The sequence below is a fragment of the Rissa tridactyla genome, chromosome 1 (assembly GCF_028500815.1).
Source record: "Rissa tridactyla isolate bRisTri1 chromosome 1, bRisTri1.patW.cur.20221130, whole genome shotgun sequence".
In the NCBI taxonomy this organism is placed as follows: domain Eukaryota; kingdom Metazoa; phylum Chordata; class Aves; order Charadriiformes; family Laridae; genus Rissa; species Rissa tridactyla.
The window spans coordinates 178,036,733-178,180,911 of record NC_071466.1 but is presented as its reverse complement, the minus strand read 5'-3'; positions in this window follow the sequence as shown (position 1 = coordinate 178,180,911).

The window sequence follows — 144,179 nt, the reverse complement described above, 5'->3', positions numbered from 1 at the left end:
CTTGAATTTTTTACCCCTGCTTGTTATCAGCCTGAAGCTCTGTAGTCGTTGGAAGCACATGTGGACATTTTTTGATATTACATCTGTATGGATAGAACATTTTCCTGACCATACAAGAGAACTGTTCCAGGGGCTGAAACACACAGAAAGCAGCCTTGTGATGTTCAGCTCCAGGAGCAAGAAGAGAGTAGACTTTACAGTTTCCAACATACGGATCCTGCTCCTGGACCCAGGTGGATCATAAAAGTCAATGAGAAGTTTTCCAGGAAATTTACTCCTCAGGGTCTTCTCAAATACGGAGCAGATGTCAGTTTGCCTCCAAACATAATTGCAATAGGAGGCAGAAATTACAAAATTATATATAATTTTGTTAGACATGCAAGGTTCCAGGAAGGGTAACAAGAGACACTATCTTCCATATGAAAATTTCAACAACTCGAGATATTTTTCAAGAGAACAGCAAGAAACTGGCAAAATCCTATTTGAAAATAGGGCTGAAGACTGGTAGCTTTACTACATTACTAAAGCAACTCTGTTCTAGGAGTGAATTATTTGAGAAGCATTATGTACAAAGAGGAGTAGCAAAAAAAAAAAAAAAGTGAAGCAGTGAAGCCAAAAGAATTTCACTGTTAAATAGATTTTACATTAATTTAAATTAATTAATGAGGGGAAAAACTGCAAAGAATGGGTGAGGGGAAGATCAGTGAACTAAGAAAACAAATGGGAGGGGAAAAAACTGTTACCTCTACGTAAAATAAAAAGAGCAACTATTTAATTTCTCTTTGGTCTTTCCACTGGCATAAACCAATGTCTTCCTTCTATAAGACTCAAAAACGAATAGCTTTCATTTTGAACATGCTGTTTTCATGCTTAAGAAATAATTCACCTGGTGACTTGGTGAGAAATACAGGCTAAAACTACTGGAAGAAAGAGGCTGCGGGAACTTTAAACACGTCCCACAGATTCATAGAAATACCAAAACGGAAGCTGTACTGTGAACTAACTTCCGTCGCGTGCTTGACATGAAGATTTGTTGAAAATTAATTTATTGAAACTGTTTCTGGAAGGCAAGTATCAACACTTCAACTACAGAAGTCACCTGCACTGCTGCCTGGTTTGGGGTGGTTGGGGTAGGACCTTGACTGCTGGGGCCTGTCCCACCACCCAAGTGCCTTTGGGGCGGAGATCCTGCCCCAGCCACCTCAGGCCTGAGCCTCTCCAGCCCCAGGGAGCTGCCAGCACCCTGGCACTGGGCGTATTCACATAATCTGTCTTCACTCAAAGCACGGGCTTGAACCTGAGATATAGGAAAATGTGTTTTCCCTGATATTTGAGTCAAAATAAAGGCACGAACACAGATATTGTTCCACAGGAGAGTCATGTTTATGTAGCAAGATCATGTAACTTACCTGTGTACATCAGACATTTAGCTTTTGAAAAAGTTAGTTCATTTTTCTCCCAGTCGATGACCATGCAATATCCCAGAACTCCCCTACGAAATTTCACAGAGTGGTTGGCCATTTGTGGGATACAGATTATGGCACAGAGGATATATCCACATAATCTCTCTTCACTAGATAATCAAACTGGGTTGATTTCACTCTTGATCACATTAGGAAGACAAAAGTATTAGACTATGCTAGGTCAGAGTCCCTGCTATTGCAAACCAACATGACTTATAATCCTTTTGCACAAGCTATTTGTTCTCCTGTATGTGTCTGGGAAATTATTACTCCAAAATGACACAAATCCTAGTAATATTTTTAAAAGCTCTGCAATGAGCTCCATCCAAATCCAATCCCAACCTCTTCTCTTCCTTCCCCAAAAGGAGATTGATCAGAAGAGCTGCTTTATCCATTCTGTCAATCATTTCCTGACGTTTTAGCTGTCACCTCGTTAACACCCACTGCTTGGAGGCTTTTGAGAAGCGAGTGCAGCGGCGGTGGGCTGCTGCCCCAGCTGTAGGCGATGCTCTGGCTGGAGGGGAGCGAGGGCAAGGGAGTGGGGAGAGCGGGAACTGCGTACCCAGGCCATGGGCCAGACTTGCTCCTTGGAAGAGCCCATCTGCTGCCCCCAGTGATCCTCCGTCTTAAGCCATTGCTGGCTGTGCCTTTGCTGAAGCACATGGAAGAGGAGAATAAACAGTTGCCCAAGGCCCTGGAGTGAAAAGACACAGACAGTCTTAAATCTTTTAAAATAAATGTTTATTTTTTGTTTTCTCTGACTTTATTGCAGTCCGAAAAGAGAAAGAGTGCTTTGCCGATAATAATCTGAAAGCTCTGCTTGTAACCCGTGCAAAATTACTGACATGGGTAAGGCAGATGACTAGTTTAGTACAAATGCAGAAAATTAGGCTGTGTTTATCATGTCTTTAATGTGACTGAACATTTCTGTTTCATTGATTTTTGTCCTTCATTCTGCCCAGTTGCCATTACAGCATTTCAAAAACCCCTCAACATGTGTGTTTCACTTAAATAATGTATGGGGTTTGATTAGAATCCACATCAAAACTGCTGCAAGAATATGGCAGCTATTCAATACGCTTGGGATCCAAATGAGAGAAACAGAGAGGAACCTATTTTCAGTACTAGGTTTGATTTTTGCATCTTGGGGATTCTTTGTTGAAAGTAAGAGTAGAGAGGCTCTGGGAGCATGCATGCACAGAAAGGCAAATTTTTATTATTTGTTCTGCTCTGCTAGCAAGACAAATTAGTTCATCTGCAGATCCATGAAGTTAGTTAATGAACGGTTTCGGAATTAAGATATAAAGCCTAGTCTTTCAGCTCTGGTTCAGGGAATCCACTTACTAAAGTCAAAAGGAGTTGATATAATGAAGTCTGATGGTAAAGTCAATCATTAGAGTTTATTTCCTGGGCTTTATTTGAGTACTAATCCTGAGAGAGAGCATCCGAGATGGAAAGTTCTCCAGAGAGAGAGCTGCAAGAGTCAAAAGCAACCCAGATAGATCTTCCTGGGGCTGGAAGCTGAAAAAAGCCCGTAACAGTGCATGAGGTTAGCTCAGAGAACAGAACTACCCCAAATAGAGGCAGGCAAAGGTCCATCATGTGAAACAGAGCACATTAATTCATTTAGTTAATGAACAGAGCACGGATTCATTTAATGAACCTGATTCAAGGGCTACGTGACTGCAAATTGTATCTTTCTGGAAAAATAACTCAAACTACTTGTATTTAGCCTTTGTATTTTCAACTCTTATGCAGGCTGACTTGATACTACTTCCTCAAAAAAAACCCCTTGAAATTGTAAGAATTTCACATCTACATTATTTGTTTTGTAGAAAAAGATATTTTGTGGTATCAAAACACCTGGAATTAGGAACTGGAAATCAAGTTCTTAATAGGAAAGTTGTTTACTATTAATTCAAAATCTTAACTTCTTTTAGATGCTTTTTAAAGTCTTTATTAAGGAAAGACTGTATTTTGTCTGTGTTCTAGTAGGAAAATTCTTTTACTGTTGTTGTCCCTCTGCAGACGCCCTTCTGCTCATTTATATTTCTGTAGCTGAAAAAAGAACTGAGTTTCTTGCCTCTTCTAAGTGGACATAAAGGCCTTCTTGGGTTTTTATATAACGTATTTTACTTTCTGTTTGTGCAAAACTGGATGAAATGTGTCTCTTTGCTGCTAACAGAAACAAGAGAGAGGTGACATTGCTCTTCAATAATTAATCTGTCATCCAGATTTTACATCCATCCAAAGAGAAAGAACAGAGAAAGAACAACACACTTGGGAAAAAGTGCATTTCTGTGTCTGAGCAGGCTTGCGGTAATAGCAAGGGGATGAGAGGAGATACTCAGAGCAAATTCTGCCTCAGGGAGGAGAGCAGACTCCTGCAGAGTGTTTTAAAGGGAGTCAGTAAGATGTAAAAAGAAGAATTATTCTCAACAAGGAGAGCGTACAGTGTATGAACCAATACAGACAAGCATCTGAAATGCAGGGTGCTTTTCTCACTGTGTCAAAAACATTGTTAAAGCGTGTAATCTTATAGGTGTCTGTTTGTATCTAAAGGGCAGCCATGCCCAGCAGTTTTATATTACCTTATATTACCATATATATACTTTATATTACTTCCTTGCCGTGGTTTCCTTTGGTCGTTCTCTTTCCTAACCCCCAACAATCTGAACACAATTGAGGTGTTTGGTCAATGCATGGAGCTGGGATTTCATGTCCCCACCATTAACCGTTAGAAGTAAAATGATTAGAGCTTGCTGAAAAAATAAGGGTATGATTTAACCCGAATAATCTTTGATAAATTGCTTTAAACCCATTCATTTTCTGACTTACATGGACATCTCTCACAATAGCTTTATCGTAAGATTTAGCTCAGTTTAGTTCAGTAACTATAGCTTTTCAGTGAGAAAACATGCTTTTGAGAAATGAAAGCTGGCACAGACGATTCTAAGAATAATATCCATGAAGAAAGAAAACTATAAAAACGTTTACAATTTAAAATTTCAGCTGTGTTTTCATCACAGGTTTCATCCGGGAACAGAAAAGACAAAATAATTCAAATGGGAACCTTTTGCTGCCAAACCTTTCCACCTGCTCCACAAACGATGCCTGTGCTGCCACCTGGAGCTCACGGGTGGGTTAGAAAGGAGAAAGCAAGGCTGGTAAGCAAAACCAGCAGCGACTCCGTAGTCTCAGTACAGTCAGAGCTGGGACAACAAGCAAAAACAGCCATAGAATTAATGCAGGTTTTTAATCTCATCTGCGTGGTGTCCCTTGCAACCCACAGAAAATTCAGTGTAACTGCATAACCAAGGACTGAGAATATATTTTTCTGGGGCTAAATTGGGTAGCAGATTCAGGAAAAACTGAAGTCTCGCTATTTGTCTGAGCTTGGTTTTGCCTCTCAAAGGCAAAAACATTTCACAGCAATGCTTTTAAGCAAACCCTAGTCAAGGATGGTGATTCCAGGTAATCCCACATGGCTGCCAGCAGCAGAGGCAACAACTTTACAGAAGTTTCAGCTCTCAACATGAATGTTACTTTGATATAAATGCCTTAGTTTCAACTGACTTGTGTCACCTTGTGTCACGGTGGACATCAAGGCAACCCGGTACCACTTTGCAGCTGGGAGGGCAGGAGACTCCTTCGTAAACTTGTGGGAAGGTAATTCTTTCAGAGCCACTCCATGAGTGTGTTATAAGAATTATTTTAAAAATTTAGAAACCGATTTGTAACAGTATGATAACCTAAAAAAGCATCCAATACCTGTATCTAGCAATAAGTAGCAAAGACAGAAATGATGATTATATGGACAAAAAAGTCCAAACTTTCAATAAAATAAAGTTCATCTGGATCGCTTTCTACTAGAAGTCATAGTAAAGAGGTGAAAAATGGAGGAAACTCTATGTGATTTATAATTATGCTGAAATAAGAGTTGTCCCACTGCTTGTACAGCATCTAACCGTTTCAGAGATGGTCCAAACATTCCAGGCTGGTCCTGCAGTGATACAAATATAAAAGGGACCTCCTGGCACTCAAAAATCCCAGTCAGAGCCCATATCTGCTGTGGAGTTTCAACGCTGTCATTTTCACGGTTCGCTAAGCACCAAATGTGTGTACTGTCAAAGACCGCTGTTAAGGTAATACCTTTACAAATGAATGCAGGTTCACAGTGAAACCTTAAAAATATAATGATATCTTTTGTTAAAGCATGATTTAATGATCATTTTTCAGAGATTATTATGATCTGCTTCATGAACAGTGTGTCAGCGTGCTGAGTAACTTAGAGCAGAGACTAATCATATTCTCACTTTGTCAGTATGAAAAAACAAAAGCTTCCTTCTTATTAATAAAATACTAAGTAGTGATTTTCAGATTCTAATTAAAATCATGAACACTTTACATGGCACATTAAATGTAGGAACTGTTGAAAAGTTGTAGCATTTCATTAAAAGGTCTATTACTGATTAAAATTTCAATATTTTAATGGAACTTGTCAGTATAAACAAATTGATTTTTTTTCAAATATTTGTAAAATTCTCATCTTGGTTCTGCCCTGCTCTTTTCATGAAGTTTTTGAGGACTCTTCACGTAAATGAGTATGATGTCATTCAAGTTAGCTTTTGAATAACTGAAAAATTTCAGAAATGGTCCATTTCTTTTCCAAATGTTCTTTCAACCCTTTTCCAAAGGATTTTTTTCGAATTGGTCAGACAGAGGCATGCAGGGAGCTATCAAGCTAAGAGTACCACATGTAGCTAACAAAGGTCACTTTCTTTTAAATGCATTTATTAACAGTGTATACTTAATAATTACTTGACCAGGACTCCTGATTTGACTTTTACTTTCCCAAAATTTATCACACAGATACAAAGCTCACATTTTCCAGATGCATGACAAACACTTAAGATTTTAGGTGCAATTGAAAGGTGATTAAGTCAAGCCATTTGCAGCAAATGCAGAAAGTAAACTCCGAGGGGAAAGACCTTCTTTGGGTGACTTAGCAGCTTTCCCTCACACAGCAGGGCAACTGACAATGTAAATGTATGTTTTAGTCTATTGCTAATGTACTAGATTGTAGAAGGAAAGGGGAGTTCTGATAATAGCTACATCCCTAGATGACAGAGTAATTCATTAATCATGTGCATGCCAAGTGACATTCATACTTTTTCCTTTGTTGCTAAACATAATCACAAGTCACAAATATTCGCCGTAGACTTTAAGCTTTTACTTTACATGAGGGCTCAAATATTCCTCACTGCTTTGGCCTCCTTAAAAATCCAGTAAAAAAAACAGGATCAGGGACTATCGAGATGGATTTGATCGCAATAAAGAACAACGTAGCACCGGGTTTACTCAAAAAAGCTTAATATTGCCTTGATACTCGGTAGGAACTTGCAAGCAAGTTCTTGGGGCAGGCCTGAATGTTTAAAAGGCATGCGAAAAAAGAGGAGGAAAATAACCAGGATACAGGGTCCAGGTCAAAAAATAATTGATGTCCAAGGGCAGACTGTAAATGTCATTATTTATTAATGAATGCTTAACTCTATTTTTAATGTGCTCTGTTCATTCTCCTCTACATCTGGAACTTCGTAATTTTCAGAGTTAGCCTAAATAATAGAAGACTATTTCTGGAGGTCATGACTTTTTTCCCTTTTCAGAATAGCATGATCTTGACAATAATTTGTTATTCTGAGACATGTGAGAACATTTGAACCTTCCTTGTTTTCATGAGGAAAGTCTAACTGCTGCTTTCAATTGATTTAGCTCTGTTTCAAAGACCGGTGTCCTTGTATAGGTGTAACTCGGCTCAAGCAATTTGCACATTAAAAGCAGGCACCAGTCATTTGGACATCCCTCTTACAAAACTAGAGCTTATATAAGTTGATGGTAGAACATTCTTTTTTTTCCAGAAACAGAGTGATTCTTGTGATCTATAGCAACTTTTCTTCATATACTTGAATGAAAGAGCCTGTCTGAATAAATATTCCCTTCACACCTCTTAAGTTGATTTTAACCACCCTTTTGATACAGGCAGGCTACAAAGGCTGAATAATGATGACAATAATATATGGAATAAAGGATTTACAGTATACATTGTGTAATGCAAGACATTGTCTCATTGATCACAGAATTACAGAACAGTTGAGGTTGGAAGGGACCTTTGGAGGGCCTATCTGGTCTAACACCCCCGCTCAAGCAGGGCCACCAAGAGTCAGGTGCCCGGGACCACCTCTCCAGATGGCTTTTGAATATCTCCAAGGGTGGAGACTCCACAACCTCACTGGGCAACCTGGGCCAACTCAGCCTCACAGTGAAAAAGTGTTTCCCAATGTTCAGAGGGAACGTCCTGTGTTTCATTGCCTCTTGTCCTGTCACTGGGCACCACTGGAAAGAGTCAGGCTCCACCATCTTTGCACCCTCCCTTCAGATATTTCCACATACTGATAAGATCCCCCTGAGCTTTCTGCTCTCCAGGCTCAACAGTCCCAGCTCTCTCAGCATTTCCTCATAAGACAGATGATCCAGTCCTTTAATGATCTTTGTGGCCCTTCATTGGACTCCCTCTGGCTGTTCCATGTCTCCTCTCTCTTGTACTGGACACGCTACTGAAACATGAACTAGACTCACTATCAAAAAAAACTTTTCTAAAAAGAAAATTAATTCCTTTTTTATTGGCTGAAAAATTTCAGTTTTTACAAAAAATCTTAGCCGTTAAATGCTCTGGTTTGGTATACAGTAATTTCCAGTTCCCATTCTTAGGGCACCCTAGCTTCCCCAGAAAGCTAGACTGAAAGGGATTCAGTACTGTGTACATTTCATTAAACAACTGCAATGCATTTCTACAACCGCAACTAAGAGTTTGTCTGCAAGCACAGACAAGGAGAGGAGGATTCTTTCTGGAAGCACTGTTAGAGGACACCGAATGGTGTTACGCACAGATCCCTGCTTTTAGATGCAGTATCTTCACACGTTTATTTTAAATGGAAGAACTCGGGAGCTAGCTGAATGAATGAAATAATTAATAGCAATTCCACTGACAACGTCTTTGCGATGAACATAGGTCCAAAGGGCACGCTGCTTTCCATTGTGAGGGGTGTATGCACTTACAGGAGAACAGCAGGACACTTCTACAGGGTTTTTTTTAAATATGTCAGATGCTGCCTGTAGCCACAGGACAGTGCGTGTCCATTTGCCTTCTTCTCAAAGAGCAGTCCATTTATAGACCGGATAACAAGGCACAGAACTATAAGCGGAGAGGGTGTCTGTGAGCTGCGTGTGACTGGCGTGCGCACAAAGAGTCTAAAAGTTAAACTGAAAAACACAGAAATGTCACTTTGGACAAACATTAGCCTATGGCACTGCACTTTATGGAAGAGCCTATCAACTCACATAAAGAGTTAGTGAAATGCACACATATACTATAAGCTATAACCTTGAGAAAAAAGATCTGATTTTGCACATACTTGGGAGCGGCAAATGAAGGCGGAGGATGTTGCTAGGGCTGACCAGCCCTCATGAACCACATAACCCCAAATCTTCACACAGCCAAGAGCACCAAATCACTTACCAGAAATTCTGGAGAACAAAGAGGAGGAGAAGCTCTGAAAATGGCAAGGGAGTAAAACCGTTTTCTTGATGAACACAGAAAGGCATCAAAAAACGTTTGGCACTGCTGAGCTGAATGGATTTCCTTCCATGGTGATGAAGCTGGGTTGCCCCAAATCCCCCACAGCCACACAGCCGGCCCTCTCCATATGGGAACAGCCCTCAAGAGATATGTATAGCTGCAATCACCTTCTTTCCTGGGAGAAGAAGGACAGAAAACAGCAATTTCCTGTCAAGGTTATTTTAAAAGACGGCCTTTGAAAGGAATGAGGCATGGAAACTGCCACTCTCAAAAAACCCCTTGAAACACTGGATGTATTTAGAAGTGTGTGGTGTTTCTTTGAAGCTGGTGGTTATTTTTTCATCAGAATGCTTATACTTGGCATTGTGTTTGGTTTGCATCATTGGCACTTTCAGGTAAGCCCCATGCATCTGAAAATCTACCAACTTGTAGCACATGTCAATAGCTCAAAACCACCATATAATTTGCTCCCAATAAGCCTTTGGGCACAGCTTGTTTTAAAGGCTTACCCATGCCTACAGAGTCTGATGCAAAATTTTTTCTGATATTGATAATGCCCATGAGAGGCTTGACATAGAAGCTGGATTCGAATGAAACAACCTTACCTACAGGGACAACAGAACGTAGTAATTTCTACTGGAGAAACAGAGATGATGTCCAGCAAGAACCCCTCCTTCACCTTCATCCTGATCACACATAAGACAAAATCTTGACACCTTTGGTAGAGGATGGTCCCACAGATTTATTGTTCAGCCACTGTTGTTTCATGAAATCATAATGGAAAACAAGTCAGAAATGAAACATATTAAAAATTCCATAATTGCAAATTTAGGGTAATTCAGCAAAAATAGCAAAGCTATAAATTGATACAGGACTTTGGAAATACTCCTGAAACTTGAGGATCCTATAAGTACTCAGGAAACTTTTAAATATAACTCAAAATCGCGTCAGTTTGTTATTTCTGAACAGCCTTACATCTAAAGAAAGGAGATTTCCTCACTATCCTAATCTAGATGGTCCTGTCACTGAAGGTCTCATGAATTTTTCCAGGCAAGCAAACAACAGTATTTGGCCAGTGGTTTGTCTGTTCAGGGGACTTTAGGAACTAAAAGAGTGTGGCATGCACATCTTGAAGCAATCAGAAGGTGGCACCTTATTAACGCTGCTGCGGCAGCGCTGTGCCGGGTTCGTGTCCCCGCTGTGCGGATCAGCTCAGCGCTGCAGGGGGGCTCTAGCTGGCTTCAGAGAGGGCAGGGAGATGTGGTCTGCTGTAGCCATGAGCAAGAAAAAAAGGAGAGTGCTCTGAAAGGTGAAATAAAGGCTTCTGGTAATGTGACGGACCTACTAGCACCAGGCAGAGACACCCTTCAGAGGCGTATAAACATACAATATATTGATTCGTAATTTGAATGCATAGAAACCCACCAGGTATCATTATTATTATCAATAATAATAATATCAATATATCAATAATAATAATAATAATAATGCTCTTACTTTTACTGAGAAGAGTTTTGAGACTTTAAATTGTCTTCACTTGCTAATTCCAAGCACTATTATCTTCAAGATGTAAGGTTAACTCCAGTCCTTCACAGATAAGCAGGGATGAGGGTTTGAAATACAAACATCAGCCCTCAAGTTCCAAAGAAAAAAAAAAACAACCCAGAGGATAGTTTCTGACTTTTTTGATGATGGCCAGAACTTTTCCATGACATGCGCCCGCTCGCCCCTGCCCCTCACTTCCAGATGTGATAACAAGCAATATATCTCTTTTGAACAACCACCACAGCACTGCAGATGCTTCTCTTCTTTTAGGAGCAGAAGGAGCTACTCTAAGCCTTGCATTAATTGAACAAAGCAGGCTTAGTTAAAAAAACTTGTAAATATTTGAAAATGTGCATTGCATTAATGTCGACTTGTGCTTACTGTTCTTGTCTAGTTGAAAAGAAAGAAGATTGCACCTTTTCAGAGCCTCTGGCTTGCGTCAGTTTGAAAATTGTAATGTTAGACGGAGGCTCATTTTATTCTTAGTTGTAAATATTCAGAGAGTGAACAGAACAGAATTCCCACAGGCTCCTCAGCTCGGTGCAAGACATATTGCAGAAGTGGTTAAACATGCTTTACAAATCAGAAGCTTAACTCAAGTTGCTTCCAAGATCAAATGGGAGCATGCAAAACTGGAGAAAAATTGGATAAATACCTCTTTTACAGCAATAAATTGTTCCTGTTCCTGTCCCTGTCTGAACTGCTAGCTGCAAACTCTGAGACGTTAAGATATATTCAAATTCAAACATCATGTATACTGAACATCAAGCCCTGCTTACACCATATGTATCCATGCACATCATAAATTACTGACCAAGGTATTATACATTATTCTATTTCTTTCCCGAAAAAAGGGGATATAAATAAATCCAACACAGAAGTTTGAATGTTATCAAAAAAACTAACAAAATGCTTGGATTCTAATATTTTTCCCCTAGATTTTGCTCTCCAGCAACAATTCCTTTGTGTGGGCCACTAGCACAAACCTACCCCTTCGTGGCCCGTCAGCACCTGGAGGGACAGATTTTGATTCTGCCTATTTTGCTGCCCCGAGTGGATTTGCTGGTAAAACTTGGAAGGAAAAGTTAGAATTTAGAACATAAAAGCAGCCATAAAGGCACCGTACTGGTGGCACCAAAAGGACCTTGCTCCCTGCTGGCTCACCTGATGCCTCATAATTCCCCACTGCCAGTGAACAAGCAATCCCTATCCACCCTCTCCTTGCTGCTTTTGTCTTTCTAGGGCTCTCTTGGTCTCTCATTTTCCTGACTCAAACCCCAGCTTGTATGGAGGATCTCAAAGATTGGTCAATCCTGGCCCTGCATCTCCTGTCCTGCTGGAGCCAACTTTCCTAGAGTGTCCTTTGCTATGAAGAATCCTGTGTACTGAAATGAGCATTTCCGAGTTACTTTTTGGGGCACAGGTTAAAGCTTTTGCTGGCAGCTGAGCTGGTCCTTTGCCAGGCACGACACTGCCTGACAGCATGTATCTTTGTATTTGTTTTTCCAATAAGAAAGGGGGAAAAGGGACAGCTGGCCATTTAAACTGGCTCTGATTTTACTTAGAATTAATTTTAATACCTCAAGAATGACTCTGGTATAAACCAGTTGATGCAGAAGACCTTTTGGTGGTGACTGTTGAAAACTGCATGTTACCTATATTGTATGATCATTGAGAGTCGCTTTTAATTATTGTGATTTTTTAAACAACAATTGTGAAGAGTCACTCTTGCAGTAAAGCCACTCCAGATGATCAGTTGCTGAGCAAGACAAATGACTCTTAATGAATACATACAAATTATAATTGGAGGGAAAAGCCAAGACAGAAAATGTCCAATTTCCAATTCAACATAGTTGTTTTAATTTTAGTGCTTTACAAACATGTTATTAACTAATGCAACCAAATTTTCAACAGAGGTTGACTCCTACACTTTATTAGCCTGACCTAAATATCCCGAATTATGCCTTTAATTCGGGGGGGGTGGGTGGGTGGGTGGGTACCTTATGGTAATAATTAACATAATTACTCCATTTGGCACTTTTTAATGGAGCTGTCACATGGCACATGCTGCTTCTGAATGAGCTGAAGTACAACAAATCTTGCTGAGCTATTATTTCATTATCTGAAGTTTTGCCAATGCTTTAAATGAAAAGGCACAAACACGGTGCTGTTAATCTTTACGTACAAATATATGGCCTTTGCTGGTAAATTATAATAATAATAAAAAAATAACTAAATAAACACATTCCAGCCCTAGCCAGGGAGTGATTGAGTCTGAATGAGCGTTCTCAGAATGATTGGTATGATCCTGATTGCACAGCAGTGCAGTTGGGCACCTAACGGTCAGGTACCTGCCTACGTTTGTCGTCTGAGCCTCCATATGCAGCCAAGTAGAAAGAGCAGCACATCCAAGGGCAATTCACCCTACTTGTCTTCAGGTAGCATGAGTCACTCAGGAGAAGTATCTATCTCTCTCTTTCATTTACTCATGTTAGAAGCTTAAGCTTTGGGTTACTGAAGCTGAGAGAATTTCCAACCACACGTGTCGCTGTTGGCCATACTGTCAGCGGGAACAAACTGGCTCATCTCCCTTGACACACTGGAGGACCCAGCGTCACCTCTCTGCAGGATATTATTGTTGCACTCACTTAAAAAATTTAAAAAATGCTGAGTTCCTGTTTAGAAGATTTGTGTTGCTTACTGCACGCCTTTCGCCGTACAGTCAATTTGTGGAAGTAAAGAGTATGCTGGTATGGAATTTACTCCAGGGACACAAAGTCTTCAGTCTTGCTCAATCAGTATCTGTTGAAAATTCACTATTAGTTGTGTAGTATGTATTTGATTTAGAAACACTAAATTAAGTCAGAAGAAATTCGTTGTTCTAGTTTGTTCTGACTTACATAAAATAGGATAAATTACTCTCTTCTGACAGTGAAACACACGTAATACAAGCAACTTACAGTAAAAAATCACTTTTATCTGTCTCTCTCTGCTAATTTGCTAGTACTGCTCCTAAGGCTTTATTTCAGAGACTCGCAAAGCACCAATCTGTTTTGTGAAAGGTTGGTCTGGTGGATGCCACTGATGTCAAAAACTAGAAGCAGCCTTGAAAGGCTAAGTCTTCTGGTTTGGCTGATTTTTGCTATGTCAGCAGCAGAGAATAGCAAGGGAATACCCCTGAGGGGGTCACCCCAGCTGAAGAGATTCTTCCTGTTACCCAGGGCTGCTGTGGGGTTGCAATACTTTCTTCTTCATATGTGAAGATAGTCTAGGGTGATGCTATGCTATAGCAAGTCCCAACTTCAGCGAGGCTAGGAATTGCCATGGCAGGGGCTTACCTTTATCCCTGAGACCACATTCCTCACTAGCTCTTCTTCACTTTGATGCAATCTATAAGTCTGTCAGTACTCCAGCAAAGTGAGTAAATTTTATATTAGGAAGCCAAGGTGATTTAGCATGAGAGTAGAATACAGGGAGGGAAAGCTCATCTCATCTCTATAGTCTTACAAATCTGTAGGACATAGTGGGGGCAAGACTGTGCACAATATCCATCCCAGCTCCCTTTCTTAGAGCCGTGGTTACCCCAAAACTACAGATCTCTCATCCCTGTCATTGACGATTGCTGGCATTCATTGCAGGGCATTCATTTATGTATTTTTCTTTCCAATAATGTAATTGTTTTTTTATATAATATTATCCTTTAAATTAAACATACGAGAATAAAAAGACCTCTGCATATTATATTAAGTCCCATGAAAAACAGGTTTAGGTGGACATTTGATCACACTAATTACTTTAGTAATTATTTTAGTTAAGTCAATAGTCTGCAAGATTTTATTTCTGCTAATGGACACTAATTCTCATCTCATTCATGTCCACCAAGACTTTTATTAGGAATAATTTTTTAGACTTTATCAGCTAGTGTGGAGTGAAGCAATTTAAAATTAGTGTATATTCAAAATGCATGAGTTAAACTTGGCCATTAGTTTGGCTGGAAACGGTTCAACATTAAGTTTAAAACTGAATTACTTGACCTGGATGAAATATGTCATCAGAAAACAAACTTTCTGAGACTGATTGAAAAAACTAACTAAGCATTTGGCTGGCTATCTTTAAGGTGGTGTTAATCACTTGAAATGGGTACTACTGAATCACGTTCTGAAGTATTTTACTGGATCGGGCCCTTATGCTAAAGTAATTTTGCCAGATTTTACAACATACTTTGCATTTTCATAGTGAATGTGAACATTCGTTTTCTGCTGTGTATGTAAGGGAATAGACTGTTTCAGTGACTGAATGAAGTGACATGTCTGACAGATCCACGTCGCACACCAAGCAAAAGCTAAACATTTCACGGCACATGACAGCTGCTGAAGAGCTAGACTTGATTCGGTGGCACACTGAGATGTTCGGGTTTGAGCGCTGTGGGTGGCTACTAGGAGCACAGCTCATTTCCACAGCAAACCTACGAGAAAAGTACTGTGCTCCAGGTATGGGATAGAGGCCCAAGAGGAACCTGAAAAGCCAAACACCATTCCTAAAGAACCCTGGCAACAGAAAGGAATAGCAGTTTTCTGGCATTTTAAATAGAAAGGGAATACATGCAATCAAAATGTCTAAATCAGAAAAAATGTGTAGGTCCAACATCTTGGTCAAACATCATTTCTCCTACAAATATCAACCATGTTTGAAGGATGGGGAAAATTTTCTCAAGCTACTTTTCTTGAATCATTCACAAACTGGTCCTTATTTTAATGCTATTTTTGTTCAAGAGTGTTGTCCCTTTTTATTTATCCAGTGGTTCAACAAAAACAATTCAGTTTCTGAGTCTGGAGATTATTCATACAATGGTAATGGCAACTTCTGTTATTAATTATTTGTAATAGATTGTTGATTGATCATCTTATCTACATCATGGCTTTATGCTCTTGCAGAAGAATAGATGGCAGGGCACTCAATCAACAAGAATAGCAAATAATAAAGCATTACCTGAGGTTTTTCTGCCGTTTGAGCCTTACTGCCATGTTTTCTAAATATCTAGGTCCTACTCAAAGCTGAAGAAATCGGTGGAATGATTTTTTGGGACCTTCTTACCGTGTTCTCATAATCAAATCTTTACAACACAGTTCATTCTTACTTGTTCCATTATTAAGGAACAGAATGCGTGGTATGAAATTGAAGGGTCATTTTTCATCCTTTTAGGAGTCCTATTCCCATGCAAGATTGTCTAATTTTTCATTACTTTTCCAGTTCTATGTGAATTTTTAAAAATCAGGGTGATTTATACACACACACACAGTTTTTTTCAGTGGAATATATATATATTCTTTTTTTGGCACAGAGTTGATAAACTCCCGACTAATTCTTCAAACAAGTGAAGGGCCATAGATAGATAGATAGATAGATAGATAGATTAGGTGGATAGGTGGATAGATGGATGGATGGATGGATAGATAGATTGATTAGATGGATAGATAGATAGATAGATAGACAGACAGATAGATTAGGTGGATAGATGAATGGATGGATGGATGGATAGATAGATGGATGGATGGATGGATGGATGGATGGATAGATAGATAGCAGTGCTTTCCAAATTTCTCATGCTATCCCTTTCGCTTTCATAGATTATGAAACAGTGAACCTTTTCTTTCTGGCTGCCATGTGACTGTTGGTGCTAGAGGGAGACAGTTTTTGTCTTCCAGCTGGCAGGTGAGTGGTCTTATTTTGCTGATGTTAGTAGTATCATCTTCCCCTGTCTTTGCTGCTTCATTACTCAGCTGCAGGATAACACAGATAGCAGAGCCTGCCATGCTGACTCATGTACGTCATCTCCTTTGCATACAAAGCAGGGAAGAAATTTGTCACTGGCATCCCAGATTCAGCGATATGAAGCAGAAAGGCAGGTGATGGGCCTTGCAACTAGTCTCTGTATCAACCTGGTTGAGTCATGCGTGACACTGATGATTTGCATGAGAGAAAGGGGAGCTGTGGTGGGTTTGGCTGCCACACATTGCAGAGTGGGACTCCAGCTGCAATCCAGTCTTCATTTTTTCGTTAAATAATTTTCATCCCAAGCATGTGGTGGTTGAGTAGGGTTGGATGCTCCCCAGCTAAGCAGTGGTGGTTCATTAGCTAACCCGTGGTACATTAGTGGAGCTGTTTTGTTAGCAGATAAAGAGCACGATTGAATGGCACTCCTTGAACTTTGGTTGATGGGTCATTTCTGGCTTACACTGCCACTCTTTGCTGCCCGCCTGGAAGCATCCAGGCTCTCACATGCAGTGCAGAGCACTGAAAGGGGAAACTGGCTGCCACATTTGATTTGTCTTACAGTATCTGAATAGAAACTCAGCTAGGATCATATACGACAGTTAATAGCAAATGGTGGACTGGGCATGAAAAAGAAATTTGGATGAACAAAACCATCTATATCTGATACTTATTGATATACATGTTCACCTTGACTTTTTGTTTTTTCATTGTCAGAGTTGACATTTTTATTTGCCACAGGGACTCATCATTCACCTTCCCATCTTCTCTGGTAACGTGAGCAGTTAAAATTGATGCCGCTAATAATAACAAAATAAATACAAAGCCACTTGCATAAGTGTAAATAAATAAAATATTATGATAAACTATTTTTTATAGTAATTGATAACTAGAGGAGAAAAATACAAAGCAGGAAAAGAGCACAAGTGATATATTTAGCGAGAATCTTTTTATAGCACTCAGTTGCCATGGAAATACTGCAACAAAAGGGTGGCAAGCTTGAATACTTCCAGCTCCCATCACTACTTCAGGCTCTGCTGTTTGCACTGCTCATACACTAGGTGTGTACTGTGCTGCAGTGAAGCTCCCGAAGACCTCATTGAAAGTGCGAAAACAAGTCCTTCATGCAAAGGACGCCTCTCCTGCAAAAAATCCTCAAATGAACTGATAACAAACAATGCTCTCTAAAACTTTTCTCATGTCTTCCATGTATTTTCATAGGGGACCGAAATCAAGAGGTAGCAGAAGCCTCTTTGCACTGACAAAATTTGAAAAGCAGCTGCTATAAACAGAGTAGCTCTTACTTTGGGGACAGTGAGGTCCATCCTCACCAGAAACAACAGGTAGCAATTTTTCCAAAATATGTCAATTTTCCATATATACAAAATTTGCTAGTACACTAGAGGGTTGTCATGCATTCATGTGCCTGCTCAGTAGCCTTCAGCAGGAGTTTTGCTGGTTATCCCTCAGCATGCAGAAACACGCTTGAGTAATGAGAAAGGAGCCTTCAGGGAAACTTAAAAGATCAATTACAAGGTAGTGGCCCTTTCTTTCCTGTTTACCCGTATATAATAAATAAATATGTTACCCTGGATAACCTATACTATGCTTATTTTGTTCAGTTCTGCTCTTTTAAGCCCCTGATTCTTTGTCACATACACACACGTGCACGTACACACAACAAGAAAATTACTAGAAAATAACATGGAAATCTACATTAGAAAATTTTATGTCAAGATCTCTGCCCTCAGCCAAAGCCCATGAGCACTGCCCCTGGTGCAGAAACAGTTGCTCCGAGCTAAAATAGAGGAATGTCTCCCTGACAGAAATATCACTGCTGCCGGAGCCAATGCTGACCGGCATTCGCTGCATCACACTGTGAGTAACTAGCATGAGGGATGACTCAACTAAAGGTTCCCCTCGCGGCTCGTTTGTGCTTCCCTACCTAACAGGGTTTCTCCATCTTGCACTCTTCTCGTTATTTTTGAAAATTCATTTTAAGACTATACTTTTGAGGGGGAGCTTTTTTTTTTTCGTTTCAGAGTGTAAAGCCAACGCTCAGTGCTGAATCACCCTTGATGACTACTAAAATTCACTCTCTCCTCAGATAAAAAAAGAGTGAAGAAGTATTGAGAATTTAATCTCTCTGGCAGATCTGGATATTGTTAATTCGATGTTTCCTTTGGAAATGATACACCCAGATGATCCTGTGATGTGTACATTAATAAAGTAAGTTCCCAAGGGTGCCTAGCAACCTTGCTCTGTCCCACAGCGTAAGATATGTCTTAATTTGGAATGTGATAGCTTTCAGAAATAGCTGATGCTATCAACACTGGCAAAATTCTGGTCCAATGTTTCTAAAAGCCTTCCAACCATCTTTTGCTCTGCGGAAGCCCACAGTTCATCCAAATTTGTTTGGGGCAGCAATTTAATGAAGCAATTACACTGTGATTTTATTTTTTGCTCAGAAGAATCTTGATCTTCAAAGGAGACACCTAATCCCTTTACCTCTTTGACAAGGCAATAGAGCCATGCAAGGAAGTACACTGGCATTCATAGTTCACCTCTTGAACCTCTTGGTGTTTTAAATGACGTTTTTCTTATAGGCAGCCGTAGGCTATGACTCTCAGCAAAATGCTGCAGACCAAAAGTCACTTATCAAGCTATTTCTTTAATACCAGTTCTGAATGTGGTATTTCGTCCTTTTATCTCTCTCATCATAGAAATATGCTGTAGCTTCTCTCCAAAGCTGCAGCAGACTGCCAGGCACACAAAAGACGTGACGTCTTTTCCTGGGTGTTGCAGCAAGTGCTACATTTTCAGTGTGGCATTTGAAACCATCTATTGTTAGACCAAATTACTTTGATTCTCAAAGTCCTCTTCAAAAAATGAAAAGCCTGATTTTGCTGTTAATAGAAAAGTATTTTTTCTCTCCTAAGAACACAATAATATTACAGGAGGTACACGCTCAGCCCTATCAGAGAAAGACACAAAAAAAAAATAGTGTATTTTTCTCTGTGTTTGTCCTCATGATTGCCTTTACAGGGACTTTCAGTCTAGCCTTCAGGGCCAATCCTTCATGCGGACGCAATATTTCACCTCTGGTTCAGTCCTGAACATCACCCACAATAGTCCCTTTAGGAAAGATCTGAAGCATCTATCCATCTAAATTATTTCAGTTAAGCAATCAAATGAGATTTGAATGAATTTGGGTTACAGCATTAGGGTTGCTCACTGCTGAATACATGAAGTCAACAAGACTCAAGACATTCTTCAGTATTCTAAAAGAAGTTATTAATTTAATATAGTGAAAAAACAGCTTACTCCTTTCAAAAGATTTGAATACCTATTTCAACATGACATTTTAACTTGGGATTTTTGGAGTAATTCTCAGCAATATGCTACTATGAAGCCCGATTTTATTTGGGGACTTTCTGGTCTTTCTATAGAAAATGTGAAAGAACAAAGGTTGCAAAAACCTAGGGTAAACTCATTACCATTAAATCCAACCTTGCTGCCCTCTGCTCATCCATCCCCTCCCCTGCAGCTCATTGAAATTCCAAAGTTTGACCACTTTGTTATTATATTTAAAATACACAGTTGTTTCCCACTTTTCTCATGAAAAGTGCTGAAGTTCCCCTGAACCATTACATGTAAGACGTAAGTCAAGACGTAAGAGAATAAGGCTTTATTTTGAACCAGTTATTCCTTTTATAATTTTTTTAAGTGTCTGAACTTAAAAACTGGTATCTCATAGAACTGTAAAATCTCAAATGGCATCTTTAAACAACTGGGGAAATTATTTTCTTAGTTTCCCAAAGAGACCCATCAATCTCTTTTGTCCAGCAAAGTACAAAGATGAAAGAGACTGAATACTTTGCTTATTTTAGTATATATATCAAGTGCCTTTAGGCTATTTTTAAGAAACCTTTATGGCTGTCTTTGCAGAACTAGGCATGTGGCAATGAAAGCATTCAGTTTTACAGCTGAAGAAAAATAAAAAAAATATTTCAAATAATTCTAGAAGCATGTCTGCAAAACTGCGTGTCTACAGCACATGTCATGCTGTGAAAGTAAGAGGATAAGAGTTAGTCTAAAGGTTTTAGAAAATCACCTGCAGGAAGTCTTTGGGACTTAAATGCTGCTGGTGAACACAGGCCACCAAAGGTTCAGCTGATAAAAGTGAGACCACTTGGTATCTGCTTCTGTTACTTTAGGACAAAGTGCATATGCTTATATACAGAGACGCAGATCAGAATTTAGAGGTATGGTAGCACGCCTCTGAACACACACAGACCTTTCTCAGAAATTATCAAAACATTCTAAGATAAATCACTCTAAATATATATAGCAAACATGGAATTTTATAACTTCAAATCATTTTCTTTGAATTAAACATGAATAAATGCCAAATGAAAGGGTCTTTTTTGGAAAGCCACTGGTCATTTTTTATTCATGCATAATGAGGGCGTTTATCATTTTTGTATAAAATCTGGTGAGAATTACTGATTCTAAAACCCAGAAATTTGCAGACGCTTTTCCATATCCCCGTCTATTTAATGAAAATAACAACAAAAACATAGCTTGTGTTTTTCATTACTGCTCACCCGGACTTGTCCTACTTGAAACAGGCAGCTCAAAACCAACCTGGTGAAGGCTGTTTTGCTCCATTATCTTTTTAACTGCAACAAACTGTATGGAGGGAGGAGGCTGAAGAAGTACGGGAGGAACCGAAACCAGCCTGTTGAATGCAAACTATATTTTCAGCTGTTCTGTAAATAATTTTCCAAGACAGATTCATTTCAAAGACACGGAAACCCTTCTAGTGATAATAGATGCTACTGGGCCCTGGGAACAGCTGGCCACTAGGAAAGTGGTCACTGATGGGGAGAGAAAAGCAGGAGGGAGAAAGAGAGGAGAGAGAAGGACAGGAAAAGGGGGTTTCTTTTAAGTAATGGCAGCATTACTCCTCTGGGTCAAATTAAGATATTAAAGTATCAGTGCAACGCATACGCTGGTTTGCCAAATGCAGGGTTAGTACAGCACAGGCACCTGGGTTTGAAGGTGGAGTTACAGAAATAAAGGCTCTTGGGAGCATAGCTGGAATGCCTCCCTCAGCCATAGGAAACAGGAATCCTCCACAAAGCAACACATGCTCTTGAACTGAGGAGCAATCTTGCAGATTTTGGCAGGAATTACACTGTTGGAAATTTATCAAAGTGAAGCCTTTGAATACACTAGAGCAAGCTGAGATCTAAAGAGACCTAGCAGACTTAAAGGCCCAGAAATATTTACCACTATAAAGAAATGTTGTGGGAGACTATTTTTCTGTACCAAGAAACAATTCTCACGTGTTATTGACTTTGCCCTAAGCAGGGTTAAGCACCAAGAGCTCCCCTAGCCTCAGACCATGCTTGATTCAAGACCTCAGTTTCCTACTTATCTTCCTGTCTATTTTTGCCTCAGAAGAAAACACGGGGCATAACATCTCCAAAATACACTATTTGATAAAGCTACTTGAAGTCATTAGGAATAACTCTTAATTAGAACTGCTTCCTGAGCAGGTAAAACCAGAATATGTATGTTTTTTAGAGGCTCTTCACTCAGTATTATTTTTCTACAGCTAGAAATGTAAATTGGATAATGCATTTCTCATTTGCTAAGATTTGGAACTTAACTTTCTACTTTGCGTTTTTACGTGAAAATCTTTCCACTGAAATTTATTTCCTTCTGCTCTAAATAACTACATTCAAAAGATATGCATATACATCTTTCCAGAAAATAAGCCAATTTCATACCAATAAAGATTTATTCATTTAGCATTGTTCTCACTGCAATTTTTGCATTAGACATCATCTAATTTTCATGAAGTTGTCAAAAGAAAAACAGCAAATTTTTGTGCACAGATTTGCCTGTTATTCACAGTGCGTCAGCTTCCTTTGCAAATGGGGATAATTCCTGCCTGCTTGACATGTGGATTAACTAGTTGAAATCAGAGCAGTGCATTCATGTGGTTGTCTGTAAAGACAAAACAGCAAACATGGGACAATGCCTCAGCAGCCAGAAGAAGCATTGAGGAAGAAGTAATATCTTTTATGAGATTCAGCCTGTAGAGGGCTGATGAGATTCCAGTGTGCCAATGCTCTGCTACGTGCATGACCTTAGCTCAGCTTTAGCAATCAGGGTGGGAGGTGAAGATACAGCTGAACCCAGAAAGAGCAGAATTTTTTTAGTAAACTGTTCCTCAGAGAACATCCAATGTGTCCTACCCTGCTGAAGATCTGACTAAAAGGACTTCTCATCCTGGGTCTGTCTGGGACCGTTTCCCAAGATACTGTCTCCAGGAGCAGAAAGTAACAGATTCTTCAGTAAAAGGTAAGAAAAGTTGTGTAACAGAAAGCTAAACACAAAGTCCCTCTTTTTTTTTTTTTTTTTTATACATAACCATTCTTTTCTCTTTCTGTATAACCTATACCTGACTATATGAAACTGTTTCACACCAATGTGTTGATGAATGAGATTGGAGGAGTCTAAGGGAGTCAGGTGGCTTGAACTGCTCTGTACTTCACTGGAACATTAACCTTTAGCGATTCCTTCTCCGTTCCCAGTATCAATGCATTTTATGCGCTGTGGGCTGTACGTTCTAACAGACAACCTCATGCTTTGCAAACTGAGGAAAACTAACTTCCTCAATGCAAACACAGCAGGGTCCTTCACTGCTCCTGAAGGCAGTAAGAAGCATACAAGCTCAAAGATTTCAAGAGGTACCCTTCCATCCTAAGCACGTTCATTCTGCAGCCTGAGAGGGAAGATTTGTCTCACCTGTCTCAAGAAGCCTTCAGGGTCAATGCTCACACCTAGGCCGTTTTAATTGACAGACTGAAAGAGGCACTCGCAGCATGTGATTCATCTCACCTATCTCCAACGCCTACTTTAGCATAAGATAAATTGTGCTCTAAAACTGCTCATTTTTCTCCACTGACTATAATGGAGACTAATAACTTAGGGACCGCCAATTGATTAGCTCAGATGCAGGTGTCAATGTCTGATCAAGGATGAATTCCAGTCACTGTGACCACCATTTAATGAAGACGTATCCAAGATAGTTTTAAACCCTCAACAGCTGCCACTACTTTGGCATGATAGTCTGCCCGGGTAGCAAAATGAATCCCAGAAGCTGGCATTTTGGGGATGCTGCAGCAGGGCACAATCATCTCACGGATCAAGTTCTCATCGGTCCTGGTGTACCATCATGCACTGGTACAGCCAAAAGTAACATGACAGTAGCCACAAAGTGCTACTGTAAAGCTAATGTAAGTTGCCTTTCAGCATAGGCAAACTTTATGCACTTGGTTCTCAAAAGATCGTCACAACACTCTGATTCTTCTAGAGGAACGGAAATTTCTTGCACTGACGTCAGAGGGGCTGTTTATTTCCCATTGGAAACAGGATTTTCTGATTTTTGCGTCCAGAGATTTTCAAAGTCTGGAGAAGGATTAACTCAGCATCTTCTGGCTTACTTTTTTAAAAAAAAAGGTTTAGTAAAGTTGTCCCTTCTCTATTTTACCGTTTGACCTGATTGGAAATCAGATCTATAGATTTATTTAATTGCCCTCCTATTGTGACAACTTTCTTTATGCAGTGACTGACTCCTTGCAGTGTCAGCTAAACTTGACTGCATGCTGCCAAACTGGCATATTTGAATTGATGTATCCTGCATTTATTTACAGCACTTTGGTATAAACACAGATGCAGAAGAATCTGTTCACAGTTTTTCCATAAGTATTTTCTCAAACGATTTGCATGCTCTGGTGAATTTCTGTATTTCTTTACTGTGATTGCCTTTTGAAGGGGAGGTTATATGTCAATGTTATGCTTTACTAATATGAAATTAGAGATCAGAGATCAACCCATAATTTCTCTGTCTGGAATTAATTATTCACTCCTCAACGAAATACGTTTGCAATAAACACCAGAGAGGCTGTCTGTTAAATCAGAAACTAACATTTCTGCTGCTCAGAGAGCCTAAGTTCTCTCTGCTTGAGAGAAAGTACAGAGAAGTAAGGAATAAAGTACTTGATAAGGATGCAGAGACAGACCTAATGTCAAATTGCAATTACTATTCAGATTTCTTGCTGTTTTAATGAATTTTTAAAGACTAGGTGTTATTCAGTTACACATATTAAAATTCAGTTAAGCTGTATTAGGTAGTGCATTCTTATCCATAAAAGTTTTATAGATCCTAAAAATATCCTGCAGCTTCTTAAATATGCTTTGAACAGCCCTAAACTATAGCCTAAAAAGCCCTGCGAAGTCTTCTGCTTACGCTTAATTCCAAGAACACCAATAGCTTTAATCATATTTATAATTAAGCAGATGCACAATCTTTTGCTAGATAAGAAACTTATGGAATAAAAATTAGCATGGAATAACATTTTAAAGCTACCTCCCGAAAAGCGCATTCTTCTCTTCTCTCTTCTTTTTTCTAGAATATTTCAGTTTGTGGTCTGGGCTGAAATGTATCACTTCCTATATTGTAATTTTTTGACACTCACCAGGTAGCTTTTCTGTTAAATTAAGGATTGTGCTTTCAATGGTATGGTTGACTTAGGAAAAGAATTGTATTTTAACACTAAATAAAATTTGCCTTTCTTTCAATCTAGGAAAATAGATGAGGATATGTAATGAAAAGTGATGGAGCTGAGGAACCTGGTGAACTGGTGCTTCAAAAAAGCCTGGCAGATAGGAAGCTAAGGAGTCAGGTGGATGGACATGTGAAAACACACATAGAGTTACACCAGCAGAATCTGGTTGAAAGCCAGTCATAACATTTCAGCTATGAATTTTCACAAATACTGCTTTTTTGTAGCTCTTCTAGCTACACATTTTGCACCATCAGCATTCCATATGAATAAAAACTAGATGCATGTCCCTACCAGTCACGATGTGGTAATTCACTATACTTGCTCTATGTCATCCCAGCTGCAAAATAAATCAGTAACGACCTAGGTAAACAAGTGCATGGATGCTGTTAGCAAACAGGCTTGAGATCCTTCTGATCTACCTCACCTTTACCTTCAGAGAGAGGAAACCCACCCAAGGTCCACAGGGTTCAAGGAAAGCTTGCTCTAAATAACTTATTTTATTTAGACCAATAGCCTTTTTTATTAGACCAAATATACTGGAAGAAGTGTATGTGACAGACTTAATCAAAACACCCCCTTATAACACCCATTAGAATTCAACATGGGTCTTACTGCAGTGCAACTGAGCTCCTTGAATAGGCCCAAGAGCAATGAAGTGCCATGCACTTTTGTTGTGGTGTAATTTGGCCGTCATCTCAGTTGCTATCAATTATCTAGAAGGTAAAGTATTACCCCTCCACCACAACTGGAGATGATGTAGTGGTAATTCATTTTGGTTTACAGTCTACAACTGTCCTGCACACTTGCTGGGGCTGACAGCGGTGAATTCTGGAACTATTTGCACTTCACCCCTAAAGATTTATGGATTGAACTTACAGGCAACAGTACACTACACTTCAGAATGAGGTTGAGCTGGAAAAAGTTAGCTCAAGTAGAGGAAAGTCAACAGTTCTTGATCTGTCTGAATAAAACCCACATTTAGTAGGCTTCATTCCCATCCTTAGTTCTTACCTCTCCCTGAAACCATGTTGTCCACGCTTAACAGAAGTTTCTTCTGTTCTTCCCATCCACCTGTTAAGGCGAAAGCCTTAATTTCCCATGCACATCTATGTGCGGAAGGTAATTTCTGCTGGTTCATATCTCCCATCTGGTGGAAATTAATTCATTTTCCCTGGGAAGAACATCTCCACTTCAGACAGCAGCAGGGTAGAACAAGAGTTATCTCTAAGACTGTACCCTAAACAAACAGCCGGTACCCTTGACTGTTTTCCTGACTACAGACAGATGAATTGTAGCCTTACAGCTCCAAACACAAGAACTGAGAGAATGAAGTTGTTAAGTCATAAACCACACTTTCTGTGTGAAAGCAAATAAACACGGCATTTCTCCTGCAGAAGGCAGGAGAAGGCATTTTATACATGCTCGCATTATCATTTGCACAAAAGTTTGTTGTACTAATAAAGAGAATTTGTGCAGTAAAATTAATATTCCATAAAAAAATGTTTGTTTAATAGAACTCAGCTACACTAATGTGCTGCTTTTCTCACCTCTTTGGACGTGACTGTCCAGATCATTTTGGGGGAGTCCAGATTGTAAACATTTTAAAAGGCCTTCAGAGTTTCCTTATGAAATATCAGCTATACCACATAGGCAGCAAGATCTTTGGGTTTTTTTTTCATTTTCATACTGAAACTCTATACTAGAAAGATTAAATAGAAGATCCCTGCAGCGGTGAATTTTCACTAGTGATTATAGTGAATAGGTGGTCCTTTGCACAGGCAGGACTCCTCTGTAGATGCAAGTTTCTTTCCTCATCTCATCCCAGGGTATTGATTGCTTCAAAATATCTAAAAACATCTCTTGCAGTAATGAGACTTACTTTTGGTTTTCAAAGCTAAACCACTGCAGAATTACAAAGATTACTGAAAAAACTTCTGTAGAGATGTCATCCCTCTAATCTGATATTATTCAAGTGTAGAAGAATTTGCATTTTCACAGATTGATTAAGTTGCAATGACAGCAAAAATCATTACGTACAAGAAACTTTAATTCCTACCCCACAGCATATAACTTATACTCTCTAAATTTAACTCATGCTTATTGCTTGTCTGCTTATATTCAACAATTTTCATGCCTTGGTGTTATTGCCAGCTGGATACTATTTTTGCCCTGTACCATTAGTGAAATTGCAAAAGCAATATATACTTCTTGGAAAAATTATCTTGCTCTATTATCAAAAGGAAAAATTAGTTGGGTTTTTAACCATAACATAGAAATTCTTTTTTTTCGTTTTTCTTTAAAGAAACACCATCCAATTTTATGATCCCACAGGAAAATTATAAGAAAGCCTTTGGACATCTCCCACCAAAAAAAATCTGCCGTCAGGGATTTTCAAAGTAACGCCCCCGGTAATAAAAACTGTGACTGATTTCTTAACAACATTTGAGTTGCATAGGTATACATGTATATTGTTTACAAGACCTGCAGAATTTCGCTCAGTGCTTTTGTGAAAATGTAGTTCTGTTACATAACAGAAGCCAACAGTATTCTTTAACTAAGTCAGACTTTAAAGTAAGAAAAGACTTTTTTTTGTGCCCCCAGGAATAACCGAGAAAATCACTGGATTTCCTAAAAGGACACGCTTCATTGAACTTTTCTATTTTAGATTTGTCACATGTAAAAAAGAGTAGTGTGTTTCTTAATCCAAAACCTGCCTGTACAAAAAGTTGATCAGGCCTGATGTTTCATTTAGTTCCCAGTCCTACTGAATCTTGTTACTGGAAATTATATCATACAGCAGCTGAGCAATGTCTTAGATCTTGCCCTTGCCTGAAGAGGTACAGCTGATTCAGTATTATTGATAATTATACTGTAATTTTTCCTGCAGAGTTAGAAACGATGTTCAATTAAATACAGCATACACTGCTTATGTATCTACTGGCAAAACAAGCCCTAACAATGCTCCCTTCTACACTTGAGATATCTACAGAGACCCCTCCAGCATCTCCTGTATTATCTGTTGCATTACTTCCTCATAGGTGGCTTTTTCAAAATTGATGTTTTGAGTAACAGTGGTTTTGCTTCCTCACCCATGCATAAGAATGCGACTCCAGTGCCCTGATCTGTTGGCAAGAGAGAGTATCTGAATACAATATAAATCAGAGGTGGCCCGGTTAGCTCGTTTGTTTTGTTTTCCATTGTGCCATTCATTATTTCCTGAAATTCAAAATGCTGCTCTTCTTCTTCAGGCTGGGAATCAGCAACTTATTGTTTCCATGACGTCATTCTTTTTGTGAGCGGGTAAGCAGATTTGTATTGATGTGATGTTTTTCAGCACCCTAGAGAGTCAACCAGTACAGCTAAATGCCACTTTAATCATTCCCAGCAGAGAAGTCTAAGTCAATGACCTGTATCGTTGAGCTGTATTACTTTTTGATGCTATCATTTATTCTGTAATAAGCAGTCCAATGGAGCTACCCTCTACAGCATCTGCCTATTCACGCACTCTTCCAGGGGGTGTGATTTATATTAATTTTGTGCTGTATGCTGGTTTAAATTTTTTTCAGCCATCTTCTGAGATCTCCTTTCTGTGTTAGGAAGTATAGAAGTCCACAATTTGTCCTCTCAACTGCTGAATTCCAGAACATGTACAACCCTATATCCAGCTGCCCGTCTTTATGAGAGTCAGCTGTATGTTTATTAAATATTTTAAATGTAAGAATTTTGAAGTTGAAATTGCGCCTGGAAGATGCAAAGTTCACTGAGGTCGGTAGGGATCTGCCCAGTATTTTCAGTAGATTTCTGAAGACTGTTGCAGTCCTACTTAAACAGGGAACGGGTGCATCTGTTGCAGCTTGGGGATTAGCAGCAGAGAGGTTGGAGACAGGGCTGTTCTGACCACGACAGTCTAGAGGCAGAGGGAAGTGTACACTTGCAGGGCAGAAATAACTCTTACTAGATGACTGAAGGAGTTGTAGGGGGATTAAACATATAAAGAAACACGTGCCCTTCTTCAGGCCTCAGAGAAAAGAGACAGCTTTAAAAGCCAACAAAGACAGAGAATAACGGATTTGAGTCTGACCTGTTGAAAGACACCGTGATCACTTCTCCTGTCAAGAGTCAGGCTCGAATTCCCTTAAACTCAGAGACGGTTTCATATGCAGACAGGTTGCTTGGGAAACCTTCTCTTGTAATGTGTCTGCCAAAATTATCATAATTTATTTATTATTTCAGCTTCTGACACCAGTATTATAGAATATAAGAAGAATACAAATCTACTGTGTCTGCTTTTTAAACCTTACATGTGAGAGCATATTCAAAAGTATTTCTAAAAAGGAATTAAATGAAAGCTCTGCTATTTCCGAGTAGTCTGCAGGGTAACTTTATATTTACACGGCTGTGTTATTTTTAAAAGCAAATATGATTAATTTCCTGACTTTAACGGTATGACAGTACTTAGAAAAAAAAAAGAGTGGACATTATATAATCCTGATACAAATCTGTATGGTTTAAAAACAGTAGATTATTCTTCTACCAGTTAATAAAAATACCCCAGTCTCAGATTTTTAAAATAATCCTTTTATTTGTGCCTCGAGTACTTGCCCTAGCAATAGAAAGGCTGCTGTAGGCATTAAGTTATCAAGCCTCTTGGCACGATATGATCAATGATGAATCCAACTTGCTCGCAAAATGTTGCAGGGGCAAGAGGAACCCAACTGCTGGGAATAACAAAGAAGCTGCAGGAGTGGGCAGCAGGAGTGGGGCCATCCACGTCGGGCCAAGCTGGGAGCAGAAGTGAACCCATGCACAAGCCTGGCAACTCACGGAAAACCGACAGACATTATTAAAACAGCCAACATTTCTGATTAATTAGTACATGCAACTGTGTTACACCTGCTAAAGTCAACTCAGGTACACACAATTTCCAGTGGAATGTCTTTGAACGCAACAGCCTTTCATTCTAGTTTTATTGCTTGTCCTAATTGAGGGGGAAAAATCACAGCATCTCGTTCATATACGTATACGTGAAAAATCTCATAGGCAGTCATTTTTATGCAACGATCATTTTGAATTTTGCATTTACCCTCCGAGTACAAAGGACTTCTGGCATAACAAACTTACACAGTTCAGCTGTGGGGTCCAGGCACTTAATTCCAGATCCCTGTGCTCAAGCCAGATTCCAGCCTCTGTCCTCAAGACAGGGAGCACAGGTTTGCAATTAAGCTCCCTGGGTGATGGTGAGCAAGGGCATTTTAGGAGGACTGCCAGATGATTCAATTAAATGAATATAAAATGACTCAATTTAATGGTCCAGTTGATTTCTCTAGTCTCTTTTTCCTTTAGCTTGGATCTTTCTCTCTGCTCTGAGATGGGGACATTTTCTCTCCCACATGCCTCTCTGAAGAACGAATTAATTATTTAGCTTTGGGTGAGTTGTGCCCCAGGAAATTTTTAGTAAGACATACAGTGTAATTCCTATGCAGGTGTTTAGTACTTAAAAATCAAAAGTTATGACCTCATCATATAGAAGTTTACCATTTGTGGAATATATACACTCAATTTGTACTTAATCTGTTCTTCTATACATGTCTTCCATCACTCCACCAGTCATTCAGGCAAGGAGCATCCTTGTATTTGTAGATACAGACTTTCCTTGGGACTGTTCATTCCTTTCGTGCATAGTCAAAAGCCCTTTTATTAAGTCTTGAAGTATTTCCCTGGATTTTCAGTATCTGTGTGTTAAGAAACCACTGAATATACCACAATGGTAACAAAATGGACTGCAATGGCTGCCCTCCTCTCCTTCATTTACACTACGAGAAGAAACCAACAGAATAGATATACTGTACATAGCCAAGTGTTTTCTTTAGTCCCTAACATCAAAACATTAAAAAAAAGGTGATCTTTTGCTGCAACATCAAAATAATAATTTACCTTTTATTGTTGTTCATATTCTGTACAGTTTTCCTTGGGAGTCAATAGAATTGCACAGGAGTACTTCACATGCAGAAGATGTTTTCAAATCCATAAAAGCTAAATTAAAAATAATAATAATGAAGTATTAAATTTGGGAGAACCTTTATCTGTCGAGGAGGATTAATAGGTCAAGTAGGTCCAATCTGGCTCTTAAACCAGGAATTTGCATATCTCCTGTAGTTTCAGAGTGCTCCCTTATTGAGCTTCTTATCCTGTTCGGCCATCAAATTACATTCTTCACTTAATTTCAGTGCTTCATTTTTTATAACCCCCCCCAGCTATAATTTGAAGTATATCAAACAAAGTGCAAACTTACTAAATCAATTTTACAAATCCTTTCCACCGGACTTCCAAGGTAGGGATAGATCACAGTCCCTCCCCCCAGGTCCACCTTACCTCCTCCTGCTCAAACTCTGAGAAAGTCTGATTTCTAATGAGGTGGAGCCATCTGGTGTCTGTCACTTATGTCACACATTCCTCTAACCTGCTTAAAAGAGTCAGATTGCTTTAATACTATAACCTTATGGAATAAGTAATGATCTTTTTTTTTATTCCACACCCTTCCCCCACTTGTTTAAAATATTTTTGAATATTCTTTGTACTTTGGCTCATATTCTTACCATATGGAACTCAACATAGCCCTTTAAGCTCCTTAAGTACTATGTTAAGTGAAATTTGGACATACAAGGACAACCTGGGAAAGGGGCAGGAAAGGAAATCCCTACCTTGCCTTTTTAAATGTTTGAGAAACCGTAACTTAGAATTTTATACAGGACTCTTAAAATGTTACTTCTTGGGTGTAACCCCCTAGGTACACCAGATTCCATTCCACTCCACAGCACTACCTGCTCCACTAACCAAAAATCGCTATTGATGTATTTATCGCATGCATTTTGACAACTGACACCTGTGTCTTCACCAGTAACAAAGGACACTGATTACTTCAGATGTTGACAGCACTCACTGAATTAAGAGGAAATCCAACTGTACTGACCAATGCATTGTCCCAGGCTCCACCAAAGGACCTACTGCTGGCAGAGGAAAGGTCTACCGTCTGCCTGCTGAGTGTGAAGTTAGACACTGTGGTGTGGCACCAAACTTCAGTTCAAGACCAAGAGCAAGCTCATGTTGTCTAAGCAGGAGTTGGGAACATTAATATTGGCTGATCCAGCCATTAGTAGTTCTGGGAATGATGGGAACTGCCAGGAAATGAATTCCATAGCAAATCTGGCCTTATTGCCATTGCAGTCACACCCAAAAACCTCCACAGGAATCAGACTCATTATTCATCCTTTTGCTCCACAAAGGAAAACAACTTTTTTTTATGGGCAGAAAAAGACCACCAAAACATTTTAGTTTCCCCAAAATATTAAAGAGATGGGCCTTCATGGCAGAGCACTGAGTGTATAAACACTGGTGTTCTTCCTAGTCTGCTGTCCAGGATGAAGGCAGGTGACATGATGCTGAAAGTGCGAACAGACTGTGCCTGCGGAGGACATATGCAATGAAAAAACTAGGAGGTGGAGGCAACGTGCTTTAGGCTTGGGGGTTGCTTCAGTGAGTCTTGATAAAACGAGTCTTGGGCACATTCAGGAACAGAATTTTAGCAAGCAGGAAAATGTATGAGGTGACTACAGAGCAAGTTAAATTGGCCTGTGAGTCATCACAGCAGTATTTTATGACATGCTGTTTCAGCATGACAACATTTAATCAAAATAGTGAGACACTTTCTCCAAACTAGAAAACTAAAATGAAAACATCAGTTAAACTGTTTTATTTCTGTATTAGAATAAGAACCACAGGCCACCTGGAGGGGTGACAAAAATGAAAATATAAAAACTAAATAGAACTCATTGCATGAAAAGAAAGCAATTCAAACTTTTCTTATTTTTATGATAAATAAAAACAAAATGCAATTTTAATAAAGTTAAAATGGCAAAATAAAAAAAAGTGATCTTCTCAGAGGAACAGGCCAATAAAATTGTTGTATTTTTATAGTCTTATAGTGGGTTTCTAAGTTTCTTTGGCATGTAACATTTTAAATTCTTTGGGGGAAACCTATATTCTTAGTTCTTTTCTTAAATAAAAGCATAGCCTCACTGAATCACCTTTAGCTGAAGTCCCTTTCTGTTGTACTTTAATGCAAAGTCTAGTGACTAAACCTGTAGTCTTTGCAAGGCCTAATGCGTACTTTAGGATATTAAATAAGTTAAGAGATATGTAACAAAAGGAAGCCTAAGCACAAGGCATAAGGTATCTATAAAAAAACACTTGACAATTACCTTGCTAAAAAAAAAATAAAATATTTGCTCTTTTTTTATAAAAGAGAGTTAAATAAATTAGAATGCCCCCTCACGTGTGGTATTTTATCCAAACATAAAATATTTTTCTGCATTTTACCTGTATTTCTGGAGGATATGAATTCAGCTGTGCATTCAGGTTCCATATAGTGCTTGGCTTTATAAATCTATACAGCAATCTGAAAAATTATTTGAGTTCTTAGCTGCAAGCCAGCATACTGCTCTCCAAACTGACCTGACACAGTACGTTAATTTGGTACAAATTCAGTTTCTGGCCACTGGCCTTTACAGGACCAGTCTATAAAAAATTTCTGTTCCATTTAATTTCCTAGGGGCTTTCTCAGATGAGCCATCGCTTTCAGATCCCCAGCTGCTGTTTTGCAGGTGACAAAGGCATGAACGTGGTATGCACGGTGTGTGCAAAGAGAACGCTAGACTCAGACTGGTCAGGAACTCAATATAACAGGCAAAAGAGTCACGTTCCAAAGGATTCCTTTAAATCCTGTTCGTGTCACTTCACTGGCTGCAGCATGGTGAAGAAATACCCCACTAGCTTTCATTTAACAAGCTTGGATGGCAGCAGCAGCCCAGCCAAGGGCACAGAGAGGACACGGCGGCTCAGCTCTATGACCAGTTTTAATTGGGTGTTTTCCAGCCCACATTATGTTACTGCCATAGCTAGAGGCCTACCAGTATCTGTTCTAATCACTTTTCCTGCAATAAGCAACATTAAACTCTGGATATGTGAAACAGCGGCCCATCTTCAAACAGCAGTGATGCCGGTGCCCCATTTTGCTAGGCAGACAAAACCAAGAGAGAGGACACACATCCCCTTCCCAGGCTGGGGAAGAGGGACAGGGGGCAGGGAACAGGGCTGGGATGAGGAGGGGAAGAGAGAAGTACCCGTGTGGAGCATGGACGGGACCATAACTTTGGAAAGCCCTGAAAAGGCATACCGTCCTTCAGCTGCTCACCACCACTGCCACCACAGCAAATCTGTTCCCAAATGCACCCCATCCCTCTATTTCCCCACCCCATACTGCCCACCTATGGCCACAGCCTCCTCCCAGTCCATCCCCCAGCGCCATCTGAGACTCACTGTGGGAGCCATTCCTCCCCAGGTTACCCCCTGCATGTCCTACACCAGAATGGCAAGGTCGTACACACGGGCTGAAGGTGGAGGAAACCGCCTGCTGTCAGCTGCTAGACGTGTCTACAGTCTTAATTAGTGATTTTCACCTTTCTGTAAGGATTTTGCATAAGCCTGTGAGTAAACACCAATGATGCTTTTCTTGGCAAGGGTATGCAACAAAATATAAATTATTTAATGGCTCTGCTAGATGCTTTAGTCAATACTTTATCAATCATTATTACCAATGTGAAAAGTGCTCTAACTACATGCCTAAACTCAAGGCTTTGTGTTTAATTTAATCCTTACCACAGGCAATTTCTTATAAGCATCAAGCAAATTGAGACCCTAGGGCCTGTATTGTAAGATAATATATCCTATTTTTGCTGGGCAAAATGACTGTTGATGAAATGTCAGTTGTTCTCTGGTTCCCTGCATAGTTTCTGCCCCACCAGAACGTCATGAAGGGTTATTTATTTTATCTTCATTAATAATGGAAAAAAAATAAATTATCTTTTTTTTCCTGATCTTTCTAAAATGTTAGTTTCCTTAACAGTTTAAGACAGTAAACTTTCCTAGTATAAATACTTTCTTAAACAAATGTGCATTCAAAAAGCTATTTATCACTTTGTAAACCGTAAATTTTGAAATTGATATTTTCACACAACATTGTATGAAATTGCTTTTCAGCCGACCCCCAAAATAAACCATACTTGAAAGTTTCTTGAAATACACCTTTCTCCATGAGGTCAACAGCAACTTTCTATATATGTGGGGCATGTGGGGTACTTACTTTGTTTGTTTGTTCGTCATTTATAAGAAATTTGGATATTTCTCCAGTAGGTAATTGTTCGTTTAAAACAAAATTCCCATGTATTTTAGATTAAACCTGACTGCCTTTGATCTTCATGTGACTCGACTCCACGTGACAGCTGATTGTTAACATGCCTGTTTTGATTGTTTCATTCTGTAATGAAAAGATACCTGCAAAGCTAGTTAAAAATTATAGTGTTTAACAGAAATATTTTCCATTCGTCCTCCCGCAAGAGACAACAAATTTATTTAAAAAGTCAATCTTTATGAATAATAAAATATTCCTTCAGCTCTCCAACTGACATGTGCCATCGCATGGTACTTGGATATCAGAAGAGTCCTAAATATGAATATTAATCCTCTTGAAGAATCCTCGCTCCTTCATGGTACAACAGACCTGAATTATCATATCAAAGTCTTGAAGCAAAGGCCGTCTGAAAATTTAAGAACTGCAGTGAATAACCTTTTCTTGCTGCCATTTTTGCACCTGTCATTCTGTATGGGTGGGCACAGGAACCCCCTGGCTTTTCAATTATTTGCCATATTAATATTTTATGACATCAAGTATCTGAAGATTCTTTTTACTTCTGTGTATCTCCTGGAGCTTCTTTGTCCTAAAACAGTCTAGAGGTTGGTTACATGTAGGCTGTTTTTGTCAAGACTTCATGAAGAACCAAAGGACGTTCTCACTGAAGTCAGCTTGTCTGGGAGGTAAGAAAGAGATCTGCAGGTGACTGAGGAAGAAACACCAGGGAATAAAGATAGGAAAGAAAAGCACCAACCACACATACATTACCTTTGCAAAAGGAGTTGCTTGGCCCCACTTTTACTGGTAACAACTGCTAACTGGATAAGATATGGGAAAAACCAAAGAAACTGGCTGGAATGACATGGCCTGCAGGGACATTGGCAGCTTATGCTGAACATCTAAGTTAGAAAGCAATAAACAGGGAAAGCAACAGCCCTTTTATGGGAAGACCTCCCCAGGAGTCCAACACAGTGCAAAATGAAAAAAAAAAAAAAAAAAAAAAATCTGTTAAATCTGATTGCTTGATTCCTCCCCAGAAGTTCATTAGATGGAATTTTGCTGGCAGGAACACAATTTTGTTAATTATTTATGTACATGATTAATAAGGCTTCAATTTGCAAGATGAACCTACTGTATTTTCACCCTTCAGCAAGGTCCTGTCTTTAACAGAATGAGGAAGAGGTGCAGCAGATGCTAGTAAAAGTGGGTATGAAATTAAACACTACCAAAACCTGGCTGATATTTGTCTCCCTGTCTTGCTGCACACTATTTCTAAGTTTACATTGCCTATGATCTTAAAGATGTAATAATAACAACAGAATTTAAAGAAATAATAACAACAACAACAACAAATTTTGTTGGCAGGAAAGGGAAGGTACATCCTGGTTGGGAACTGCGATTTTTAATATTAACCAGATTATTCTGAAAATAATTTTTAGTGGAATTTAGAGGCTTACCTGTACACAGCAGGCATTTAACAAGAAAATTACTGTCTGAAAAACTTATAATTTTGGAAAATCTCATCAAAAATACGAAAGTGTTAGCTAACCTTACTTATTTTGGGGCAATATAAATGTGACTTTATGCAGGATAAAGGTAAGGGGTTTTTTAATTTTAATCCAGGGTTACCTGAAATATAATATTTCCTTGAAATTTTAAATAGAAAGAAAATTATCACACTTGCCAATAGCTCTGTAAAGGAAGAACATTACCAAGAGATTGCAGTAAGTGGGTGACAATCCTTGCTGTCATTAGAAGTCTACCTAGATTTCCCCTTTTCAGCACCAAGATTGACTTCATACGGGCAGCTTCATATTACTCTATTAAATTATTTCATTTCACATCATTATAACATAATTTTGAACATGAACTATAACAAGATTTTTTCCCTTAACTAGGTATCTTCTTTGGAACTCCCTCTTGTTTAATTGCTTCTATAATAGGCAATTTAGCTGCTAATGAAAGATTTTCTCTTTGCCCTCTTTGACCTTCAGGGAAACAATCTAAACAATAGGAACTGTGGTTAGTCATCAAAATAACTAGGAAAATCTAGGTCTTTACAGTATAGAAATGGGAACAACGTCCCATAGGAGGGAACGGGCTTGGAAGAAAACAAATGTTTCTGAGTCAGAGCACACTGGGAGAAGTTTCAGTCTGTTGTTGGAAAAGATGATCCACAGTGACTGATTGAAAGGAACAACTCATAGCCTGTGCAAGGGCAAAGCAGAGGAGCAACATGAGGTTGAGACTACGTAAAAACTGAGAGGCTGCTTCATCCCACACACTTACCCAAAGCATCCAACTTGCAGGTAATCCAGGTAAGAAATGTGCCATGATTTCTTTCATGCTCATGTGCCCAGTTTCCCTGCCATGAGAGGAAGGAAGGAAACTTTTATGATTTGGAGTCTTCTCCAGCCACAGCCAGAACTTTGCTGGTAAACACACAAAGATTTAGGAGATGGGAAGTCCTCAAAGGTTCCAAACATTGGGCAAATGGAGAAGACCTCTAGGACACCTGAGCCCTTTATTCATCCCACCGGCAGACTCAGTAAGCTTAATCCTCAAGCTATTTTAAACCCAGGTTAGAGTGGCTGTGCCTCTGATACTAATTTCTGCTTGATCTAAGTAACAGGTCTCCATTTAGAAGAGTGTGTACATGGGAAACCACAGACAGCAGGCGCTTGAGCATGAGTGCTGGACTGTGCCTGTTTTAGCTGGGGTTTTGCGTCTGTATACTAGTATATGGGAACTGCTGTATCACAGCACAAACCACGTGAGAGGGATTGCAAACAATTCTGAAAGCATGATACTCTTGATCACATTCCTCATTTCTTCTTCCCCGCTTCTCCACACCGTTTACCTCAGGCATATTTAATTAGGAAGCTGAGAGCACGAGAAAAGGTGAGATTCACAGCAGTTCTGGTTATAGAAATGCACAGCAAGCCGGTGATTTTAGACTGGCCCTTGCAAATTCCATTAATTCTTCAGACTCTTTTTTTAATGCTTTTGTACTGTTTTCTACACCACTTGCAGTTGAAGTTAAATGATTCAGTTAGGTACTGAGTGAAAACCCTGTTTGTTTTCTGCTAACACTCTTTATCCATACTCCTTTCTAGGACTCAATTTTATGCCTCCAGTTAGTGAATTGGTTTTTACTCCAGCTGTATTACTGTACCCAACTGAGCTTTTATCCCAACAGAATGGCCAGTCTTATTGTACCGGAGAGGTACTGTAATATACCCAGCTCAGCAGTGCAGACATAGTCTGTAAGTGAGATGATCCTAAAATAACCACCACAGGAGTGATTCCCAAGGAGCAGCTGGCTGTGCTGCTCGTTACTTTCTCTTCAGCTATTTTAACAATAACATTTGACAGACATTTTATCTGAAGTCACAGAAATGCAGGGCAGCTTCACAAAAGACCTTTCAAGGGATCAAAATATGCTTAATTGATCGTGAATGGAAGATGAGTAGAAGCAGCTCCTTCCTCTCTTCTTTCAGCTATAAATATGACTCCTGCTGTTCTCTCCAGTCTCTTCTTCCTAATCACAGAAGATCCTAATTATAAGACAGACTGTTGTATTCTTTGTTCCTTTGACTGGCCAAATTACAGCTGTATAGCAAATGAAGAAGGCTGTCTTCCTTCACCACTTTTCACAGCTAATATTGACCAAAGAAAGAGCAAGTGCACCAGCCCATTTCCCTCATACTGAAGCTGAGGATTAAGTAAACACTCTGTGGATACCTGTGGTTTATCCCTCCTAAGTAAGGAGCAGTGAAAACACACCCTTGAACAGTATTCCATCCACAAGGCTGTGGCAGAAATGCTGAATGACGACAAGCCACTCATGCGCTTGGCTTCACTGACATTGGGTAATCCAGACCTCCGCAGAGGTCAAGCTGTATAGGCTGTTTTATGGCATCCCTTTACCACACTTCCAAGTTTTGCTCTGGCTGAGTGTTTATTTCAAAGTCAGCATATTAGCAGAAGCTCTAGTTTTGAAAGCTATGAAAGTATGTGGGATTTTCCACATGGCTTCTTACAGAGAATAAGTTTCTTCTTTCAAAAGCCAATGCTTGGGTAAGAAAGATGAAATGAAATTTTGTCTTGGGAACTTTATTTATACACCCTTGTCTAATCTGTACAAGAAGACTATAAACCTTCCATTTGTTGGGTTTTTTTTTATACAATGTCTTTCTTGGTAGCAGTTTTTATTTTAAGCCTGAAAGTTGAGTAATATCACCAGTCTCAATATCAACGCTGTATTGCACTTCATAACTGGACAGTCCATCAATTAAAAGACACAGAGCATTAAGTTGAAAGAGTAGATTGTAACTTTGACCTGATTTCTTAGTAAGACAGCTTTTACAGCTTTTGAACTGCTAAATTAGCAAAACTCTATTTCATTTTTTTTTCTCCACGCATCAGCTAAACAAAGATTGATGTCCTATCTTGACTAAGAAGAATGCTTAAAAAAATCATACCTTCTTAAAAGCAAAGAAAGATGTATTTATTCCTGTCTCACAAACTCATAAGCTATTTTTTCTAACTAATACAAAGTTCTTCAAAACTCTGCAAAATCTTTCGACCACAGAAGAGAGAAACTATTGTTTCTTGGTTCGTGATCAAGTTAAGATGGGATTCAATAGTCATAAACCTCATCAGTTTAAGATGGGGAACGCTCCACTGGAGAATACCTAGCTAGATGACTTTTTGCATGCTCCACCCTACAATATATTTCTATGATTGGAGGTCTGTTAAACACTTATTTACTATAGAGGGGGAAAAACAATGCTATGAAGACTGACCAGTTGTGCCCATCCTACAGAGTCAGTGGCCACTTTTATGGCCAACAGCGTCTGCTGGAATTGCTTTTGTTCACAGCACAGAGTCTCCTTCTCACTTGTGGTGCTGGCATAACACCAATGATTCTTGTGTTTATGATTGGTTAGTTTAATTGCTATTCATAGGTGAGATCAGCAAGAATTATTTTTCTTTAATCTTGCTGGCAAATCTCTGTTTCATTTTCCATTGAAGTAGTTACAAAATGCATAAGGCCCATAAAAAACTATATTATAGTGAATGATAGTAGATAAAAGTGAAAAAAACACCACCCATGTTGTTTATCCCTACCCAATTTAGACTTGGACTGGAATGACATAGCAGTAAAGAAAATTATGTTTTCATCTTTCTAGATGCGCTAGTGTCTAGCAAGCAATGCAGGTCAAAGAGAGAGACAGAGTAGAACCACCAGACTGCTTCATCATGGTAGAAAAAAGGTCTAGCAAGACAAAAGGGAAGAGACCTGGATCTTGTTCCTTAGTCTGACTACTTACTGCAGTGATCTGGGGCAAATTATGCGTATGCCTTAACTTCTCCATGCCTGTGGTAAAAAGTGGTCCTACATGTTCCACTGTTCTGCTTCCAAGGAGACGAGAACATATAAATTTCTTCAGCAAAGCCACAAACTCTTGAGAATTCATCCTTTGCATTTTGAGAGATGCACTCTTGCATATGAAAAAGTGCACTTTTTACAAGCCTTCCCAAAACACCATTGTAACTCCAGATTTTGACAGCACTCCGGTGTGTGAAAAGATCAGGTTATTTCCCCTTCTAAGAGGAATATATCTTATACATTTAAGATTGACGGTTATATCTTAAGAAACTTGCTAGCTTCTCCTCCATTTTTTACTTCTATTCAGTCTCCTTTTATATACTTACCTTTATATTTTGGTTATTCCCATCAATGGATTCTGAACAAGGGTATGTAAACACTATATAATCATCATAAGTAAGGGAATGATTGCCATTGTAACAGCCAGAGACTGTCAGGAATACTGACAGGTGTATCTGATAATAAAGACTTGCCTGTCTGAAAGACAAGATTGAGAGGGAGGAAACACAATCTCAGCCAAAAAGACATTTAAGTGTATTCAGTTCTGTACAGAGTACACGAATGCTGCTCAAATTCGTAAGCAGATTTTATCAATAACAGAGAAAAGCAAAAAGGATGAACTCCAAGCAGCATAGACAAAAGGGTCCCAGCCACACTGACAGATGTCCTCAAATCTCCCCAACAGATTGGTTGCTGGACCAACCTATGGCATGTGATTGTTGCGCATTGTCATAATATGTGTTTCTAATAAAGGTTTCTTCTGTTGTTGTAAAGGATTCATTTGTCTGAAGCCCCCACTGTTTCCTGTTTGGAAGATTCAGGCTCGTAATATAAGACAGAGCTTGAAAACTCAAGTTTCTGTGTTTTTCATCTGTGTTCTAACTCCCTCATCCCTCCTCCCCAGTCATTCTGCAGTCCTCCTCTCATTCCATCAGATATTCCAGTTTGGACTAAAAGCACAGGCTATGCAAACACATGGTAGAGGGAGAATTTCTATTAGCTAGTTTCATTCTCTCAGCAGCTCCCAAGAGGCAACAAGGGAAATCTGAGAGGCATCGGAGTTTACATCTTATATTACTATCGTTAAAGTTGATGGGCTGATGTTTACAAAGCATTTTGAGACCCTCAAATTTATACTCCATTCTCACATGAGAGTACAAAGTAAACCCAGTTGTGCTACTGATTCCATCAAATCCTACAATCCTGCCAAAAATTAACATGGTTCCCGCAAGAGTTCTTATTTCATACCAGGGAACTTCAGAAAAGGATTTCTGCCAAGTACAGAAGTTAATATTTATTTTACTATTATCAGCTGTATTTTTCAACTAATGGAGCTAGAGGATATGTAGAACTCTCAACCAATAAAACCTGTAAATGAGACAGTAAGAAACTGCTCCAGTGTTATCAGATAACAGAAATGCTCAAAAGGAAGAATGCTGTGTTGTTGCAACGCAAAAGTTAAACTAAGAGAACATTTTACACTACATGCCTTTGTCAGTACAGTGGATAGTCAAAAATCAGTCATTTTTCCATATAATTTCCATAAAAAGATAAACCTAAATCTCCCATCTGTATCTGTCAGCACGTACTGTCCTTCTGAAGAAATATTTGTTTGTATGGTTGTATCAGATAGCTTGATATCTCCATTTCTCCCACATTAACTTTTTTCCTGTGGCTGAATGAGATGTTTCAGGTATTTTGCAAGGTTAGACCTTGTTCCTCCTAGTTGATGGTAAATCAGCAACAGAAAGATGAGTTTTCAGAGATTTCACAATTAGCGTGCAACCTGTTGGTGTTGCATATCCGCCAGGGCACAGCAAGGACCAGTATAACACTTATAAAGTCCTCTTTCCTCCCTCCATCTTTCATGTCCATCTTAAATGGGCCTCCTCCTTTGTCACCAGGTTTTCCTTGGCAAGTGCAGGCTAGTGGGAGCCTAGCTTCAGCACAACATAACACAAAGCCATCTGTACCTGAGAGGAGGTTGAGCTTGTAATGTTAAAGTGTGGTGTTCTCTGCCATAAAGTCCATTTGTGATCTTGGTAAATTACTTGAGGCTACCAGAAGGGCTCTTAAGCATCTCATGATCTAATTAATTTTGTTCTAGACAAGGCATAGATCTGAATCCACTCCATTAGCTGAACACATGCATGGGAAAAAATAGATACTTCAGAGCTGGATCCAGAATTGTCCTAACACTGATTAGAAAACTTCTTAAGCTAGATAAAAGGTGAAGTGGACACCAAAGTCCTACATTTTTGCAATATTTGGATATCGATCTCCAAGTTGCAGGAAACAAGTACTTACAGTTAAGACTCACAGTCTGAAATGTTCTTCTGGACTTACATACCCGTGCTCTGTCCAAGTTGCAGCTTTCTGTTTTCCATAATGATCAAGTGGTTAGTACACTCATGCAGGATGTGGTAAGCCCTGGGGTAGTCTTCTCCCTGGTTTGACAGGACTCTTTAATCTCCTTTGTCAGTGTCCTGACCACTGAGATGAAGGCTGCAACAAGATGAATTGTTTTCCACCCATCCAGTCAAAACTGTTCCATCTTGTGGTAGAAGCCTGAAGTCTCTTTAGGCCTGAAGGAATGAATGTGACTTGCCAGGTTCGTGGGTAAAAGGGGGACTGAGTTCTCGTCCAAAGGCTGCTCTTCTTTTTTGTAGTGAATATCACCAGTTTTCCGAAAGCAGAACCCAAGTCTCTCAGTGCAATCTGGTGACAGACAGGAGACTAAAACACTGGAAATGCTATTGGATCACAGACTCATACACACCTTCTCCCACCAAGAATGACAGTTGTACTGGGCCTTTACTGGAACTGGAGTTGGCCAACTTATTATCATGTTATAAAGAAAATACATAGCTGCATTTCACTGGGCTGTGAGATGTGACCATAAAATGCTGTACAGAGGGTAAAGGGTAAAGCTATGAATACATGGGGGGTAAAGATAACAGTAAGCTTGTAAAAATAACAGTGTCCAAGTACGTCTTCTGGTAGCCTGACCAAAAATATAAAACCAGAAGCAGCCTACAGAACACAACCCATCATTAGCTTTACTGGTCCAGAAAAAGGTGACTGAATCACAGAATCTCAACAAGAATCATTTTGCCTGAGATGTCTAAGTGGGTCATTATGTATATTTATCCAAAGACAGTAATGTAAAGATAATGTAAAGAATAGATGTCGTGAGATACCAGGCATTAAAAAACAGCACTGAAGAGCATTTTACGTATTCAGACACGTTCTCAAATATGACTAAGAGGCAAATAGGAGTTTTTTCAGAGATATTTCTGCCTGAACAGCATAGCCAGATGTGGTCAATCAACACAGACATTTTAAGGTCTGGAAAATTTTTTTTTCTTTGTTTTAACAGCTTGAACCTAACATCTCTTACAGAAATATAAAGAAGATCTTAAATGTTCATGTTTTGTTAAGTAAAGAAATAAACCAGAACACAGACCACTATTCACTGCCACTCACAAGCTGACACCACTTTGTACTTGTTACACTCAGCTAAGACTCAAATGCAGAATTCCTAGTCAGCATCCCACATCACCCGTAGTCAGAGTAGACCATAACAATGAGATTATTTGTTCTGTTCCTATATTTGGACAGCTACTGAAGGAGGCTGAGCCTTTGGTTAAAATGTACTCTGTTAGAGAAACCACTCCTGGCAATTGAGAAGAAGAAAACAAAGTAAGATACTACCAAAACATTTCTTTCTTCTCTTCTGATTAAGCAAAATTTCCCCATGAATATTTCAGTTAACTACATTTAACAGTAGACTTCTTCAGTCCTGATTAACAATAATATGGTCATTCTCTTGCATAGTAACTGATCTTTTATTTGAGAAACAGGACACGATCCTTGTAATCAAAGACTACTTTACAGTAGTGCATTAAGCCCAAGTGATTGCACTTTTAGACCTAAGCCTGACAAAGGTCAGTAATCACACCAAAGAAAAAGGAACAAGTCTTCACAACAGGACATGCTGGTATAGTTTGCTAATAAAGAAAGATTCTTCCTAACTGCTAACAGAGTGAAGGTACGATACCCTCAAGCACTTCGGGAAAGAACTGAGGTTGGTTGTGACACCTCAACTTTGACCTTTAACTATTTTTTAAACACTTACGTCTTCTTGCTGTAATTTTCCATGATGAGATATGCCCCCTTTCACTGCCAGATAACCCCTGCTCTGATGTACAAACTTCTTTTGTTCTTCCTTATTAAATTTTTACCTTTTATTCTTTTGCCGCACCTGGGTAACTCTGTGCAGTGGGTGCTGGTTGCTAAAGGATGCTGTGATCGAAAAACATATAAGGCCCTTGAATCCACCTTACACAGGTCTTGGGAGTAACTGAGGAGGAAAGGCTTAACACAGAGTAGCTAGTGTGCCTCAGCCTCATGTACCCTCTGTACTATGGCAGGGCTGGTTTCTGAATAACCTTGTCTGTCCTCTTGTCCTTCAGGTGTCTGTTAGCCTACTCCCAGCCTGAATCTCCCAGTAAAGCATTTTTTCCACTTCGCTCCACACGACACAGCTCTCTCTGGAGCATTTGGCCTCACCTTCTGCATAGTGTGTTGCTCCCAAGCTCCTTTCCAGGAGCTCAAAGGCCCCAAAGGTGGAGTGCTCTGCAGGGAAGGAGCTACACCCTGCAGCATTGCACTGCAGGCATTGCTCAAGAATGTACAGAGCTGGAGAGCCGCCAGATCTCAGCATTTCTAATTTGGGACTAAAGTAGTAGCAAGACATTGTCTAAATCAGCAGGCTCTCTATATATAGCTTCCATATTTTTGTTAGTGGCTTTAAAGACAGCAAAAGTAGCATTGATTTGTTGTACGCACCCAAAAAAAAAAAGACTAAAAATAGGCAGCTTACCCGCCAGCACCTCAAATCAATTACTGGCATCCTTTCAGGCTGCATTTAATTATGCTTGCCTGAGGTATCAAATGGAAAAAGACATACAGTGTCACAGATAATGAAGGGCAGGTGCTTACCATCACTGAGACTGGTTAAGTTCTCAGTATTAGGCTCTTCTTTTCTTTAATAGAGGGTGGCCAGGTGAGGTTGCTTTTGATCTCTGGCTCTGAAGGGCAACCTAAGCCTTGCTCAATACACGTCTTTGGTCGTCCCTGTGCAGGACATGCAGTATTCCTGCAGAGAACCCATCCAGCTCTTCTTCTACCTGCCCTGATGCTTATAGTCCTGAAATCCTCCCTGACTGACTTTTCTGACTTTTTTCCAGAAAAGCAACGGTTGTAAGCATGCTCCAATATCTCCATCTGAAAGCTTGAGACCCTTTGTCAGCTTTGCAGTGTTAGAAGCATTATTTGAATGTTTGAACTATGTCGTAGTAAACCTGAGTTTATTTATTTACTATTTTTTCATAAACCGTTAAGGCTGGAAAAACAGCCCTATGTAATACTAGAATGATTTTTGGAACACCTTTCCTTTGAAGAATTGATACCACTAAAAGAACTAATTCTACCACGCTTACTCATGATGAGTGGTATCTATTAGGGATGAGGAAAAAGCGAGGAGGGATGTCAGAGTGCAGCCTTTAACATACATGTTTATAGGAGAATTTAATCTGCAAAGAGTTTGGAGATTTTTTTTTTCTATTTTTAGAACATCAAAGTTTTCTGTGGAAGCTTTATCCAGAACCATTTTTTCTTTCCTCAGCCATATACTTCTTTTCTTTAGTTCTGAGAATTTGAAGTAGCTCAGCACAAAAAAATATCAGCTTTCCTTTGCTTGTTTGATCTCTAACTTCCATTGAGCTTTTCATCCTTTGTGATTCAATTTTATCTAAACCTTGATCCTACTGTGCTATCAACAAAATTCACACTAAGCACAGCTTACCTGTTAGGAAAAATATCAACTCTGCTTTTATTTGTGTGGAAATCATACAAAAATCTTCACAGTAGAACAGAAGCAGCACGTTCATATAAAATAAAAAAGTGAAGGAGAAGAGCACCACTGATTGTTTGGTGACTAATAAATATCAATAGTTCTGTTAGCATGAGGTCATTAAAAGCATTCCATAGTCCCTTTTCCCCCTTTTGAAATGTTTAGGGAAGGACAAACTCTAGCACTCTAGAATACAAAAGACTGTAGGAAACAATGAGCTGGGCACAGCATAAGGCAGCAAAATAGCTCACAGTTGCAAAGAAACAATCTCGGTTTCCGTCCTTAAATTCCTCTGCAATTTCAATTGGGCTTTTCAACACTATAAATTGATAAGTATTGAATTACTTAGGGGTTGGGAAGGAGGTTGATGTGAGCAAAAGTCAAGTTTGAGGGTGAAATTACTGGGTTCATTTTATTTTGTCAGTTTTGAACTTCTGAAAGACTGAAAAGCTTATTACATTTCCACTGTATATGGAGATATTTCTTTTTTGCTAGGTAGATTCCAAAGAAACTCTGGCAAATAGCAAAAACAATGTGAAACGGCAGAAGCTTCATTCTCGGTGTTAATAGCTTCTTAGCACTTTTAGGGACTAAGATTGGTTTTATAGTATTTTTCTCCTCTCACACTTATAAGCAAGTAATTTTCAGTTCCTCCTTGCATTCTTTTTTCATGTTACTAGTATCAGAATAATTGTGACCTTATATATGCTGAAAAGGCTGCTTCTAAGGAAGATAGCAAAATCAGTAAATATTATAGTCTTCCCCTGTGAAATATCCTTCATTTCGTTCTACATTCAAGGGGAAGATGGAGAATGAATTGCTCAATATGTAAAAGGAACAAATCTAAAGCCCATTGGGTGATTATTTCTGCTGTTTGCAATCATAAGGTTGGATTATTCGCTTAGTGAATCAGGTTATCCTTGACCTTTTATCCAAATCAGGATGCCCCTGAACTTTCACAGATGACTAGAAACAAACTGAAGCAATACCCATAAACAGCTTAAGTAAAATGTTACCTTATGACTTTATTGTTAAATCATACACTGAACTCAAAGGATACCCAAGATAAAGGTAATAATGAAGGATGCAGCAAACATAGCATGCACAAATTAATACCATAATTCTAGAGAAAGGTTAATTGACCACTTTGAAATAATACTGTAGAGCTCTAATACACACAGCCCACAAGTTTCACAATGATTTCATCACATGAAGTCTGGACAAACATCATGATTTATTAATCACTGCAGTGTTTTATATTGACAGGGGATAGGTCTTCATTCATGGGACTGAAAGATACATGCTATTTTAAAGGTAGATGATGACTTGAACTGTAGCGTTTAAGACAGGCTAGGCGACACAATATTCCTATACAATATTCAGGATTTTCTCTAAAATATGTTCATTCTTAAATGAAGCTCAAATGCAATTTGCAAATTATTGTCTACACTACCCTCATACCAAATCCCAAGTGCAGATTGTATCCCTAATTTCATTTTCCACTTCATGATTTTACTTGAGCGTAGTGACTAATACATGTCGATAAAAAGAAGGAAACGACGAAACCCAGGTTTTCACTTCACAAAGGTAGATGCTATCTCTGTCACTTTTAACTTTCTTTCTTTCTTTCTCTGTAGTGCTAGAGCACTTAGAGTTTCTGAGCCAGCTCCAGTATGCCCATGCCATTACACAGTTAAAGCTGTATTCTGACAAAACAGATATACCAAATGGGAAGAAGAAAGAAGGATGAAAGCCATGTTTCCATGGTTAACACAAAGAGCTGTAGGGATTAGAACACAGTTCTTCCAAGTCTCAGCCAGCCCACAAACTTCGTAAGTTTGTATACAGGCACAAAAATTCTCGCCGTGTTGAGTAATGCTAACAGATTATTTCAAGCTTCTGTTTGGTTCAGATACAACAATTTCAATTTTTACAGCTTCTGGCAGCACAGGACAGAATGTGCTGTTCTGCCCATAATTTCTGAAATATGTTAAATGTAAAAGTAGCTGGTTAAAAAATGTTGGCACTTCCCAGTATTTCAAAATAAGACACTTAAGAAGGTCTAAACCTGGCCTTGCACGTATGCAAATATCTATGCCATGTGTGAAGCAGGTAGCTATGCTCATTTTGTGAAGGCCTGTCTATTCATTGTGCATGAAATGAGATGAGGACTATAAAGTGTGTTTTGCCAACGAGGGAGAAAATGTCATATAAAAAACCCCAAGTACAAAAAGTGCCCCTAGGGAAATAAGCAAAGAAGAAATAAGCAGCATTTCATGCACTTTGCAGAGAGACCTGGATTTTCTCATTATGTGCTCTAAAAAAGTGTGCAAGGGTCTTATAACTCTCCCAGGGAAACTCCTTTAGCTAAGAGGCTGCTGCAAAAAGCAGTGGGAGTGTGTCCTTCTCCTATGACTGGGACCTTCCTTGGAACCTGAGTATTACAACCTGATTTGAAGAGCTAATGGCTAATAATGTCCAAGCGAGAGAGGAAATGTACAAATGGACTTTCGACACGACATTTGAGCAAGTGCTGGGAGTACAGAAATGCCCTCAGCGCCTCACAGGAGTCCAGCAACAACAATTTGAGCCCCAGAAAAAAGAATCTGTGCTTTCAGATTCAGATTTCAGAAACAGTGTATTAAAGGTACAAACTGGTTTAGAATTTATAGCTTATCAAATTGGGATGATAGAACACAAGTTTTACCACCCTTTCTACAACTTAAAAATTAGTAGAAAACACAAGTGAACAAGAAAAGATACTTGTGTCTTATAATAGAGGGGTGTCAGGGCTGGTCCAGCCTGATAGTGCTCTCAGAGCCTCAACACAAACGAGCCAAGCGAGACAGCAACTTGACTTCTCCATCCTGTAGCTCCTTGTTCGTATAATTGACCTCTTGATGATTTCTTTTGTAACTGTTCTTGTGAGACATGAATTGGAGGTAGGTCTTTCATTCACACAAGAATAAGAATTTTTTATTATATATAATTTATATATACACATTATATATATACATATATAATATGTATATTCTGCCGTATAAGGTTACATAAAAACAGTTTACTACGTATTTAAGACCACACCTGTCTTTACAGAAATACTAATGCACTGCAATTCCAAATGGTGGGAAATTCCTTTCTTAAGACCAAACTAAGACATTGCAATTATTATGAGGCTTAAGACACACCTCTCAGTGCAACATTTTCTGTTTTTAACTTCAGTGACTTTGCTCAACAGTGTACTTTTAATAGACTTCATACACACACATATTCCTATACACTGTCTGTAGCTTATCCACACAATTTTTTTTGTTGCAAACAGAAGTACACTTCTGAAGTAACTACGGTAGTGGCTCCACTTACTGTGCTTCTGTTCTCATTACCGGGAAATATTTGGAGTGCATGAACTGGATTGCTTTTGGGAAAAAACAAACAGGAAGAAAATCTTCAGGAGTTCACGTAGTACATTCCATCTGTAAACAGGCATTTAGACCACAGGACGAGACTAGAACTAATCCAGAATAAAAATAAAAATAAATAATAATGGGGATAAGGGCAGGTGCCAGATCAGCAGCACCAGCTGTTTTTCTTTATAAATCTATTCTTACGCCAGCTAGTATAGATATATCTGCCAGATACCTGATTCCAGATGATAGATATCTCCCTTTTAATCTTTTCTATAGATTTGTGTTTAGGATTGGCCCTGAAAGCATTTGCTGATAGGCAGAAAGCTTCTTTGGTGAAGCAGGGCTTTTTCCAAGAAAACTCTAGAAGCTGCCAGTTCCCTGTGCTTAATGGTCTGTAATACACTGTCCTCCTTACTGGATCTACCATTACACAGGGCCATAGAAGGAGGAGCAGGAGCAATGTGCAAAGAAGGCTGATGTCTCATATGATCATTGCAAAATCATTGCAATGTTTACAATGCATTTCCCTCTTTTCATTTCCTTCTGCACAGCTGATATCACCATCCCTGAATGTGTTTAAGACTCGTTTAAATGTGGTGTTAAGTGATATGGTGTAAGGGAGAACTGTGTAGAGTGGAGTTGGTGGTTGGACTCGATGATCCCAAGGGTCTTTTCCAACCTAAATGATTCTATGATTCTATGATTCTATGATATGTCTCTCTCTCTCATGTAGCTAATAATCCTCTCTCTCTAGAAGAAATGCTCATGTTTTCCACAGACACCTCCTAAGTGACAGATACTTTTGCTCAGCGCCAAAGGTTTTCCCAGCCTTGGTGGCCTCTCAGGCAGCTGAGATTAAGGCACAGCAGCCCCTAGGCCAACATCATGCAAAGGTATTCTGCAGCCGGCATCATAATATTGTAGAGTCACAGCATGCTTTGGGTTGGAAGGGACCTTTAAAGATCATCTAGTCCAAGCCCCCTGCCATGGCAGGGGAAGGAACAGGATGGGATAGGATAGGATAGGATAAGATAGGATAGGATAGGATAGGATAGGATAGGATAGGATAGGATAGGATAGGATAGGATAGGATAGGATATTTCAGTTGGAAGGGACCTATGGAGATCATCTAGTCCAACTGCCTGACCACTTCAGGGCTGACCAACAGTTAAAGCATGTTATTAAGGGCATTGTCCAAAAGTCTCTTAAACATTAAGAGGCCTGGAGCATCGACGACCTCTCTAGGAAGCCTGTTCCAGTGTTTGACTACCCTCTTGGTAAAGAAATGCTTCCTAATGTCCAGTCTAAACCTCCCCTGGTGCAGCTTTGAACAATTCCCACACATCCTGTCACTGGATCCCAGGGAGCAGAGATCAGCACCTCCCTCCTCACTTCCCCTCCTCAGGAAGCTGTAGAGAGCAATGAAGTTGCCTCTAGTCTCCTTTTCTCCAAACTAGACAAATCCAAACTCCTTAGCTGCTCCTCATAGGACAAGTCAGGTGCGGACAGATCAGGCTGCTCAAAGCCCCCGTCCAATCTGACCTTGAACACGTTGTCTCTGGCTGCCTTTAAACAACCAGTTTCTCACTCACAGCTGTGTTGACCACAGATAGCTTTAGGTTGTCACTTGTCTCTGTTTTCAGTGCATACAGCCCCATCATCCTCTCAAGCATGTGTTCAAGATTGTACACATGGACAAGACACAAATTCTTGGTTCATGAAGAGGCAGTTCTGAAAATACACTTCTGAGAGTGAGTAAGGACTGGTTCTTGAGGTCCTGATGAGAGGAGAACAACCTGTGCAAACCACTGCAAGTGCACGATTTGAAGTTATATATCTGGTACAGCCTTGTTCAGGACAAGATTCATTCTGAACAGGCTGGCGCTGGTAGGAAAAGTTGTTTGGCTGTGCTAGCATGTAGCTCTGCTGAGGTTAACGTAGCCTTTTCTCAGTGCATTGCCATGCACAGCCAAATCCTACAAGCACTATGTTCTGTACAGAGTCGCAGGATGCCGACTGGAAAGAGCATTCAAAAGAGATTGTGCTGAAAACTGACAGAGCTGGCTCCTGAGAAGGAACAAACACAAAGTGCGGGATGACAGAGAATTTGGCAACAGGGGATTGTGCCTCAGGGTTTAACGTCCTCACATCTGTGGTGTTTTCTTTTTCTAAAACACAGAAATGAATAGCTTAAAAATATTTGCAAAGATGGTACAAAATGAAAATTTTGGCTGACATTCAAAAGAACAAAAAGGTTTTAGCATTTTAATGGAGATCCTTAGAAGAGGATGCTAGCAGATAACCATTGTAGTCAGTTAGCCATATGCACTGACTTCAGCTGAGTTTTTCTTACATACGTCCCTGTCCGGTGGGTTTCAGTTTCTTGTAGGTTAATCACAACTGGACTGTGAGGAACAAAATGAGTCCATTGCAAGCATGGGACAACTCAAATGATTAAAAGGTACTGAAGCTCTGTATCATTTGTCCTTTATATGTAATTGATGAGCTTGGGTTATCACTTTCACAGTTATGAAAGCGTTAGGGCACTTGTCAGAAAACTAGAATTCAGAGAACTCTTATTCCCTCATTTGTCATCTTTTATTTCCCTTTTTTCTTTAATTTTCACTAACATTATAAAATGTGGCTTCTGTTATGTAGTCAAAATGACTGGTAATTAATCTTGCTGCATTCCTCTAATTTTCTTTTGAGAAGGATGCTCTTAGTGAAGCTCCTATTTCTGACTCAAACCTCATTTCTTAAGAGTGGCTGGTGTGAACCATAATATATAGCAACCTAATTTAGACTTCCAGGCTTGTCATACTTTCTGTCACGTACTGACTTCTACTTCACAAACTTATAAAAACACAACTATCACTGACTTTGCCATGTTTTCAGAAGCACAACCCTCTAGGGCAGATCCAGCTTCCTTGCAGCATTGTAGGTAGAAGCTCCAAATACAAAAGCTCTATGTTACAAAAACACTGCAGCATCTTCGTCCACTGAGCTAGGGAGCATTTTCTCATTCCTTTCGTCACTACTGGAGCATATGCAGAGCCGTTGCTGATGGTCTAATCACATATGTTAATTAGCAATCCCACATCACACTTCACAGCTATGAGAACAAATTAATTCACTAACTCCAGTTCCATCTGCATTTTTGAATGTTGAGCAGATCACTCTGTTCTTGCTTTCTGTCACACCGCAGACATAAAAGATAAGGCTGGCTAAAGTGACTAATGCACACATAATCTGCAAGGTGGCCTTGTAATCCATCAGTATGAGAGCTGCTACAAATCTGTGACGTAGCACGATTTGTTCCTTCCTGATCTGGAGACTGTTTGGTTTTGACTTGTCCATAAACATGCCAAGTGAATAAGGTGACTGAGGTATAAATCACTCAGTGATTTCTGAAGTAATGCAGAGTGGAGTGAGATTTTTCCCTAGCTGCACTGCCAATACCAGCACTGCTTCTGTAGAGTTCTGATAACCGTGTCTGCCCTCTACCTGTGAGACTTCTGCCACATAGTAGTTTCTTTCTCTTGCATATTTTAATATTTCATTTTACGTGTCTTTTATTGAGACATCATAAGTTTTACTAAAAATTAAACTTTGGTTTTCTATTTTGATTTTTCTAATCAGTTTGACTACTACTCAAATATCTAGTGCAATTTGTACTGCTGTGTGAACGTCATACACCTTTATCTGCTGTCATGTATAGACAACCTTACTCAAGGTCTAACAGGATGTGTGATTTTTAAGGAATCTAAGTTCTAATCAGAGTTTTATTGAGTTGACCAGGACTCAAGATTTTGGATACCTAGATTTTAGGGTAGATGTCACAGAGTGCCTTGGAGATGTTGATTTTCAAAGGGTGGACACGTTGTCCTTTCTAAAAATGTGATTCTTTGCTTTTCAGAAAGTTCTCATTTTCAAATCTAACTTACGCTGTCCTCTGGGTCTGCTAGTGATTTATGAGTAAACAGTAACTTGCACAGAGACAAACATGGAACATTTGCTGTTACCTGTTGGGTGCTATTTTTCATTTAATATTAAAAGTATTAAACTACAGTAGTGGATGGGGAAGAGTCAGGTGAGAACTTTTGGTAGGAAAAGAGCATGACACGCAGACGTTCAGTGCTCATTACGATGAGTTGAGTGCCAGTGACCAGCTCTTGGCATTCTTGTGCTGGTGATGGGACATCTCTAGAACTGGCTTTTTCAGAGCACTTACAGGTAAGCTAGGACATGAAGTCTTCATCATGCAAACTACTCATTGGGCACCTCACTGGAGACCTACCAGAGTTTCATATCAGAAGGGAACAAACCTAGCAAGGGTAACTCTTCATTTGTGAAAAACATCAGCAACATGACCTACTCACAAAAGCAGAAAATCTGGTGGTGTGGAAAATAGGGAGAACTTCAATACTTGGAGTGGTTGCCCATTCTACGCTTGCTCTACCAAAGCGGCAGTCATTATTTCCTTGGCGTATTTTATTTCATTTTTTCCCTTTGCTCCTCCCTGGGGAAGATTTCCATTTTTTCAGTAGCTCTGTGTAAAGATCCCGCAACATTATGTCCCTGCACTCAAGGTTTCTGACAAAGTAAGGTGTGCTGTGCTCAGAACTAGAGACTGCGAGAAAACAAGACCTTTATTTAATGAAAAAAGTAAAGGATTTATATTTTTTTTGCCAGTTCCCCAACAGAATGACATTTCATATTGGAAAGAGTTTTTGATAAGCCCATACAAGTGTTAATTGCCTTATTATTAGACTCTTTATCTTGCCTGTAGACAGTCCCTGGTCAAAGTCCCTACTCTACTGGTTTGAATCTCTGCTAAATATTGTGGAGTTTTCATAAACCAGAATGAATGATATACTTCATCATGAAGTAGGTTTTACATCCTGGAGCAGAAATTCCACCCTGAATCCTAATAATTTTTTGTCAAAACCAAGATTTTTCCAGAAAATGTCTTTTTGCCCCCAATATACCAGCAGTGACAAAAAATAGTAACTTCCTAAAAAATATCCTAACTAGTTATGCAAACCTATTTTTTTTATTTTAAAACTGGCTGGGCACTATGTGCCTTCCAAAATGAGAAAACACACCGGAGTCGCAGAGGATTTCATATCATACTCTCCCCAAGATGTATGAACTAGCACCTGGACAGTAAAGATCTCTCACGCTAGAGAAGGGATGATGAGGTATTTTAGGAGGCTATTAAAACAAAAAGAAAAAAATGAAGACTTTGTTTCTGATATTTTGTAAAGAAAACATTATACTTCACCCAAAGAAAAACAACTGCAATAACATGAAGTGCTGAATATGCATTCCTCTAGCAATTTTAAGGCAAGTTAAATTTTAGTCCTCAGTTGCTTGAGGGTGTTAATTTCATTCTCTAATTATTAATTTAGAAAAAAGGAGATAGATCATGTTTGACTGGATATATCAAATTCATTCTAGCATCCAGGTTTGTCTCCTTTGTGTTTAATGTCCCCACATTAGTAATGATTAGTCACTTCTGTAAAGTCTTGCCAGCACTCTAAATGCATCATACACACTAGGGAGAACAATTCAAGTGATTAGGAAAACTGAAGCGTCAAAAAAGAGATTCATACAGTGCAGCTGCAGAGACAAGGTCACGGACACAGAGAGATGCTCTCCTTTCATCGAAGGGAGCTGGTGGTGAAACTGTTGCAACTCTTCTGCCTTGTTTCTGGGTGTTCTTCATAGGCAGCTCTTGTCAGTTTTCTAAGAGAAGAGCCTGCTACATCCCCAACATTCAGCAGCACATATATTGTTTGATTTAAATGCTTTTGAACTATTACTTTGTGACATCTATAATAAAAATTTTCAGGCATATGCAAGGCTATAATAGACAAAAAACCCACCATGGCTTTAGAATTCATTATTGTTCACTCCTCAACATAACTTCAATAAAACTGTACCTTCATGTATTGCATGCATATATGACAGCATTGGCAGTAATTAAAAACAAAGAACCTAACAAAAAAAGAAGAACCTAAGAGGTTAAGAACCTGACAAAAAGGAAGTAGATATGGGTACATGAGCCATAGGAATTCCTAACACACGAAGCCACTCCAACTCAGAGACTGAAAGCATGTGATAAAGGGGGGTGGGAGGGGGCAATGCGTGGGATATACTAGATAATAATAAATGAATCAATAAGACAAAATTCAGGATCACAGCTGAAAGGAAGGCACTTCTTAAATATATTTGAATTTGTCTGTGTTAATTTATCACATTTTATATCTATGCACTGTCTCTTGCAGAGAGGCTTCCTCTCCAATGCGCTTCTGCTCCAAGTGGCTGAACACCAGCCAGCTCTGCTCTGCTGGAGCTGTGCTCTCTATCTAGGATCTGCAATAGCAGCTCCAAGGCAGCAGCTTCCTCATTGTCCCATGTCTGGAAGCAGAGGTCCAACCACCACAGGACAGGACGGGACAAAAACCTTGCATACTTTGTAATACTCTAGCTGGAGGAACCACCAATACCAAAGCCCTTCCATTATTTTCACAAATATTCTTAATAATTGCTGAATATAATCTTCACAACTATGTTTAGACTATAGCAGACAGAAAGATTACCCTATGATTGACATATATACACATATATATGTGTATGTGTAAATGCATATGGGGCACACATAGGTACACGCATGTTATTCTTTGTTCCTATGGACAGCTGAGCAATAGTTTTCCCTTTCAATGGACTGTTTTGAAGTGCAATATTTGTCTATGAATGCTAGCAAGCATGACTGATCAAGAAGATGTGTTTACATAGGACTTAATTTAAGTGAGTGAAAATCCCTGGTTCAGCCTTGACTGACAAGAGACTGTAAAATTTCATATTAAAGTACTTGTAATGAGGAAGATGAATCTAGTTCTGTATTTCTTGCATCATAGGATTATCCACCTTATTTTAAACCTGAATTAATCACAATTAACCTTCTTGCATTTATTTTTTTTTATTAATAACTGAATTTCAGTGAAGATGTGTGAATTGCCTTTGAAGAAACACTGTTCATACAGTACCAGAATACTGCCGTAGTTGGAAGATAAGAGACAAGATTGTCATCTTTTGTTGTCTCTTTAGGCCTTTGTATGCTTCTTTCAAAGTAAATGAAGCCAGTCACCCACTGATATCAATAGGCTTGGCTCAAGCCCTCTACAGAGGAAGCACAGAAATAGGCATAGGGTAGCCAACGTGTCCTAGAAATGGGCTTAGGCCTTTTTCTATGCAAATGGAAGTCTGCTAGATTCTGCAAGGGACAGCTGAAACAAGTGTCATCTGCAGAATAATGAACAAAGCACACACACACAAAAAAAAAAACCAACAAAAAAACAGAGAAGTTGTTTTCCTTTCTTAGATAGATGGCTTTCATAATTTCCCATTTCAGACTTTGGGGCACCTAGAAAGAAGATGACATGTCAGTCGGCCACGAGCAGGACACTGTTGCTGTAGTTATCCATTCCTCTCAACATAGCACTGGCTGTTTTTTCAAGGTGTCACCTGAAAAATGGAGGGTAGCGATGTAAGAGCATTAGCTTTGTCACTCAGAAATCCCTGGGAGCCCTGTTTCCAATGAGGCACACAGAGCCGCTCCATGTGCTGGTGCCACCAAACCTCAGGGTCACTTACAGAAAAGCTTTCGTTTTGGTGAATCTTGCAGAGAGTGAAGTGACAGCCTGTCTGAAGTCATGAACACTTCATGACACTACCTCACCTGCCCTCAGAATCTCCTGTTGAGCACATTTACTGCCAGGGTCCTGCTGAATATAGCTGCCCAAGGAGGAATGCTGCTTTTGTTTCCAGGCAGGGCTGAGGGATGATCGCTTGGGATCTAACACGGTTTCAGTCAGTCATATGAACCCTCTGTGAAAGGCAAGTGAAGCCTGGGAGAACATGTAAGGGATGTGTTCCTTTGTCGACTGTCTCCTTTCATCATCTTTGATGACCTCCTATGTTTAAGCTTCTTGCCCTCCCCATCCAAACGCTGTGTTTTGTCCTCTTTTGATTCCAGACAGCAACTCCCTCAGTTAAATATCACTGACTTATTTGTAACACAGCTCCAATGGTTTAGCAGTGAACCAGACAGGACAGCATTTGTACAGTTCTTAGTACTGAGGTTTGCTAATTTTTCATAAATTATAAGTTTAGAATTTGAAAAATAAGAAAAATATCTTTTTGTAGAGGGAATAATTACCACAGCAATTACCACAGAAAAAGGTATTAATGGGGGAGAGGGGGAAAAAAGGGAGAAGGAGAAGAGATGACAACGTTCGTTGAGTTACAAGTATTGCAGATACATGAAAGAAAAATGACTTAATCAAAGATGCTGCAGTCCAATGAAAAATTAGAAGGAAAAACAGCAATGACAAAAGTCGCCACAGATATAATGTTCAAGCAAGAATCAATATTTTGTCTGAAAGCTTTCTGTGAAGGCAGGGTTGTTTTTTTTAACCTCACAGGCCTCACCAGCAATAGTGATAACACTTGCACTAGTTAAACCCAGATAGTATTAGGAATCAGGCAATGCCTTTCTTTGTGTTCTGTCTGGCTTATCTCATTTTTCCTGGTTGTAGCATCACAGCTATGCTATACGGGCAACTGACAGCCATGAGAAATTACATGAGAAATGTCCTGAGTATCTGACCAAAAGCCTGGGGCAAAGATCTTCACCTCACACCACAAGGGGGATAAATAGTCCATCTGCACATAGGCTTATGGCCACCTACTGACATATTTATGGAGATAAGTAAATCATTGTTAGTGTAAGACTGACTGCTGGCTACTTTCCACCCTCTGAGCAAAGGGGTCAGTGTCAGATGTCCCAGAATTGTTAACCCTCATACCACTTGTGCTGTTTCAGAGCCCACCCTCTTTTAATTAAATGCAAAGAGTAAAGTCTCCACATTGAGACTGTCTAGACAGAAGAAAAAAAGTATAAAACCTTAAAGGCTTTGAAATCAGGAGGACAGTTTTCCTCTCCTCAAAATGTTTATCTGTCATAGTTTTTCAGTCAATCTCGTATATCTGGGGTGCTTGGAAATTGTTATATCTGAAAAGGTGTGTGGACGGCAGGGCAGATGCCCACTCCATCCCTAGTGGATATGTTAGTGATCCCTTACCCATGGCTTCAGAAACCAGGGTGTATGGAAACCAGTGGAAACCATAAGGCTCACAGTAAAATGGTGAGAAGGATGCCTGACGAGCAAAGGGAAGGAAGGGAATCTCAGAAATGGGTACCAGTGCTCAGGAGTTCACTGTACACTCAAAGGAGTTGGACTGGTTGGGAAAGTCCAGCTTTCAGTGTTTTTCAGTAGTATCTGGGAGTTGAGCATGGATAAAGAGACTGCAGGAGAAGCAAACGACATGAAGTAGACAAGAGCAACATGAGCAGCTTAATGATTACCCTTCCCCAGAAATCAAATGGGGGAGGCAGCCAAATGCAGCGCTGCAGGTTCCTGGCACAGGCCTCTTCTCAGCCCACCTCTGAGGAGCTGGGGAAAGGCGAGTTGGTGGGAGGAGGTAACGCATGTTATACTTCAGAGTGAAGAGGAACAGAGACTGAAAATCCAACACAGCTTTTCTCTCCCACTGCTCTCTCTCTAGTGAAAAGGACCCCACTTCTTTCTCCTCCCTGCTGTCCTCTCCCCTCCTGTAATCCCACTGGCAAAAGCAGTGGAGATAGCAAAAGACTGGAGATGCCAAATAAGCCCTGTTGGTCCCAGCTATGACCAACAGCCTGGCACTCTAAACCTCAAAAAACAAGCAGTACAGTTCCCCTTACTGCCTGAGTCTCTCTCAGACACAGACGAGCACACTCACTCACACAAACAGGTACTTTCACTATCCAAAGAAGATTATCTGGGCTGAACGCTAGTGTTGCAATTTGCTTGCATTCTGGCAAAATCAGCTTTGCAAACGACAGAGCAATAACTAAAGTAGTCATTCCACTTAATATTTGCAAAATTGGTCTGGAGGTAACTTGTGTTTTAGTTGATTAGCACTATAGGAAACAGGAAAAGACCTTTACTCAAACCAGGAGATATCTCTGTGCTTGTCTATTTTGGTGTTTGTGCTTTGCTCAGTTAGTTGGACTTTTGTTGAGCAAGAAATATGGGGAAAAAATGTGATGATTCCCTCTGAAGTATTTTGTGTAAAGAGTTTATTATGTTTCACTTGGATAAATTGTATAACATTGAGAGTCATTTAGATGTGGTGTTGGGGGATATGGTGTAGCAGAGAACTTTGTAGAGTGGGGTCGATGGTTGGTCTTGATGATCCCAAGGGTCTTTTGCAACCTGAATGATTCTATGATTCTATGAACTGCTTTGATTTTCTTATCAACCTTCCTACAGTCCAACTTAGAAGTACCCAGCCCTTGCAGTTTCCATCAGCTTCACGGGAGGTGCTCAGCAGCTCTGCAGCTCAGCCCTCCTCCGTTACTCAGACACGCAGAAAGAGTCCATGAGCAGGTAGCTGAGACACCTGCAATCTGTCAACCAGGTTTGAGCTTTGACATCCAAAACAGTGCCAGTGCCAAGGGGCGACAGTCAGAGCAGTGACTGTAACAATTTATACTTTTTTGTCTGCAACCTAAATCTTGTAAAGTGGTAGATCATAACAGTCCCCTGATGATCGATTTCCCTCTTAGGTCAAAGGAAATAAGCTCTGTAACTTTTAGACTATCAGTATGATGAAATAATGTTTAGCTCATCGTAACGTAGTACTTCACATTTCACATACATAACTTTCAAATGGAAACTCATGTCTGATCTACTGATCAGACACTAGAAAATCTCTCCGGGTTATTCTGAACTTCTCCATTTTCAGCCTAAATAAGGAGAGCGTCAAAGTGAAATGTCAGACAGGGGAGAAACGTAGCAGCTGGTACTGCTTAACCATTAATCATTAGAGAGGATGCTGGGATGGATTGGCTTATGGGCTCTGTATGAATTAAATGCAGCTCATAGCAGGGTGAAACATGGTTTAAAGAGGGTGTTATAAGGGTGTTTTGGAGCAGAAAAAAACAAAACCAAAAACAAATAAAGGCTTTGAAGGTAAATGAGATAAGGGAAGATAACTGTTAGTGGAGAGTGCTAATTCTAAAGACTAAGACAAGGTAAATAATTTTTTCTGCTTTGGTTCCCCTCTTGAAACTTACCCACCTCCGTAGGAGTTACTTTTTGTGCTGTTTAAAAAAATACAAGCAGTGAGTTGGGCTAAATGTGTGAGCTATTCCGCACCTTGAAGGGTTCCTGCCAATATGAAGACAGCAGATTTGCTCAGTCTTTGTGGTATTAGTGTCACAAAAGGGAGAGTTACAGGAATGAGTCGCATCTCGCTTACTTCATTAGAAGTCTTACGGTCCATATCAGGGTTTCTTCCTTTCCAGCTGCCTGTGAGCTCACACTGGGAGCTGAAATTGAGGGAGGTTTTCTGTCTCCCTCTCCCTTTCTTCAGCCAGGAAAGCTCTGTGGTCGAAGATGGGTGCCGGGGGGACGATTGGGTGCAGGTTCCCCGGCGGGGCTGTCCCGGGGCAGAAGCGGCACCTCTCCCGCCTGCCTCCGCCGAGACCTGCGTGGGAGCGCGGCCTCGCATCCCGGGGGAAATTTTAGCGGAGTGCTAAACCTGGGTTTACTGCCAAATCAGCACAAGGTGGCAGCATTTTAGCACGCTTCTGCTGAGCCTGGGCCGGCCGCGACGTGGTAGCTCTAATTCTCCCGAGGACTTTGGATGGAAGGGATCTAGAGGAGGTATGATCCGGGGGGAGCACTAAGGAGCTATAAAAGCACTGCCTCTGGCTGAATAGACCCTATACGCTGTGGGGAGCATGTGGAGAGCTGACTACAAAGTGTGCTGAACTACTACACAAAAACAGACCAAGGAAATCCTTATTTATCTCCGCATGCCAGCATTGTGGACTCCAAGAAGAAAGTTGTCCTTTGCAATATACAGTTACAACATGTGATCCCCGCTAGACGTCTGCTTTCCAACTGGTGCTTCCCTGTGAAAAGTGTGGTTACGCTGCCCCGGGATGTCATTTCCCAGTGCAGCATGTTTAGAAAAAATCAAAGATGAACTGGTTATGCCCCTGGCCTCTGTTTTGTGCAAGGTGGTGCTGAGTGGTGCTCCTTTGGAGATGCCCTGTCATGCACGGCAAGTGCTTGGAGTCTGAGCTAACCACAGGAAGGGGCTGGTGGTGGATAACCTAAGTTACTTCTGAGTCGAGTCCAACGGCTTATTTACAGGGCAATATTTTGTATTGGTCAGAAAACATTAAAAAATGGTATATCCAGAATCTTGCCTGATAACCTTTGCCAGTAGTTAAAGCCTTGTCATTATTAAAAATCCTGCACTGTTTCCTGTATGAGGTTTTCTAATCACAAATAGTTCCAGCCACTGAGTCTTACGATGTGTTTCAGTACTGGATTGAAAAGCTCTTTATGACACAGTATAAGTACTTTCATGAGGGTGAAGTTATTAATTCTGGTTTGTTTTTTTTTAATTAAATGAAGCAGGCTGACCACTTTAAATCTGTCAGGGGAAAAAAGGAATTTTTTTTCTGTGCTTTTAGTTAGTTTGCAGCTATTTTCTGTGTGCTTTCCAGGTTCTCAGCATGTTGTTACATCGGTGGCCACCCAGAGTGAATACGTTGTTCTGTTATTGATCTCGGCAGCATCACACAGAGGTAAAATGTCACCTCCCTGCTGCTCCTCATTAATCCCAGCTTTGTACAGTCGAAGAACTCTGCCCCAATAACCCCTGATACAGACATCTCACACCGCAGCACAACTTAACAACACTAAATTGAGTGTCTGTGCTATGTTCCTTCATGAGATGAGTAGCGTTTCTCTTTCTAGGCTGCCTTTTATTGTTCATTATTCTGGTAGCGTAGAAAAGCTATGTTTGCTGAAGGGAGCTCTTCCTGCGGAGACCTTGATAATCCTGTGGGATTTGAAAGAAAAACAATGTGAGAAAGAAAACTAGCTCTACAACTCCCAATATTTTTGATATTAAGTTAGGCTTCCATCGTAACAATATTAGCCGTCTTTGCTTTCTCTGTAGCAGCAGAGAGCTTTTAGGGATGAATCCACTACTTTTGAGTCTTTTTGCCATATTACAGATAACAGTAACTTTTTTAATTTACATAGAATTCATGGTAGATCATGTGCTCCTATCAGTTCCCATTCTTTATCCCTTGGGTACAATAAGCAAACCCAGAAGGGAATGAGAGAACTGCAAACAGAGTTAGGAAAGTGTCAGGTCTGTTCCTGACCTGCTTTTGCAATTGCTGTACTGGAGACACATTCGACCACTTGCTCTATCAGCTATTCCGAGGCCTGGCAAAAACGTGCAAGCCTCAGACGGAGCAGGGCACTTCTCTTCTACGTCATTTGCCAGCTCATAGAGGTGTTCCAGAGGGGGCAGATGTGTTGAGTAGCCTCTCAACACATAAGATAGAAAAAGCAAAAAGAGAAAGAATAATCAGAGAGATGAGTGAGTCACAAAGAGGAAGGACAGATGGATCAAAAGTCTCCTATTCCAGATGTTCAGGATTTAGCTAGAAAGAAGGGGATGTAAGAGTGACCTAGTCCCTCTCTAGGCTCACCTGCTTTGCACTATTTGGATCTGGTGGTGACACCAAGAGCGTCCTGGTGGATCTAGGATTCAAACAGATAGTGAGGACACTATCCATGATTATAGTCTCGCATAGGTCATCATGCCTGACTTTTGAGGAGTGAGTGTTTCAATAGCAGTAGCAGACTTGTTCTGTGAGTACTAACCAGCCAAAAAACAATAGCAAAGATAATAATAACAGTTTCTTCCCATTCTTTGTTCATTGCAGTCGATCTGAACAATGAGCACTGCATCACAATGTTGTTAGTTAAATACCCTGGTCAGAGTAATATACAACCTTCAGTTTGGCTAAGGTTTTTGCATCTTATATAAAGGGTTTAATTGACCTCTTTTTTTTCTGGAGAACTTTTGGTACAAGTTTATGGAAAATGGAAAGGCCACATTCCTCAAGATCAGATCAGAAGTTTCCTGAGAAAGTCAACAATGTTATTATAATCTATTCCTTAGCTAGTATCCCACTGCTGATTTATACTGTCATTCCCAGGTAATCAATAGAAAGGCTGGAACATTACTAGATGTATTTTCCCCCTGAGGAAGGCATCAGTAATTGAAATTTGTATTACAGTTGATCAAATATCTCAGCTAATAGTAGACTTCCATATGATGTCCAGGAAGAAATGATCTGTTCTGAAAGAAATTATCTGTCTTTATATTCAAAAGAGGAAAAGAGACTTGGAAGAAGAAAGCAAAGTGACTTGTCCAAGATCATACAGGAAGCCCACGGTAGAGCTAGGACTATGCTACATATCTCAGGTGCTCTGCAGTTTTACCACACTTCATTGTCCTTGGCAAGCTGTTCAGACTTGAGAAACTCTTTGTCCTGTTGTGGTGCTTCTTATTGTCCCAGCTCTGTAGTAGTTACAGACCTAGAAGTGCTGAGCTCTGTGACGTCCTGGTGACCACAGCAGCAGGAAAACAATGACCAGAAAAAAAAGAAGCTGTTATATCCATGCTTTTGCTTTATATCAGCTCAAGAATTTTGTCTTATTTCACTCAAAGATTTCTCCATCCGTAAGAAAAAAGGATCTTGATTTTCTGACATAACCAGATAAGAAAAAAAAAAAGTTCTTGGGAAATTCCTTACTCTATTTTCCTATTCAGCTTTAGGCATTCACAACATGACTTCAGTGCTTGTATATTGAAAAGATCAAATGGCATACCTCCAATACGTCAACGTTTAGCCAGAAAACTAAGAACATCCTGTCCCGGGTGACCAGTAGTTTCATGGTGAGAGCTTTCATAAGTAGGTGCTGTCATAAGTAGGTGCTTTCATATGTAGTCTCCAACATGCTGGATAAACAGTCTAAATTTCTCCACCCAAGTTAATCACTGAGAGTGGATGAAAATGCTCCAGCATCAGTGGCATCTCACATTCATATGGGATTCAAGCAATCAGCTCCTGAACGTGGTTGATGGCTACGGTGAATTCTAGCCGGAAGGAGGTATTTCTCCTGCAGTCACAGTAATTGCCTGTGTCTGCGAGAAGGTGGGGGGTCAGGGTACAATCCTTTTTTCAAAATAGCTTGTGGTGTGATATTCCCAAATAAAATTGTTAGTAATCCCAAGTTATCTTGTCATAAACCCTGAAGCTCAACATGGGTTTTAAAACCTGCCTGTGTAAACGTTTGGGCATTTTGCAATGCAGCTTTTATAATAAGACCCTGAATACCTAGCCTAAGATTATGAACACTGAAAGTCATAGAATCATAGAATTGTTTAGATTGGAAAAGACCTTTAAGATCTTCAAGTCCAACCATTAACCTAACACTGCCAAGTCCACCACTGAACCATGTTCCTCAGCACTACATCTGTGTGTCTTTTAAATACCTCCAGGGATGGTGACTCATTCAATTCCCTGGGCAGCTTGTTCCAATATTTGATAACCTTTTTGGTGAAGACATTTTTCCTAATATCTAATCTGAACCTCTCCTGGCACAACTTGAGGCCATTTCCTCTTGTTCTATCATTTGTAACTTGCGGGAAGAGACCTACCCCCACCTCACTACAACCTCCTTTTGGTTAGTCCCTCTCTACAACTACCTGAAAGGAGGTTTTAGTGAGATGGGTGTTGGTGAGTGAGGTGGCACATTGCTGAGCAGTTGAGCTGTAACAAAGTATTTTTGAGGATACTGCAGGTAAGGTACATAACTGGTCGAGGTAGACCAGCAATATAGACCCAGGCAAAATCCAGGAATATTTCAACTTTTCAGCAGGGCTAGCTTAGCAGTGCATACGTGCAGTTCTCCTTGCCCCTGTACACTGTTCAGCTCATTCAGAGCTAGCTGTGTATGACATAGCATTGCAAGAATAATCTTGATATATGTTCGTTTCCATTCCACATCTGTAAAATGGGCTACCTGGGCTTCCTAGCCTTATGCAGATGGCAGACTGATAATAGCGGAGGACATATTTTGAAGATAGAATGCTGTCTGATCTGACGACAATGGAAGCCCTACATATATCTTGACAGGGAATTAAATTGGTGCACAGTAAATTTCAGCCTCCCTCTGGAGAGGTAACGTGCTTAGAAATAGCATTTGTGCTCACTGCTATCCTTAACAGAACTTGGAAATCTCATATGATGGAGGAGCTGACTCCCTTACAGGTTCTGGAAACTAGTTGCAGTTATTAATTCTTTACATGCTGCATAGCTTAGACACAATTAAGTCAGCCTAGGAGTTTATTCAAACCTTGTGAATTTTTACAAATATCAGATGCATCAGCAGCATGGGTTTAAAAGCACAATTGAACGCTGATAAATGTGTTCCTATTGTGCTACAGTCGTAAAAATGGGTTTGAAAGAGGAGACAAAGCCCTCTACAAGGATCTCTCTCTTATTCACAAAAGTGCAGACTGGGGAGATGGGAGGCACAGAAGATGAGTATCAGTGAAAGCAAGTTTAATTGGCAATGGCAGACGATTTTGTGTGTCAAAGTACTAGTGCACACCTTCATTTTGAAGACAATTTTGGCCTTTTCTGAAAATGAAAATAGAAAGCAGAAGAAGAAAATGAAAAAAATTGTTTTCCAGGACAAATGTGCTGAGATGAATTTTTGGAGATGAGCTTCATGTGTACCAAAGAATATTGCCATTTTTGGAAAAGTTTTCCCATTTCATCCAAGGACTAGATGATGTTATCTGATGAGTAGTACCTGGTACCTAGTACCTGATAGTACCCTGATTCTCTGCCAATACTGTGTTCATTTTTCCAGCTCCGAATGGGGGGGTTGGATTTGTCCTGGTGGTGGAAGGGTCCACATTCATCCACTTTCATCTGGAACTGATAGTGAACTTTTTTCCCTCACTAAGTATACACAGTAGTTGACATCAAAAGATACAACTGGGCACATTTACTTTCAGTGAATGTTCAGATAAAGAAAATAACAGACGCTAGTGATGGGCTGAGACATGTTTTCCCAAAAGGTCTCTTTTACATCCATGGGTAAACCGACCTTTCTAGCCTACAGTTTTCCTTTCTGTGTAACTCACCAACTCATGCAAATGGAGATGCCAGTTCTGCTTTGTGATAACCAATATGGCCCCAATGGGGCAGCAGGAGAAAGCCCACAGCAAGGAGATCTTTAGAGTAACTTCAGTGCTGGAATCTAAGATATATGCCCTAGGAGAAAAAGGGAGAAGGTACTAGATAATCACTTGTCAGTTCAAGTGGTGTCATATCACACTCAAAATAACTAGCTATCCCACATCAGCTTCTTCCACACAAGGAGGGATGTCACTTGTAAGATACAGTACAAAAACAAATAGAACATCTCTGTCTCATCACATTTTTCTAACGCATTCTATTTTCATTACAAGACTGGTAGTGCAAAAATGGCAATTCCTGCTACTTGCCTATGTTAAAGCCAAACTAACCCACCCAGTTTATTTATACAGTTTACTAACAATCCTGTGAGTAATAGCTTTGCTTTCTCAAAGATCAGCTAGGAAGTGATAATTGAAAAGCAACAACTTTTTATGGATCCTTGCCACAAGGAACACATACACTAATAATGCAGATTGTGGTTTTGTTTTTTTTCTTAGGTTGCTGCTCCTTCGTATAGCAATTTCCCTAATCAAAGTGCAGCGTACATTAAACACTGTAGAATTTGCTTAGTGAAAAAGATACAGCATTTTGGAGTGCTCCATCACAAAAACATTTTTGATCTTCCCTTTCATCATAAACAGCTTGAATGCAGCAGGAAACCTGCAGCACTTTTTCTTGTTTAAAAATGTACGAGTAGTTTGATTAATGGTTTCATCTACCGGATGAATTGGAAAGAGGATTTTCCTGGGATCTTAGCAAGTGCAGACAACCGCTGAAATGCTTCAGGAGAGGACTGTGTTTCTCCACATATATTTTCTTAATTAAAAGATCACTGCAATCACTGACATTAAAGCAAATTGTGTTGAATTCCTGTTTTGTTTCAGAGGATGGATAGATGGGTTTTACTCCTGCTGCCTCACAGCTTCAGATTTTCCCAGAGCTTTCTAATGGCTCCAGTGGGCATGCCTAAATTGTCCCTTTGAGGCATTTCTCAAGATCAGCTTTTTTTTTTTTGAACAGACAGCAAATCTGAAAACAAGTCCCAGTTGGGGAACTCCAGGGCACCATCTGGAAGAGAAGGGTCCCCAAGTGCTCAAGTGTTTAATGGGGTGTTTATATACCAGTAGGCATATCTGGACCAGTCATAGGCTCCCAAGGCTCTCCTTGGGCTGCCTGCAGCAGCTCCGTGAGTCCCAGTCTGGGTAAAGGGTTGGTGGATGCAGGAGCATGCTGTGCTCCTCCCTGTTCCTGACATTATTTCACAGAAGCAGTGTTGGCAGAGGTAAGACTTACCCACCTGTCCTGGTTCATGACTTAGTGAGAGTCGTCTCCAATTGGGCTGGATTCATGACTTTCCTGAAGCCTGAGCAGAGGCTGCAGCCCTGGCAGTGACCCCTGCCCAAGCATATCCTGGCCAGTCTGAAGGGTGTTCCTTTATGGCTGACATGAACCTGTAAGAAATTGCCAGGTACCTGGAGCAAAGGACAAGCTTTGTTTTTGTGTAAGGCAAGACAAAAGGTGCTCTGCAACCAACACACCACGGGCTGCTGAAAAACGTGGGGCTTTAGCTCAGAGTGAATATGTAATGCTGACTGAATCTATCAGAAGGCAAAAAAGCGTTTTCCTTACTTAAATTTTGCTAGGTCGAAAGACTCAGAGAGAGTCAGCTACAAAACAACAACAGCTGGGCAGGTCTTACTTTTAATAGGAGGAAAACTAGTCACTCCAAAAATGCAGTGATGAAGGCCAGGCTGACATCTGTATCAGCTTCCTCTGTAATTAATTAATTGCTTTTTGTCTTAATCAAAATTGTGATGGATACATTGCACTGTAAATGCATTTCATATCATTCCTATCCTAAAGTACATCCAATGTAATTACAATCCCGATTAGTTCATCAAAATAGATCATCACACTATATGTGAAAAAAGCCATCTTTGTCCGTATTGTACTCGTAGCTCTAGTTCACCTTATTCCTGGGAAAAGCAAGATTTTTTTTAAATAGTGGAGTTGAGTATCTGTGCAAAAGTAGCTGGGAATTCTCAGAGATTTGAAGAGCTGAAATTGCTAACTCAAATATTCTGAGTGCAAATATTAACTATAATTCTCCAGTGAGTTCTCTGATTTTGTTAGCTGCACAACACAGATGTGTGAACAGATACAGTATCCAGATAATCCTTTTATTAAGGAGTAGAAAATATTTCACTTTTTATCTCAGATTTTTTTCTATCTCATTACCAAAACTTCTGCCCCATACGAAGCATATTTAACATCCCCAAATCCAATTTGCCTTTTTCCGAATTCAATCCCATAAAATGTATTTTGCATAGGATTTAGCTAATTTGCTAACAATTAATCAACTTGACTGGAAAATCAGAACCACTTTGCATGTCTGGCTGTGATATATTTGTTTGGAGCCCTTTCAAATATGTAAATCACTGAACTTTTAATCAAGGCTTAGAGAATTAAACGTGTTTCTCAAGCATTTTATTTCTCTGTGTTTGCCACATACACACACACAAGCACAGACTCACATAATGCACATTCTTATTCTTTCTATTTACAGCTCCCTTTTGTATGTCCTTTTCTTCCCTTCTGTCATGATTACTAGTGGCCTCGTTGAAATGAAGGTCTATCATTGTGTATATCAGTCAATATGCTACCTGACATCATTTACATCCACAGCGCTCTGTTGGAGAGCGGAAACCTTCATAACGGTACTTTAAAATAAAAATTGCAACATTTTCGTGAATTACACATATGAAGAAATATGCAGCTGAATGGTCCCATCAGCAAATTGGAAAGAGATTGAGTCATAAGTCACTGTCTGCCTCCGGGTTTCTCTTACACTCAGCATGTGTGGATGCAGTACATATTTCCCAGTTATCCTCCAACACTTTGTAGAAAAAAAGATTTCCTGGGACAGCGGATTACCTCAATTCTAGACCCCCTGCACAAGGAACAGGATGGTTGTATGGGTTTGCCTTTAGCCAATTGCTCATGGGTTGATAAGATACATGTGCCCTTCACAGGCACCCAGAATCTCTCTCCCAGGTTTCCCTTAGAAAAAAATAAAAGATCCGCTTTGTTGTCTTTAGCAAATATATCCTCCTGTGCACAAAGCTACGTGGCAGGGGCTGCTGTTCAAGAAGAGGCAGAACTTAGATATATAATTTATGAAGCACTTTTGGCACAGAGATTATAAATATTTAGTGGTTTGGGTGCACGCTGTATGTTATGTGACCTGCATCCACATGAGGAAAAGCAGCCCAGCCTTTGGACTTCAGGAGCTGAAAGTCTCAGCGCCTTCTGGGCTGAACTACTGTCAGAAAGACTTTGTGCAAGGTACCTTCCTTTCTCAACTTGACTCCCTAAACTATTAGGCGTTTAATTTATCTTTTTATTCATTTATTTATTTATTTATTTATTAAGCACTTTGAGACCCAGGAATGAGACGATTCACTAACCAGTAGATAATATCATCCCTATGAGATAAAGAATCCAGGATTGCAAAGTAATCTTATGCGCTATTTATTTATTTATACTCTGTAGAGCTGAATCTGCCTGATAGAGTTAATTACTGCACTCTCCGCTGTGACAGCTTCCTCATCTGTGTCTTGCCGGCCTGATGTGGATGAGCTCAGAAATCCAAGCAATGACCTGAAACACACTGACCAACAAGCTGCTGGTGCTAAAATATGGAAACGTGTTCTGGCACACACTCAGGCTATTGCAACAAACAGGACAATGGCCACTGCCGCAGGAGAAAGGGCTGGAAACCGGCTTTCCAGAAGATACTTTGAAATCACCCATTTATGCCGCAAGTTCAAACACCTTGAGGAACATCACATGTTACAGGGGGAGTGAATGCCCTGGTAGGTATGGGGGTACCTTGCTACAAAAGCACCCTGCATCTTCCCTCCCCGCATCAGCATGTGGCAAAGCAGAAAGAGGCCACCTGGTTCTTTGTAATGGTGATGCTTTAAGAGGAGCAGCTGATGTAGAAGAAAAGCAAACACAGCACAGGAGATCCAATGGAAGAGGGATCAAAGCTTTCCAGGGCTTTGATCGGCTTCCTGCTGCTGGCCTTCTGAGTATCAGGTTGATCCTTTCACAATTCCACCTTCCCAAAAGGCCTCAGCAAATGCATTAGTAACAATTTTATGTAACTCACAGGAAGATCGTGCAAGTTATATACATGCATGAATTTTATATACCTTGATAGCTCTGTAAATAACTTATCATTCCCATTCGAAAAGTGTGGCATCTGGTAACAGTCTTAAGTAAAAAATAAACTGTTTGTTGACAAAATATGAAAACACTCTACACGGTATTTCGCGCTCTGAAGTGAATTTATTCTTCGGGAGAAAGTCATTGATGGTTTTCAAAGCTGGGAATGCCAGGGCAGGCTGTTGTTTTTTAAACACAAAAAGAAGGTGTAACACTGCATTCATAATTCACACTCCCACTGCAGCAGCCCTACAAAAACAACAGCATTCTTCCTTCACCATCAGCACAAGTGAATGAAGATGTTTGACAACTTGTTTGGCAAGCATTTGGACGGTAGGGCTGCTCAAAACTAGTGAGCGGTCTGACTCATTTATTTCTGTACTTTTCCAATTTGCTTCTTTTTCAAAAGACAACAAAAGCAATAAAAGCACAAACTACTTTACTGTAAATAAATGGTTCCTTGTGGTGCATTCCTGAAATATTCTTTTCAAAAAGTCTTTGCCACCCCCAGGAAATATTGTGCTGGCTCCCTTGTGCCAGAAAGGCAGATGTCTCATGAAGGACGTCAGGACTAAGATTTCAGTGCAGCAGTTCATTTACATATCAGTCCCTGAAATATTAATACGGGAGCTTTTCTACAGAATTGCTCCCCAGCAACACTGTGAAAGCTTGTTCATTAAGCCCACCTTCTCTGTCACAGTGAGGTGTTTTAGTCAAGATGCTTTTCAATAAAGCAGACATTTGTTTCCCTCTGAAACGGGAGTATCATCAGGAGTAAACTGAGAGTATTGATCAGCAGTACTATAAGGTGAGGACAAAAAAATACTTCTGATTTCTTATATAAATGTTATTTCTAAGATATCACCTGTAGACATTGTCTCTCACACTGGAGAGCAATTCACTTCTTACCAATATAAGCAAGGACTGAAGGCAAAGGCTCAACCTTGAGGAGGATCCTAGCAATAGAAAATAATAACGATCTGATAAGGGCTTCCTCTCAGATGATTTTGACACCTGGTTTTTCTGCAAGTGATCCTTGTTTTCTTTTTTGGGCATTTAGTTTTGAAAGCCATGGTCAACTGCTGTTTTAAATTCTGATCCAACTCTCATGAAAATGAAACTGAAGTCTTGCTTTCAGACTACTGGTTTAGGGTTCATTAAGTGTTGAAGTTGGAATGCATAATCTTCATTTTACAGAGAGTACCAGTATGTTAAGAATGCTCAGGTCCTGACTTTATGAACTACTGTTTTCCATAAATGACATTTTAAATAACTGACATGTGAAATATTCGTATACTTAATTTATAATAATAATCCTTTACAGGTTATTTTGATTGAAATCTGGTTTATGATAATCCCATCATATAACAACAACACACAAGTGTTTCATTCATGTGGTTGTTCTAATAATAATACAAAACAGGGTGAAACAACATAAAATGGAGGACAGAGAAGTATTAACATTCATTTCATTTATAAATGCATTTCAAAAACGAAATAATACGTTGCTGCCTCTAAATATACAGGGGGATATTTGGAGTACTTAGTGCTTCTTTGCTGACACAACCACACAACACTAGCAAAAGGAATAATAGAGGAGAGCATTAACTATCAGGAACGGGATCATAGAAAAAATGCAAGGAGGCCAAGACTTTGCCTCACCCTTCCCCAGATGTTTTTTTTTGCGCGGAGAGTATAATAATCGTCAACTTTCCATGACCCAGTAGCCGTAAGCTTTTCCAAACATGTGTCTGTTGCGGTTGTTTTAATTTGTTGTATCTGTCAGGGAGCTGATGTCACTGACATCATTTTATGAAACTACGAGAAATATGTAACTGTTCTGCTTAAAAGTTACTGACAACGCATGACCTTGGCATGGAGCTAGGTTTATGTTGTTGATTTACTGTAACGAGTTCCTTCTGTGTTTGGTAATTAATATCTCCTGAGTTAAGTGCCTCATGTCATTGCACTAATAAATCTCATCTGTGCAGAAACAAGTTGAATTTTCAGAGGTGAGCATGCTACTGAATTTATATGTACAAAAAGCAATACCCCTCTATTCCCTTCAGGTAATTAAATCATTCAGTGACATATTCTGTCTTTTCTAAGGCTTATGTGACAGCTCTCTTTAGATTGCCAGGATCTGGTTTAAATTCCATGGGGCCAAAACCTGCATGTTTTCATGGAAATACATTCTTCCTCTGTCACTTAAATCCAAATATGAAATGCTTTCCAGACATTTTAAGCATTTTGACTCTTGATATCAGTCTTGTTTGAAATCCAGTCTGTTTTCAAACATCACCTGACAATACATTATCTGAGAACACAGACGGTTGCTGTGTATACATAACCACTAGAAATTTGGAAGTAATTTCTAAAGGGAAACTGCTAATTCTGCCCTCTCACTCCATGGCTGTGGAATTATATTGTTACCATCGATTACCGCATCAACAACATGGCAATTTGCAGTAGGTCAAAAGGCTGCTAAAAATAGCTTCCTGCCGCTCTCGGTGGGAAGGACTTGGAAATTCTGCAGTAGCATTGCTCTTGCTCTTGCTCCAGCAGGATGAGGATGAGGATGAGGATGAGGATGACTGTCTTCTCCACTCTTTCACACACGTGGCTTCACACTCTGCTCTTTTAGCTCAGTGAAGCAGCAGTGGTGCAAGGCACCATTGGTTTGCATTGCTTTGTAAAAACACACATGGCTGAAGGATAACCTAAAGCCTTCTGAAACTTTTTCATTCTTTCTTTCTTTTCCTTCCTATGTTCATCAGTCTTATATTGTAAGTGGTAATCCTTATTTATTTTTTGTTATTTACTTCCTCCTATTTGATATCATACACTTTGACTATTTAAAAAGTTGTCCCATGAATATCCTTTATTTGTCCACAGCAAAGTAGCTATACAAATCAGCGTAACTATATAAATCAGGATAAACATAATTATGATCAGTATAAGGGGAAAAAGGGTCTTGCAGGACCCAGTGGCACTGCAGCTGCCATATATGCAGTAGGGCATATATACATCCATAGGTGAAGTAGGGTTTATGTGATGCCAAAATGCACTAATCATAGAATCATAGAATCTTCATAGTTGGAAAAGACCTTTGAGATCATCAAGTCCAACCATACACACACAAAAACCACCCCTACAATCTCTGCCACTAGAGCATCCCCTGAAGTGCCAAATCTAGGCGTTTCTTAAATACCTCTAGCGATGGTGACTCAAACACCTCCTTGGGCAAGCCGTTCCAGTGCCTGACCACTCTTTCAGTAAAGTAATTCTTCCTAATATCCAATCTGAACCTCCCCTGCCGCAACTTCAGACCATTTCCTCTGGTCCTGTCATTGTTCACCTGGGAGAAGAGGCCAACACCCACCTCTCTCCAACCTCCTTTCCGGTAGCTGTAGAGGGCAATGAGGTCTCCCCTCAGCCTCCTCTTCTCCAAGCTAAACATGCCCAGCTCCCTCAGCCTCTCCTCATATGACCTGGTCTCCAGACCCCTCACCAGCCTGGTAGCTCTCCTCTGGACACGCTCCAGCGCTTCAATGTCCTTCTTGTGATGGGTAAGAAGAGCCAGGGAGTTTTGCTCAGTGCCCTTAACTGTCTCATCCATAGCCCCACTTCAAGGAATATCTGCTCTATATGAGGACCTGAATATTCAGATGAAGTCCTTTGCTGCTTCTGCTTTGTGTACCCCCACCGACCACAGCACGGTGTACTGGGGAAGCAAAGCCCCTGTATGGGAGCATCAGGAGGATTTCAAAGGTTTGGTCTGCTTTCTTAGAGACATGAGCACTTAACTATTTTCCTGAAACCATAAACATACAGTATTTATATTAAATGTTATTATTTAACGTCCTCCAGTTTAGATGTCAAACTACTTTCCTTTTGCATATGTGTCTAAAAGCTAGAATCCAGAGCAAAGGGAGATATTTTAATCTTTAGAAAACAATGTTCAAGTTTTTTTTCATTAATCTTCTTTTAAAAATGTATTTAATTCAATCAAAATTTGCCAACAAAGCTTTTCCATTCAAAAACATTGATCAGTTCTACCTACAATAAAATATTGAAAAGCAACTAGATTACCAAATTTAATTTCAGTTAAAAACAGGAGCGGCTGAAAGTCTTTTCCTGCCAGTGCTAAAATGCCCTTGATATGTCAAGAAATCTTTTTGACAATTTTCAGATCTAACTTGAGGGAGTCCTATGTTACGTCTCGTCTCACTAGCTAAAGAGGACCTGATCACAGAATGAAGCTATCCTTTCTGAGCTAAGTGATCATGATTTTATTATACTTGTCATCTGCAAGCAGAATGAACCCTCAGCAAGAAATTTTTGTGCTTCAGAGGTCTCAGTTTCACCAAACTGGAAGTAATCATAAGCAAAGTCAGTTGGGAAAGATAATTTTAATAGGAAAACAAAACCAGTGATAATTGGAATGAGGTTAAAAATGCTTAATAAATGTTTAAAATCTCACAAGGAGACAAGGCTACGGCATTTAATAATCCAGCCTCATCTAGCAAGAGAGTAAAAATAATAAAGGTTAAGAAGCACATCAGATGGTGAAAATAAATAATAGAAGTTAAGTGGAATCAGGAAAAACAGAGAGAGAAAGAAAAGAGCAGGTCAAAGCCTATAGAATGTTGAGAAACAAGGAGTTTAGGAGCCAGGAGCAGAAGGAGCCTGATCGCCAGCTGTGGTCAACTCTTGGACAGAAATGACAGAAGGTCAATAATGCAGAAAGACGATGTTGGACAAATGTTCTTGATCTGCAGGTGAGGGAAACTGTTGTGTGATACAGCCCCCACCACCAACAACCAAGAATGTAAAACAGAAGGCAATATCATTAAACATTTTAAAATTAAGCATGCCTGAAAAACTTTTGTGCATAAGTCTTAAAAGAATAGGCCCAGGAGATGTGTCAACATCAGTGCTGAATTTTAATACTCTTAGATAACAGGAAATTTATGACTGATACAAAAAACCCCCACTGTTAACAATTTTTAGAGTATTTGTAGTTTAATCATCTTGGTATAAGCCCAGACAAATAACGAAGAGCTGATATAGCATTCTGTTAATGCAGAATTAAGGAAATGAACAAATCAAATTAGCTTTGATTTAAGGAAAAAATCTCTAAGTATATTGATGTGGGTTCTTTTTTTCTGAGAACCTAAGGCTTAGCTGAGAATGACATTGTTGTTAATTTAATACAGTTAGTGTCTTTTTTAATGCTGTTCAGAAAGGTTTTGGCTTTGCTCCATACGGTGTTTTCACTGAAATGAAAAGACAAAAAAATCAACATTGCATACTTTCGAAGGATTCAAAACTAGTTAACTGAATTTGTATCAGAGTAATTGTAAACAGTTTTCACCATCATCGAACAGATGTGCTTCTAATAAGGACCCTCGGGGATCATTTGTATTGAACATTTTTTCCCAATGACCTTGAAGAAAATGTAAAATGTAAAAAGGAAAAGGCTAGAAGCTGAAGCAAGCTGAATTCATACTGATTCCCCTGGCCTAAAACATGAACTCACATTTAAGCTTTAACGAGCCAAACTGGAATCATAAAACATTGAAAACCTTCACTATAAGCAGGGAGTGCTAGTTTTAATCAGTTTATCCTGGTTTAAATCACATAAAGAAACAAGACTACGTGTTATTTTTACTTTGATCAAAATTATTAGAATCCCTTTAGTTCATCCAGTGAAAATTCTGTGTCAGAGCAGCTTCTGCTTAGCTCTGCCCCTTATGTATCCTAGTCACGGTGTCTAAACAAGAGGAAATATTATGTCCAACTTCTCATTTACAACTATCAGATATGGGCATGATTTTGCATCAATGCTTGCATTTTGTAGTGATGGCTCTGCTTTCTGAGCAAGATTTAATGTTAGCCACACTATACAGAACGGAGTGAAGTTGACCACACTCCTCCAGCCCAACATTTGTTCATGCTGATCAAAAGCCGAAGAGGGGAGACTTTGTGTTCTCTCATGAACCTAATCCAATGCTTATATAAAAGAAAAGAAAAAAATAAAAAAATCATACCTGTTTTGTGACAGATTTCTGATAGTCATACTGAAAAAAAACCGCAAATATGTTATGAAAATTATCACACTTTGCTCTGTTTGCATTAGGCAGGATACGTTTTCTATTAAATTGAGAGTCCTTAAATGTCACTATGGCTCATGGATACTAACAAAAGCAGAAGAAAGAATCAAAATAACACAGAGGTATTAATTCCTGTTTTGTCATGAAAAACAAACAGTCAGCTACGAATTTACCAGGAAAAATCTAGGTGACTTTATTCTGTCTCTTAAATCTATCTTCTTCCTTCATGAATGCCATTTCTTTTTCTGTTCTAGCCTTTGGCCTATAACCATCTGCAGGGTGTACAGTGATGCTATTAGACAGCTCAGCAGGAACTGGTCACACCTTCTGTGGGGGCATCTCCTGCGAAGTATCAATTCGTTCCACCAACAAAATGGTTCATTTCTTGCTGTGTCCTATTTTTACCTTGTTTTGTCTTTCTCTGTTGTCATTTATTTCCTGATGGGTTTAGAGGTTTTAGAAAGCCACTGACTCTTACTAAAATGTAATATATAATGTACATATGCTAGCAATGTTTGCATCAACACAGTATATCTCCAGATGTATTTGATGTATTTACCCCTTCCATTTGAGGATGAAAGCTCGAACAGTGATTGTTATGCCTCTGGGAAGTTCCGTATGTCGTCTTCTTCTAACAACAATAGTTTATTCAGGTGCAATGCATACATATTGCTTATTTAGCAGTCATCTATAATTCCATGTGAGACAGGTCAGGTTTTGGATAAATAGGCCAATCATAAAAATAAACAGCTGAGATTTTCTTTTCTTCCACTTGTTGTCAGCAATAACAAATTTACAACAACAATATCCGTGCTGTGCCATGCAACATATTCATTTGGAACATTTTAACACTGAGTGCTGTCATACTTTCCTCTCTTCCTATTCCTCAACAAAAACAACTTCATAAAAGCCCTGGCACAGATCCAGAGAAACTGAGACCCAGCTTTGAGTGTGCTTCATTTTTAAGCTCCTATGTTTGGGAAAAGAAGAGGACTGAATGAGTTTTCTAAACTGTTTTCTATTGTGTCCTTTAAAGTGGAGAGAGGTGGGTGCTTCTAAAGGACTCCGGGAAGTCCAATCTGCTTTTAGGGCCTGCTGGTACTTTATTGCTTTGTAAACTATCCCACTAGTACAAGAAAAAAGAACCAGTAGAAGTACCCATGTGTTCACAGCATCACAGTAGTCTGAGCACCGGTCTTCTGAAGCTGGCTTTCCTTGGTTTTATACAACGTTAAAAAAAATACAGAAAATACAGCAAATACAATTATGCAGTCTAACCACTTCTGTAGAGAACGCACTGGGTGGTGTGAAAGGGAAGGTAAAGATAGCCTTTCCAGAAAACACTCTTTCTAAGAGGTCTGGCACTAAACCAAAGCTCTAAGAGGAGACAAATAAATAATTACACTTCATCTAATGGATCTGGAACAGGGACCCCTTTGAAATTGGAATGAAATTTTGGATGATACGCTGACATTTTGCTTACTTTACTTGAATAAGCATCACCAACTTCAAAATTATATAAATTTGACTCTTCAGACTCTACTTTATGTATAGAAATCTTTATCTTTTAGGCCACAAATAGTAAGTCCCTGGCATGCCCCATACATACAGTTTTTAAATACTTTATCCAATAAAGTTGAACACATGTCTACAGGTGAATTATAAAGTACAGAAAAGGTAACTTCAAGCAAAACAGGAAAAAGAGGAAGAGGTTAACGAAGAAATTAAAAACATTAAGTTATTCTCACTGTGAACCACTCATTGCCTCTGAAGAATGCAAACATATCCTCATGTTATTTATAAATCACACCAGCCCAGAGAGCTCTGTCTGATCTAGATCAAATCAATCTGCCTTTTCTTTAGCCACAAGGATGACCATTTACAGACTAGTTAAAACCTGTGTTACTGGAGATTTTTGTGACTGTTAGCGATTAGTCGGTAGAATAAAAATTCTCAGCAGGGTCTGTGGTTCTCACAGAAGAACAGCCACGCTGACTCAGGCAATATACTCCTCCACCAATAGCCATAAATCATAGAATTATAGAACAGTTGGGGTTAGAAGGGACCATTAAAGTTCATCTAGTTCAACCTCCCCTGCAATAAGCAGGAACATCTTCAACCAGATCAGACATGCTTACAGACGAATAAAGAACAAGGCAAGTGTGTATGCTGATTCTCCCTAGCAGTCTTCCAGCCTCTTCCAAATATTGTTAGCCTGTTGGGTTTTTTTTCCTGTATGTAGTCATTCTGAATGGATTTCTCTTCTAGTAACTTCTGTCTTCTCAAACTCCCATCCCCTTTTCTTTTATCAACCATAGCACCCTTCAAGAGGGGTCTGTTTGTTTGCAAGGACCCTGGTCATTCTTCTGAGGACTGTGTCACTAACATCATACCTCTCCTTATCCATTTTCAAGCTAGCAATTATTTCCTCAGAAGGCACACACCCATGTATGGCAATATTGTCCTTAAGCAGACAGTAATCTGTGACTGTTCATTCTGCACTTATTTGTCACTTTAATACGTATCTGTGTTGTCTGCCTTACACTTTTTAAGTCAAGGTGTTGTTTGTCAGTCGTCAGTGAGACTCCAGTAATAAGGCTTTTAGCATCTGGTTGTGTCTGACAGTGACTACTGTTAGCTGGAGGCACTCTACTCTGGAGCAGTAAAAATGCATTTTTTGCAAAGGGAATTTTTAAAGCTGCTTCCAAATTACTAATGTAAGAAAAGCAACACCACTACTTACGAAACCAGTGAGGAATTTAACACATGGAAATCTGTATGAAGAAGAAGAAAAATTTAAAAAGACAGAGAGTTCCAGAGCCTTAATTGTATACAGGAGATATATATATATATATATTCTTTATATATTCTTGCTTATATATAGGAGCCTGCCTATAATACAGTCATATTGTCCAATTTGAGAATGGCCAGCCCTGTGTATAACAGTCAAAGGAGGGAGACTCAAGAGAAAGCCAATGTGATAAAAAACTGTCCTTGATCCATCTCTGTATCTGTATTTCTCAATAAATCTTCCCGTGAAAGCTGCTGGGCGTTGAACAGGTCCTTAATGCCAGTCAGGACACAGTGGGACAAGTTATTTTGGTATCTAAAGTGTGATAAAGAATTGCCTAGTAGGTTAAGACATTTAAATTCAAAGAATTATACAGGAGCTAAAGCCAAAACAAATAGACTCAGTTTTTGGTAAGTCTTACTTTAACTGCCTTTGTCCAAAATTATGCTCCTGAAACCTTCCACTTGTTCCTGAAGAGGTTTAATTCTTTAAGTATTCTCTGAGCAGGTTCAGCACTGCCTGAGTGGATTATGGCTCTCGGCAAAGGTCGCTGCCGCCCCTGCTGCTCATATTCTGTCCTGGCAGCAGCTGGCTCAGTCACGATTTGAGAAAGCCAGGTTCATTTTCCTCCTTTGCCTGAGAATTTTCTGACCCACATCCCCTGCATCCCGGCAAAGTACCCTAACCTTCCATTCACCTAACTGAGAACTGGGAGTTTAACTGAGTCTGTGCCACTGCTAATCAGGGTATGAAAGGAAATGTGTCTTCTGTGTCCATTTTTTAGGGTATTCCCCTGGGTGGGAGGAGACCTCAGGTGCAATCTCTTCTCCAAGGACTGTTTACGCACTGCAGCTTATGACTGGTGCATGTGAAATGCATAAACAGACCGTGGAAGAACATCAAGAGCCTGGGTCTTTACTTGTCCCCAGGGAGTGCTCTAACTGCATAATCATGCTCACAGGTAAACTCTTTCCAGGATTTTCATGCTTTCGTGCATAAAGCAGCAGGCACCATGGGGAATGTCCCTGAGGAGCCCAGTGTTTTTTCAGAGCAGGTACAAATCTCTGACTGATAGAGGTGACCCCTGTTCTCTTACACCATGGATAAACATACTAAGAATTAGCCTATTGCAAGGAGAGAAATGGTGCTAACATTATTATGCCTATGTTAATTAAAAAAAATTAATAGGTGTGAGCCATGCTCATCTTTAAAAGAATGCAGTGGGGACTCAATGAGAGGAGGAGGAGAGAGGGCTGGGCTGCCCCTGAGGCAGTCCCGAGGACAGGGTTATGCTGGAGACATCCCTGACCTACCTCCCTCTCCTTTACTAGCTCTCAACAGCAGCTCCCAGACCCACTGCTCTGGGGCAGCATCCCGTTTACCAGGGAAGGATCCTGGGTGACCAACCTGCACCGGACCCAGAAGCTGTCCTACAAGCCAGATGTGTGCAGGTGACAGCTGAAATACCACTCATGGCTGCACCACGGACATGGTATCCACGTAGCAGGCTGGCTTACACCACTGCTCTTATAAGCACTTCTCCAGAGTACTTCAGATACGGAATTCAGTGGGGCTTTTACCCACAGAGGTCAGTGCCTTTAACACAGGTCATTTCTGGTGTTACAGCTGGATGTCTCATAAGAGTATGACATGCTATATTACAAAACGTAGCATGATATTTGTTCTTTTTCTCTCCCTAAGAAATAAAAGTCATTCTAACTGCAAAGGGACAGCATGTAGCTGCTATCGGAAACAGCTGTAAGCCTTCTGGGTTTGATTCGTGGTGGTAGAATCTGCAATTTATAAAGGCATGGGTGAAATGAAAGGATCTCCATATTAAAATAATATGCTGTCATTGTTCTTAAAATGGATCAGGATGACAGGAAAATTAAATAGTATATAATGTACAACACAGACAAAAGTATTGCATGATGCAAATCAGCTACTACTTTGTCATTATGTAAGGTCCTGAATTTTACATTCCTTTCAGTGTCTTCAAATGTGCGGTCCTTGATGAACCCTCCCAGAGGAAAAGTTACTACTAAGCAGCACAGAAGCAAAAACTTTTGAAGAAGAATTAGTTATTTGATTCCCAATAGGGCTCAAAGGTGTCAGAATTTGTACAACAAATAAGGATGAAATTACGGAAATTTCCTGTAGTATCATTAAGCTGATATTGTATTTATCTAAAATACCATACAGATTTTAGTAAGCGGCAGCTGTGGAGTTCATGCATGTATGGTAGGCAGATGGAAATGATCAACTGTAACATCTCCAAAGGGGCTTTTGCGGTGCATCAGACCAGTGAGTCATGAAATGAGAAATGTTTGCGTGACAGAACCCAGGAGCTCCATACGAGCTGAAAGCAAACATCATCAAGTGAGTATTCTCCAGCCTAAGACACAGTGAGAGACATGCTGTAGTCACTTGACTGATAGTTTTTTAAAAGGTAGTTCCAAAGTGCTTGGTAGCTTATTTATCCACAGCCTACAATTTTCCATGCAAAACTGTCTCCAAGGAGTTTCAATTACTGCAGGGGCAATATTAGATCTAAGTGAAAATACTGAAATGTTATGGCTGTTATTACATATAATATAAACAAATTCATGCAGGTTTTTTTTGCCATTTGCTTTTGAGCTGCAAAAAGATTATATATAATAGGCTCAAAGTGAATGTTAGTCTGAGAACCATCAGACATATATATTCTGGTTTTGAACAAAACAGGGCATGAGAGTTACATCTTGTTTCGCTCTTAAAAGTAAGTCTTTTCTGCGCATTTATTTTGTACTTTAAATGTTACTGATTTTGTATTGTAGATCTAAATATCTAAGTATCTCTCATTTAATATCTCCCGAGGTCTTCAAGTCCCTCCTTTACTTGGAAAGCACTTTGCTGCGGTACTGATATTGCAACAAACTGTTAGCTCACCAGGCGCAGAATAAACACAAGGTCTCAGAACTGCTTTCCCTTTTTGTCAGCTAGTGGCCACAAACATACACGTTTCAGTGTATTTTTTTAATTGTTACAGCATTATTTTCGTTCTCCAAGAGGGGGTGACCAATTCATGGTGGTCATGAGCCGTTTTTAATTTTCAGGTTAAACTCTGACGATTACTGGTTTGAGTTTTGCTTACTTGCTTGGTTATGTACATGGTGAGCAACAGCTGGGCTGGCACTGGGGTAGAGCCCATTTTTGGCTGTCTAGAGGAAGATCTCATGAGCCACGCTGAGCTAATTTGACTTACCCATAGCGAAGTGTTCTTGATTCATTGGGTTGAAATGGGCAGAAACTAACACTGGGATGCATGCATGTGGGATGCACACCCTCACTGCATGGATAGCTTTGACATCTGTTGTCTCCTGAGGTAACATGTGTTGGGTCAATGAAGTAGTGCGACTTTAGTAGTTAGACCTTGTGCTTGGCTGAGGCATGCTTCACCATCGGCAGGACGACTGTGAATAAATCTGCAGAGCAGCTGGTCCCCAGTGATGGTTTTTCTGCTGAAGGAAACTTACAGATCAGTGGTCATGAGCCTACGCTATCAATTAAGCATTTCTAAGGTCTAAAAGGTAAGCAGAGAGGAACTGTGCTTCACTCCACATCCTTTAATGAAGGTCACTTAGCAACAGAAATACATGAAACAGTCATCTGGGTATCAGTCTTTAAATTCAGAGATTAGGGGATTTTTGCATCATGAAGAGTTAGTGTTTTGATGTTCTACCTATACAGAGACAATGTTTCTACTCAAACCCACAAGTTTTAGCGATGCTAAAATGAGAAAGATTATGGATGAATGCTTGTTTTCTCGTAAGCCATGAAAAACCAGGAAGCCCTTAATTTTTCACATCCACTGTCATTGTAATTGTTAATATGTTGTGCTCTCAAGCAAATACCAAAGTGGTAATGGGACTTTGTTATAGATCTAAAAACCCTGTTACAGGCAAAGGAACATACCTTATATGCAAAGCCAAGAATCTCTTGTTAATGTCATTCAAATTTTGTCTATCAACAATTCATAAAATTTATATAATTACTACCCAAAGAGAGAAAGAACACTATTACAGAAAAAGTCTCTATAATAGCGCAATGACAAGTGTTATACACACTTCCTAGTACCTACACTTTTCTCTGCTTTTACACTCAACCTCCACTGCCCCCCAGGTCCCAAGGCCCCCAGGTGCTATGGTGAGTCATCAGTGTCCCCAGTCCTTTGACATGAGTACGATGTTGATGGTGTCTTCCTCTTCAGTCCTGAGGCCACTCGGTGCTTCTTTTATATGCTTTCTAACAAAATATGCACCTTGCTTTTTCTTCATTGATCTGTAATTCCACATTATATCTGCATTTGCTATCTACGTTGTGTTTTACATATGTTAGCTACCTGGTTCTGGTTGTTAGCTCTGAAACTGCTTTTACCAGTGTGCCCCCTCCATTATCATCCCCTTCTTCTCTGCTCCTCTACACAGCATCCCGTGTCCCCAGTTTCAAGGTCGCAGCTACCACCCCATTGCTGTACTCCTCCACACCACACCATTATACTGGGGTCATAAATGCTTCATTCTACACAGCACACTTACTTGTCACTAATTCTATATTCAGAATAATGGTTATACCACATAACGGTACAAGGCTACGTAAAAGTAAAACAAACCAGACACAGTCACGTGGCTATTAGAAAATTGCTTTTTTAACTAAAACAAAGCTCAAGGCATTCATGGCAAGTTCAGAAATAGTCATTCTGATGAAGTAAGCCTCCGTCCTGAGCACCTGCAGGGGCAGTACAAAGTCCATGGCTGTTACTAGTAAAGTCAATGTTATTTACACTGGGCTACCAGTCTGCAGTAGACAGAACAGAATAGAAAACCCTCCACAAGGTAGGATGAAAGACATAGGCTAAATATTGAAGAGGCTTTAGAAAGCTGACATGTCTGTAACGACCTTTTGGAAAAGTATTGATTTATGAAACTTATGCCATGTTATATGCCAAAACAGGATAATCCTTTCTGTAGGGCTCCTTAATGTTGGAAGCAGGTAAGCTACGGTCTGGAGTTGTGCATCATCCCGCATGTCAAGCTGAGTGTCAGGTCTCCGGCCACAGTGTTAGTTAGGAGGTCAGAGGATACAGACTGGTCTGACTGCACATCCCTACCAACCTCAGAGCAAACTAAGTCCCCAGGATTTGTTACGAATTTCAATAAAAGTTTTCTGCTTTATACCACTCATATTTTATTTTTGCTAACCCTTTAGGTTAAGTTTGTCAGAACAATTTGTAGGTGTCATAGACCTTAAGTTTTATGTTATCTTTCATACTATGCCCCTGTGTCCCAAATCAAGATAATGCTTGTTCAAGCAGTTTGTGGCAATTCAGTCATTTCAGTTTTCTTTAATATTTTTTTATCTATTTGAGATTTTTTTGTCTAAATTCCATTTCATAAGAAAAGAAACAATGGGATTTCTTACTAAATTGTAAACTGTAATTTTCAGTCTCAACTAAGTAGAAGAAGAGTAAGATAAGGGTTCACCAGCTGCTTCTGTCGATGATGATGGTAAGACTGCTCTTGGGGAAAAGACACATTCATATCAAAAAGGAAAATTAAAGCCTTGATATGAGAGATAAGAGTTTTCCTCTTGCCAGCACTAATTCTTACATTTTACTTGAATCTTTGCACAACAGTTAGAGATGGTTTTTTGTTGGTCCAGCAGTGACTTGTGTGTGTTCTGTAGACAGAAGAAATCCATGTCAGACTCAAATACCTTCCCACTAAGAGAACAATTTGTCATAAATTGATATCACTGGAAGAAACTGCTTGGGTTTGGATGACAAAATGTTATCTAAAAAACAGATCAAAATTTTGTAGGAAATCAAGTACAATTGGCAAGAAGTACTTGTTTAACTATGCAAGAAATTTATAGACCATATAATTTTCTTCTATAATCTAGTTCTTTCTGTCCTTTCATAAGCTTTATTTCTCCTCTTTCTCTTTCCTTCGTTGTTCAGGGCATAGACAGGAGTAATCTGCTTCCCTTCTTTCTTCTGGATGTTTCCACTAGATAGTTAATGTTCATGCCACCTAATCTACATTTTTGATATCTAAAGAACTCTCCCAGTCTCTCACAGCAGAAAAGAAAGAGGTAATCTTCCCATCTGCAGCAATGCAACTGGGAGAGGCTCTACTGAAGTCACTACTTTTTTACAGCTGAGCACTTTCAACCCTTACATTACGCTGAGTTTCCTTGATGTCAAGAAATTCAGGATTTGTAGGGGAGCTTGATATAAGATCAGCTTTATTACGTTTTTGAGATCCAAGGTAATAGGTGAGCTGATTGTGTATTTTACAAAACTGCCATTTTGTAGATGTCCAAAATATTTCCTAACTTCTCGCTTCTAATCTTGGTATTTCAGAAGCATAATTGAGGAAGCCACTGTACAGGGGGGAAAAGATTCAAATTAACCAGTGCAAAGAGCAGATGAGCACCATCTGCAATTGATTCCTGTCTGTTCAGTACAGCTTCTGCACTGTGACTGGATGCCGTTACTTGAGCCCTCCAGAAGATGTAACTCACTGTCGTGCTTATTTGAAACCTAATTAATCATAATAGTCTTGGGGCAGTTGCCAGTCAGTTGATGGTTGTTTGAGTTCAGTTTGGATATTTTTCCCTGTGAATTTGCAAAAACAACAGAATCTTTCAGAACTCTGATACTTTGGTGCCTCAAGCAGCAATCACAGGCACAGTAAAATTCATTTCCTCTAATCCAGCTGGTTACTTCATTTTGCTTAGAGAAAGGCCTTTTGCGAGCACTCATCATTTTCTTTCGGTGTAATACCCATTATTATTGTTTCACTGTTATTGGAAGCAAGATACCACAAGCTATTGAGTTATGGGTGTTCGAGGCTTACCCTTTTTATCTCCAAAGAAATGTAGGATCGTTTCTCCATTTGATAAAAGCACGTAACTCCTATTACAGTAATGGATGCTTCTAAGTATGCATATTATTAACCCCTTCATTTTATGTGTCAGCTAATATTCTTTAAGTGAAAAGTGTTCCATTACTTAAAATCCCAAAACTATTTTTCATCCATTGTCACATTTGTGGACTCCATTTGCCTGCTCATCACTCTTCACACAGTATCATATCTAAGTTGTTCCAACACTACTCTTAATAAGAAAAATGAAGCCAAAGTTATTTAAGTTGATACAATAAAAGATTTTGCTAAAGGCCAACTGCTTCGTGAACAAATCCTTTTGTAGTAAGAAGAAAAAAAAGCCAACAGCTTACATCAAGCTTCTTGGATTATGCTATTTGGAACTTGTCGGCCTACATTTTTGTACAAGCATCTTTGAAAATCTTCTCCTTCTGTCACGGTGTTCTAAAGATAGATGCATTAGTAATAAAACCTTATTTGATTAAATAATTAAGTTCTTGTCAGCCATAATTAAACACTAGTGCTTAACAGAACTCTAATTATTTCTGCTTAGATTTCTCAGGTCACATAAACTACTCTTGCTTCTAAAAAATGCAAAGAGTATTAATCTAATTTAGTCTTGTGTTTTGTTTACTCCATTTATTCTAAACCAATTCTTCATAGTCAGTGGAGCTGAGGACCGTAAATACCAAGTGTCCCATTCCTGCATCATTTTGGGGCCCTTCCCTCCCACCACAGAAATCTCACAGAACAATGGCACAGATTCAACACATGTCCCCCTGCTTTTTAACAGGTGCAGTGTCCATGACAGAAGATAAGTTTGGTCTCCCAATACCATCCCAACTTCTTTCCTTCATAATATTTTTCATGCAGATATTTTACAGTGAGTATTCATCAGACTCTGAGCCCAATTACAGGTGAAAACTTTGAACAACATTTTGTTTATGACAACGCAGAAGAATACCAGTTCAATCCACAGAACCTGTGTAAAAGAGTAGAAATCTATATTTCAGTTCAGCCAAGCAGAAAATATTTAAAATAAAATTGAACTTACAACAAAGCTTCACCAAGAAATCAGAGATTGGCTGATAATTTATCTTCATAGCTCTGGGTTCTCCATGCCTACAAACTTTCTTAATGTCGACGAAATAGAATCATAGAAATAACCCTATAAATGCGATGGGTAGGATTCACTGTTGCAATCCAGGTTTAGGCTTAGGCAAGCCAGCTTCTGCCATTTTGTGCAGCACTTTCAGACAGAGCCTTTAGCCAGAAGTCAGGAGATGAGCTTGGATTTTCCATAGAAGTTTTTCTACCTGTAACGGGATCTCGTGGGTGAGGACAGCTTTCCAAGGGAAACCCGGCAGCTGCAAAGCCGCCCGTGAAGGAGGGTCACGGGCTGATAAGAGGGAGACTGTTTCCTGCCTTGTGGATTTGGCATTCAGCCAAGCTGGGCAGAATGTGTTCCCCATACCCAGTCATATGGAATCTATAGCTATCAGCTATCAGCTATAGCTATCATCAGCTTCAGGGGGTAAGAACAGAGACCAGGCTTTCTCTCCTCACATTCTTAAGTCTTTTGGGCAGTATGATATATGTAAATTAGGTGGCTTTATGTTCACACATGTAATAGACTCATTTCAGTCTCCCTGCTTTCAGACTCTCTGATAATGTCAGACACAGGTGTAAATCTGAAAAAAAAAAAGATAAGGAAATTACTAACATTTCATCTACCATTTGGAAAAAAAAAAAAACATATTTTTTTTTTCCCCCAGAGACAGTTTGGAACATAATCTCTAAAGAAACCGAAGAACACCTCCAAAATGAAACCAAGGTCCTGTTTCATCTTACCCGGAAATTACTCAGATCCAAAATGATGCCAAAAGTAATCATTGGTCACTGAAAGAAAATTTGTCTTTGGGTAAAAATTGTGTCTTAATTAATGAAGATTGTACAGCCTGTATAATGTCCTAAAGCCTACAAAGTGAATCTAATGTGCTTTTCCACTTCTGTGTCTTATTCATGTATCCCATCAAAAAGGACCATCACAAGACAGAAAGCGGTTTTATGTTATTTATTTTGGACAGCCTTTCATGGCTCAAAGGAGGACTTCGGGAACTTTCAAGACCATAGAAAATCAAAGCAATGTAATGTTACTCATGATTGCATGGCCTTTTATTTAAATAATGACATAGCAGTGGCTTACTTCATCAGATTTCTTCTGTTCATCCTTCAATATAAAAAAAAGAAATGAATGTAAGAAAGTTGAAAGGAAAAGTTTTTATGCAAGCTACACTGTTTATTTCTGCACAGCATTGCCCTGATAAACTATTTCAAGAAGTTCTTTCAATCAGTTTTAAAAGTCAAATAGGATAAAGTGCACAGTTTCATGGATCATACCCCCAGATAAAAAGAAGTACATAGAGGCTAGTATCTCTATCTGATCACATTTTATCAGCTTGAACAGCAAGGAGATTTTGGATGTAAAGGGACCTTGATAAAGGTGACTGACTAATTCATACTTTTAAAACAAGACTCTTTTCCAAGCATGAGTCGTTTAGTACACAACCAATATTCCAACAAACTGTTGTTATAATAACTCTTCTCCGGGAAAAGCCAGATTCCTTGAGATTTTCAACATCGCAAGAAATATTGGCTTAAATGGATTAAATAGATGGAATATAAAACCAGGAAGCAGAAGCAGAAAGAATCCTATAGTTAAAGCACAGATAATGATTTATGGGTAGAGGTGCCAAAATGCGGTTCCCTCAACTATGAAACCTCTGTTTTCTTGACTGTGTTAAAATTACAATGAATCATGACACAATCCCAGGAAGCAAGTTGAGCACACATGGGTTTAAAGTTGGATTTCAAACTCTCCTGTAGCTAAAAAGGTGCACGTTGCAAATCTTCACACTCTTCCTGCTGCATTTTATTCTGACTGGCTTGTGAACCTGTCGGCCAGGAGCATCTACATCTTGGAGACATCTGTCCATCCAAGACTGGGCATTTTTCTTGACAGGGTGCTATTGTGAGCTAAACAGCAAGTAAAACAGATGACCATGATAACAAGACCAGATTAATTCCATGTGCTATTTCCTCAGCTGCACTCATAAGCTTAATAAATCATGGTGGTTTTTACTTACGAACATTAAATGAATATTACACTAGAAATACAGTTCAGGCTGCTGAATATCCATCTTCAGCATGTAACAAAGGAATTTAAAGCCCAATATGCTTAGACTTTCAGTCCAGATGGCACAGATTAAATCACCTGCTCTTACATGACACATTAATCACAGGACAGTGATATACAGAGTATATGGCGAAAATCTAATCTCTAGGGGTAAGAAATGGCCATCAAAGAGATGACAAAGAAATGAGGACAAAATTCCCTAAGATAAAGTGATGGGCTTCTCCTAAAGTTTGACTTACAAGAAGATAATTTATTTTTGTACAGTATGATTTTACAGTAGTTATTCTTCTAATTTGAGCATGAATGTTGATCCAGCCATTAAGAAAGAAATGTAGAAATAATTACTTAATTCAGTAAGTATTTGTCTCCCATCATGTACAGGTGGCTAGGACTGGAGCTTTGCTGAGCTCCTCTTGCAGGCTCTAATGCTCACTGGCATGACCCTGAGAGCTCCTGAATGGCAGGACAGTGAGTCAGGTGAGCTCCTACCCACCATGAGCTAGACCCGCGATGAAAAAACCTGGCACGAGACCAGCGAGCAGCCGATGTGTCGCAAAAGTTTCAGAAAAGCTTGATTAGCTGGACCAGAGCACGCACTTACCTTTATGAAAGAAAACTAGCATTTTAATTCATGTGTACAGGCTTGGGAGGACTTTGCTTGTATTGATTGAATCAGATAAGCAAAATAAGATTTAGACAAGAACCACTGCAGAGCATTTATATTTCGAAGACATTGATTTGCTGACTTCAATTGCCTTTGCTCCCCCTTTCCTCTCCCACTCTTTATAAATGTTGAGTGATTTTCCATCCGTTTTGCTAAGATTAAGATGTGTCTGGTTAGGTTGCCAAGTTTTTCATTATTCTCCTCTGTCTTCTTTTTATCTGAATATATCTAAACATGACACTTGACTACAGGAAGAATTGTCATTTGGGGAGAGAAAGCTCATACAGTGGATAGAAGAAAATACACTCTGTTCTATTTTATTTTGTCCTTCCCCTTCATTTTTATCTTTATTCTCTCTTCTTTTCCTGTGGAGATACAAGCAAAGTTTCAGGGGCCACATCCAGCCCAGCAGTCAGGGCTTGCCCAGCACCAGGAGGCAGAGAAAGATGTGAAGGACGCCAGAGGGCAGAGCCAAGGCAGGAGCCACTCAGGAAGAGAAAGGTCCAAGTTTCTGTCAGAACCATAGCCTGGATCATGGATTCATCTTGCTGGAGAAACACCTGGTAGGCTTGGTTATTCTTTGTGGAAGAGCATGCCTGTGTCAAAAATGAAAATGAAAAGGGCATGGGTGGAGGCTTTTCACTAAATTGATCGAAGGCCAAAGCCTCCATTAGACAGTCAAGGGAAGAGTGCTCGCATCCTTTCTGCTTGCTTCTTAGTTTACTCATCCTACCAGTTTTGCGACAGCTACATCATGTGGAAATAGCTGCTGTTTCCTATCCAGAGGGGTCCTTTGGAGCTCTGCCAATGTTATATACTGTGTTGTAATGGAATTTGAGACAGTTAAAGCTGACTGAGGGGAATTTTCCACTAATTCATAACATCCTACAAATAAATTGGTGAAATCTGCTGAGTTTTGCTAACAGTAGTAATTTCGATGTATGATGTTTTTTTGTTTTTTTTAAATAAGAGGTATTGTCTGATCCCTGCCATTTTAAATGATTAGGTATTGAGGGGAAACAGGAATAATTACTTGAAAAATGAAATATAGATATACGTATGCAGCTACAATTTCTTAAATGATACCACTGTAAATGCTTTTATTTTAAACACTCTCATTTGAGTTGGTTTCCTGCAAGCCAATAGCAAAAGATTCCAGCTTTCATTGCTTAATAAAAATGAAAATATGCAAGTCAATGCCAGTAGTGAATATGTTACTGAAAATACTAAAGGCAGGTGGAAGCAAATTGATAATATAAAACCAAGACAATAACAACAAGAAAGCACTTCCGAGCCCTACAAAAAATTCATGCACTTGTGCCTTCATTATCTAAAGGAGTCCCACAGAAATATGCAGGGTCCAGTCACCAATGACATAAGGGTAAGGCAGCTCAATACTTTGGAGGACTGGATCAAGGATTTTTGTATTGTCAGATTTCTGTGATGCTAGTTAGCACTCTGACAAAAGGACTGTTTTGGAGAATTGATGCTTAAACTCCTGCTAGTTTCTTATTTTGCATCCAAGATTACAGAGCTGATAAATATTAAAGAGCTTCTTAACAATGTTTTGTTCCAGCCCTAATTTTCTGCACCCCTTTTTTCCTGTCAGGATGTCACATACACAAGGCAGCGCGTGATCAGTGAAAGGGAAGGGTTAGTTCTGTGAATCTCTTAAACAACTTCTGAAAAAAATTATACTTCTGGAAAGGGTCATTAGGTCATATGTACACTAAATTCAAACACTGTTTGTATCTTCAAGCACAAACTCAACTCCTTTCCATCCTGCTTCAGCACAAGAACTTCTCACAGGCAGGATTTGGATAAGTCATGTCGTCTCTCATCAGTGCAGCATGGCACGCCGACTTGCAGCAGGGATATTGATTTACCCATTTAGCCTGGCCAGCCCAGCATTGCCTTTTGTCTCGGTGCATGGCATGGCCAGCTTCAGTCAGACTGATTTACTGGGCTCCCAGCAATGCCAGGTTCAGCAACTCAAGCTCAGGGATGCTTACAGCAGAAAAACCCAAAGGGTCTGAGCTGAGAAATGCTGGGCTCCTGCAGTGCCAGCAGGAGCTAGTTCCCATGCCACTACCAGATAAATGGCAGTAAAGTTTCTCCTTCCGTGGCACATCTCAGTCTCCTAAGAGATGTGGCTTATCCCTAGGTTCATTTCAACGACATTGCTGAAGCGTTCAAAACCTCTCTCAGGAATGACTTGGTTCAGGTTTTTTTTCTTCACAGAGGCAGCTTGTTTACAAATACAATACACAGCATAGCAGAAATCAGAAACAATTCCCTGTAACTCCTGTATCCATTCCTTCAACAATGAGTTTTCAATCCTGGGGTAACTCTAACACATACATTTCTTTCTCCTGCCTCCAGTCCCTAGTCCAGTTAAAAGACAGACTTTGTGCAGCCTGCTTAGCAGTTTTTCTTTGCTCTAGAGTCCGGTTTGTATTATTTGAGGGAACTGACCAACAGCAATACCCTGAACACTCTGGGATCTCCAGGTCCTCAGGGACTATCAAAGCTTTGAGTTCACAGACCTTCCTGTAAAATGTAAAGTTTTAAATTTTCTCTTGGATGTTAGCTATGCATCTTCTCTTTTTCATTCCTTCTTTTTGTCTCTGAAAAGCGAATACACTGGAAAACATCTTATCTCATTTTAGTCCTTTAATCTGGATGCTCAGGTTAAGGTTTTTGTTGTCACAGGCTTCCATGTACAGATCATGGGGAGGGACAAGCCTTTCTAGAGGGAGAGTCAGTGGCTCATCACTGGGCTAAATTGCCTAATTGCTCCACTGTCTATCAAGGAAGTAGCATCACCAAGGCATCAGTGATGAACCCATTTCTAAAGGACTTCAAGCAGTGCAACTGAAAACTGTGATGTTTGGTTGGAATTTATAAGAGGGGGGATTATAACTTCTACGTCATTTTCATCAGTCATATGGGCAAGGTAACACTTACCTGCCAAAACATCTTTTTAGACAACTGCCATTGAAAATACACTGGGAAGACACATCTTCCCAAGGGTATCATACAGGCATAATGTCTTCAGCTCTCAGAGGCACCAACTCCACATTTGCATGTCTACCACAGAGAGTGTGTTGTCCCGTATCCCTTCAGCATTTGCCCAGTTCAGATGATATTCAAAAGGGGAATGTCATAACAGGAACTGCTAGTTATAAACTTTTTCACCCCTGCCTCCTAATCAGTAGAGATTTAGATCAATAAATGCATCAATAAATGGATCTATGATTTTCAAACATGTCTATCTGTCAGGTTTTGACCAGGAAATATACTGCAGCCACTGCAACATTTCAGCTTTGACGAGCCTGCTCTGCTTATGGAAAGATTAAATGGTCGACCAGACAGGCCTGGAAAAGAATGGACTGAAATCTTTGCCTTAGAGCACCAAAGTACATGCATGCAGTTGACAAGTTTTCCTGATGTTTTAAAACTGCCATACGAGTCCCTGCCTCATTAGATGGTGTGGCAAGAACAGCCCTGGGAGTGTTTGCACATGGTCTCTGATGAGTTCAGCTGTGCTTCCCCAGTGCCACGTTATTTTTCTGTTCCTAGGGAAAAACTGTGTTCTAGGAGAAAAATTTCCAGACAAGATGCCTAAATTGACAGAAGAGAAAATGGGTGCATTGAAGGTGCTTTTGAGCACTGGATGCTACCAGGACTGAAGGACTATAAGGACACAATACGGTAGGACTTAATGTTTGAGCGACTAGACTGCAAAAAGGGGTGGGCAGCACCTAGAGCTGTGTGAGATGAACGCCATGATCACAGGCTACTCCCTGTCCAAACCAACAGAGATTCATGGGACAGACAGCTGTCACACAACCTGGGGACAGCACTGAACAACTCACTGCAGCAGCACCAAAGCTGTTTAGAGACTATCTTCTCAAAGGAACTCAAGGGATAGCTGCACAAATTTCTTGTTGGTGGTATCATCAGGAACCAAGGAGGTTGTCAAAGTCCAAGAAAGTCTCCTCCCATTCCTCTTCCACAGGCTTTTCGGTCAGATGTCATGGCAGAGGAGATACCTTGGAAAGGCACGGTGGGCATAAATATCCTTTCCTGACCAATTGACCCAGCCTTGTGGTACAAAGCTGTGGCACGTATTTGCACTGACAAATATGCCATATGAATTATTTTATGAACAGTTTCCTGGACAAGAGTAGCTTAGAATGTAATAAACAACTTTTCTGTGAGTTACACAGAAAAAAAAGGCACTAGCAATTTATTTTTTTCATAGATATATATTTCTCCCAGGCAACACAGCTCCCCAGCCATTCCCCAGATATCTACTTGGTATCCCTGTAAGTGTTATATCACCAAAATAAGAGAAAGCAAAGACATCAGTATCACGTACTTAGAAGCCGCAATCTATTTTTGGTGTTACATTGAGGTAAATTAGGAGTCAACCCAGTGAAGAAAATTGCTCTCAGATACACCGGTATTAACCTGAAAGCACAGTCCTTGAAATGCAGTTATATAACGTCTGGAGAGGAGATGCTGGTGGAACAGATGACCTCTGAAATGCCACCAGATAATTAAGCTGAAGTCAAAGCCCAAACCTAGATCTCATTGCTGCATATTAATTTAGTAAAACAGATTATTCATGCTTCAGTCGTTACCTTTTCGTTTGGGAAAAGCAGGTATGTCCTTAAGGAAATGTTGACTGGATTTCACTTGCTTATTTTAAATTTAAAATCCTCATAATGCTGATAAACATTTGAGGGAAGGGGAAAACATAGCAACGTATCACCAATATTTTTAGTTCCCCATGAATGATTTACATTCCCCTGCACTATCAAATATCTTCAAAAGAACATGTCAAAAGAGGAGAGCAGTGCACTTGGTTCATGTAAAGTTAAATTTGCTGTGAAAAGTCCTAAGAATTCAAAGCTCTGAGCCCCAGTTCTCATCTCTGATTTTGGGCACACACTTGCAGCCAGGTTTTAAAAAGTTTCTGGGGTTTTGGGGAGTTTTCAAGGCTCTGCGATGGCATGCCTCTGGGAAAGTCCCCATTGAGCTGTCTTGTAGAGCACAAAGACAGAGCCCAGGTCTCTGGGGGCTGACACAAATGTCTGTTGTTCTTAAATCCCCTTGGCCTTAGCTCAGGGCAGCTCATCCGCTGGCATCGGAGGGCTGGCGCACTACCCCAAACCTAAAGGACGGTTAGCACCCAAAGGAAGCTGGGACCATACGTTTCCAGGTCAGTCTGGGCAATCTCTGTTACTGAATTTTACAAGCAATAGTAATAGGGTTATAGGGTTTTTTTCCTTTTTTTTTTTTTGGTGTAACTTTCCGTACTGGAGCAAACTAAGAATACTGAGTGGCAAAGTTTTATCTTTTTATAGCCAAATCTATTCTTAGCTGTTCAGTGAGAGGACAATTGAGATTCAATAATATGCCCAAAATCACCGGGTATGTTGCAGAGATTCAGTCCAAGGAAGATCTTAGTAAACAGCACACTGATGCCTTGCCCTTGACATGTCCTTCCTCATTGCAGTGCAGCCTGGGACAAGGCTATTTTCACCAGTGAATTGTCATTCCTCATTATAGTCACTGCAAAGTTGTAGATCTGCAACCCACCAGGGAATATTCAAATACACCAGGAATACGTAGTGAAGAGGGCGTGAGCGTGCTGTTTTACAGAAACCATGCAGCAAGAGCACTTGAATACAAAAGTGTTTTGACATTACATAGTATTTAAGGGGTTTTTTTTTGTTTGTGTTCTCCTTTTACCCAGTCTTGATTCAGTTACTGAAGAGCTGCAGGTAACTTATCATTGTGCATTTAAATTAAAAAAATAACAGGCACCATCATCTTTTCTGTCCTACTGTGAGCTCAGAGATCTCCTGCTTCCACAGATGGCCCGCCAGGGGTGAGTGAGTTCTCTCAGCCCAGGTCTGGAAGTAAGAGCTTTCCTTCTGCCAACTACGGTGGGTCTATGGAACATTTTCTGTGTTTGTACATACGTATCTGTGTGTGTACGTAAAATACCCAATGTAAGTAGCACAATACCTTATAAACCTCAGCCCTTGTCCATTGTTGCAGGAATTTAGCAAATAACTGGTGAAAATGGAAGGAAAATGTGACAATCATCTGAAAGCAAATAAAATATTTATTATTTAAAAATGTAGTGAAAAATAGTTTTAATATTCAGCACAGCTCAATGAATTGAAGACACTTTTCTTTTCAGTTCTTACCAAGATGGATCAGTTTTTTTCTTTGCAGTAAAATGAAAGTCCTTCATTCTCTTTAGAAAGCTGTTGCATAAAATGACAAGACAACATCAATATGAGTTATGGTGACTTTTGTCATAGTCTGGCTCTCATTCCAGAAGGCCTTAGTTTCTGTGACATTTAACATGTTAAATTTACTGTCTATAGAAAGAATTCTGGTTAGAGCATATTCAGCAAGGAAGAACTCACAAATGATGCCCCTTTAAATTAAAAGGTAAAATGTTGCCAGGTCAGACCGATCTTAATGTTGCTGTGTCACTAGAGAAAAACACTCCGGTTATTTTTAAAGAGACTCATGGAGATATTTTCTTCCTATTTACGTCTGTTTCAGGAAATTTTTAAGAAAGAAAATATTTTCAGAAAATTCAGGAAATACGATTAATAGACCTAGGGATTTTTCTCTGGTTCTTATCTCCTCTTACAGCTATAACTACTGCTGCAACAGCACACTGTTCTGCATCGCACTCCACCATTAGGTTTAACCTTCACTGGAGTTACCAGTGAAAGTGACACCAGGACTAGGACTGCAGATCTGGATCACCATCCCAAGATTCAACTTTCAGCCTCTTTGTGGTGACTATCAATAAAAGGCAGGAACTGACCCAAGTCTACAGCAGCAGTTTAGATGATGCAAATCCCTCAGTACAGGCATATCCTGAACACACCAGCATGACCACTCGGTTATGGAAACAAGTAAAAGACATTTAGATTAGTGACACTAGTGGGTTTTTTTAAATAAATGATGAATGTTATTTTTTTTCTCTCAGTGTTTGGCCAATTTCTCATGATGCAATTCAAGGCTGATGCACCTTCTAAATTAATCTATGTCATTACGTATTACATTGCCTTAACAAAAGATCTCACTGCTTTTGGGAAAGAGGGTAATTTGTCTCCCTGATGTTCCAGAGCCGCAGTCAGGCAGCAAATTCTGAATCTTGCTGTAAGCCCAAGACTTACTTTTATGAATGCTCTTGAGGAAATCTACAGTATGCTTTTATTAAACTGCAATCCCTTCCAGAATTTGGCATTTGCTCCAGCTAGGGCTTGACACCGTGTTCCATCAGGTACTTTCTGCTCCTGTAAAAAATGAATTCCTACATGTTCACTTATCTTCAATCGCTATAAATTGGTCATATACTTAATTGGTTCTACAAACTTAGATCTCTTGCCGAAAAATAAACTACCATCCAGAAGGACAGTGTCAACAATACACCAAGGAATTTCCAAACTACGGCTCTCAACTGTTTTGTTAAGGGTGTAAATTCTTAGCATGGGAAGAGAGAAAATTGACTAGAACTATAAAATGATGTTTGCTTCTATTAATGCAATTGGAAAAGCAAACAAGGTCTTTACATCAGTAAGTTAGGGTTGAGACTTCCTAGCATAACAAGTTCAGTCCAGTTTTTCTTAATGGTGGTCGCAGAATTTTGTTTCAGAAACAACACTGAGACATGATATTTCTCTAAGCCTTTAATTTTGCCAGATTCTGACTGGGCAAACAATAATCCCTGTCAGCTGCAAAGTAAGAAAGTAATGTTGAATTTCCAGTTGAATGATTCAGTACTGTGCAGAGAGTGGAGACCACAGTAATGTCACACATTAACACCTACAGGGAACTTGACTACAGTAATTTGTTTCACTTTTTTACCAAGGACAGTTTGGGACAGTTAGATTTATGAAGCCATAATAACATATTGACCATATCGGCAATAGAATTACATTCATTTCACTCGCTTGCTCTTTCTCCCTTACTTGTTTTTAGAGCTGTTCAAAATGCCTTCCAATGTATTTGCGCACAGCTGTAAAAGAAACATATTGACTTAAATGGATGATTTATAATGTAATTTATAATACAAAATTTGAAATTATAATTTCAAATTATAATAACACGTCTCCTCGGAGACTTTACTCAAATCTCTGGATAAATAAAAATTACATTATATTTTCCCTCTCCTTCCAGAAATTTTTAAGTATCTCACTTCCAAAAGCCCAGCTTTGGCATCCTGTGAAATGTTCATACCATAGTGGTCCCTTCCCTCCCTGGATTCCTTTCCCTGTTGTTTTGCTTCTCTGTTTGTTGCAATGCCCACCACAAGCAGAGCAATGCAGTGGTCTTTCTGCAGGAAGGTGTTGTCCCTGCCAGCGCCCTACAAAAATGGCAGTCCTGACTTCTGCATTAAAGAGCTGCACGCGCTTCCAATTCTCTTCCACGACGGAAGGGAAAAGATTGGCTGTGCCCCACAGCAATGGATGAAGTGTGTATCCTGATGTGGAATAGCTGTTTCCTGACTGTCTGCTTTCTGTACCGTACAACCTGTGGTGGCAGATCCACCCGACACTAATATAAACCTCAAGGGTAATAAGTGTTTTAACTTGCTGACCTCGGTGCCTGACCATGAGCTCTCCTCCAAACAGAGGAGCAGCAATGATGCATGGCCCGATCAAAGTGAAGGGACCCCTTTGGCCCACAGCTGTGCTGCTGTGTATACCACCTCCACCCGAGGGTGAAGAAATTGTCCCTGCTTCTTCTCACCTGGTGCCGAGTCCTGTGTGCCTCTTTATTCAGGCTCTTGACCTCTCCCATGCCGTGGGGCATTGGCCGGCTGCAGGGCTGACTCATTTGCCCCACAGGTACCATTATCTTCTCTCCTGGGCTGTGAGAAAAGCTGGAGATGATGGAGGTGGCTCTTCTAGCCATGGGGTGCACCTGACTGGAAGAAATCTCAGATGCATGTGAATATCTGAGCCTGATATTAGAGGTGCAAGAGCGGGTAATTTTCACATGATGGGAGCTCATGACACACAGTGAAATCCACTGCTCCGGGGGCTGTCCTGGTGCATCCTCCTAACCAACCTGTCAGCAAGCCGTATTTTTTGTCACATTCAGGATGGGAAAGGATGCTCCAGCCCCAAATACAGAAGTATTTGTTTCATAAAAGAAGAAAGGCTGAAGGGGTTCGTCATGGAAGACAGAAGCCTGACTTGTTTCTGGTGAGACAGAAGACATTTTTTGCACAAAGAAAAATTGAATGGGTCTGTCTATGTTCAGAATGAATTAGAAGAGAGATACAAGAACGCAGAGAATTTCTCAAATGTCTTCAGTAGTTTAGAAGACAAATGCACAGTTTGCCCATGTTGTCTCAGGCTATTAGTCCAGCCCTGCTGGTGGACTGTGGTTAGAGAAATGTATAAGCACTACTTTACAAAGTCCAAATATCAAGAAAATGAGGTTATCTGCTTTCTATTTGTGCTGTGTAAAAGAGTGACATTTTTTGTAGCTCTGTAATAATATAACTAGTTTCATTCATCTTTTCAATTTATGCCAGTTGCTTATCAGATATGTTTGGGGAGACATTATTCGCTTCATCATCGTCATCCTGGATAGCAATTTCTTAGTTGCTTCTGAATATCTTTCTTTGGAGGAGAGAGAAGACTCCTGTTTGTTCTGTGCAAACCCTTCAGTTTGAAGAAGAGCAGTCTCGGCCTGCATCACTTTGTATTTATTTGATCTGTCTGTGAACCAATCACAGCATATCCTAATTTTGTTCATATCTTTTAACTTTTCTGTGACTATTTGCTTTCACTGTACTTTTTGTCACTTTGCCTCACAACATGCATGTCAAGTTCAAACCTGTGGAGCAGTCTGGGGGGCCAAGACAGCCACGGACACTCACGCATCTCCTCAGCTGAAGGAAGTTTCAGTTCTGCTCACCAGAAGCCTTTCTCACCTTATTGAAATATCTATCGCAGCAGAGTTGAGCAATGAAGAGAGTTCAGGAGAAAAAAAATGGTGTCAAGGCTTTATAGAATTGCTGGGATGAGAAATATCCATTACCGTTAACAAACCAGCTGGGAACGACACAGCCTTGGGCTTCTGCCATGTCCCGTCCCTGCTCTTGAGAGACCCTTGCCCTCAGCTGTGGGGGACACACAGAGCAGGGCGACTTGCTGGGGACTCCCCCGTCACTGGACTGCTATGAGTCTGCCCCTCTCCTTAGAGCTGGTCCACACTTTGAGACAAACAAATCCCATGTGTTACCTCTTGAAATGCTTCACATGCTGTTAGGTAAGTTCCTCTAAAAATATAGAGATGAATCCTGGCCGTGAGGCGAAGATTTGATCGAGTAGGAATACATTGCTTCATCTAACCGCAAAAGTTATATATCAAATTTTAAATGCAAGATACAGAAAATCAATTTGTCACAGAAACAGGAAAGCCAGAAAGGAACGGCAAATGTCGTGAGCTACAATCTCACCCACAAAGCGAGGTTTGGCTTTCTTCGAAATCAAGTGTCCTGCTCTGGAAAACCATATCCAGGCAGCATGCATGCTTAGACATGAAGCTATTTTATTTTGTGGTATTTCTGGGCATAATTCTCTTTACACATAGGTCACCTGAATTTTCACTATTTTCATCTCTGATCAGCTTTTAGAAATATCTATCATGATGTCATGTTCTGAAGGCTTGAAAAGGTCTCTTCAAATTACACCTGACAGGTTTTAGGCATCCAAGTAAGGACACTCCAATCCTGTGGATTCAGAGAGCTGCACAGCCCTGTCCCTCCAGGCAGGTGTTTCTGTTCTTTCCAGCTGAACTGCAGACAGATGGAATTTGACAGTGTTTCCCCTTCAGTTGCACCCTAAGGAAAATTAGCTAGCTTTGTCTTTTAGTTGATGCAGGCACAAATGACAAACAATTGACAGCCAGGGGTATTTTCCCACGCTAAATCCACAGATCTGACAGCAAACACTTCTGAAACAACGGCAATAATACAGAAGTAAATTCTCCTAAGCCTGTGAAATTAGAATGTTTTGTGAGAATGCCTGCATTTTTTATCTGTGTTATTAATGGCAGTTGCAAAGTTAATCATGGTATTGGTACAAAAGATGAAGTTAATAACAGGGAGCCCATAGGGCCTTTTTGCTAATATTGCTGTGCCTCAGCTACATTTGAGCTAGACAAGAGAAGAGCTTAATTGCAACTGTACAAACGGTGAGTTCACAAAGCTGTAGCATGTGGACGAAATGAGAGAGTTATTCAAAGACCTTTATAGAGGAGTCCAGCTTTCTTAAGGATTCTGTGGCTTTAGAGTAAGAAGGCCACAGGGGAAGAAAATGTGACAGAAACGAATCTGGCAAACCGAGGGAACAAAGGTTGTCAGTAATACTTCTGTGCCTAAAAAATCCACCACTTGGAATACCTATATTAAATAGTCTTAGCATATAGTAGTGTACTGTAATGGAGAATGAATATTCAGACTGGCTTAAGAGACCGTGAATATAACCTTCATGCCAGCCCTTTCTCTGCCATGGTACCCAGTAGTACCATTTCTGCCATCTGCACTTACGAAATAACATACCTCCTGCAAAGTTTCTCTCCTGACCTGCAAGAGTGGAGAAAGGAAAGTTTACATTCTCTTGAGTTGGGGAGCATTTGTCTCATATCTATTTGCTTTTACTGTCATCTCAATGTATTTCTCTCTCTTGCTCCTATTTCTTTAGCCCACGTCAACGGAAGATAGCAGTTCAGCCTTACAATCACAAGTGTCTATTGATATAAGGTCCTTAGGGACAAGCTTTGCAAGCACAATGATGCTACCTCTTAGAATTTTGTTTTCTGACACCTAAGGGTAGATCTCAGATTCAGGATAGCATGCAGCTTTCCAAAAGTATTTCAATGTGAGAGTACCTCACCACTATTAAGAAGAAAAGAGTCTAAAAATTACACCCAAGAAAATAAAAGTGCTTAAGGCTATCTGGTTTTTTTGCCAGTCCAACTTGACATATATTTTTCTTTAAGTTTGAAACAGGTACATTTCTGAAGTGCAGTTTATGATGTGCTAATCAGTACCTCAGAAGGTATACATTAAAAAATCGACTTGGAACAGGACTGATAGTTCATTGTTTGTGTCACTTCATGGGTTTCAGAAACTCCACTGAATCTCCTGAAGTCATAGCAGCTTTTCCAAGCCTTCAGCAAAGAAAACTAACCCACACCCACAGTTGCACAGGTCTTCCCCTTCGTTAGAAACTGAAGGGTTAATAAGCTGCAAGTTAATAAGGTGCAAGATCAGCTTTCTGCAGATGTAAATTTCATTAGAAATCCATTGGATGGATGGTTTCTTGCTGGATTGCATAAAAATCATTCTTTTAAGAAAGACTTTCCACTTGCCCTCCCCTTCCACATACTTTCAGTGCAATACGTACTGGAGCCATTGGTTATGGAGTAAGATCATTACAAAGGTAATTTCTTTCTGCAGCATGACTCAAAGCTATAATAAAACTTTTATTGGATCGATATCTGTTCAAGTATTGAAAGTAGTTGTAAATTTTCATGGCATTAACAGAATTCAGTAATTTGTCACTCAAATCGGTCCAGATGAACAGGGTCTATGAAACTCTGTTTGACAGTTCCTAAAGCTACTGAAATAATGCAGGTAATTTGGAAAAAATGGCTGGGTAGTTATGTCTTGAACTATAATTTGTACATCAATAAGATCAGAGGATAACTTTCTGCAAAGGACTGACAGGCTTGTTTCCTGGCTGCCACATTGCCCTGTGGCATTTTCCTCTGTGAGCTGAGTTCTGGCAAATATGCTCCACTACTGAACGAGATACAATTTCTCCGCTTCCTTTGAAACACTGATGTTCCTTAGCCTTGCAAAAACTGACCATCAAGTAGATTAGCGCTCTTTCTCGGGAAAAAGCTAAGGGAGAGAAAATAAAATACCCAGCAGTTTTTCCCTCATATTGCTTCATGAGTGTTATTGCGGGTTACCCATTAACTTAGCCATTTTTGTCTTAGGCTTTTAAATGGATTAATGATTTACCAACTAACCGTGAAACAGTGTAAGACCAGGTATGTTTTATTTTTTTTAAATCACTTACCTTTAGCCCCACAACATTTTCCTTTAAGATGCTTTGTTCCTTTTTTTTTCGGTTGGTTTTTTTTTTTGTTGGTTTTTTTTTTTGTAATAAGAAAATCTGTATGGTGACATGGAAGGAAGAACAGCTGAAAAAAAAACCCACCAGAATCTAATTAAGTTTTTTAAGTAAAATTTGTTGTTTGTTTTGTTGGTTTTTTTCTCTACCTAAGTGAAAATATTTCTTTGGTAGAAGACAATTATAACATTTGCTCATCTTTAAAAAAGCAGCTAATTATTTATGGATTATTTGTTATCATTTTTGTTAAGATTTTGGAAACAGTCCTATTTTTTAAAATGATGATAGCCCTTCAGGCCTCTGCTGCACTTAAAGCCTTTTGTTTCTCTGACGGAAAAGACACCAGAAGGAAACATGACTGAACACATAATCTGTTACCGGGAGGTTTCATGATATCGTCATTTGTCTTCATGTCACAGCAGGGAAACCAGTGCCAGACCCCATTTTGGATTCTATTAGCATCGTTGGTGTCAGTGCGACCAAGAACCAAATTTGTCCCTGAACACACACAAACAAAAAAAAAGACAATTTGACCTTGGGTGTCCATCTTAACAAGCCTGATCCACACTAGCCCTTCAGAGCATTACATTGAAATCATGCATCACATCACACAAGCTCCTACGTGAGCTCACGCATCCCCTGATGCTGGTCTGTCACCAATTCTCCTCGCCCTCGGTATCCACAGAGCAGGGGGTTAATCAAGGCATGTCTCTGTCCTGGTGACCCCATCCGCCAAAACAGCCCTGGAAGCCGTCGATCCATCTTTTTGCGCTGGACCAATGTCCATTTGGCACAGCACTGCCGAGCTCTATAGAGAGTTTATGCCACCGTGACATGACTCTTATGCCTCAGGCGTGTGTATGAAGGCCAGGCTCCAGTACTGTCCCACAGAAAGCACAAAGGCTTTCAGTCCTCGTGACAGAAGTATAATGTGCCGACTTCATCACGTTGCCTTTCTAATCATTTTCTACTGTAAAACACATGCAGATGAAAACAAAATTTGGAAACGCATGCTTCGAAATGTCAGGAAGACACTGACATGATCAGCATAAGCTTTGTCCTGTTACTTACACGCTGATATCAGAACTACAAAGCAAAGGATGTTCTCTAATTTTGTATCAGGTTATCTGAGCCCAAAGCCTCCTGGTTGATCTCAAAGGTCTTTCTGTACAGATTAGATTGAAAAGATAGGCTAAATCTTACACATGACATCAGATGAATGTGAAATTAGCAGTGAAAGGCAATCCATTTACTCTAGTATCTCTTGCTATTTATAGAAATAAAAAGTCATAGAAGAATCAGTTTGCTTGATTTACTAAGCAGCTCTGCATGAACTAAAGTTACCCTGCAGGTAATATTGAGTAAAGAAGTTCAGTTAAAAAGAATGACCACCTTTCCTCCCCTGGCATAAGAAATAACCTCCAGAATATAATGGACAAAGTTTTGTCTCATCTTTTCAGAAAACCATTTTCCTTTGAATTTTTATCCCTCTATTCTCAAAAGTACATTGCTACTGCTGTTGAAAGTGTAAGTCAATTACCATGACTCAATTTATTTGTTGAAACGATACTTGTGTAAGGTTTTGTGTATTTCACTACATCTCATGTTTTTAAGCATCAATTTATTAAACTGGTTACTTCTACAGATAAAATTAAATTGAAAGCGTGGAAAATCAATATTTAAAAAGCTTCTGAAATCCATTCTAATCTGTGTACTGAGGTAAAATATTCTTCTCAGCTGCATCTGAGTGGGGTATCTTTAAATCTTTCCAATATATTTCATGATTTTTAATTAATTGCGAAGACACTAATTTAAAGACAGAACATTAGGCTAATTCCTAATACAATGCACTGAAGCATATGAAAAGAAATATGCTGTACTGAATCTTGCATTACATAACATACCTCATACAAAAAGTCATGTCTAGCCCTTTGTGAAGTTCAGTAATACTCGTTATTTTCTGAAACTCAGAGAAATGGCTGAATCAGGTTAAAATCATTTTCTTCATTGAAGTCAAATGTAAAGCCATATATAGGAGACTTAAATGTCAAGTAATGAATGAGATGCCTTCCCACTTTTTCTGTTTTATTATGATGCTTTCTCTAGACAAGCACTAAATTTATTATAAAAAAGGTATTTTTATATAGTTTATCATTTAACCAATGCATTCTGTTAGAAGCTTCAGCACAGATTGCTCTAATCTTAAGAAAGCAATATAAAGGAACAGCTCTTGGCAAATAGGAATATAAGCAATATTCAGTCACTAAGAGTATCTCTCCTTCATCCCCATTTCTGCTATCTTTAAAAGAACAACAAAAGAGATATTTATGGAGCACCAGGAGTTTAACTGAGATTGGGAAACTTATATGCCATAAAACCTGTATCCCTATTAATCCCATGACACCCAGGATCCAACAGAGTTGCTAATTCTATTTCCCAGGAATAACTTTTGAAGGTGTTTTGTATCTCTTCGCTATCAGGAGTCAGAGGACAATGACCTTTTTGTGGAAATTGTTTCCCCATTTGGCCAGCTATTCTGTCCTGTGTAAGCTCACATGTTTCTGTGCTGGCGGTTTGGTCCCCTTCACATCATCTCCGAGGTGGTCCCTAACACACAACCTCTTCCTCAGCCAGATACGGAAAGATATATTACAAATAATATGCACTACTAAGTCTGCAGTAGAAACCTAAGACAGATCAAACACCTCCATCTTCCACAGCATTATCCCAATGATTTCCACCACAGATGTGGCAACCACCACTCCTCCATCAGACTATCTCTACTACCCCACCATTGCTCAGCCAGTTACCAACAGTATCATAAAAAATACACCTTCAAACAACCATATACAGATCCATATAGATACAGAACCATATAGATAAACACAAGTCTCAGTAAAATTAGCAATTATTTAATGTGTGAGAAGAACCAGAATCCTGCATGTCATGTCATTTCCCATGAGAACAAAGAAGATACCAAAACAGTATCTTCAAGTTACCATAATATTTCTCTAGCAAAAAGAGATCAGATTCTCAAATTAATCTCTTCGTTCCTCATATTCAAAGGAGACACAAAGTATCTTCCAAAGATAAGTCTAGGAGCTAAGATTCCTAGCAATTGTGCTCTAAGAATCAATGACAAGGGAGGGGGGGAAGGGGGGGAAGGAAATATTACAATTATTTTATTTTTCTCCATATTCCCAGCTTTAAAACACACAATATGTAGCATGCCTACAAGATCACTCACATGTATAGGGGATTGTACTATAAAAACCAGAAGGAGTGGTTCCCTGCCTCCAGGCTAACACCTGCTCTTCAGAAGTAGAAGATAGTGCATCAGTAAAGTATAACGGGATATTTCTGGGCATTGTGTATGATTTATAACTTGTCCTGAATGATTTTAGTACTGTTTCAGTTCCATAGCAAGCCGTCAAGGAAAAGTAGTTATTCATGTGTGTTTTTGTTTTCCTTTTCACAGATGGTGATTGCTCAATGTGATCAACTTCCTCCCAACGCAAAGTGTTTTTGTAACAGATTCTTATCCTGAACATTCACTGAAAGGTGCATAAATGCTGCTGAAGAGGTCCCTGTAGCTTTTGGTTTTGAGAAGGCTTACATTTAATCTTTGTTTTCTTGCAGTGAAATAAATTAGACCCACGGGACTGTGACTATCAGGGCGCTGCCTAGCAGGGTATCAGCCCCTGAAGGCAGAACTTACTCCACAGCTCTCCCCCAAGCACAGGATCCTCCTCCATATCCCCGTGGGCTGCCATCCCGCAGGCTGTGCCAGACACCGGCTAGCTGAGAATGCTTTGTCACAGTCCAAAACCATTTCAGGGAGCATGATAACTATTAAACAGTACGGACAAACGTGGGCCAGTGCTGGTCCATGTTTTATCTGTTTCATTACAATAGAAGTAGCCTATGTATCATCCAAACCCACAGAAGAAAACCAGCTGTCTGTACTGGTTAATAATCTTTCCCATCTACCAAATGATGGTGCACAGAGCTGCTTTACTTCCTACAGACCAGTACAAGAATTTCCTTCTAATTGCAGGATGTTTGGAGGACTGGGTGACAAGATGCAGCAAGGCTGCGGAGACACACAACGACTTGGTTAGAAGTGAGCAGATTATGACTGACAAGCAAAAGAAGGAAGAAAATGGGACAGTGCCTGAGAGGAAGGGTTGAGATGAGTGTGAAAAAAGCAAAAGGTCAAAGCGAGGAAAGGAATAAAGTGAAAAAGAAAGCAAAGAAAACCAATAAGAATGAAAAACACAGGGGAGAAGGCAGCTCAAGGGGAATGAGTTATAAACAAGGCAAGCCTTGAAGCAGGACGGGATGAAAACATTGCATTCAAAAGAGCCGGACCTGCAGAACTTCACTGAGCTGAATTTAGTCCTTCCAGTCCCCAAGGTGGGAATAGCCCAGGTTAAGAAGGGAAGGCAGCCATGGTGAGTTTGTCTGTGCTGCTATTCAGATAGCTACTGCTGGAAACATCACTCTATCCTCCATTTTAGAATTATTGCTGAGCCCTTCATTCACGGAATCACGGAATCACGGAATCACGGAATCTTCAGAGTTGGAAGGGACCGCTAGAGATCATCTAGTCCAACTCCCCTGCTAGAGCAGGATTGCCTAAAGCACATCCCTCAGGGCTGCATCCAGGCGGGTCTTGAAAATCTCCAGAGAAGGGGACTCCACAACCTCCCTGGGCAGCCTGTTCCAGTGCTCTGTCACCCTCACTGTAAAGAAGTTTTTCCGTGTATTTGAACGGAACTTCCTATGTTCCAGCTTGTGCCCATTGCCCCTTGTCCTGTCGCTGGGAACCATTGAAAAGAGCCTGGCTCCGTCCTCCTTAAACCCACCCTTTAGGTACTTGTAAACATTAATCAGGTCCCCCCTCAACCTTCTCTTCTCCAGGCTAAAGAGTCCCAGCTCTTTCAGCCTTTCCTCATAAGGGAGGTGCTCCAGTCCCACAATCATCTTGGTTGCCCTTCGCTGGACTCGCTCCAGTAGTTCCCTGTCCCTCTTGAACTGGGGAGCCCAGAACTGGACACAGTACTCCAGTTGTGGCCTCACCAGTGCAGAGTAGAGGGGAAGAATGACCTCCCTCGACCTACTGACCACAGTCTTCCCTATGCAGCCCAGGATGCCATTGGCCTTCTTGGCGACAAGGGCACACTGCTGGCTCATGGATAATTTGCTGTCTACGAACAGCAGAATTCATAGAATCATAGAATCATAAAATCATTTCCGTTGGGTAAGACCCTTAAGATGATTGAGTCCAACCATATTCAGTCCCATCCTTTTCATCAATAGCCATAAAAGGCCAACAGCAATGTAAGCAGTATGCATTGCTGCATGCAGGCACCATCCAAAAATGGTGGTCCTGTGCTTAGTGGGGAGACATTACAGCATGACCACATAAAAGGTCCAGTCCTCTTCAATATATTCATCAATGACCTGGATGAGGGGATAGAGTGCACCCTCAGCAAGTTTGCCAATGACACAAAGCTGGGCGGGGTGGCCGACACACCGGAAGGCTGTGCTGCCATACAGAGAGACCTGGAGAGGCTGGAGAGTTGGGCTGAGAGCAACCTTATGAAATTCAATAAGGGCAAGTGTAGGGTGCTGCACCTGGAGAGGAATGACCCCATGCACCAGTACAGGTTGGGGGCTGACCTGCTGGAGAGCAGCTCAGCTGAAAGAGACCTGTGAGTCCTGGTGGACAACAGGATGACCATGAGCCAGCAATGTGCCCTTGTGGCCAAGAAGGCCAATGGCATCCTGGGGTGCATCAAGAAGAGTGTGGCCAGCAGGTCGAGGGAGGTCATCCTCCCCCTCTACTCTGCCTTGGTGAGGCCGCACCTGGAGTACCGTGTCCAGCTCTGGGCTCCCTGGTTCAAGAAGGACAGGGAACTGCTGGAGAGGGTGCAGCAAAGGGCTACCAAGATGATTAGGGGACTTGATCACCTCTCTTATGAAGAAAGGCTGAGGGATTTGGGTCTCTTCAGTCTGGGAAAAAGGACGGCTGAGGGGAGACCTTATCAACACTTATAAATACTTAAAGGGTGGGTGTCAGGAGGATGGGGCCAGGCTCTTTTCAGTGGTGCCCGGGGACAGGACAAGAGGTAACGGGCACAAACTCGAGCATAGGAAGTTCCACGTAAACATGAGGAGGAATTTCTTTACTTTGAGGGTGGCAGAGCACTGGAACAGGCTGCCCAGAGAGGTGGTGGAGTCTCCAACTCTGGAGCCATTCAAAACCTACCTGGATGCGTTCCTGTGTAACCTGCTCTAGGTGACCCTGCTGTGGCAGGGGGGTTGGACTAGATGATCTCCAGAGGTCCCTTCCAACCCTATGATTCTATGATTCTATGAAAAGCTACTTAGGAGCAGGATTTAACATCTGTACTTCTTCCCTGGCCAACCTCATCCTTCCAGAGTGGTGTCCCTGGTGCACAAACTGCAAGGACTGTGGCCCCCCAGTTCTCATAGGACCACATAATCTCTACATGAAATTATGTATTACTTACTCTTTCCTGAACTGCAAGAAGTAGGTGGTGATGCAAGGTGAGGCTTTCCTTCTGCCTCACCACACACAGAGTTTCAGTCCATGCAAACTCACAGGTAAATCTTACATATTAGGACTAAAAGAAGGATTCATTGCTGTTATGCCCTTATCTGGTGCTTTCCCTTCCTGCATTGCTCACTTGAGTTTCTGACTAATTATGAAAATTGGCTGCAGGCATGAGTCATGTGCTTTAACACAACCTGATTAACCAGTCAAAAAGGATATAGTGATTTTTCAATAAAGCAAATTTTTTCTAATTGGGTCATAGTCTTTTTTCTCTACAAGATGTGTCATGAAAAAATGTCCAATCAGTTTAAAACCCTCCATCCTTGAAAAGTGGTCTACCTCCTACACCGATTTTCATACAGAAAAAAAAAGCAAATCACAGTGATGATACAGAAATTTTTTGCATAAATTTGTCTTAAATGCAGATGTGGTTTTCGGCACTCCTGCAAGTGGAGTCACCTTTAAGCCCCACATAGGCCCTTGCCATTGTGTAACATGGTCTGTAGTCCTGACCTCCTATGAAGAGCAGCTTCTCTTAATTCTTTGCTTTTTGAATAACTTACATATTATATTACGACATATACAACTGAAGATTTTGCTGCAGCTATGGGACTAGTGAAAATCAGAAGCTGTAGGTCAGAGAGACATGAGAAGGTCTGGAATTCAGAGTCACATCTGAAGCTCTCTTCAAAAGTGAATTATGCCCAAGTGTCAGCTCTGGATTAAAAGCAAGTGTGCTACCAACTGGAAAACACACATCCTCCCATTTATGAAGGGCAGGTGTATATTATAAAAGGAAGCATCTCTTCACCATAGGGTTAATTGGAGATGCTTCCAAATGGGCTGCATCAGCACAATGCCACCACATCAGCTACGGTCCCAGAAGCAGGAAAGTAGCTAGCTGGCTTACAGAACCCTTTGTCAGAGGAGCTATACTGATCCTGACCCCAGTGCTAAAATATTTGGAGTTACTCCAGGTGCCTGTGTGAGGTGGATGCAGTTGTAATACCAGGTAGAGGTCTGGCAGCACAGTTTGACTTGGAACACTCATGGCATACAGCCACCCAGCCAACCCGCCACTCTAAAGAAGGTTCACTGTAGAACTGGTCAGCATAAACCTACCCTTAAGGATCACGTCCTGTGATGTGAAAGCCGAGTCCAAACCACAGGATTTCAGACTGAATAACCTCAGAAAGACCTTCATCTGAATGTTTTAATTCACCACAATGAGATCATTTAAAACCCTGCTGGAAAACAGTTTCCCCGTATTTCTGAGACAGAGTGTTCAACAGTTGTAGGAATTAGAACAGTTTTTTCATCCTGCTCCTACTTGCACATTAGCTGAGGCAACAACTCCCTTTTTGGTACTGGTTACTTACTGCACCATAGTTAAGTTGTGTTAATGAATTATTTCATAGAAGGATTTCTGGTGGAAGGAGCCAGACTAGACCTTTACTTGTTGAATACCTTGTTTTTAGGTAGATTTTTGCCCTTTCCTGAAGTACTGGAGATTGGTCATGGAGACAGGATAGAGAAAACGAAGTGTACAGATGCTCCTCACAGTATTAAGGTCTCAGAAGTATTTGCCCAGTGTGTCTTGTTTATTACCATTGTCAGATTTGGGGTCAGGAGAGAATTTTCCCCCAGTCGGGATTGTCAGGGTCTATTTTTGCCTTTCTCTAAAGACAAGGGCATGGCCTATTTCTAAAGCATACTTGATTTCACTCCAGAAATGCCACATGATCTTCCCTTTATTTTTTTTTCCCCTGTAACACAAAATAGCTGTAGCTTTTAACCTTATACTTTAGGTCTAAGTTGGCTACGGGCTACCGGGAGTGTTTTGTGGCCTCTGCTGAACAGGCATATGAGGAAGACATGTTCTGCAGGCAGGGCTTTTGGACTGAACATCTGCTGCATGGTTGCTTGTGACAGGAGGGGAAATTCAGGGCTTGTATATGATGGTTTGCGGTAAACTGTCTTCCTTCAAGTGCCTTGTGTGTTGCACTTCCATCATAAGGTAAGGAGGGACACAGGTCACCACATCCATATTTGGCCAGGAATAATTATTTTAACAAAAAAACTTGAGTGAGGTCTAGCTCATCAGAAGTCGCACCTTTGGAATACACTTGAAGCGCTTTTGTCATAAAAGACCAAAATACAACCCAGATATCCAGCAGAGCTGACGGTACCACACCTACACGAAAGCTGTGACTCATAAACCATCTATTTTCCTGGTCTCTGTGATCCTGAGGCAGGTTCAGGCAGGGCTCTTTTCTTCGAGTGCCTGAAACGTGCAATCCCCGGCTCTCGGTGCTGCCTTCGCGCCTCTGCAGCAGGAGCCGGCGGCAGCAGGCAGAGCTGCTGGGCAGCTGCCTGAGACCTGCAGAGGAGGCAGATGAAGGAAGGGCTGAGGCAGCCCTTGTCGTGCTCAGAAAGCAGCAGGTTAACAGCAACGTGGCTATTGCCACAGGGTATTATTTTCTCTCCTTTTCTTCCCATTTTCTCGGTGCCACTTATTTCTTCTTGCTTCAGAAGGGGCTTTTCTCCCCACTCACCTTTTTTTTAGAGAGAGGATAAGAGCAAGTGGGAGGGGAGGCAGAGGAAGACAGCCAGAAGATGCCAGCAAACCGTGGGAGAGCTGGGAGGAGTCGCACCAAATCCTGCTCCCGTGGTCTGTGTGAATTCAACAGTCCATCAGGCCTGCGTTGTTTTTTCTGGGCACTTAGTGTTCATATAAGGTTGAAATTTGAACCTGAAATGATCACGAACAAGTTGATCGGGAAAGGCTCCATAATTACACCAAAAACATAACCGCAAAGGAGAATAAAACAGAGCATCTTTTATTAAATGATATCCTGAGGCTACTGCCTCCCTCTAAGACAATATGTGAACCAGTGGAATAAGCCACAATGAGCACAACAGAGAGATTCATTATCCAGGGAAACAGTCATTATCAAGCTACTGGAAAGTTGTCCTGCCACTGAATCTTGAAGTGTTCAAACTTTTAAATTAATTGAAAAGAAAAAGTAATGAAGGGAGCAAGCAGTCTGCCAACTTCCTGAAAGGCAAATTGTTAAAAGCGCACACGTGAACATAAAATACATTATTTCTCCACCTTTCATCTTTCCTTTGCCGCTTCATCTTTCTTCTGCCTTCTTTGTGATGTCCTCCTCCCACCGGCTCCAACCCGTGTCACGGTGACGCAGAGGCTCTCATTTCGAAGGGCTGTTGATGGGTGTCCCATGACTCCCAGGGACTCGTGTACCCCACGGGATTACAGGGGCCAGGCTGCACGCCCTGCAAGCCAGGCACAGGAGGAATGGGAGCACAGAGTTACACACAGATCGGAAAACCATCGTGCCACGCTTCAGCGCCCATCCTCTGACTGAAACTGCCCCATTTCGGAGTTACATGTTCTAAGAGTGTGAATAAAACAATAACTTAATCCTTCCCTCGGGAGAATTACCTAAGTACATTCAGCAGCAGTTTGCCCTTAGGCAAAAAAGATGATAGCACTGAAAAAAAAAATATTAAAATCAATGTGAACAAACCTGAGTAACGTTTAGTCTCTTACGAGAAGTTTAACACAAACAACAACAGAATCGCTACAAATAATTTAATTATAATTTAGGCCATTAAGGAAACATGTACTGTATTAAAGCACATCCGTGTGCTTACACCAATGTGCTTCTGGTTTTCCTGTTTCTGTAGGGAATGTTACCTTTACCCACCCCTTGCATAACACCTGCTGCCAGAGCTTATGCAAGGGCAGCCAGAGGCCTGAGCGGACTTCAGCTGATGGTATCTTTGTCCCTAATGGAGATGTGAGAAGCACGCTGTTCCAGTTTGCTGCTGGCAGGAAAAAGGGCATACCTCGATTTAGATATACATCTTCCTGTCAGCAGAACACAAGCTCCCTTCTTGCGAAAAGAAAACTTTCTTTCCTACGCAAGTATTATTTAGTTTTCTGCCAGTCTATAGCGCTGCGGAAAATGTTTCATTAAGACAGACTGCGAATCGTTACTCTCTCTGTGTCAATATGAAGAGGGTTATGCAGCCTGATTCCACACAGCCCAGATGTGAGCTAAGCATGGATAATGCCGATATGGATACTATAGGCAAGCTTGAATTATTTGAGAAAGGAATTTAAAACACAAGGCTGGTTGCCAGCGTGGCTAGCAGACACAAGGGCCCGGAGCGCTCGCAGGACAATGATTACTGTGTGAGAGTGCAGGGCACCAGCAAGCTGTGTCACCACTGGGCAAATGTGAGCTATAACGTATGGGGCACCGCCGTTCATGAAGGCAGCTTTGATGCCTTTGAACTCAGGACACGAAACAGATAACAGGAATGAGCCTGATCTCAATATGCTGATGCTCTGTTCCCTTGGTATACCGCTGGAGCAAAGCAAGCTGGAGGACTATTTTTAGTGCTAGTTCACCTCTGTGGCTGAGTGGTTGTGCTCCCTGGACTGTAAAAGAGGCAGACCTTGAAAACAAAGAGCAAATAGGTAATTTGACAACTGGATAAATCACTTTTACCCAGCCGTGTTTTTGACAGGACTAATAAGAAAATACTAATCTCATTTGATGCCTAAAGTTGGCTGGTAATCAAGAAATATCTGATTTCTTCTACTGGCCAAAAAAATTGTAATAGGTTTTTGACTTTGTTGAAACGGCTCCTCTGATGGATTGTGCTTCATTGTCTAGGGATCTCCTCATCACTGGTATCAAGAAAATGTATCCCCTTATCCAGTCTAGCACTAGGGAAAAAACCTGTCAGTTTCAGGAAAACTCCAGATTGCTAATGACCGCCTAACTCTAGTTTGCTTTACCAAGTGGTTATGATTTGGCCTTCCTTATTATTTCTCTAATCAAATACCTTGTGTTCTCGGGCCTGTAAAGTGAGTCTTCTTCAAGAAGTCCAGGTAGGCAATAGAAGCACCTCCAGATGGGCAACCAAGCGAGAATTACATGTTCAGCAGATGCAGAACCAAAAAAAAGTATGAAGAAACTGCTGGAAGAAAAGAGGATAGCAAACCTGAAGTTGTGTCTGGCTCAGAAACTGAGCCTCATTTATATACCCTCATTTACATACCCTCATAGCAATGTGAAGAAACAATGAGGATCCTTCCTATTGTCCAGAGAGACTCAGGACAGCCTTAAGTGAAACTCCAATTGCATAACACAGTGGCACGTGATGGGTCCTGACACGATTGCTGGCCAGCTAGAAGGAACCCTTAGGTCCTGAGTCTGGCACACAGCAGTGTGAGACCGGGCACTTAATGGACTGTTAACCCACTTATCACACATATTGACAGCATTGACTTCATCGGAGTTCACGTTATGTATGGATTTCTTTTGCACAAGGCATTAGGATGCATGGGACTTGGGGTTTAACTAGTTATGAATTTCTTCGTAGCAGCGATTTTGGCTCTAACTAACTATTATCTCTTCAGCTTTGAAGCTGGCACCATTTTTGGATCTACGATTTTCTTTAGAAAAACATGTTTTGTTGGCATCACCATAGCATTTTCAGTAGTTCTGCTTTTGTGAGGAGTAGAATATACCATAACTCACATCTGGGTGTATTCAGGCAGTGTCTTTTGATTGAAGCACAAAAAGAATTTAAACCATTATCAGTTTTGCTTCAGAGAAAGCAAGCCTCTGACAAGTATTTTATTCCACACTCAATTTAGAGCATTAGCACAACAAATGAATGACTGATAAAAATAAGCAATTCTCCAAACTGATACAGTGTCATGTTTACTCATTCTGAGCAGTTTCTTTTTTAACAGGAATACAGTGATAGTCTCTCTCAACTGCTTTTCCAGATTAGGCAGGTCACCACTGTATTATTTAAAAATAAAACCTTGCTCAGCATTCTATTTCTTTTTTATTTCTAATTTTTGCTGAGTAGAACTGTAGTAATTGGATTCCTTCATTCTTCCTCCTACATCATCCTGGGTCAAACAAATTCAGGTGATTAAAATGAAATGGAGCAAGTAATGGATAAAGCATTAGTATCAGCACAAACGTATTGATTTCAACGCCTTCACTGTACAGTGTATCCCTCCCACCATTGCAGGAGGGTTTGATGTCTGCTGTTGTACAGAACAGCTATGAAATTCGGCTCCTGAGACAACAGGGCTTCAAGCACTGTGTGTTTATAATTTATCCACAATAGGCAATAGCATTCACAAGGCAAGCTAAGGGCCTTTCCAGCCAAGAAATTAGGTGAGTTGCAATGTCCAAGGCACTCTCTTTGACAAAGTCTTAAACGTACCCAAAAGGCCTTCTCAACTGACTCTTTACTAAAATGGTGGATTGTTTCTCCGTATGGTGGTGTTCAGTCTCTTGATGTAAAGAGCTCACGCAGACTAGGGCACTGGAGAAGTTCTCTTGCACAGGTTTGTATTCCTACATTTCAGACAGAGCTTGCCTTCACAAATGCTTTGTAAGAGGTTCACTTACAACAATATATAAGAAAATGTAAAAATAATGGGTTCAGGTTGTCCTATGGAGATTTTGCAGGTTCCCGACTACTTGTATTGGACACTTTAGAGAAAAGCAGGCTGCACCATCACCAGCTGGAGCAGACACCACCACCTTCAGAGGCTCTCCAGGGTGCTCCAGCTGCTGCTCCCCAGCAGTCACAGCCATCAGTCAGTGAATTAGGAAGTTTCCATAGTTGCAAGCTGGGAGTGACACAAATGTCACAGGTCCTGCCCTTCTTTCTCTGTATACAAATAGTTCTTGGCATGATCCCTTGTGTTATGTACAGCTGCTCTGGTCCCAGAGCTGGCCAAGAGAAGTATCAGATCTGAAGATATGAGGATGGAGCGGGAATCAAAACATAGGAATACTTTGGCACAAGTCTGCTTTTCTGCTATTTCTTTCTCATTCTTCCATCTCCATGCATCTCCGCTGGACACACAGGATAGTATCTCTATCTCCGTATTTATTGCTGTCTCACCTCTTCCATAAAAAAAAAAAAAAAAAGTTTACCAAAAGCTCAAGTGTCAATTTACCCCTAGTTTCTGAACCGTAGGAAATGACTGCTTAGGGATTTAGTCTGTTCTTTTGATCCACTAACAGGATCTTTCCAGGACACATGCCAGCTCCTCTTTATCTGCATTCTCCTATTTGTGAGAGCCCTGTGACCTTGGATGCTACGGGACTGAGAGTACTTCTGTGAAAGCTTCACCTTTTTCAAGTACTTTACCAACTCTGGATATCAAATAACATAACATAGCACCAAAAATAGCACATGTTCCAAATCAGAGCCAGCATTTACTAAGGGCTGAAAACAACTAAGCATTTTGGTGACTTCCTCTGATAAATAACCATTTTCTTTCAATCTAGTACCCATAAAATACAATGAATGACAGTATCATAAGGGGAGTCTTCACTGCTCAAAAGGTTATTTTGTCTGTATTTTATCTATTTGGTTTTCTCCCACAGGAAAAGGTATAAACACTAATGAGCATGGATTGTCAGCTGCAAGAAATCCAAGTTCTATTTTTGGATGAACAGGTCAAAGCTCATCTCCAAAAGCTCAAAACACTGCACGTTATAAATTTATTTCTCACCCAAAAGGTACTTGGGAGCTCTAGATTTCTCTCTTTTCCAAAGGAGAAATCCTTAGATGCGGAAAGGTCTAAGCATGCCCAGAAGCACCTCAGTGCTGAATGATTTTGTCTTTAAAGCACTGGAAAAAATACATTTATTCAGTGATCACTAAATATATAAAGCTCATAAACATTAATAGGAGCAGGCACTGAAGCCCAGGTCTCATCACTTCCAAATGAGTGCCCAAAAACCACCAGGAAAAAGAACTGTGCCCCTTGCTTTTCCTCCCCTGTGCATCCACACATGTGATGTATGGTAATGCACCGCACATGAAGCAATTAAGCCGGGGGGGTGCTCCGAGAGAGGCCTATAATGCTGCTGTTACAGAATGCTTTTGGAAGGCAGTAAACATGAGATTAAATCCTAATGCACAAAAAAACTTAATGGAAATTGAGTCTCCCACGTCCCACTGTCATGCCTGACCTATTAGCTCATAAAGACGCATCACCAGTTTGGAGGAAAAGCCCTAGGAACCTGATTGCGTGATGTCTTATGAATCTCGAGTGATGGGAATTGTCAGAATAAAGGCTCACATATTGTACTAAGATCCACTTCTCTCCACACATTTCCTCCTAATGCAGGTCCCCCGGGCTCCTGCCTGGCTTTGGGGGTGCTGCAGGGGGCAGGCACCCCTGCCCAGCGGGGACGGTGGGTGCTGATGCAGGGCCAAATACCTAAAATAAGAGATGCAGCAACACAAAGTACTGCCAGCTCCATTCTGCGTAATGGATGGAGCTCTCCGGTGCGGACCCTGAATCCCCAGATATCTCAGCACCTTAATGATTTAAGGAGTACTTCTGAGCATTGGCACTAGTCCTGCAATTTTAAAGGAATTTCTCCTCAGGGAAAGAGATAAGTTACCTCACATTTATTTGGGGTGCCACGTAAAAGGGGTGAGGGTACTATAGGTGTTAGTGGGAGCTTGTTACTGTAGAGTAGCTGGTTTGTATCTCAAAGCCTTGATTTTAGGGTTTTCAATAGAGATCAAAAAGGCTTAGTCACAGCGTTATTTATAATAAATAAATATTTTTATTTATTTATTATTCCTTATTTATTATATAGGGAAAACACCCAAAGTAAGAATCTTCAGCGCTGCTACCCCTGCAGCCGAAGACTTCAATCTTAAGAATAAATGACTTTCCAAATTTATTATTGCACAGCGAGTTTTCACATTACTGGTTCCAATGAATCTGGAGTTTCTTGGAAAGCTCATTGATATTTATCAGCTTTCATCACAAGATAAAGCAAAGGAAATAAAGACTTTGAGACAATTTTTTATTTAATATCACTATGGAATGAAAAAATTCTATTTGCTTTCCATAAGCTGAATTGTCCATCACTTTTGTACTATATTCATCTTTTTATTATTGTTCATAATATGGTTTTAGGGGAAAATATCTGAAAAAGCATGTAAGATAAGAAAATCATTTAAGCAAGCGTTTGCTTTTTCCTGTCTTAAGTAAATTTGTCCCTGAAGAGATATAAAGATGTACGCTTATATCTATTTCGTATATTTGTATGCATAGCTATACCATTAATGTTCCGTTAATAAATGCACACAATCACATTGAGTATTATATATCAGTCAGTATTCAGAAGCATAAGAAATTACGTTTGAACTTGGCAACATTCTCTGTGCATCCAGATAAGAATGAAGGTTGTGTGCCAGGTTAAGCAAATCAACCACATGTTTCCTTAGACTACTTTGCTCTCCAGACTTCATTAAAATTGGGCTACTAAACATATGCGAGAACAGTGTCCCTTCTTCAGATCAGCAGAGAGTATGAGCATTGCCAGATACGTGGCATGGAGACTCAGTTTTTTGCAAGCACCCAGCCTTGCCGTTCCCACCACGGTGGAGGTCCCAGCACGCCCATGGGTCTTCCAGCTTATTCAACCCTCCAGACCAGCTCTGGACAGGGACATCAAGCTGCCAAGTGTTTGCACATGGGTCCTACCCAGCAGCCAAGCCAAATGAAGGGCTGAGCCTGTAATTCAAATAAATGCACAATCACAGCAAAGACATCTCACTGGCAGCAAGCCCAACTTTTCTCACCCTGCAGCAAGAGGGATGTTTCCAGGGCAGCTTCAATCCCAGCCTCAATGGGGTGAAGTGTGGCACCGGACCACTGCCTCCTGTGGGCTGTTGTGACACTCCAGGAAAGGGGACAAGAAAGGAAAAGACGGTTTGATTTTCCTTTCTTTCATCTCAGATCTGCGTCTCATTTTTCCCTCTCTTCTTTTTACTTCCCAAATTAAACTTCTCTGACGTGCAAGGTGGGCAGCTTTTATTGCTATATAACTGAAAAGTTGCTGGTTCAGGTTTCTGAACCAAGTCTGTGTCTCTTTCTGGGAGGGGTATTACTAGCCCTTGTGACAACTGAAGGATAAAGCTTCACAAGGAAAGGAATATAAAGTATTTCCAATAGTGTGCTCTTTTTTTGCCTCAAAAATTAATGAAACTAATGACTTTTAGTCACTCAGCATTCATAGCCATACTGATGGAGGTGAATTAATACTTCTTTTAGTGCCTAGCTTCCATCTGTTACATCTGTTCCCATATTTTCTGCAGAGGGTTGATAGAGTCTATGTTATTACACCTAATTTTACTTTGTTTTCCCTCCAGTTCTTTATTGTCTGGAGCAAGTGAGCCTAAGAACCGTCAAAAGAGAAATAACCAAGAAGGTTTATCTTTGTCTGATAATCCCCTACTAGAACACATGAGTGCAGCTCTATGAAATTCAATTGAGTTTTACTGAACTTTGTGAATGGAATCCTCAGTGTTGTCTTCGACCCTAAGTTCACAAAACATTCCAGAGTGTCTCTGTCGTGATCATCGTGTCTTACATCACGTCACCAAGGGATCTCCCTTCTTCCACTCCTCATCTGCGTACTGTCAGATTTTAGTTAACGATCATGCGTTTAAAAGCAAAGAGCTCAAAAATGTTCACGGTCTTGAAGTCAGCTGAACCTAGTGATACTACAATGGCATTTTTAAGGAGTGAATTATGGTTTACACTCTTCAGTTGTACTAATAAACTATTTTTTTTCTGTGGTTGATATGAGATGATACAGAGGCAGGAAACGATCTAGATAAACAAATGGTATTATGCATTTTAAATTATTAAAAGGAAAATGTAGCTATTGACATCACTTAAAATGTTATCTCTTACTATGTTTCATCTCTATGAGAGGAAGATATTTTTATGCTCTGCTGACGCAAGCTAGCATAGCTTTCCATTCCCCTAAAATGTAAAGAGGCTCCAAAATGTGACGATCAACCACTGTATGTGAATAACTATTAAAGCAATGAGCATTTTTTATTTCCACGCTTGTACAGAATGTCGTTTCCAACCAGTTATGAAGTCAAAGATAAAACACTCAAACTAAACTTATACTAGTAAGCTTAGAGGTAGGATACTGTAAAGGTTCAGATTCACCGTTAGCCTCTGTGTACAACATTGCAAAGAGCAAGCACTGGAAGGCAATACTGCAGATGTTCTACCTCCTGAAACCCAACTGAGAAAATCAGGCCCCTACTGCATGTACAAATGTACCGAGCGCAATAATTATTCTACGCTTTTGCTCTGTTTTAGGTGTCCTTCCAAAATTATTTACAGGCCATTTACCATTCAAATGCAAAACTAAGAAACATAAAATACTGTCAGACACAATGAAAAGGATAACACCTGTGAGCTGAATCCAAACAAGGGACCTTGGCTCACTGACCTTAGTCATCTAAACACAGAACTCAGATCTTTATAGCACTTCTGACAGCTTCTGACAAGGCGGAAGCACAAGTGTTCACAAGGGAGTTGTTAGGGAAAACACCAGTCCCTTGGTATTGCTAGTGTCTTAATGATCCTCCCAGCCAGCTTTAGGAAGAAAAACTAATTCCTTGTCAATTTTTTAAAATAGAGGACTTTAATTTGTCTTTTTTAAACTCCATCAAACTGTTCAACACTGTTATTCCCAAAGGAAAGGAGGAGAGGAGATAATTTTCTGCAAGTGCTTGTGACTTGAAAGGCAAAAGAGCTGGGAAAGAACGCAAATGCTCTGACATTCCCTAAGCACTTCCCATTTGCTGTATCCAGCAGATGGATTTTGTGAATCCCAGTTCACGGACACTTACAGTCAGGTTTCCAAGCGCTGTGTTATGAGTCCTGCTAGGTGGCTACAAAGCTAAAAGATACTGTGGTATGAGACATTGCAACACCCAGGTCTTCTCTGTGGATCCTCTGCAGCCTGTGTTGCAGACTTCAAGTGGTTCAACAGTTTTACCTGTGCAACACAAAACCCCAAAGGTAGGAATGTATTTCTCTCCATGCTCACTGGTGGAGTTCCTTCCATCAGTCTCTGTTCTCTGTGTCAAGCTGCTCCCATGTCCTCTGCAGTCTGGGCACTGCCTACGCACAGTTAGGCTTATTAGCAACCTTAAAATGTGCTTCTTGTGAAGCAGTCATGTATGACATTGTCATATTAGTTCAGCTTAGGAGTCTATCTAACTGGAGAATCACAGCAGGGTTGAGAAGGCCATAGTATGTCTTGTTAAAATAAGGGAAAGTTTCTTGTTGATGGAGAGAGAATAATGAACATGGGAATTACTCTTAATTTCTCCTTGTATTTTTGTGAACTAATTTGTGCTGACTGGTCCAACATGGATTTAGCAAGAAGTTTCTTCTCAGCCCCTTCTTGGAAGAAGCCACCGTTAGGGGAGCAATGCTAGGGCTGTAAGAGCACAAGTACAACCTGCTTAGCCGCTATGATGTCCCTTCCATAAAGAAGTAAAACGCATAAAGGTTATTCCCCACGGAGGAATACAGCTGTCACAGAAGAGTAGGGAAGGTACAGGAGCAATTTGAAAGGGCACCATGAGAACTAAGGAAAGAAAACTGAGGCAGGCCTGCATTCAGAATACTTTTCATCATTCAAGGACAAGCCAAGAGCCCAAACAGATCTTTGGATCTGGGCCCTAGAGTACTGAAAACGAAGGTGAGGAAGTAGATAGGATTGTAAGTGGGCAAGTTGAATGCAGAAGCCTTATTTTGATGGAGAATATGCAAGAGCGTGCTCGCCGGCAGTGGGACAGGAGCCAGCAGAGTTGAAGGTGAGGCTGAGATAATAAGAACAGGAGTAAAGGAAGAAAGGAAGCTTGAGATAGCAGGGACAGAGGGAGTAAGAGGCAGACAATAGTCCTCAGACCTCAGAACTGGAGACAGGCTGTGACAGGGAAGGGGAAATTAATGGTGGGGCAACAAGAGGATAGAGATGGTAGAAACCCTGGGCGGACCTGTTTTTGTAAGAGGTGGTGAAGAAGTATGAATGAGGGAAATACAGTCTAGCAGCAATGATGTGAATATTGTCAAAGAAAACAATAGAGTGACTCTTGTCAGACAAGATATTCTCTTATAACTTACAGTATCAAAATATAATCTCTATCATCATCATCATTAGAAATAACAGAGGAAAAAAATTTACCTCTCAGTATCTGATAATCAAGTCCATTCTTCAAGAATATATGCCCAAAAACATTTACCTACACAATGAATTGCAAAGTCTTCCTGCCATTTGGAAAGAATGAAATTATCTGAAATACAAAAATTACTGCCTGACTGCCAACACTTGCAGCTTTTTTCCAAATCTGCTTTTCCAAATGTTATACATTTTTATGCCATTTCAGCATTAGATTTTAATTCCAAGAAGGGGAAGGGGCAGCTGCAATCAGAAAACGGGAAGGGATCATACAGACGGTATAGGTCATTATGGCCTGCACATCAGACTGGATTGTGATAAAGGAGGAGCAGAAGAAAGACTAATGTGTTTTTTTCCTTCCATAAGTAAAAGCTATGTCTGAAAGTCCATTAAATTAAACTATTTTTTTAAAGTCTTACGGAAAAATAGGTTGAAGGTATTCATAGCCAAATTCCGAAGCCAAAATTTTCAAAATAGCTACTAATTATTTGGGAAAAGTGTAAATTTTCTCTTAAAGAAGAAGGCATATTTTCAGGCAGTAGTGTGTAATCAATTCTGGAAAGGAAGAGCAGAAAAAATAAACGCCTTTCTGGAGTTATCACCTCCATGGAAATATCACAAACCATGCCCTATGGTCCCATGTCAAAGCTATGGCCTCAAAGGAGGATGTGCTGTGGGCTGCACTCAGTCAGCCACACACCGGGGTACTGAGAAGCAGCCTGGGAAAGCATGTCCCTGCCGGGGTGACAGCACTGCCCAAGTAATGGACTTTCCACTGGGGATGGAGCCTGGTTCCCATTGCTCCCTGCTCCTGGGGCTTCTTCCCCAGCAAAACAAACCTCCTGAAACACAGAAACCTACTTCAAGTCTTCTCAGCACTCTGCAGGACCTTGGCTTCCTGGGCGTGGACATATCATCTTCCAGGCTAAATTGTCACACATACAGCTGCATTATTTTCTGAGTGATCCTCCTCTGCTTTGAAGCACCTCTAGGTGTGGAGAAATTCTCTGACTATGGTAAAACACCAGCAGGCTGGATTAACTTTGTTGTAGATGTTTTATTGGTGGGAACAAGTAATATGACCCTATTTATTGCCCATACACAAGTCCAGCTGTGGTTCAGTAGGATTTCAGAAATGAGGACATGCAGCGGTGCAGGCAATTTACTGTATATACCCCTTCCCACATTTTAAGGGAGAGGCTTCAGTCTGCCTCAGATTTCAGGACAGTAGTAAAGCCATTGCTGTTTATTTCCACGAAGGAAATGAATCCACACAGGCCTGCAAGATCTACCTGATATTTACATGCAGAGTTTTCAGAAAACAGCCTCTCTCATCACGCATCAAGGTTTATTTCTCATTCAGAAATTGATACAGGCAGCTCTCTGCAATTGTAGGACACCATGACAAAATGATTGTGCTGAGGTATGATTTGAGCGGGAATCTCTTTTAGGTTGTATTCTGTGATCAGAGATGAGCTGAAGACGTGTATGCCCACCCACTCAAAGTAGGGAGCCCAAGGGCTTCTTTATGTCTTTGGAATTACATGCTGCAAAAAAGCAGTCTCCATGTAAAGTGCGACATCGCTTGCCATCACTATCCCTGTCAGTTTTCTCAGGCTCAAGTTTTTCTCACCAAAATTTATGCAAACTTTAATTTTTTAGTATTGTTATAGACTTTCTATTGGTTCCTCTTTTATCGACTTCCTATTATCTTCCTTCCAGAACTTTCTTCTCTCTAAGTATCTCATGAAACACTTTCAAAGGTAGCCCCTCCTTTACTCTCACCAATCCCTGTTACTCCATTCAGTGTTGCTTTTTTGTAGGAGAATCCCCCCAGAACACCCTAGGACCAACTGTGAAGAACTCTTGGTCATATTAGAATGCTAGTAGATGGCTGGGTGATTTTGATAATCCCATAACCTTCTTGTCTGCATTTAGTCTGACTGTCTGATTACAAACCCAGGAACGCATGGGCATGTCTGTCCTGAGAAATTCACTGTGGCATGGAGTCATGCCACCCTTACCAAGATGAAGTTGATTTGATAAGTTCATTCCTAACAGGGCAGCTCTCTTCAGGGGAACGACCTCAGGCCCTGGGAACGGTATCATCCCCAGAACATGTCACTGCACCAGGGCTCAGTGCAGTCTCCTGCCCAAGACACTCCTCCTGACGCTCGCTCGGGGGTGGCTGCCCGGAGCTGCCTCACACTGGGCAGTCTTCCCAAATCATTACTCAAATTCAGTGTCGCTCAGGGTTATAATTCACTCAGGCACTTCAGAAAACCTAATGTCCTCTTCTTCGCCCATCAATATTCACATTGTGATGCTTGTAAATGCTTTTGAAAACATTGCACCCTCTTTTCTTCATATTTGATATTTTAAGGGCAGTAATTTGTCCACTGGCTTCAGGTACAAACTTCACTTCCTTCAAACACGGACGATTACATCAATACAAAACAGAGGGGTCTCTCTTCTCCTCACCCCACTTGCCCCAAGAACTGCCTGCTTCCAGGTATGGAAGCGTTTAAACTTCTCAGTTTAATGGATGCCAATTTAATTTATTTTTTTTTAACATGACAAAACCAAATATTTTTTGCCCTTTCTTCTCTCATGAAATATTAACCGTGCTTCTCTGATCTTTTACCAAAAAGGATAAGTAATAATAATTAAAAAAAAAACAACAAAAAAGCGGACACTTTACATGGACGATTTGAACACAAACTGCTGAAGTCTGGTGAAATTACAAACCATCAAAAAGAACATCAGCAGCTTAACGCATAAATTAGATTTTGCCAGATCCAGAGTCATGGCCCCAAATGAGACCATGACAGCTAAATGAGCTTCCAGGAGCTAAACAGAAATATAACTCTTGGAGGTCACAAGCCTGATGAAAGCAAGTCTTACATGCAGAAGATCCATCTTACTCCCAGGAAAGATGGGAAACTATGTTAAAAAGCGGAGTTCCTATGGCTGTGAAAATCATGTGGAATGAGAGGAAAAAAAACCCAAACGTGAGGAATGTAGCAGTTTTGACATAAACCAGGGATTAAGACACTGGAGGTGAAATCCTGGCTCCTGTCAGGTTGGATATTGACTTCAGTGACTTGAGGCTTCATTCTGCATCTGCACCACAAGGTAGGGAAAAAAAGCATCTGCTCGATTCCTTGAACTGTTCTCTTTCAAGCTGTGTTTTGTTTGCTTCTGCTTTGATCTTTGCATCAATTGCGTGTTCAATGGAAGCTGCTTCTCTTTTGTTTCATTTCATAATCAGCGGTACCCAGTCGCTGCGGGGCTCGGCGGAGAGGGAGCGCGCAAGTCCGGCAGCTGGGTGCCTGCTCCTTCTGGGCGCTGCGGAGAGCTCAGAAAAGCTTTTGAGGCTGCCGTAGCCATGTGGAGTAAAGATAAACATTAGGCAACTGTTATCGGAGAGAAAGAGCCTTGAGGAGATTATGGAGAACAAACAACATAACACAGCGCTACTTCAAAAAATACAAACCAAAAGCGCGGCTCCCAGTACAAGAAAGCCTCTTTTGTTGCAGGGAGTGCAGGCAGCACGGGAGCTGTGCTATCATCTCATACCACCTTGCATGGAAGAAATGCAAAGCTGTGAGTCCCAGCTACCCTTACACGGAGCTGCGGAGTACGTGGGGGCTCCCCGGGAGGGAGGTCACTACAGCCAGAAGGTGCTTAGAGCCACATGCTGGCTCTTCCCAGGGCTGCCAACATGCAAGAGGTGGGCAGCACCCATGGCCAGGGTGAGCTGGAGGTCTGCACCTCCCAGAACCCCAGCAGCGGCTGGGGTGAGGTGCTGGTGTCCACACACAGGTGGACGGTGCTGTTTGAGGTCAAGCCTATACATCAGGAAAAGCCTGTAGACAACAATGGTGATTGGTGCAATGATTTTTCTAGGACAGCAATTGCAGCCCAGTCACTAGAGACCATTCAAAAGTGGCATGTGGCCACTTTTTATGGTCTAAGGTAATGGCCAAGATGACTCAGGAAGGGTTTGTGCTTATCTGGATGGTGGCCCAGGTGAACTCTGGCCTCTGAAAGTCACTGAGAGTTTGCTATGCTCTGCTGCAGATCCCAGTCCTACCACAATAACCTTTATTAGTAACACTGGCTAAAATGTCCCAATCCCTATTTAGTCTTTACATGATAATGAGCTGAAATAGGCAATCTGGTATTTACCCAAAGCTCCCACTGATTTTAGTGGCAGCTGGGATTGCTCAGCAGCTCTGAAAATCAGGCTACTTATATTTAGCTATTTAAATATGGAGTTGGGAACCTAATTTTAGATGCTCAAATTTGAAAATTTTGGCCCTAATATTCTATATCAATTCTTTTTCCACCACTTTCAGCAAAATTTTGAGGAAAATAAGAATATCATGAGTAAATGGTGAGATTCTATGTTTTTTCTCAAAAGATTGCATTCAAATATCTCTTTGATGGCTTCTTAAAATAGCTGTAACTTCCAAACCAGTGTATTAAACTTTAACCATGTACAGCTGGTTATATTAAAAAAAAAAAAAAAAAATCCAGCATGCAACGGTTTTATTTCATCAGGTTTAATTTAAGAAAGTTTTACTTTATTTTCTGGACAATAAAGTTTGCCGAGGACTCCAGGCAACAGAATCACATCCATTGGCTTTCCAAAAGGAAAAGTAGCACTATGATATTTTTCCAGAAGATACCAGTTGTGCTGTGATGCATGTGATATATCTGATCGTCCTTTTATACTTTCCTCTGATAACTTAATTGTATTATGCTTTGGTGAATATTTTTAATACAATAATTCATCTGAATTGTTGAGGCCCCCTGCAGCTTCAGAGAGATTTCATATAAGGACCCTGAAAGAGGGATGCCCTTCAGTAAATGAATCAGCTATGCTGCAGTACAATTTTCATTTGATTCTTCTGTGCTTCACAAACAAAGGATAAAAATCCATGCTTTTTCTTGATTTTTTCAAGTATGACAACTTCCTAAAAAGCAGTCCCAGTGAAGAAACACCTTATTTATTTGGCTGGAACACCTCACCTGACCAAACAGACATGAGACCCTCAAAAACCTCTGAGCTGTTGTGGCTTTTGGAAGGGAGCTGTGACGATGCAAAAACACTTTACCACCTTTCAGTACTCTGCTGGAGGTTCTCAGTAGAGCGGCTGCCGGGACTGTGTACATGGACCCTATCTGCTGGACCCACAGCCTGAGTGACTGTGCCTCGACACCATCTGCTTTACTGATCATGTGCATGGACAACTTGCTTTAGTTACTGTGTACATGGACCCTATCTATCTGCTTTAGCGAGAAGGCAGGCCACTCAGCTTAAGCTTATCATCACCAGCAGTCAAACCCAGGCTGCCCGACGGCCAAAGGGGAGAGGAGTGCCCACTGCTCTGCTCTGCTGGGGGCAGCTGGGGACAGCTGTTCTCCTACCGAAGACAGTGACAAGCAGCCTCCAGGCAGTAAGGGTTTAAACCACCACAGCTGCTTGGTAAGTAAACATACTGTACTGATGCCTTTAATAAAAGAACAACCACCACCAACAGAGCAATCAGAAGCCTTGTACCTTTTTCCTTTGGTCTTTCTTCCTCTTTCAAATTTGCTATTCCTTCTACAGGGAGTGTTGTTTCTTTTTGCCTTTCTTCTTTTTTTCTTTTTCCTGTTTTTCTCCCGTCATGGCTGATGAATCAGCAATTCTTTTCCTCTAGAACCTTCACTTTCTTCCTCTCTTTGAAATAGATTTCCATTTCTTCATATAAGACTGATCTCCATTTCATCCTCCCTCTTACTCATCTAAGTCTAAGATTACTGTAGGGCTTCCTTATGCAATTAGCATGAAAGACACCCTCCCTGCCTGACTTTCTTTAAAAGTCATAAATTTGCAGGTAGAGACTACCCTGGCTGCAAACCCCTGGGTATCTTTGTAAACTGAATCCTGATCAGAGCCTTTCACGGAGCCCTGGATATGTGCTCGGTCACGCAGTAGCACTAGTGCAAGTGGTGCACGTTTCCAGAAGTGAAGCACGGCACATAGGCAGGGATGAGCTGGGAATGGAGGGAGGGAGGGAGGTGGTCTGTATGTTAAGAGTCTTGGTTACCCATTCAAAGGAGCAGGATAGACCGAAGGCTGTCTTGTGAGATGGAAAGGAAGAAAAGCACAGATGGGATGAATCAGGCAAATACACCTTTCAGCTGTGTATCTGAACATGCATGGATCTTTACCCAAACTAAACAGAGGTCAAGGATCCTAACAGTTCCCCAGTTACTCCAGTTACCAAGTTCACATTTCCAAAGTCACATTTTAAAGAAATAGTTAATGTATTTTCTGTGGTGGGGCAGTCAGAGAGGAGTTTACATTTCAACTTTAACCATAGTTAATTCCTTGACGTGGAATTTTTCAGGGAAGCTAAGCTTGTTACTAGCAGCTCAATGATTTTTGACATATAAAATACTTTTCATTGTGTTCTTCTAACTGCTTCTCTCCTTCACTGTCTTTCTTGTGTTTTCTGCCTTGGAATTGTTCAGGATCTCTGACCCTAATTTGTTTAACAAATAGAGAGAGCTCTGACCTCTCTGCTTAGCATATTTAAGAGGCAATCTCCATACAAATTTGGCACTGGAAATAGTTATACAAAAACAGTTTATGCTGAAATCAAAATGGAAGATGTACAGATATCATGCTCATACTTTGCACTGAGAGCACACAGAATAATTAGGAAGGGGCATGCAACTGTTTCCCAAACATTGAATACGGGATTACCAATGGCAGAAAAGAGATCCCAGTATGAGTATTTCTTCTGTGATTCCTTTTCTTATGGAAAGAGTTGGTTTTTTATTTTTGATGACTGTTGGTTTTTGTTCAAATATATATTTAGTGAATATGTATGATCTTGTAGTTCTTAATGAAACAAGTAGAATCCACGTGAAGCTGCTCTACTTTGATGGGTGTAAATGCTCTTTTTTATGGGAACTAGACAAAGTGCTCATGCAGTATGAGATGGTTTGCACTGTAGGTCCATATGACCACAATACCGTTGAAGAGGGAATATAACAGGATAAGACTTCTGGCAGCCCACAAGAATGAAATTGGCAGCAGACCTGCAGATTCCTTATACTGGAGCTATAGGACTGCTTAAAGACCTCATTTTTATCTTTTCTATTTACAGAGAGTCAAAAGTCATCCACTAAGCTATTCCCTACAGTGTTTTCTGCCATCTCCAAGCGGCCAGACAGCAGTAAACTGCCAGTAGGGTAAGTGACAAGAGCATTCATTTTCTCAACCTTAGGCCAAGATTACAAACTCAGCCCATGAGTTCCCCAGATGTGCTGGTTACAGTCACAAAGCTTCAGTTGTTTTCGACTCACAAAGCGCTGTAAGTGGAGCAAGCGCTGCTCTGCCCCTCGTCCACCTCTGCATCCCCACCGACACCGATCAAGGTTTTATTCCTACCCATATCCAACATAAAGACGAATGAATGGGAGACCACAAAACAGCTCCGTTTGGTGTTGCTATGCCAGGCAGGTGTGTGAAGCTGTAGTCTCATCTCTCCAGCGTTGTCTGTAGAGGTACTCAGTAAGCGATGCCGGATTCGGTGAGCTGGTCATTAACTCAGGCACAGCCTCTGGTCTCTCGCAGTTCAAATCTGATCAGGTCCTGAATGAGCAAACGTGAGGAAAATAATAACCTGGCATGGTATCTGAAAGTGCAGACGCATCTGTTGCTAAACATTAGCCCTACAGCCCAGAGGGTTTATCTTAGTAAAAAAAAAATTACTAGGTATATAGGGAGATACATGTGTGCAGAGATGACCAAAATTTAATTGGGGACAGGATTAGCAGAAAAGTTTAGCTCAAGCTCTGCTTCTTAAACAACCTGTAAACCTGCCTGTTTGCAGAGAAGGCTCTTAAAATGAGAGAGCAGAAATGCTAACTGCCACCACCAGACCTCCAAAAATAATTTTCTCAATGACAAATCACTTGAGACCGTTTCCCCGTTTGTCGCCCAGCAAGCAATGCACAGAAAAATTCAAACTGTAGCCCTTGATGCCAGAGCAGCAGAAGGGTTAGTATCCTGCCTTCCTTTGCTGCCTAACCAAGCAGAGCTTCCAACGAGTCCCTTAAAACATTTCAGAGGCGTTTTGGCACAGGCAGTGTTTTTAGGGGAGAAGATGAGAGCAGGGCTGGGGCAGCACCATCCTTTCAGGGATTTCTAGCCAGCAGCAAAGTTTCATCCCATCAGCTGTTCCTCCTTGGAACGAAAAGGGGATGGTTTGCTGACAAGCCAAATGACGGCTGCGGTGGCTGCTGCCTGAAGCCCTTACAATGGGATTGATTGTGTGTGGTGAAAAGGGTTTGAATGTGAGCAGATCAGAGTGAAGAAGCATAAGAATGCTAGTTTTAGGCTTTCTGCTATTGAAACAGCAGCTAGTGAGGAGCAGCTGTGGTTATCTAAAAACACTCGTGCATGGAAGAACAATTTTTCTTCCAAAATCTGAAAGAAACTCTAATGATGAATCATAGGCTGGGCTATAAATAAAACATGACTATGGATTTGCAGACCCAGAAACATTCTCATTAGAGAATGTTGTTTTTAGGGCCAAATTGCCTCATTTTTTATTTTTTTAATCTATCAGAATCAGTTTGGAATAATTACTTCCATGATGTCAAATCCTTTGTAATGCACAGCGGAGTTTGTTGCATGACATGTGACAAGCATTAAGGTTAAGCAAATGAGCCTGGCTAAATATCTGCTAATCAGCATGACTCACCAGCCTGATATACATTCACAAGTTTACATCCTCTTTCTATAGATAATAAATGAGGGAAGGGAAGAACTGCCAGTCCTCAGCCTTCCTTGTGCTGAAGAGCTGAATGGTTTCCTGAGCCTCATCTTCCAGAGCGAAAGGTCAAAGATGCTTTCAGTGTCTGGTGAACAATAAAGATTAGGGAAAAAGTTAGCAATACACTGATGACAGCTAGTAATAATTATTGGTAGTTATAGCTAGCGATAGCACATATTCTAGCTACAGAACATAAAATGATCCCCCAAAACCTCATAAATATTTGTGAAGAATTATAAAAATCAGGATGGATGGAACCTGAAAGTCATCAGACTCTGTGGGATTTGGTACCTAGATGGTAAATGGTTGAAATCTCATCCACTGCATGCATGCTAGTCTTGTATGGGACTCAGAAACACAGAAACTCAGAAACAGTTTAATAATGTTTTGAAGGCAGGCCTTGATTATTTTGTTGCACCACAATTTGCATAGAGATCTTATTGCCCTCAAGGTGTCACTGAATTCCGCAAGACAGCATATAGGTAGAGCTATCTGTGGTTTTAGGTCTTACTGCAGCACAAGATGGTTGCAAATTATGAGAAATGTGTTCAGACACCGCATTTCATTTGAAAGTATAAATTTTAGCCTGAAAACAAAGTTCAGTTGGTTCTCAATTTGTTTGGTATTCCAGTCTTTAACTGGTTCAATCAATTTTGGCATGTAGCAGTAAAAGCACAACGTTTTTTCAAATCATTCCTGTGTTTATGCAGGTAAGCACAGGTACATTTTTTTCCTGAGAAGCTTCTTAATGTCATACTCAACGCTTCATCTTTTACCAGTTCCAAAGATGACATTATCTTATAATCAATACGGGATTGTTAAACTGAATTGAAAAGTGGATTTCCACAGAAGCGTTAACATATAAACTATTTGTATTCAGTTGGCCATTCCATCAAATGTGCAGATACGCATGTTGATATGGCTAAGAAACATTTAGACTGGGCTTTTTTTATTAATACATTTTATTCGCTTCTGTTGTGTTTAAAAACTGTGAAACATTTTTCAACACTTCACATGTCAACAAGCACATGAGATTGACTGAGCTTGTCAGCATCCTCTTGCAATTAAACTTCCATTAAAATGAAGATATTTCATGTTGATATATTCACTTTCTTCCTTTTCAAACATCGTAGCCTCACTGTGCTTCATTTCAAAAGGCGTGGAGATTTTCTGGTCTGAAATTAACGTTGGAATTATCTTTTGAGTTTTCTTCATAGCTAAAAGTGGCTTCTTCCCAGATCTCCTGTACCATAAGACTGCCGGGCAGGCTTCCTCCTGCTCAGGCAGCGTAATCCCTGTGCCACGGCAGGTAATACATTCTCAGCTACAACCTTTCCTTTATGCCTGGAATATCTCCGTTGAGAAGAGCTTGCAGCTCAGGAGCAGTAACCAGCGCATGAGCTGAATGTTTAAGCTCTTCTGAGGGATGAAAAGGCGAGGGATGTGCTTATTCTGATTCAGAAATCTTCTGTACCTGGACGGTCTTCCTACCGTATTAGAGAAATTTCATGTCCTCAGCAGCCTTCCCCCAGACTGACACAAACTTTTTGGTATTGCAGGACTCTTGTTGCCCATCAGTGCTAAAACAGGACAGAGAGGAAAATGAACAGGTCTTTTCAGTGAACAAGTTATTGCTGGGTAGTTGAGCAGCTGCAGTAATTGCAATTTTCTCTTAATCAGCTATTAAATTTGGGTGTTTATGAAAGCTCTTTTACTGGGAGTTGGATGTCTCTTTTTTTCTCCTTTTCTATTTATTCAAACCCTCACTCAGCGAGTTTCCTAACTCCCTGATAAGTTGACGTTTCTTCATTTCTCTCTCTCTCTTTCTGATTATTTGCACCTACTAGCAGAAGCTGATGGCATAAAACTGCTTATGTTGTCATCAGAAACATAAGTGAGATATATAGCATACACTCTCTGAGTCAAAAAATCCGGGTTTTGCTCCACTGGGATCTTATACAGCGTTCAGATTCAATCTACTAGCTCGCCATATGGATAAGCCCTGCTTAAAGAGATGCCATCTGTCCAGCTATATGCAGACATGTGTTCATACTTTCTATTTTAAGCGTTTTCTCCTGATTTTTAATGTTGTTTCTCTTTCGCCATTGGATCAGTCACCTGATCAGTTATAGTAGGTCTTATGAATTAGTCAGGCACCGCGTGTGTTTTGCCAACAAAGTCCTGCTGCACACTGGTGGCAGAAACCCTTCTCTGAAGGGGCGGCCAGCTATCACCCCTCCGTCTCCTAAACCACCAGGGGATCCCCAGCCCCAGGGGATCGGAGCAGAGTGGCGGGACAGGCGGCTACTGTGTTCGGCTCCCAGCAATCCTGGGAGGGCTGCGGGGTCTCCCCACGCTGGGGTATCCCCGGGAGGCAGGTCCCCACGGTCACGTACTGCCTGCTGGTACTCACACACCTCGGACACTGGGACTCCATGGGGCCAGGACGGCGACCAGCTCTCCTGATTTAGGTGAGTCAGGAGTCAGCTCTCACTTAGGAGAAAAGCAGATTAATGGTTTAGGTTGAGAATTCATGTTGCAAGAGCGAAAGCGAATATTTTCTAGGTGGAAAGGAGGCAGCCTCTGTCTCCCGCAGCTGTGAGAATTAATTGATTTTAATAAATAAATGTATTAATTCATTCCCCATTTTTTTACAAAATGTATTAGGGGTTTGGGGTTTTCTTTGTTAGGTTTTGGTTTTAGGTAGGTTAGGTAGTAAATTACTTTCAAATCGCCGAAATGAATAAAGTGACCGTGAGTGGTCAGTTCGGTGGTCAGTGACCACAGCGTGGATCAGTTCGAAGTCCTGAAGACACAAAGCACACCTCTTGGTATGGAGTTTTCCCTTGAATGAAATCCCGGGCGCACTGACCTCTATTGCGAAACTCCCAATGATTTCTCAAAAGGAGCCAGCATTTTACCTACTATTTCATCACAGCTTACCAGACAAAATACTGGCATTTTTTATAAGTATCATTTCACTCAGTTTCCACATGTCCCATGACAGAACTTCTATTAAACTGCAGGCAGAGCAGGACTTCTTAACAGGGTTTAGGACAAGCCTTTCACGCTTTTTCATGTTGTTATTTTTAGAGAATTGACTGTGAACCAGGACGTTTCATTTTCTCAGTCAGTCTTGGAGGAGGCAGTCAATGGAAGAATTGATGATCAGGACACAAATTCAAAGATAATTAAATGGTAAAGGACAGCATTTGGCTTGACAGACATGTTTCGCTGCCATCAGCAGAAAGACGAAAAGCAGGATATCTATTGTAAAGAGCAAAAGCTAGGTTGAAGGGACACAGATAGCAGCACTACAAAGATCACCAGGAACAAACACATACACTGAGCAAGAATGGCAACTTGTTCAAAAAATTCCGGTCAGGTTCTTTCAGCGAGAAAATAAAAATAAAGACACATGTATAATTGTCTCTTAATAACTACATAGCCAAACCTAAAAATTTGGAAATTGTCTGAAAATTGCCATATTGCACGGAATTTTAGGTCAGTCAGTTCTGAATATGTTCAGATACTCTGGAGGACAGCAGTGCTGCTAGGATAATGGTGGGTAAGTAACAGGATATCAATTGTCTTTTTGGGATGAACACGGGTTTGGTGATGGAGTAGCTGAGATCTTCAGGAACAGAACATGGAACAGAAAGAAAATATCCACAGGAAAGCTTAAATGTCAAAATGCATTTTAGATCTTTTTAATAAAAAGATGACTTTCTGACCCACCTAAACTGAGTGAAATCTTTAGGTGATCTATCAGCTTGAATATTACTTGAAGAAGAAAGTCAGCAAACTGTTCTTTATTTTGAATTTTGGGTATTTGTGTTGATCTTTTTCACCCAAAATGTTTGAATTTTACAACCATGAGTCTATAATTTTAAAATAACTTAAGGAATTAAAAAATGTTCTAAAAAATTCTAGGTTTTAGCTGTAATTTAGGGGTAAAAAAAAAATAAATTGTGGACAAGTGTATATATTGTCTTTGTTTCCATCCTTTGGAACTATTGTGTTTGCAGCGTCTTGTTAAATCTTTCAGAAGCAGATAAACTAGAGATCTAGCACTTTGGTGTTCAGATGTTTTGAGCAATACATCTCATAATCTTTATACAAAAAATTCCAAGAGTGATCATTAATGTTAATAAAAAGCATAGAGACTTTGTGATTAATTCTGATGTGCAATATGGTATCAAAATATTATCAAGAAATAAGACTGTTGTGTCATATTTCTGAGAGTAAAAAGTAGCAAGACACTGACAAATGTTATGCACAGCTCCATAAGTTAAAACATGATAATTTTGCCTTGCTACAATAATGATGGTGATGAGTGGAATTAAGTGCATGATTAAGAATCGATTTCCTTACACTTGAGAAATCTCAGGCAGGCACTTAAGCTTCCACCCCGTGGCAACTGCTCCTGAAGTCATTTACAGTGCAGAGAAACCAGCCTGCGCGCAAACTGTGTGACCGTGCCGTGGGTGACCAGATCCCAGAGGATTCTGAATTCTGATTTCAGGGACAGATATGGCATTCTTATGATTTACCAGACTTGAATTTTGTACAGCACATTTGAGGCACGGTCGTCCTACCTGCGCATCTTCAGCTCGATGCAGTTATACCATGGAGATACCTGGCTCACGATTATGCATCTGAAATATTTCAAAGAAATTAACACATTCCTAAAACGTTCCACAGTGTGAAATCTTGCAGGTTGCAAAAAGACAATTCCCCAGACCACAGGGAGTTCATAGAGAAGAGATTAATATATTTTAGCCTTAACCCATGCTACTGGATTTCCTACTCTTTTGATATGCACCCATCACCCACCTGTTGCCATGGTTTCCAGTGCCAGTTGCATCTTTGTCTTGTATTTGTCTTTCTCAGATGTATCTTATGTATAATAGGGTTCTGGATCCTTTGTCTGGGCAGAGCTGTGGGGTCCAGAGAGTTTCTTGGACTCCTCCCCAGCCACGCTTGGCCAACTAAATTTGTCCCTAACAAGCTTTCTGCGCACGACAGTGGCTATATTTTTAGCACTGTTGTCAATGCTGAAATACATTGCTGAAATGGCAAATTTCACATCAGGACAGTTCTGTCTGAAGCAGAACGTAAAATTCATTGTTCCTTGCCAAAAATACGCACCTTGCCTGGTGCCACCATGCTACTTCATTCCTTCGTCACAGAATCCCTGAAAAAGAGGATAGAGCAGAATGACTTGTGTCTCCTGAATTACCTCATCCTATTATCACTTATTAAAAACTTACAGTGAGTCAAACCATCATTTTTGCCTTAAGAATTTTCTGCATTGGGTTCAAAGAGAATTAGGCAAAACAAACGTCAAGATTTATGGGCAGAGAGATCTCAGCCTATGAATTCTCACTGAACAGATCATAAATCTTCCTGCTCACCAGGAAGAGCTCAGATTCCCTATAGTTACAAAAATTCAGTGTAAGCAAGGTCAAAACCTAACTGACTCCCTTTTCTAGTTGCTTTTTTGAAACATCATTATAAATTAGAAATTGGATTATAAGTCTCATAAATAGTTATTTACCTGCTGACAGGTAGCCTAGTCAGGGTTTGCTATATTGCATTAGGGTATTCCTAATTCAGGAATTAGCGCTACAGAAATTTCACAGGCTAGAAACTCACAACATTATCAGGTGGAATTTTTCTCCTATTTTAAAAATATATGAGAGAAAGATTAAAATTGAACTATATTGAAGAAGTAAAAGTCTTGTAAAAAACCTAAACTGCTGTTGGACCAGGTAATATGTATTTCCACATCAGTTTCCCGTTCAGGACACAGAAGTCTAATGTCCATGAAGGACAGGTTTGTTCACAACCTCAGATGGGTTTTTTTACATAAGCTACAAATAGAACAGGATTGTTAAAAAGAAGAGGGGAAAAGGAAAGTAGGAAAAAAGGCGGGGGGGCAGTCAGAATTTGCTGAGAAGGCTACATCTTGTCAAGTTTCGTTAAAAAAAAGAGGATTTACTAAAACAAGAGTTTGATATTAAACCTTCAGAAATGCCAATGCTGAACAAGCACGAGTTAGTCAAAGCAATATGCAAGCGGGTACAGGTAATAATCCAAGAAGCATCGATAAATCTGATCTCACCTTCAGCATAACCTGATCTTACTTTTCAGAGCAGGTACAAATTTCTAAGAGACAGTTCAACACCTGTACCTATCTGATATGGTCATACTTGAAACAAAGCTGATTCAGTACATACATAGCGATCTCTTGTGCAGCTGAAATTACTCATTTACATGCCAAGATTGCAAAGTTCTACGGGTGTGCCCAAAACTTTCTCTGAATTCATCATCGGAGTCGATGAAGAAGGCTGTAGTCTTCTGAACAAACAGATGTGTGTATAGGCCAAAGGAACAGAGATTAAAAAAGAGAAAAAAAAATGTCACACCATGTTCTGAATGCCTGTCAAAAACAGGCATTCTTCCAGGGCATGTTAACTTATCTGGTGGAGTGGATATTTTTGATTGACAGAACTGAAATAAAAAGGCTGAAGTGTTGTTGATACTTTTTGCAGTAAAACAGCTGTATTAAATTACGTTTCCCTCTTTTTGTCAACAAGTTGGCAGGGTGTATGCAATGTGTCAGCTCTGTAATGACAGCACCGCTTTAAACCGCGGTTGGAGGAGCCTAGTATGAATGCTTGTTTTTGTGAATAGGTGTCTCTAACAAACAAAAATATAACCAGTCGTGAAAAGCATCGGTGGGTAATGTGCCTTATAATATTCAATTTCTGTCTCTGTCCATATATTAATTGGCAAGAAAGAATACCCACAGTCTGAGTCATAATCTCCTGCACTTCAAGTTAGAGAAATCCCGTTCCTGCAATGTTTTCAAGCAGGCGCTCTGTTCCCTGCCGCCTGGGTAGTTAATGATGGAAACAGCACACGCACCATATGCCTGCTGAGGCACTTCAGAACAGCTCTGTTGGTCCTGGCCCAAAACAAGGAGTGAAAAGCCACGGCAGAAATGCAAAAGCACTAGCTTGTTTTAAAAAAGGCCTGACTTCGGTTTGATTTACCTTTGAAGCAAGCTAGTGAGCTGGGTCTTATGGAATCATTTTGTGTATCCTCTTCATATGGTTCTGTCCATTTTACTCTACCCTAATGCCTACAGAGCTGCTTTCTGCTCCCAAGAGTACCCGGCTACAGCTGTACCTAACCTAATGAATCTGAGGCTTTGAAAATTATGTTCTCAGACACCATTTGCAAGACTCCATTATTAAGCTGCGGTCTCACACACTAAATACATCCTTCGCACCTGATGGCTATTAATGAACACTCTCTGCAAGATGTTGTTGTTCTCAGAACCATGTACCAGGGTTAAGAGAAAGGCAGAGGAAGGGATTTTGCTCATTCCCAGTGAGAAAGGATGAGGGAGCTCGCAAGCAATGCAGCCCTGCAGGTATGGGGAACGCAGTCCTGGTAGAAAGTGGAATAGGGACAGCTGAATAGCGAGCACGAAGGATGAACGCTGCTTTTGCCATGTAACCATAGTGACTACCAAGGAGGTGACTGCTGTGACAGCAACCCAGAAGGCTATCGCGTCTGCTTCCGAACAGAAAACCTGCTCCAACATCAATGGCAAAGAGGAGTTGAAGAAAAGGATGGCCTGAGATAAATGGTCTGCCAGTCGGAATATTTTAGTCAGAATTTTTTTCCTGGGTAAGTAGTATTCACACCCACAATGAAATGTTTTTAGTACGTGTCAGTATTGACAGCCTCTTATTTAGGAAAAAAAATGCTGTGATACAGAAAAGCCCGGTTTTAACATTTTAGAAAAACAATATTGAAAATCTGTTTTAAAGTAAAAATTATTACAATGATACTTTCACGAAAAGGTGAAATTTCAAATGAAATATTTTGTCTGCCCAAATCAAAACTAAACAATCCAGCTAATTCAATAGAGTTTTTGGAATGGTTGTTGCTCTTTCCTACTTCAGAGCAAGTGAAACATTCAGAAAATTAGAATTTTGAATGGAAAATATATTCCCAGTTCCATTATTCAGTTTACAATGCAAAGCTGACAGCCACATGGGTTTGTGCATACATTAGCATAGGTTTGCACATATTCTGTATGTATATCTGGAAATATTTTGATATTGCCAAAGTCATTTCATCTTCTGATAGACTATTCTAATCTTCCCTCATGAATTATCTGGGAAAAGGAAATATCTGAAAAGTCATTATCTGAATTTTCTCATTAACTGCACCTCCCATATATTAGATACCACATATGGAATTTTGCTGCACTTTCCAAAACAACTGTGTACACTCAGGATGTCTTTTTTTTCCTAGAAAAGGTGTGTGAAGTTAATTTTTAATAATAGAGTGTAAATATGGTGGGTGAGCCTTGACTAACATCCAAACACCCACCCAGCTGCTTGCTCACTCCATCCTGTTAGTGAAATGGGGGAGAAAATGGAAAGAACAGGAGCAACAAAGTGAAGACACGGAGATCACTAACCAATTATTGTTGCCAGCAAAACAGACTCAAACTGGGGAAAATTACCTTAACTTGTTCCCCTCGCCAAAAAAAAAACAACCAAAAAAATCCAAACCAAACACCAATGTAATTACTAATTCAGGTAATGGGAAACAAAAACACAAACATTAAAAAAAAAATATCTTTCCTTCACCCTTTTTCACACTTTCACTCTACCCTCCTCTCTCCTGCTGGAATCAGCTCAAGGCTGGGTATTTTGTTCAGTACACAGCAGTTTCTCTCTGCTGCTCCTTCCTTCTCATACTTTCCCTGCGCTCCAGGAAAAGCTCCCTCTGTGGGCTGCAGGGGATATCTGCTACGGTACCTGGAGCACCTCCTCCTCCTGTGACCTTGGTGTTCCCTCTGCCTTTTCTCACAATTTTTGTTCCCTCCTCCTCTCTCTGTGGCATTCTGCCCCTTCTTAAATGTGTTTTCCCAGAGGCACCACTAGCTTGGCTGATAGGTTCAGCCATGTCCTGCCAGCTGGTCCACTGGAGCCAGCTGGTACTGTCTGTGTCTGGCATGGGGTAGCCTCTAGACTCCTCTCACAGAGCCACCCCTGCAGCCCCCTGGTGCCAACACTTTGACACCCACACCCAATAAAGTGCCTCATGTCAATCTGAGCTTTTATATTGGCGAAATTCAGCTCACCTAACTTTCACCATTTAGAAGTTTTCTTAAGAAGATGTTTTCCTCTACGATGAGGAAAACATCTTCAGAGAATAATCCACTCCATCTCTCCAAAGTGTCTCAGGATGGTACAGCCCACCCCTTGGAGCTCTCTGTCTCTTGACATTAAGAAACCACAGAGGTCACACCTTTTTTCAGTATAGGTTGAGAAGAGTCCCCTCCCTCATCAAAGCTGGTTGTCCAGGCTCTCCAGGAGAGAACACATGAAGAGCAGTTCTGGCCCCCAAATGTGGGAATTGTCTCATTTCAACTGGGGAATTATCTAATTTTTAGCTATCAAAAGCTCAAACATATAATGCAAGCTTGTCATATGATCTCTTCTACTGTTGATGGAGGAGAGTCAGGCATCTTGAAGGGCAATTCAACCTCCCCACTTTAAACCCTTGTTTTTAGAGGGAAGGCATCACCCTTCTGAAGTATGAACTCTTTCCCTTGTCTGTAGAGGGGGTCTTGGTGATTGACATGACTAAACACCTCTTCTCATCCTTAACCTTCAAGCCCATATGATGAAATTAATGCACAGCTCTCTTTCTATATCAGCCTTTGTAATTGCACCTGAATGCTGTTATTTATGGAAGTCTGACAGGCAAATAAGAAAAGTATTTAATAGAAAAAAAAATAGGAAAGGAAAGCCAGCTAAATAGCCTGTAGTCTGCAGGCTATAGACTCACAGCAAGCCATCCTGCCCTCCTGCAAGTCCCTGCCACCAGGCAAGAAATACAGATGAGAGCAGCCACTCTTCTCCTTCAAACGTGAGGTTTAGTGCTGAACGCAAAACCTCAGCCTGGAGAACCTGAATAATTTACAAATTGTAGCTCTGTGTTTCCTTAATCTCTAGTCCTTGTATGTAACAGTTAAATTTATTTGGCAGCCTAGAATTTATATATTCTATCATTCTCTTGCAGTTAGGTGAATATGCTTGATGGATGTTGGAATGATACACAATCCCTAAACAAAACTACCAACGTGTATCAGTGACAACAAGAGCACCTGGGAGACCTTTGCAAGGGATGCACTACTTAAAAAGATTTAAAATCTATGGCTGAGGCTCTTTCTCCCCTTATATACGTATTCTACTGTCATATTTAATAACCTAGAGTTTCGATGAGGGAGGGCGTTAAATACTCCAAAGCTTTCTTGTCAGTGAACATTAAGGCCCTCTGTTGTGTTAGCCCAATACCTGATGACACAGCTTTCACACTTTCCGAGCAAAGTGTTAAGCTGCCCCAATTTCAATTACAGTTGATAATGATAAATGGCAATGTACTTGTTTCCAAATGCTCCATTCTTTCTGAAGAGATAAATTCACAAAGCCTGTCAGCCCAACTGCTGCTCAGTTAACTTTCACTCTTTTCTGTATTTCAAGGCAAGTTCACATAAATTGGTTTTCAAGCTGTTTACTTACAATGCATCTTGAAAAATTTATTATTTTTTAGTAAATTTCCTGTTATTCCCATAAGATTTTGTATGGGAATATATTTTATAACTTCTGTCTCTTATAATTAGCAAGAACTGTAATTTTTACAGGTCAAATTGTATTGCATTTCTCTACACCTAAATATTCTCCCACCTGTAAAATACCAGCAGTAGTTTCTCTATTGTTCCATAGAAATCTCTCCCACTATACATCTGAGGTAATCAAACACATTTGAACTATAATAAGCTTTTCTCACCTCGCAGCCCCAGATAATAATGTTTTGATGTTTCTCTTGTGCTGTTATCTTAATCAAACCCAGGCAAGAATATTGATCAGACCATTTTAAACAATAAAAAATGAAAACCGCTTCAGCAGGTGAGTAAATTCTACAGGCCTGTGCAATTTATCTCCTGCAATTTATCCTCTGCACCCTCCTGTTGGTTATCACTGGCTGCCCCAAGCGGTGAAATCAGTGTTCCCTCCTAGGTATCTGCTTTTGAAAGAAAAAACCCGCAGGCTCTACCCCCTTTAAAAATGCCTTCTACTCAGCAGCCAAAGAATGTGTCACTTCTTGAAATCTTGGCTTACGCATTTGTGGTTTCAGGTTATGTAAAATACTGTTCCTCACAGAGATTGCCCAGGGTGGTTCCTGTGCC